This window comes from Gymnodraco acuticeps, unplaced genomic scaffold (genome assembly GCF_902827175.1).
Source record: "Gymnodraco acuticeps unplaced genomic scaffold, fGymAcu1.1, whole genome shotgun sequence".
Taxonomy (NCBI): Eukaryota; Metazoa; Chordata; class Actinopteri; order Perciformes; family Bathydraconidae; genus Gymnodraco; species Gymnodraco acuticeps.
In genome coordinates this window covers 4,574,520-4,698,148 of record NW_022991216.1, presented here as the reverse complement: position 1 = coordinate 4,698,148, position 123,629 = coordinate 4,574,520, and the positions used below count along the sequence as shown (strand labels likewise).

Sequence of the window (123,629 nt, the reverse complement as noted above, 5' to 3'; positions counted from 1 at the left end):
GTGATACCCCACTGCATGTTTATGTGTAATTATCCCGTGTTGGAGACGAGAGGGTGGGGGGCAGCACTGCAATAAACTGTAAACTAACGTTAGCAGCCGCATGTTAAGCCGGGTTTCCCGGGCGCAACATCTTGCAAGAAACAGCATCTCAGGGCTTCTTGACATTTAACAACCTATTAATGATGCATACCAACTTAACGGGAAGAAACTCAGCTAACTAGAAGAAGAAACGTAACCTTAAATAAAAAATAAAACATTCACAAACTAAGGATTATCTAAATACATGTTTAACTCCATTACAGTCGCAGGACTCACCAGATCTCAAGTCTTCTGTTCTTTGTTGACGTCCCGATGCTCATATTTAACGTGTAGATGTAAAACGATCCCGATATTAATCCATAAACTCCTGCAATAGACATACAGACAGCTGTAGCTCGCAGGAGGAGACCCGCTCAAACTGACTTGGATGTTTCAAATGTGAACGACAGGCGCGGACAGTTCTCATTGGCAGGTTTCTTCGATGACGTTTATATTAACCAATCAGGAGTGTTGTGGACTCATTCCAAACATGCCTAACTTGTCTGCCGTGTTTTGGCTGAATTCTATTTCAAGTGCCGTAGCTCTGGCTGTCGGCCAGAATCCGAAAACCATACATTATACTGTAAAACTAAGGTTTATTACTGTAAATTGACCAATGGAAAAAAAAACACAGCAAATAACTGTTGAGTAAATAATAGTGTGTGTTTTAAACCTTGGTCCTCCCTGCAGAGATTTCTCCACTTTCTATGATTTTAATTTGTTTTAATGATATTGTCAACTGTATATGTTTACAATATAGTAAGTTAGGAATTTCATGAAAACATATTTATTTACTTTTGTTTCAACATTGGATATTTTGTATTTATGGTGGATTCAATCGAATATTGAGAAAATGATTTATGTAAAAATGTTTTACTCTAAAAAAGAAAATCTTAAAGTCTTATAATAGTAATACACTTTTATATTACGAGTTACATATTTAATTACAGATTACAAAAAAATTATTTTACGTACATTTGCATGTATTTTCTGAAAGTGCAACAATACTGTAAATATTATATAGTAAATTTACTGTAAAAAAAAAAGGAAATAAACGTTATTTGTTGTTATTGTCAAAATACTTAAAATAATATTTTGGGTTGTTAATTTATAGTTAATATCTGTCATTTTACAGGATTTTGCAAGTTATTTAAAAAAACATGATAATTACTATAAAAATGTACAGTTATTTCCTGTAAAATTACGATCTTTTTTTACAGTGCATGTTCAAATGGAAAGCCTGACAGGCATCATCACCATGCTTCATTTCTCCAGTGACAGTGAGGATGGCTGCATGATAATGAGAGGAGGAGCAGCTGAATGGCACCGTAATAGGATTAGCTTCATGTAAGATTTCTAGGCTCCGCACTGACTTACTGGCTCCTGTGCATTTATTCAATTATACATATGCATACAAACTCACAGAAAGGACAGAAACACTTGTACTTGAAATTAAACACTAGCCTTTTTCTAAGGGCAATAACTGACAGATAAATGTAGATAATTGACTGACAAGTGCCTTCCCTCGAGCTGGAATATACTGACCTGCCTCCTGCCCCCACTTTGTTTACCACCCTACCATTGATCATTATTTGTAGCCTGTTCTTTAAACCTCACCCCGGGTTATTTTGCATCACCTCTTATCCCTCTTTGACAATACATCTAAGATGAATCCCTGCAGGGAGTGGTCAATACTTAATTGTACTACTGTTACCCCGACCCATTTGTCCCCCTGTGCGCTGGGCCGGTTCTAGCCAATTTGATGCCCTAGGCGAGATTTTAGCTGGCACCCCTGTCACGAAGATAACTTCGTCACTGTGGACTGGTTGTGTCTTCCTGGTCGAATGTACTTATTGTAAGTCGCTTTGGATAAAAGCGTCAGCTAAATGCAATGTAATGTAATCAGTGCTTGAATTGGAATGAAAAAGGTGCCAGTACTCTAAAATCAGCAACTTTTTCAAGTCAATTTTATATATACAGCCCACAAACAAGAATTTGGCTACTATAATGCTGGTGGGTTTGTCTCTTTACTACTGTATATTTTAGAAAGGTTCACTGTACTTAACATTTTTTATGATAGGCAGCGGATATGGCTAAAGCTCAGTAAGGTCAATATTAACTGAAAATATAGCAATCAAAGTCTAGATCTTCTGCTGAAGACACATGAAGCAGAGACCTTTCAGGTGAGAGCCCCTCTGGTGGTGTTCAACATTAATGACAAGGAAACAAAGCTCTGGTCAGAAGCATTTTTTATAAAAAGCTTTAACAAAATTAAGTATTTCTGTACATTTTGAATGCAATCTAACTTTCCAACTCAGAAAACGAAAAAGTGCCAAAAGTCTTCTCACATGGCTGAGCTGCTTTGCAATATACTTCACCACTGAAGAATACAAATATGTATAAAGTAAACTATGATGCAATCTAACTTTCCAACTCAGAAAAATGATAAAGAGCATGAACAAAGAACATGTCAAAACAAATGCAAAATTTGCACAATCTAAAATGAGAAACTGTAACTGCAAGTAACAAAGTCTGAGCCATGGTAAAGAGTTACATTGAACACCAAGCTGATCAGATAACTCCCTGGTTGGTCTGAAGTCCTTCTATCTCCAGGATCTGTACAAATCGGCACATTATGCCAAAAGTCTTCTCACTGGGTGAGCTGCTTTGCAATATACTTCACATTGTTAGAAAAGGCTCCAGAAGGCCTTGGGGACATCAGTATCAGGGGCTGGAGCTGGACAGGCTCTTTCATCAGCACTTCGCCTTCCCTTTGCCAGCCAGGACCTCACATACTGTTCCGGATTGAACTGTCCTAGTGATGGTCCATTACATTTAATGAAAACCAGGCTGGACAGTCGGCTGACAGAGAGAGCATTCCTTTTTGCAGTAAGGATATCGTTCATGCAGCTGAATGCCCGCTCACACTCACTAGTGGAGACAGCGATGGTTCGGACTGCTTTCAGTAGAGGCTCCATGGCAGCAGGTGTACGGGATGCCCTGGTTTCCTTGTATTCGCGAAAGCCCTGAACAGTCTCTCTTCTGTCCACTTTCAGCACTTCGCACAAACGTAGCACCTCTACGTCCCCATACTGTACGTCTAACTCCTCTTCAGGCCAACTTCCAGGATGGATAACTTTCATGTCCTGGATTAGCTGATTGTCCCGGGCCTCCCGGCCATGTAATGGGATTTATCTTGTGCTGACATGAGAGGAGGTTGTGGAAGTCATTCTGTGTCTCAGATTCTCTACCATACTGCGGAAAAACTGACCTGCATGAATCTGTACAAGCCTGCCATTCTCACGCAGGGCAACACCCTTGAAGGACTTCTCAGCTAGAGCTGTATGAACTGTAGTCATGTGTGGGCCAGGCATGGTGACCATGGATTCAAAAACTCGTATTTCTCGAGTTAAGAGCCTATCTGCTGTAGGCAGTGTCATCTCTCTTTTTTGGAGTTGCCGAGAGAGGTCGCTGAGCTCTGTGAGCGCATCGTACATCAGTCCCAGATTGCTGACAAACGTTACAGATGTGAGCACATCATCCAGGCCCTTGTACTTTGCTCTGTCTCTGGAATCCCTGCTCGTGTCGTTTGCAGCATTTGTGAAGTGATCATGAAGCACTCGGTAGTTTTCCCAGACTGCTCTGACGCTCCTTTCACTTGAAGCCACCCAGCGGATGGACAAAACACGCCCTATCACCAGGAGATGCTGTCCGACTGCTTGCGCACACTGCGCTAACTGCCTCTGATTTTTGGGGGAGGCATGGAACAAGGAATAGAGTTTGTCAAAAAAGATCTGGAAATGATTGAGCCCTGAGACCTCCTTGACCACATCCCCAACTGCCAGCTCTAGACGATGATTGGAGCAGTGCCACACAAACAGGCTTGGGAATTTACTACACAACTGGGTAGCAACGCCTGTTCTCTTCCCTAGCATGACTGAAGCCCCATCACATGCAAAAGAAACGAAACACTGACCTAAAAAGTCCTCGTTAAAATCTCTTCCAAGACACTCCATTAACGCCTTTGTGATGTCATCAGCCGTTGTTCCATCCAACTCGATCAGCTCCCAAAAAAACGTTTCGGGCTCAGCATCAGCTAATGCTGAGCGTAGACACACAACAAGCACCGTTTTACCACTAATAGTGGTAGATTCATCGACCAAAACACAGAGTTTTCTTTGGTTTTCTGTAATGTCTTTTGCCATTTTTTTCTTCAGCTCATGAGCTATGTGGTCGATTATTTCGCCACAGGTTTTATTGGAGTGCAAAACCCTGCCCACGTTCAGCCCATTCAGTTTCTGTACATTCAAATCAATTGGCATGTCTGTGAATGGCCGGCTATGTTTGCCAATTTTATATGCCGTTCGAAAAACTCTGATAGTGGTGTCTAATTCAGATTTATGCATAGACTGCACTTGATGTTGAATAGTTTCACGTGAAGCAGATGTAAGGATGTCAGCAGCTTTTACATGGGCTTGTGATTCTTTATGTTCTTTGATTTTTTTTCTCAGGCTAGCTTGTTGTTTGCCCTTGTCAACACCGAAATGAGACACTGCACACTCACCCCATTCAGTTGACAGTTTCAGTCCTTGTCCAGTGTGTATTCCCAAAGATTTGACATCTCTGCATATCCGACATCCTAGCTTCTTATCTTTAAGAAGGAGCCATGCATTGGTCTTGCAAAAATATTGCACCTGGTCCGTTGTCCAGCAGTCAGGTGCATCGCTTTGCCCGGTGTTGGTGGTGGCAGTTGCGCCAGCAGCAGCTAACGTTAGAGGCTCTGGAGGAGTCGGCGGAGCTAGTGCTAATGCTAATGCACTAGAACTTGGAGCAGGAGGATCAACCAAAGAAAGCTCCCCATCAGACACAATTTCCAACACAGGCACAGCATTCTCTGTATTTGAAGTTTCTTCCGGCGACAAACCGCTGTCTTTTTGCACTTTTTTATTAATCCACGCTAACATTTTAGAAATGCTAATTTGTGACGTGACTTGCTTTCCTTCTCTCGGGGGCGTGCCTGCTCTGTTCTATCACTCTACATAGCCACCCACTGGGTGGGAGTTGCACTGCATAAACACAACACACGTGCATCTAGGTATGTAAATTGTAAAGCATTAAAACATGGTTTTACTAACAGTTTTCAGTATGTTGTTACTTCGGCATTATTATTATTATTATTATTATTTTGAAACGTGTATTACTATTAAATCACGGTCAAATAGGTTAATTTTGACATAGTCGTTTCCACCACAGTATTTACATGGAGAAGATAAGCCCCGCCCCCCTCTCCAGCACGTTCTGTTTGAATGACAGGAGTAAACAGCTGACAGCCGCTGTGAAACTCCAGCGGTTAGAGCGATGAGAATGTCCGTTCGGCACCTCATGACGCATCTACTGAGTACCGGGCGCCTGTATATATATATATATATGGATGTATAATAAGAACGGCGGGAGAGTGTTGAGTACTGGCACGGTGCATGAGTACCGGCACGGTGCATGAGTACCGGAGTACCGCCAGCATGCCGGTACTGAGCAAGAAGTGCCGGTACTGCGTACCGGTGAGTACCGGCCCAATTCCAGCACTGAATGTAATGTAATGGACTGACGGCTTCAGGCCTTGTATATTGCACATGTGTTTTATTTTGAAAAGTGTTCCCCCTCCCGTTTTTTCTGTTGCTCCTGATTATGTTCACCTGAGAGGTTTCTCAATTCTTAAATGTCCCCTCCTCGACTCCTATCCTCATGTCTTAGTCCCGCCCACAGGAGATGCGAGCGGAGGACTGAGGAGGGGAACCGAGGAGAGAGGAGGGGAAGCAGCAGGCAGTTCGAGAAATGAGAACTCCTCTCCTCTGAGCGGTCATTTTAAAGAGATGTCCATTAATGATGACAAGAGGCACAGCAGCCCTCTGTCTGATGGACAGATGTGTTCATGATGACTTATATATTTACTTTGATTCATTGACAGTGTGGTATAATGAGACAATAACAGGCTACAGATGCGGACACACACTCATACTTGCCAACCTTGAGACCTCAGAAATCGGGAGCTTTTCGAAAACCACCGTGGGGGGGGGGGATTGCCGGAGCAGGGATCGCCGGAGCTGTATTAGATTAACATTAACATGCCTATTGTAGTTGTAAGTGCACTGTCTTGCGGCCTGTAGCACCATCCTTGATGGAGCATATGTGTGGGCAGGAAAGGAGTGAGCAGAGGAGAGTTGTCGATTCTTGTTCTGTTTTCTGTGACTATCTTCCTCACCCTCTCAGACTTTCAGTTGCGCGCGCTACTAATGAGACGCGCTACGAAACCGGGAGAGGGTAATGAAATCGGGAGTATCCTGTGAAAATCGGGACGGTTGGCAAGTATCACACACACACACACACACACACACACACACACACACACACACACACACACACACACACACACTGTAGAGTTATATTTGTATTTATTCATGTTAGCAAACTATGGATAAGCTTAAAATGGGAATAATTTGGGTAAAACTGTGAGCTGCATTTGGGGCCTGTTGACATGTGTTTTTGAGGACAAAGGAAGATGGGGGAAGGTGAGAGCATGTCCTGATTTGCATTCAACTTAGAACGAGCTACAGTGGTTGTGATATTAAGAGAGGTCTCTTGGGTTTCTCTGGTGGTTATCAACAGTAGCAGTTAAGTGAATACTGTTCAAACAATACCTGTGTTTGTGTTTTATATTGATTTCTCTGTTTTATCCTTTCATAAATGTAAGGACTACAAATGGCTATAAACATTCTGGGCTGGTTGGAGTAAACAGGGTTTTATTGCTCTGTGGGGGAGGTGTAGGTATGCAGGCCTTGAGACCTTTTGTTGGAAAGTGAGCCTGTTTGGTTTCCTGCTGCGTTTCCTGCTGCGTTGCGTCTCCCAATGAGATGACCTGAAAAGATGACCAGCTGACCTAACACCAAACCCCTCCTTCTTACTCTGGTATATATCCGGTGGATCCCTGGCGTTCGGCCTCTTCTTTACATGCTGCCCTCGGGTGAAAGTAGCTCTGCAGTATGCGGACTAGGGCAGGAGTAAGCCGGCATTACTCCTTAAGCATTACAATATAACTGTAATATATCATGTTGTATTGTAATGATTGTATTGCATTGTCATATTGCCATTAAAGTAGATTATTGTTAACGGTTACTTTGTAGATATGGATTCCTTCCTGTATTATAACCAGCTTCATAGGAACGCGCGGAGATTTGAAAAGCGGACCAGTTATCCCTCCAAATCTCTAACAAAATGGTGACCCGACGTCTATAACGAAGCTGAGGAAGAATTCAGACGCTTTCAAACATCTCAGACAATCAGCAGGACTCTGCAACTTTGCAAATAAGGTAAGCAGACGATGAAAGTCGCCTGTCTGTAATTGGATACGCTAAAACTTTAGGATTGTCTGTAGGCGTTTCACAGTGTTTTTATAGTTTAAATGGAATATACAATGCATATTTTACTATGTTAGGAAAGTTATATACAAAACGTAAACGTTGATCGACAGGTAGACGAAAGTCCTGCGTGACGTAAAATAGAGCAGTTTGGCGCGGATCTGCAGGTAGTTTATTCCTGAGTGGCGTAGAGATGGTGCAGTTTGTGTGAATGCGAGGTTTGAATCCTGCACGGCAAAACCTGGAAACTCGATAAATCAGATCGAGTCGCCGTTTAAAACTGGGGTTTAAATAACAGACCAATGCTAAAAGCTTAAAGCCAGAGGTCTGTTATATATTAAACCAAGGTAGAGCGTTTCCCTTTGTCTGGAAACTTCTGCTGCTGCCATCTAGTGGCTGAAAGGGGGTATCACACCCTTGAAACTTCTGCTGCTGCCATCTAGTGGCTGAAAGGGGGTATCACACCCTTGAAACTTATGCGAGCTTAGAGTTTAATCATTACATTGCTGGCCGGTATTGAAGACGGGAAGCACGTTCCCAGTATATTAATTATAACTGATTTTGGTAAACTGGTACAAAACAATAAGGGATTGAACATTTTTTACAACGACAGCACCAGGAGATGAGTAAACTCAAGAATCTGTAGAGTGTAAATACATTGTGCAAAACACATTTTACACTCGAACTGTTTGCAAATGTAGACAATATAAATAAATGTTCAGAAAGAAGACATAGGCCTACACTTGATTCAAATTTCATTACTGTGATCCGATTGGTGTGCTCTGCAGGTTTACTATTGTTCGAAGTAACAGTGGGATTTAAAATGAGAGAAGATATGGAGATGTTCTTTCATAGTGTGTGGAATATGTGATGCTGGAAACATGTAAGTATTTCAGAGTTGTGTTGGGTAAATATGTAACAATGGATGAAACAATTTTTGGAGTGAGTTTTTGTAATATCATAAGTAGACATTAATTATGTTGTTTAGATGGCATTTAACAACTAAGACAGATAGTATGATTAGAAAGAGACAGAGTGGAAAGGGTTGGATTTATTTAACATCAGTGTGCTAGACTTCTTATAGGTAATGTGTACCGGGACCTGGACTCCCCCTCTGAGTTAGAAAGGCTTTGATCCCGACCCTCCAAGCAGACAACGAGACCTAACCCAACAGGAGACTCCTCCTTCTCCATCGTACAGACAGAGAACCAGAGCTGAACCAACAACGACCTGAGGCATCCAGAACCAAACCAGTATGCTGACAAAGAGGCAAACTCTCATCGGTCCCTCAAACAGGACATGAAGTTCCAAACTGCGCCGCGAGATTTGGCACAATAGACATGAGAGCAGAATCCGCCCTCCATAAAAACAGCAGAGAGACTGTAAAGGAGGAGTGCAACAACAGTGGCATGATGGGGCTGCAGATGTGACTGGGGCCAATGGCTGCCTACAAAAGTTACAGCGGATGGATTCAACAGCTGATGGACTGAAGAGAAGACAGAATCAGAGGAGTTGGCATGGTCGATTAGAAGTGAGGAGGCCGGGGTCACGGCTTGAGAAAACCAGGGGAGGAGGAAAGGAGAACGGGAATGAGTGAGTTACACATAAACACACTTATTCACGAAACGCACATTTAAATAACTTGAATTAACTTCATAAATACGTAAAGACAGAAAGATTTATTAATCATTTGGTAAATTAAAAATAGCAGTAAAGAGGAAACTATTAAAGTAAAATGATAATCATCCTAAAACACACTGACAGAGTAGAACCATATTCTTCAATATTTTCATCATGTTAACAATTCATTCTTTAAGACATTTTTATTCACGTGTGAATAAAGTAGTGATCTCATTGGTTACAATATTGATCACCATTAAAAGGATAGTTTTAGGAACCACTCTATAGGACAAATCTTTGTTTGTATTAATGGCTAGTGCCAAGCCACATATTAAATTCCAATCTAAAGTGTTGATTTCACCATTGTGGCATAGTTATTACCAGACTTCGGTTTTAAATCCTTGATAAAGGAGGGAGTAATTGTTGCATGTTCGGACACCCAAGGTTCCACACACTGCTAAAGAGTTTAACATCGTTTTTTAAGTAGACCAGAATTATAATGAGCTATGAAATGCAGAGCGACACAGATCCTAGTAATGTTTTGACTCAAGATAATAGTTATGTACAAAAGTTTCTGAAATAGATCATTAGACATTTTAATACTAATTAGGTGTAATTGGATTGCAGTAGTAGTAGTACTCGAAGGAAGTGAGTTTTGTACCAAGCTTCAGGAAAAGTGGGAGGCGGAAGTCCCAATGACAAGTGAGAATCATCTTGAAAATTATAGTTGAAATTGTGACATATTTTTGTAGACAAAGGATACTGGCCTATGCTGAAATGTCAAAGTCTCTGCAGAGCACGACACATGGCCAAAAAAGACGGAGACCAACTGACCTTTGACCCTGACCGACAGTGTAACTTGACAAGGCACTGTGGATGACTGACTCTGGGGTGAACCTGACCAAACTTGACATGACAACCAGACAGTGTGAGTGTGAATGAATGCCGGCATGTGATCAGTGTAACTGCATGATTCTAAAACAATAACTAACCAAGCATGTTTTTGGACTAACATATTATTTTGGAGCTCCAAGGGAAACGAGAGGTTTCCTAAAAATTCCACAAAAAGGGGAAACCGCACATGTGATATTTTCCTCTCACATGAGTTGGCGGTTTGCAAATGTAAAACTACAATCTGAAGATTCTGTTTCTTTTAGGCCTGAAGGACGGAGAGGAACACTTCTTTTCACTGAAGTGTTCACTGTGGAAATAATGATAATAATGTTCGTTATGTCCCTAACCAATTACCTGACAGTTTTTGTTCCCCTCCCATTACAGGGTTTTGTTACACATGATTTCATGTGTAAAAGGGGGGAGTGAGTATAATGTATAAATGTTAACATGGCTGTAAAATTCACAATTTAAATTTTTCTTTTAAGGATTGACAGAAACCTTCCGCCCCAACCCAGATGTTCAAACTGAGCATTGAATGTAATTAACCTGCTCCATATCTGGGGATAAGATACTGTTTGATGAATGTTGAGATGTTTCTAAATATTGATTTGAATTATAACAGGTAACAAAGAAGCAGTGGCCAAGGGGCTACTGTGAAACCGAAGAAGTTGACCTGTGATAATGAAACAATTTTGTAATATTTTAACAGACATTAGTAACTGAGGTTTGAAATGTAGAAAGAACATATTACAGTTAAAGCTAAAACATAGTAGTGTATTGAGACAGAATTTAATTTAGACAACATCATGTAACTAGCCTGGTAAAGAAGTAAAAGCCATATACTTTAATCCATAACATTAGTGTGTTCCTCCACCAGAAACATTAGCAGTTCATATTAGATTTGGATTTTAAATAGGATTTCATTTAAAAATAAACACGGATGCTTGTCAGAAATTCAGAGCTATTGAAATATGTTATTTAGTTTACCTAAAGATGTTGGGGTTCTTATTTAGTTGGCACAATCCAAGTACTAAGATTCTGAAGCTGTACTGGCAGATAGGAGGTCTACAATTAATTTGGAAAACCTGTTCACAGACGGCTGTTGTTTCAGGACACCCCACCAACAGGCTCCAAGTGGGGCAAAACAGCTGAGCGTAGGCTTGAGGGAGTTGTATCAGATTTCTCCACACAGGTCACTGGCGCCAAAAGGGGGACCCGAGAAGCACGAGGACAAAGTGGCTCAACCCCAGGCTCTCCGACCCCGACCGAGTGACCCAGCGGACCTCTTATGCCGTCTGCCTGGGAGAAAAGGGGGACAGCTCGTACCACGGGAGCCAGTGTGCGGCGGGGAAACCACCTACTAGGACCAGGGGACGACATCAGGACGGACGTGGCCCTGGCAGACGTGGACTACTCGGAAGCAGCAGACTGGAGGAGCAGGACCCTGGAGACATCCTTACAGCAGACGACCCGGGAGGCATCATCAGCGGGCCGGAGAAGGAGGACCCTGGAGACATCTCTACAGCATCGACCCGGAAGCCGCCATCAGCGGGCCGGAGGACGAGGAGGAGGAAGACATCTCTCTAGCAGGCAGCCCAGAAGCTGCTGTCAGCGGATTTGGGGAGACAAAGACACGGCAAGCCAGGACGGCACAGGGAACTTGTCGAGGCAGCAGAGGAGTCTACTTCGCTCTGATCAGTTCTACCCGTGAAGGGAAAGCTGCATCTCCCCCTCCCTATTAGCTGTCCTTGTGGGCTATTCCTCCGAGGGGGGGGGGGGCTGATGATTCTAGCACTCAGCTACCCCCTCATGGTTCCTTCACTGCCATGGAAAGTGGTGTTCTGTCTCCATGAAGGTTTCAAGTACTCTAAATACCAGCTTCGGATGGATTTATGGACACAGTAGAAAAGAATGACAGTGGGTATATTTCAAAATGCCTTGTCTAAGTTTATCTCTGGAGAAGGAGATAAAAAGGGGGATTTGTAGAGTTATATTTGTATTTATTCATGTTAGCAAACTATGGATAAGCTTAAAATGGGAATAATTTGGGTAAAACTGTGAGCTGCATTTGGGGCCTGTTGACATGTGTTTTTGAGGACAAAGGAAGATGGGGGAAGGTGAGAGCATGTCCTGATTTGCATTCAACTTAGAACGAGCTACAGTGGTTGTGATATTAAGAGAGGTCCCTTGGGTTTCTCTGGTGCTTATCAATAGTAGCAGTTAAGTGAATACTGTTCAAATAATACCTGTGTTTGTGTTTTATATTGATTTCTCTGTTTTATCCTTTCATAAATGTAAGGACTACAAATGGCTATAAACATTCTGGGCTGGTTGGAGTAAACAGGGTTTTATTGCTCTGTGGGGGAGGTGTAGGTATGCAGGCCTTGAGACCTTTTGTTGGAAAGTGAGCCTGTTTGGTTTCCTGCTGCGTTTCCTGCTGCGTTGCGTCTCCCAATGAGATGACCTGAAGAGATGACCAGCTGACCTAACACCAAACCCCTCCTTCTTACTCTGGTATATCTCCGGTGGATCCCTGGCGTTCGGCCTCTTCTTCACATGCTGCCCTCGGGTGAAAGTAGCTCTGCAGTATGCGGACTAGGGCAGGAGTAAGCCGGCATTACTCCTTAAGCATTACAATATAACTGTAATATATCATGTTGTATTGTAATGATTGTATTGCATTGTCATATTGCCATTAAAGTAGATTATTGTTAACGGTTACTTTGTAGATATGGATTCCTTCCTGTATTATAACCAGCTTCATAGGAACGCGCGGAGATTTGAAAAGCGGACCAGTTATCCCTTTAAATCTCCAACAACACACACACACACACACACACACACACACATATATTGATATAAATATATACGATTTCAGAATCAAACAAGTATGAGGGCACTCTCATAATAACGTAACACAATCAGAGACTGGATATATCCCCCTCTCTCTGGTCGTTGAAATGGGGAATTGAAATGATGGGCCAAAAGTTGTATCTACAAGTATTAAAAGTAAGCAGAGGACACCAAACCAACTGAGACACGTCTGTCCGCCGCATCTAGCTCTGCTTTCTGCACAGACCTGCAGAAAGCTGTTCTCTCTAGAAACATCGCGACGCAATGAAAGCGGTTTCTAAAATAATATCCAGGGGATGCATGCAGAGCTGTCATTGGCTGAGATAAGTCCGGCCGTGCGTCACGCCTCCACCGTTCCCGGAAATGCATCCGTGGAGGACCCATCAGTGTATCCTCGGTTATAGCTCCTCCAGAGAGCCTCTTCGACGCTCGATCCTCTGTCCTCGATGTGCATTTAGAGAAATGAGATGTCCTTCAAAATGGCACACTGAAATTCATTTCCGGGTCACTACCGGAGGACCGAGGAGTCCAGGAGGGGAAATTTGAGTATTGAGAAACCTCTCTGGTGCCCAAAAGACACACTACAAAAACATAAACTTAATGACATACATCAAAAAGGCTTCAAATGTTTGATTTGGGGGGTGGACATCACATCCTCTAGGGGGGTCCGGGGGTATGCCCCCCTGGGAAGATTGTTTTGAACATTTTAAAGTAAAATGCTTCAATCTGGTGCACTTTGAGCACACAATTACTAGAGACCTGGGGCCTCATTTATAACGCCGTGCGTAGGATTCACGTGGGAAGGTTGCTTACGTAGTAGAAATCCAAAAAATAGGTACAGAAATGTTCCGACATTTTCCGATTCACAAAACATTGCGTACCGGCGAGGAAAGTGCGTACGGCACTTCCCACGCCGGTGTAGGTACCAGATGTGTTCGGGTGTATTTCCGTCGCATCCGTCATCCGTCATATCCGTCATATTTTACGGCAACTCAAGAGGGCCATCACGGTCAAATTCCGAACATTTAAACATAGCCGACACTTCATTCTTTACTTTGTCCGTTATTATATGTAGAAGATTATACTTTTTCTCCGTCATGTTGTTTCCATAGCAACAACTTCAAACAGGCATAGCCTACACTTCATTCTTTACTTTGTCCGTTATTATATGTAGAAGATATAAACATTTTCTCCATCATGTTGTTTCCATAGCAACAACTTCAAACAATAACAACTAACCGCTAGCCGCAAAGCTAGCATCACAGCCACTGCTCCGTTTTCGGAGACGTTTTTCACAAACATTTTCACACGCTAGGAGTCCATTCCATTCGCTTCGTCTTGATCTGTAGATGTGATTTGATGTGTCGTATGTCCCCCAACTCCTCTCCAAAGTTCAGATATTTAATAAAATACTCAGGGGAGTTTCCTGCATTTTCATGCCCAAAGCCAAGCACTAGGCCCTGAGTAAATTAAGAGGCTGATCTCGGGCACTTTTGTCCACTTTCCCTGGTGGTAGAAACTCAAGCCAGACATCCCTGGAATCGTCTCAGAGAGTAGATGATCAGTGGGGCCTTGTTTTTACTGAATGATGTGTTATTTTATGGGGAATTCAAATATGAGCTTATTTTTAGGATTTTCTGAGACTTTGCACACGTTTTCACAAACATTTTCACGCTAGGAGTATGGGAGTACTTCCATTCGCTTCGTCTTGATCTGTAGATGTGATTTGATGTGTCGTGTGTCTCCCAACTCCTCTCCAAAGTTCAGATACTATATAAAAATACTAAAAGGTAAATACAATTTAAACATCAGTGGCGAGCCGTCAGGGCCCTCTAGGCCAGGGGTGGGGAACCTTTTTCCTCTCAAGGGCCATTTCAATTTTTTCAACATCCTCCGAGGGCCGTACAAATGATTGACCTCTGCTTAAAAAAACTAAAATCACAGCCCATTCATTTGGCCTTTCTTTCATGCTGTGCAAAGAAAAAGCAACCTCTGAATCCAGATATCTTACCATGATGATGCATGCACGTGCACAGTTGTGGCATGAACACCAAAACAGAAGGATATGGACACAAGATGTGTGTAAATGTATTTAGTTTCCTATCCATGTGCACAAGATTTAAGTGGGGGGGGACCTAACCTCCTCTAGGGGGGTCCGGGGGGCATGCTCCCCCGGGAAGATTTTTTTTTAAATGTTGAAGTTAAATGCATCAATCTGGTGCACTTTGAGAGCAACATTAGGAGCTCTATGGATACATCTCTCAACACCCATATGAAACAGAACTGTAAACAGATTTACTTTTTCTTTATGGACATTTTACAAATCACTCCCCTTTCAAACTGTATTCTTGTTTATTAATAACAACTTTTTTTTACTGTCATATAGTATTTTATACCTGTTTACTTTATTATCTTATTTTTTTATAATAATGATCATATAAAGATGTGCCTTTACCTCACTGGTTGGAGAAAAAGCTTCTTATATTCGTTAGCATAGCTAGCTAACCAGATGCTAATAACAACACAGTTATTGACTGTATGATCAGGATGACAGTCATGAACAGATCGCCACTGGGCTTTCAACTAAAGACACAGACACGCAAAAAACTGCGGCATGTGTACGGCTCCTTATGGGTACTGCAATGTTTGGAAGTGCCGGAGCGGCGTTCTGGTGCTCCCCGTCAGCACTACACCCAGGGACGGCGGGTGCTGTAGGCTAGGGAAGGCTAAGCCTTCCCAAATATTTGTGTAACTGCATCCTGTTAAAAATAAAAATAAAAATATAATGTATAATGTGTGTGTCTTTGACATTAGCGCTGCTATGCAGCCACCAGTAAACTGTACGAAGCCAGTTCAACAGACCCTGGATATGTTTGAGTTATCTTAACTAACCCTAACAAACGAGATTTCGCTAAGTGGTCCACGAAGCTGGTTATCAACTCGGTAAATCAAGCCAGGGTTTCTCTCTCCAGCTGAGAACGCGTTCACGTGAAAGGGGCGGGGTTAGCTACATTTGACCAATCACAAACAGGGACAAGTGTACTGACAGCGCAGCGTCATACTTCATTAATGAAAAGTAAACTAATATTAGACAAATATTAACTTTAAACATCCATGACTTAAACATATAATCCAGGATACGAGCCACATAGTTGCACCTGCAAAGAGAATACAGAACAACTCGTTAAAAAATAAACTACCGAGTGTTTGAAAACAGTTTTATGATACTGCCCCATCTAAAACACGAGGGGATCTGACTTTAATTACATTTGAGTTGAGTGTTTCGTCAACTTAATGTGATGCTTAAAATAATACGTCTGCATACAGTATATGTGACAATGTAAGTGTTGCACAGCCAGATACGGCTCGAGAAGCTGACTCAGATAAGGAAATATTGTGATATTATATGATCGATGATCTGATTGATGATGTGATATCAGTGTGACATGAATGATAAGTGCGACACGTCGGCGTCTTCTCTGCGTATACGGCAGTTTAAACTGTATTTCCTTTTTCCTGTAATATGACTTGATAGATTTAAACTCCGCACACTGAGCTCTGATCGGTCAGCAGGCGGTGCTTTCACTGAGTTGATCTCTTTTCTATAGACGCCGGAGGCGGGCAGCGTCAGATAAAAAAAAAGGTTATTTAGCCTTCCCAAACCTGAGACTCACGCGCCGCCGATGACTACACCCCTGTCAGAGGAGACATATACCACGTGATGACGTGTTGTGTTCAAGGACCCTGACCTTGGCCAGGAAAAACAGGCACTCGCTTGTTTAATTTTTTTGCGGTCTAGATTTCTTTCATTTTTTTCTTTTTTGCGTGTGTTTATAAATTACCTCGAGGGCCGTACCAAATGGTCTCGCGGGCCGTATACGGCCCGGGGGCCGGAGGTTCCCCACCCCTGCTCTAGGCCCTCTGTGAGGCCCTAAGATATTCTAAAAAATTATATTTGAAAACATTAAAAAAAAAAACATTTTTTTTTAAATATTATTTTTCACATCTTTTTTGTTGTTACATTTTTCATTAGTTTCACCAAAATAACTTGATTTAATTGTATTTAAAATAACATTTCCAAAGAAATAAATCCTTCGAATCTGCCTGTTCAGTTTCTGTTGGAATGTGAAGGGTTAAATGCCGTCTCTGCGAGTTATGTGAAGACGGGAGAGCTTGTTGGTCCCTCTCTACATTCACAGAGGGCCAGCTATAGTAACTCAATGAGAGAGTAATGTCAAATGACAGTACAATTGACCAGAGCCATATAATAGAAGAGTTATGACATCTCCGTTCACTCCAATGGACCACTTTTTTTACAGCAATGGCGGATCGTGGAGCCTCTCAATCGTTCCCCGGAAGTTAGCGCCAAGGCTAGCAGAGCGGTAGAGTTGCAGCATAATAACCGTTCGTGACGGACTTTTAAAGGTAAGAAGAAGTTTAAAGATTTATATTGCGGATATTATCAGTACATCTGATTCAATTGAACATGTGTATTAAAGGATGTCAGTGGATTATCCCTAAATTAGTAGATTTAGGGAACGTTTACAGATAACAGATCAAGCTAGGATACCGAAGCAAGTTAGCAACACACGTTGAACAGCCTTTTAATTGTAAATTCCGTTCTCTTAATGTCATTTGGTCCAACGTTGTTGAATTAGAGAAGAGGGGCTTCTAAACGGGATTGTATGCGGGGGTGGAGGGAGTTAAATATTAGATAAATATAACTTTGGTGCGTGTAAGAGTGAGTGTTTTTAGCAGAGCCATATTGTGTCCTTGTGATTATGTTGATTATTACCTGCCTGTATAATGTTGCAGCTCAGCTGATTTTGGATTGATGGCAAAGGGAGAGGGACTTAAGTGAGTGTGAAAACACAAGGTAAGTTTAATACTACTGTTTTATATAAGTAAGCATACTAAACATGTATTCTATCACTGTATTATATAAGTAATCTTGTTAGTAACCTACTGTATGGCAGGTGGAGGGGCAGTGATGTTACAGGTGGAGGAGCAAAACTGCAAGACTGCAAACTCACAAGACAGAGAAATCGAAGTTTGTTCTCCAGAGATGAGGTTGATTTCACTTCAATTTTTTCATATTTTCGAAAGATGTGGAAATGGCACAAAAAAAACTTGAGAGCTGTAACCAAGACAACTGTAACAACATGAGTAGACAGCCACCAAGGTTTTTCAAGTCCCTCTCTTACTCCATTTTGCCAACCCAAACTTCCAGGTACATGACGGGACACCTTGCTTGTTTTTGTTGTTTGCGCTCCTCTGGCAGGTGGAGGGCAGTGATCCCTTCCCTTCTTCCCTCAATCTTTGAGACTAATGTAAGTAGAAGACATGGCACTGTAAATGTTCGAACATTTAAAATATTATACCACTTAAAAATAAGAAATATTACTTTTGTTACTAAGAGTTCATACTTATTATACCTGTGTCACCTTTCACACTATCGCTGTGATCATGAGCTATGGGCTTTGTAGATACAGGTCCCGGGGTGAATCGTGGTGCAGGGGCCCTTCTCTTTTTGACCACAGGGCGATGCACGAAGATGGTGGGTATAGCCTGGGGCCCCACCCTCGGGCCACCTTCCGGTATAAATAGGGAGGTTGCCCGGTGATCTGCTCCCTCTTTTCTTCAGCAACCAGCAGTTTACTGAAGCACGAGAAAGCAACATCATGAGCAATAAAGAGTGTGTCCGTATGTGCCCTTCGTGCAATACGGGCTACATTATGAGCTATGATTTCCATCCGATATGCGCAGCCTGTCTGGGGCCAGAGCACGCGGACGCGGCTCTCAGCCAGCAGGTCGCATGCCCTCACTGTGTGCGTCTTCCTTCATCCGACAGGAAGCGAAGGGCGGACGCTCTAGCTGCTGCGGGGGAGGAAGACGTCTGGGGTGGGCAGGAGCCCATCCAGGACAGCCTGTTTATGGAGGCGAGTGGGGGGCAGGAGTCGGACGACTCCTTCCCCGCCTCCCTCCAGGGCTCACCATGCGGCTCTCCCCTTCCCCCTCTTCCCCGGATGGGGGAGACGGGGTCGGAGCAAGAGTCAGAGGTGGCGGTGGAGCACGTGGTCCCCTTCTCCGTGGCCACGGCGCTACCAGCATTGGGAGGCATCATGCTGGAGCTGCCGGAAATAATCGGCAAGGCAGCAGCATGTAGAGGTCTCCCCGTTCCACGAGTACGGGAGAGGGTGGCTCTGGACGACATGGCGGGCGTGTTTTCCCGGGTGCAGACGGGCAGGAGTGATCCGATCTGGCCACGCTTCCCCGCCATTAGGCGTTATCAGGAAGGTGCAGCAGCGAACCCGAGGAGCTTGAGGGCTCCGGTGGCCACCTTTGTCCCCTTCACCAAGGTGGAGGGGTTCACAGATGAGGTTTTCCCAACCACCCCCGCTCTGGAACCGAGCTTAACGGCATTTTTCGGGGTGAGACAGGCCAACTTGGTCGCCGGACGGCGCCCTATGTTGACCGACCCCAAGGGCCAGTATGTCGCCCGCCAGGCTGACCGGGCGCACCAGTGTGCATTCCAGGCGTCGGCAGCGGCAAACAATATCGCTTTGCTGACCAACTCGGTGGTGACGTTGGTCGAGCGATCCACCACCGTGGCTCCAGAGGAGGCGGAGGAGATCGCTAAGGCGGCCAGCACGGCGCTCACGCTGTGCGCAGCCGTGGCGGTGTCCCAGGCGAGGATTACGGCCTGGATGACACAGATCCAGCGTCACCTCTGGTTACAGCAGGCAGCGGTCACAGAGCCAGCCAGGAAGGTCTTACTGGACGCTCCGATCAGCTCGGATGGGCTGTTCGGGCCCCAGTTCCTGGCCATGGTTGATTCCATGAAGGCGGCTTCGGAGCAGGCGGAGGACATCCGCCAGCACGTCGGCTGGCTCCAGCCAGCGGTGAAGCAGCAGCGACACCAGCGGAAGCAGCAGCAGCCAAACCGGCCACAGCGGCAGACGGACAGACACCAGCAGCAACAGCAGCCGAGGCGTCCGTCAGCGGCGGCCAGGGCACCGACCCGCACCTCCAGGGCACCGTCCCGCACCTACGGGCCCCCACCAGAGGGGGGTAAGAAGGGAGTGAGGTACTCCCGTTCGGCGTCTACTCCACGAGAGCCGCCGAAAAAACAAAGCCGGCCTTGACGGTTTGGGGGGGAGTGTGATCGAAATAAAAGTCGTTTATTTCCTAACATGTGGTCTGAGTCATCAGTTACACATGTGTGTCACATATCCCCCACCCTGGGAGCTGCCTATGACCTGTCGGTTAATAGCCAGCCGGGTTCGGTACAAAAGCCTGCGCTATTTAATCTATCGATTAATAAGCTGCGGAGCACAATAAGTACAACAACTGCCTCCAATCTGATGATTAGTAGGTGGCATGGTTCGCGACAGGCTTCTGATGGTTATGACTCTTCGGTTATTAAACCACAGACCTCGCGGCATTCTTCTGTCCGAGATAAGCCACCTATACACGGTCATAATAAGCGCATGAGCGCAGTGTTAACGCCTCATGTGGATATTACTGCACACACCTCCATCCATCCTCTGAGCGTGTACACGTCTCATGATGCGAGGCGGAGTGATACGCAGCGTGTGGAGGCCTCCGCACAGCCCTTTCGCTCTAGGCCCACCTTGGGTTGCCTCACGGGCAGCGGCGGCGAGGGCTTTGGAGTGGCTCGTCGTCATGACAACCACAACACATCTCGAACAGGCGCGCCCGCTGTCAGAGTGTTTCTCGGCGTGGCAGCGCCTGGGTTTGATGGACGGATGGATGCACAGGCTGATCAGCAGAGGGTACACCCTGCAGTTCGCCTCCCCCCCCCCACAGTTCAACGGGATACAGGTGACATGCCTAACATCCCGAGAACAGTGTCTTGCGCTCCAAGCAGAGCTATGAGAACTCCTGTTGAAAGAGGCTATTTCCAGGGTTCCCCAGAAGGAAGAAAATCAGGGGTATTACTCCCGCTATTTTCTTATCCCGAAAAAGACAGGGGGAATGAGACCCATCCTCGACCTGTCAGTTTTCAACGAGGCAATAATGAAAAGACCTTTTCACATGCTGACGGTCAAAAAGGTGCTAGAGTGTGTTCACCAGGGAGATTGGTTCACCTCTATAGACCTGAAGGATGCTTACTTCCATGTGCCCATCATTCCGAAACACAGGAAATTCCTGCGGTTTTAATTCCAGGGAATAGCGTACCAGTACAACCGTCTGCCGTTCGGCTATTCCCTGGCTCCTCGTACTTTTTCAAAGGTTGTAGAGACGGCGCTGCAGCCGCTACACAGAGGAGGAATGAGAGTACTATTTTACCTGGACGACCTGCTGCTGCTGGCTCGTTCCAAGGAGGAGGCGGCTTTACAGACGGTACAACTCATATCGCATCTGTCAAAGCTGGGTTTCATGATCAACTGGGAAAAGAGCTGTCCTGTTCCAGCCCAGAGTATTGTTTACCTGGGGGTGGAATTGAACTCAGCCCGCATGAGAGCACGACTCTCACGGCAGAGAGTGGAAACGCTGACAGCTCTCCTTCAACGTATCATACCACGCAGCGTGGTGACGTCACTCTCCGTGATGCGGCTGCTCGGCATGATGGCAGCAAGTCACGTGGTGATGTCCCTGGGTCTCCTACACATGAGGAGACTGCAGAGGTGGTTCATCAGCCTCCGCATCGACCCCATTCGACAGAAGATGCGCATGGTGGTCATCCCTCTGTCCGTGGGTTCAGACTTAACATACTGGAAAAGTCCCCACGTCCTGTCAGAGGGGGTTCCCCTGGGCAGAGTTACGTCACACATCTCGGTGTTCACAGACGCATCTCTCTCAGGGTGGGGAGGAACGTGCATGTCGCAGGCAGTGGGAGGACAGTGGCCGGCTCACATGTCTTTCCACATAAATGTGCTGGAATTGATCTCCGTACGGAGAGTAATTCAGCATTTTGCCCCGTTGCTGCAGAATCAGCATGTGTTGATTCGCACAGACAACAAAGCCGCGGCGGCCTACATCAATCGCCAGGGGGGTGTACGCTCAGTGCAGCTCCTGAACACAGCCAGACGGCTGTTGATCTGGGCGCGCGCACATGTGCTCTCCATCAGAGCACTGTATGTGCCCGGAGAGCTGAACAAAGGGGCAGACCTCATGTCTAGAGGAGGTCCTCGCCAGGGGGACTGGAGCCTCCATCCCGAACTGATTGCCCAGGTTTGGAGCCAGTTCGGGAAAGCGGAGGTGGATCTGTTCGCCGCACGCGGGAACGCGCAATGCGAGCTCTGGTTCTCCCTGTCAGCACGGGACCACCCACCCCTGGGGGTGGACGCGTTCGCACATCGGCCATGGCCCAAGGGACTGCTGTATGCCTTCCCACCAGTCCCGCTGATTCCGCGGTTCCTGGACCGAGTGCAGGAAGAGCGGCTGTCAGTGATCCTGATAGCCCCGGAACGCACGGGAGCTTCCTGGTTTCCATGCCTACAGCGTACGCTGTCAGGCAGGCCGTGGGAGATTCCGTGGCGGGGGGACGCTCTCTCACAGGTGGAGGGAGCGATCTACAGTCACCCAGTGATAGGCCAGCCCTTATGGGCATGGCCCCTGAGCGGGAACACTTAGAGAGCTGGGGTCTCTCGCAAGATGTTGTACGCACCATTCAGGGAGCCAGGGCCGCGTCTACCAGAGCGTCCTACACAGCCAAGTGGGCAGCGTTCCAGCGTTGGTGTGTAGGGAGAAGCCTGGACCCGATTACGTGCCCCCTGCCTCACGTGCTGTCATTCCTCCAGCTGTTGTTGGACAGGAATTTGGCGCACAGCACAATCAAGGTGTATGCGGCTGCCATATCATCTTGTTATGTGGGTTTCGGAACAGGGACGTTGTTCAGTCACCCCCTGACGAAACGGTTTCTGCAAGGGGTACGAAGACTCAGACCGGTGTCACGCGCACTGGCGCCTCAGTGGGATTTGGCTTTGGTGTTACGAGCACTATGCAAAGCCCCATTTGAACCTTTAGAGAAGGTTCCCCTCAACATGTTATCAGCCAAAGTAGTACTGCTTTTGGCTCTAACATCGGCGAAAAGGGTGAGTGATTTATCCGCTCTCTCTGTGGCACCGTCATGCCTCCGGATCCAGGGGGATGGCAGTTCGGCTGTGTTACGTCCTAACCCAGCCTTTATGCCAAAGGTCATCACTAGCTCTTTTAGATCAAGAGTGATCACCTTGGAGGGGTTTTTTCCGCCTCCTCATAAATCGGAGGAAGAAGCCACATCTCATCTCCTCTGCCCGGTGCGTGCGCTGGCCTGCTATGTGGCGCGCACAGTGGCAGTGCGCCGTTCTCAGCGCCTGTTTGTGCATTACAGAGAGCGCTCGATCGGGCAACCTCTGTCTACACAACGGCTGTCACACTGGCTGTGTGAGGCGGTGTCACAGGCGTATGTCTCATCGGGGGTGGAGCCCCCAGAGAATATCAAAGCGCACTCAACCAGAGGAATTTCCTCCTCCACGGCGTTGAGCGGAGGAATGTCAGTGGAAGATATTTGCACGGCTGCATCTTGGTCTTCCCCCTGTTCATTTATTCAATTTTATTTGAGGGATGTTTCCCTTTCCTCTATGACGCACCCTGTACTGGGTGTCCTGTCAGAGTGAGTGACGTCAGGGAGCCAGTTGAGCGCCTCTCTCCTGCCTCTCGGCACACAGAGAGCGGCCTTTTTCCCCTCGTAGGAGAGGGATGTTCCCCTTCCTTTAATACACTTTGTACGAAGTGTGTGATTAGAGGGAGTAACGTCAGGGATCCAGCTGAGCGCTCTCCTACCTGGCTGGCACGGAGAGAGCGGCTGTTTCCCCTCTAAAATATCGCAGGATAAGGTGGGACCTTCGTCTCTACTTCTCACAGCGGTCGGTATGTATTGTTCCCAGCCTTCACCCCGTCAGGAAAACAGGTATGTTTGCTATGTTCCAGGGACGGGGAGGTGCCATTACGCATGGCACAACAGGCAGGGGGGTGTTATTGAGCAGGTGTGTCTGTGCTTCTAGTGCTGGACGGACCCAGTGGGGCGCAGACTACATCATGCTTCGCCCTTAACCCAATAGCGATAGCCTTAGAGGGCGAAGCCATATACGAAATAGAACTGAGGTTACCTAACTGTAACCCAGCTTCTATGAGTATTGGCGCAGCCCTCTAAGCGCCGGGCCCCACTGGCTCTACGAATAGCTGAAGAAAAGTTATATTGTATGGGAGCAGATCACCGGGCAACCTCCCTATTTATACCGGAAGGTGGCCCGAGGGTGGGGCCCACCTAGCGGGTGGGCGTGGACTACAAGTGTTTCAGTACTGCGCGGGGGCGCAGAAGGGTAAACCCAATAGCGATAGCCTTAGAGGGCTGCGCCAATACTCATAGAAGCTGGGTTACAGTTAGGTAACCTCAGTTTTAAAGAATTCAAAGCTATAAATAAACAGCAACAGGCTCTTTAACCAAGGCACTGTTAGCCTAACATGTAAACTAGTTGTTCACACTAATCCTAATATTATCACTTAATATTAGCAAATTCTATTTTATTTTTTAAAACATATTGATGTAAATACATACACATATCGATTTGTTGTATAAATATTGCAAATCAAAACCTTTATTCACTAATAATTACCAAAAATCGTAGTTCTATCTCCTGTTATCAATGTATTCACATTGCCCGCCATGAACTTCCGGGGAACGATCCTCGTCTACATGAACCACGTGACGATAACCGTTTTTGGACTTCCGTTGTCATAACTCTTCTATTATATGGCTCTGCAATTGACCAATCATATCTTCCCTCTAAATGGGCGGGCACTATTTTCGCGGACTTTATGACAAGTTCCGCCCGCTGTGAAGTCTATGCCAGAGCCCTTATCTCTCTAGGGCTCTGGTCTATGCAAGTGGTGCAGTGACGCGTCCTAAAACCCGGAAGTAAGCTGCGCTCGGATTCCCTCGACAGAAAGCATTGGGATTTTTCCATAGGATTTTGGAAAATAGCTTGAAATAAGGTCTGTGGAAAACGAACCTGTTAGATAAATGCACGTTGTGTTCAGCCGGATAATATCCACATGTCTATCCTACTTTTATTATTTTCGAATCATAAATCCAAACGATAGATTTATGATCGATAGATTTATGATTAGCATAAATTCGTTCATGATGGCTCACTTCAATGATAGTGATGAAATTATTAAACGAGTCATTTTCAAGATTGAGTTACAATGATAAACTGGAGTGGCAAAGGATCAGCTGAAGCAAGTGCTTCATCCAAAAGGACAGGAGGATGGACTTTGTGTTTGAGTGATTTATCATCAAAGGTAGGCCTAAGTCATTTTCAATGCGGGCCGCCGTGCCGACTTCATTCATTTGTAATTGTTACTTGACTGTGGGTGCCCTCATGATAGGTGTTTATATAAATGGTATTGTTTTGTGTGGTAGAGGGTCGCTGCCATTGATGCGTTTTGCACCCCGGGCCGCTGTTTTGATATTCCGCTGAAGTATACGCTGTGACGTAATATCTCTTCTTTTTTTTCGAGGGGGGGGGGGGTCAGAGGGCCTAGGTATAAAAGTCACGGCTCGCCACTGTTAAACATAATGACAAAATAACAACCTGAAAGATATGTATTCTATCTACACATTTCGTAATTATCTAATCTAGTGGCCTTATAAAAGTGTTGGCTAAAGTAACGCAGAATATATATATTTTTTAATTGTAAATAATTAGAAACATTATTTATGTGCACAATTACATGGGACCCCACCATAGCACCCCACACATAACAAGCTGTCCCGAGTTCCTCCGGCTGCAGTTCCGCAGACGGCCGGTGTGTGGCAGCAGAGCGCTGGGAGCAGAGGGAGGTGAGTATATGACGGATATGACGGATGACGGATGCGACGGAAATACACCCGAACACATCTGGTACCCCGAACACATCTGGTACCTACACCGGGTTCCCTTTATAAATCACAATCGACTCGAAATGCGGTGCAGCTTTTGCGGGATTCACGTAACGCCCATATTTGCCTATAAATAGTCAAAGAAACGCCCATTCATTCATTAATTTTGACTGACTTTATGAAGAAGATCGCAGGAAATGACGACAGAACAGCTAAAAAATACATCTCACACCGTGTCAGATTTTGGTTATTTTGATCATCATATTGTTTGGTGGATGCAGTTTGAACCAGAGTAGCAGCATGGAGGTCGGATAGTCACCAAAATAAATAAATAAGTGGTCCGAAAAAGTTTAATGACAAAATAAATACACATAGCCTTCGTCAGGCAAGATACCCCCTTGATGAGAAACTGTAAGAAATGATCGGGGAATCCCTCCTGAGTGGAGTCATGACGACTGGATCTGAATTATTTTTTTGTATTTGGTGGTTTGTGTCCCAGCTGTCGATCAGCTGTGCGCAGCGTCTCCACTGCAGCCTGTGCATCTCGTCTCTCCCGTTTTTGTGCTTACTGCGTACGCATGGGTTAGAGTTTGCGTGGAGGACCGCACATTTTCCCATCAAGTTAGTATTTTATAAATCGCAAACATTGCGTAGAAACTGGCATACGCCATTTTTTTGTTGCGTATATCCCTTTATAAATGAGGCCCCTGATCTAGGGGGTACAACTCTAAGCACCCATATGAAAAAGATCGGTTTACATTTCAATAATCAAATAAGTATGTGAACATAACCAATAACCTACCATAGCCAATAACAAATAAATGTAACATATTTTATATTTGTTGTTCATTTATATTTTATTTTATCAGTTAACATTTATTTATTCTTGCATATTTTTTATCTCTCCAGTTTTAAGCGATATTTTTTGTTTACTGTCCTATAGCATACATTGAAATGATTTCAAACCTGTTTATCCCAATAATTATAAAGGAGTGCCTTGGAAATATTTGTTTACATAAATTGGGATCAAAACGTTTGAGACCCACTGAGATAACTTAGACCCGGGTTGCGTTCCGATAATCCAAAAATCAGCTCCTAAATTCTAACCCTATCTCCTATTCCTTGACCTCTGAGTGAAACGTCACGGGGTTAAGGGATAGTGGATAGGAGAATTCAAAAGGACTTAGGAGAAGAGACCGCTGTACTTTAGAGAATCCGAATGCACTTTCACTATCCGACGTGTTAATTCTAGCGCACTCGAGCTGGTTTCTCCATTCTTTCTCCTACCTTTAACTCTTTTTAGGGTGCAGCTATATGTTTTATTTATTTCAAAGTGGGCCCATTTTAATAATATTTTTTCCTTCAAATGTGCAGAGGACTCCCCAAGTGCTGTGTTTAATTTATTTTAAAGTAGGCCTGTGTATTATTTTTAATTCTCCTTATAAGAGTTCTTTGTTTCTTATTAGAGGTTAACAGTTTTATATCATGTAATAAATAGCCTAATAAATGCAAAAAAACTGTAGTTTTTGTCTGATATAACAATAAAAAACTATGAAATATGTTTTGCGGCTCCAGACAAAAATATGTTTTGGAAAAAGGAGCAAAATGGCTCTTTTGGTCAAAAAGGTTGCAGACCCCTGGGTTAGGTGAAAAGACAGCAGCAGTTGAGAGAAAGAAAGAAAGAAAGAAAGACAGTACTTTCATATTACACAGTTTCCACAAGGACTGAAATTGCACAACGCACCTTTCTTCTTCTTTACTTCCTCTTAGTTGTTTTCCCTAGCCCATTCAGTTTTGTATGGTCAACCAAATCCATCTACATCAGTGTTTATGCCTTTGTTTTGTATTGCTTTGTGTCATTACTGACCCTTTGCATGATCCTCTGCATTTCCAAAGGAGAAATCGTGACGTCACATTCTTGCTTGTCTTTGGTCATCTAGCTTCAGTTAATTCACATAATCTGTCATGCAGCATATTTTAATTAAGCCTTGAAGTGTCATCCTTGCTTCCAATAGAAAAATATGCAAAACAACTGCAGTATTATTTCAATTATATACACGTATTTTACACATTTCCTTTCACAAATTACAAAGAACATTTTAAATAATCTGACTTCATAACTGTTTCCTCTCCCCTCATTAATTATATCTTAATCTGTAGACTGTTTATACTCACTTCACAAACACAGGAGCTTCAGGGTTAACAGATTATTGAATATAAATGATGAGCCTATTCAGCAATTGAAAATAATCCATTTCATGCTCAGATGTTATTCAGGAAAGCTTGGTCAAGAAGGCCGCACACCCAGGGCCGGTTTTTGGCATAGGTGGGCGCCAGATCTGGGAGGGAAAAAACATTTTTGACCGTTGGTGCTCATCCTAATTTTCGGCCTAGATGTAACAACATTCATAATTAAGTAAATGTAACACCCTTTTCACCCCGGTTACACGTTTCATTTGCCCTGTACGATGGGCGCTGTAAAGTGGGGGATGTTGGCTTATCAGGCGCCCGCAGCTCACAGCCAAAGTGCGAGTGAGCGTGGGAGCGAGCGAGGGAGAGAGAGAGAGAGAGAGGGTGTACCGGTCCGGCGCTGTTGTTATTAGCATCTGGTGCTAGCTGCTCTAACGGATATAAGAAGAAGATGTTTCTACAACAAGGGTCAGACTGAGAGGCTCAGTGAGGTAAAGGACACTGTTTATAGTTAACTTTAGTCTAAGTCAGGGGTCTGCAACCTTTTTGACCAAAAGAGCCATTTTGCTCCTTTTTCCAAAACATATTTTTGTCTGGAGCCGCAAAACATATTTCATAGTTTTTTATTGTTATATCAGACAAAAACTACAGTTTTTTTGCATTTATTAGGCTATTTATTACATGATATAAAACTGTTAACCTCTAATAAGAAACAAATAACTCTTATAAGGAGAATTAAAAATAATAGACAGGCCTACTTTAAAATAAATTAAACACAGCACTTGGGGAGTCCTCTGCACATTTGAAGGAAAAAATATTATTAAAATGGGCCCACTTTGAAATAAATAAAACATATAGCTGCACCCTAAAAAGAATTAAAGGTAGGGTAGGTAAGAATGGAGAAACCAGCTCGAGTGCGCTAGAATTTGAAAGTACACAACCAGAAAAAATATGCCTCTTCCTTCAGACTTTCTTACAGAGCCCCTCCTCCAACACACACGAACGCGCACATGACCAATGAGGGCACGAGATAAATTTGTGCACAGATGGAAGGCTGACAGGCAGGTAGGCCATCCAGTTATTTTATCCGGGCCGGCTCAGATGATTGGTCGTGCTTTTACAGCGCTCCGGCTTCCAGAGATTAATTTTTGTATGTAGGCTATTTATTGTCAAAGCATTTAATATATTCATTGCTATCGGGACGTTAAGAGCATTCCATGGAATATAACAAAAAGTGTTTTCTGAAATAAATTACATACCCCATTGAATTATGACTGAAGATCGTCAGCTGTCTTCCTCTCCCTTGTTGTTCCTCGATACGTAAAGGCTGCACCACCGTTGACAACTTCTCTCTACATATCAAACATACCAGTAAACCAGCATCGTTTGCTGTGAAAGCATATAACTCTGTCCACACAGAATTAAATCCTGTGTTCCTCCGGTACTTTTCTTTGATTTATCCATAGTTCGCTCATCGAGCCGGGGGTCAGGTTATTCGCCTCCAAGAAAAGGCGCTGGCGCGGGATCGTAGCAGGATGTGACGCATATTTTAGTTGACCTAATTAAAACCGTTTTGTTTTTTATTTATGTGTCACAGTATCACCTCAAAATACAAGATACGAAACATATTTAAAATATAAATAGTCCTACAAATACTTTTATTTTATTTCCTTCTTATTTTTGTCTAAGCTCAAGGGAGCCAGAGCAGAGGGCTTAAAGGGCCGCATGCGACCCGTGGGCCGCGGGTTGCCGATCCCTGACCTAACCTCTGGCTGACAAGGAGGAGGAAAGCAATTAATATCACTGTCACTCTCCATCTATTATCCTCCATCCTAATTGAAGATGACAAATGATGGAGTGCGCTATGAGATGGTGTTGCCAACCTCTTCCACTCTCACGCAGTTTGTGTGTAGGTGGATGACAGAGGGAGAATGTGTTAAAGTTTCCTTCATTCACTGTGAAAGTGATTACTGTATTTAACTCAGAAACTAGTCCTGCACCATTTTGTATTTCAGAAATTGGGAAAAGAACCATCACGGATAAGGAGCTTCACGTCAGCAGCCATGTGACATTAAATGTCATCAGGAGACTAAAGTGACTTACAAATACCTTGGACACGAGCTTGACATGGAATAAATGTCAGAAATGACAGCTGGAGTGATGCTTCTGTGAGGTCTTTGTGAGAGCTTCACTACATACTTTGCTGCTGACGTTATGTTTTCAACTATTTGAGCCATCAGCACTGGTACTGAATATATTTAAAGAGGACATATTATGCTTATTATCAGGTTCATACTGCCTGTGCCTCAGCACCTCTTTTCACCCTCTGTCTGAAACCAGAGTCCAGCCTGCTGTGATTGGTTAGCTGGCCGGTTCTGTTGTGATTGGTCAACCGCTTAGAGATGTCTCGACCCTGAGCCGAACACAATAGAAGCGTTAGTGGTGTTAGATATATAACAGAAGTAAACAAAGGAGAACGGTGTGAAGTTTACTTTGTTCATTACTTTTGTTTAGCATGTTCGTTGTTTTTAGTTTAACATGTTGGCATGTAAACAGCTTGGACAACACCAGATAATTGTGTGAAATCAAAATCACAAAAGTTTTCACATCTTATCTGCATATAATACAAATGTTTGCACAAAATGTCATGGAATGCCAATCTATTTGCATGGAGACAAGAGGTAAAATACAAATATATATATATATATATGTATATTTATTTTTGCAATTTGGACCAAAACCTTTCAAGACTGTAAGTCCAGACTCTCTAGAAAGAAACTTTCAGGTGTCATTTCATTTGGGATTTTATGTTCAGCTCTCCAAACCTCCCCCATGAGAAAATTGGTCACTTCAAGTCATTCAGTCACAATGTTCTCCCCCACACCAGGAGCACATTACACACAGACAGGCTACTAGTTTATGCAAGTATACCTCCCTGTAAAAGCACAACATTAGAGCCAGGCTAGCTGTTCCCCGCCTGCTTTCAGTCTTTACACTGTGCTAAGCTAATCGACCCCTGGCTCTAGCTTTATTGCAAAAACATGCAAACAAGCATTTTTGTGCTTCAAGTAGCAGTTTCTGGTCACCACCATCGGGTTAGTTATTCCTCACACTGATATACGACTGGATGGCTCTACACCTGAGGGATAAACTGAGTCAGAGTTCATTTATCTTCTAATAGAAAGGTCTATTTTACCTTAGGCACACTGTGGTCCTTGGTGCCGACAACAAATGTTGTTTCTCATCTTTAGGACCATCAACCTTCAGGCCTCCACCCCCTCATCCCTCCCAATTCCCGCCTGACTGCTCTACTTCTCCATCTCTTTCCTACTATTTACCATTCTGCATGACTTTTAATATCAGAAGAGGATGCAAACACAGTCCTTCCCCCCACATTTATGAATTATATGTATGTCAATTTAGCTCTGTTTGTATTCACACACACTCTTCTAGTCCATAGGTCAACTCTCTAACCTGAGAGTGATTACATGTTGCTCTGACTGATGTGCCCTGGCTACACTGCCGCCCACACTTGCCTTAATGCATTAAGTTTGACATGACAATACTCACACATGCACTTGACAGCATCTATACCAGTAGCTTGCATGCTAACCATTTCAGAGTGGATCACTAAAAATAAATAAAAGAATATTTACATACATTTGATAACACAATGTCCATTTGAACACCTGTTTACATTTGAATCCAATCAAATTCATTGACATATTGCAACCTTTTAAATATACCTTAGTTGCGCAGCTATTAGGTTATTTAAGTAACACTTTTAAATAGCCATCCAAAAAGAAGACAAAAATATATTTATTTTTCTTTAAAGGGTTAAGGTTTAATGCCTGGCTGATATAGTCCTATATTTATGTTTTACAGACGTTAAAGATCACACATATGTAATTTGCAGTGCATGTAATTTGCTCACCAGGACTTTGTTAAGAGAGCTTCAAGGATGTGCTTCCCTCTTTGCTAATCCACTTTCTCCCTGTGATGGAAAAAGAAAGTGAAAGGTTACAGCCCTGAAGCATTTTCCAGCATCATCGGGTTCATGTCATATGTTTGGTCCTTTAAATGCTGAGAAAGTAGACTGTTTCTTTATGATATTAGGAACTGGGCAGAGAGTAAACGCTGCATTGTGAGAGGAATGATAATAGATAGATATTATAGTGAGATGATGGTGAGCAGCACGGTAATAGGAATTTCTGTTAGATTATTATTTAATCTTTACAAAAGAGCAAGCATCATGATACAAAGATATGGTGATGAAGCTCAAATCATTTCCTCCAAAGTAATAACTAGATCCAAAGAGTGAAAGTGTTAGTTTCAAATCAAATGTAATATAGAAACCAAAAGAACACAATCTCTTGCATCTAAGTCTTTGGGTCCCAACCAAATGGGAAATAGAAAAAACAGTACAGTATTAAATAAAAAATGCACAAATGAATAATAAAAATCGGATTGGAAAAGTGGAACATGTAAAAAGTAATGTAGAATTAGCCAGATAACAGTGGTGAATAGTAAAAGTATATACTTTTTTGAAGATACAATGTTACAGCACACATAAGAAGTTGCAGCCAGTCATGATAATTGTAAGATATTGCACATACATGGGATTGCACAACAGCAATGTCATAACCAAGAATCAAAAATGAAGGGAAAACTGTCTGGAGTTACCTTCATTTAGGTTTTATTGTAGGATAAAACAGGGGTCAACCAGAATGTGACATTTTTGGCGAGAAGCTAGCTTTCAACTGCACAAAGACAAGTTAATTAAAACTGGTATCAGGTACAAATAGCAAAGAGACTGTTGGTAAAGGTTAGAAATTATTTGAGAGGAAAAAGCATTTGCCACAAAGTAAAGGAATCCGTGGACATCAGAAAAAACATTTGAAAGAGCATGCATTGATTTACAAAGGGTGATGACGTCAGAAAATATGAAAATAAATCAGGAAAGGGGGGCCTCAGTTTATCATAGATACAAGTAGGGGGGGCTTCAAGGATAAAGGGTTGGGAACCACTGCCTCCATCTCAACGTCAGCAAAACCAAGGAGCTGATTGTGGATTACAGGAAGCAGCAGAGAGAGGGACACGCCCCATCGCCATCAATGGGACTACGGTGGAGAGAGTCAGCAGCTTCAGGTTCCTCAGTGTCCACATCACTGAGGACCTGACATGGACTCTTCACACCACCACCATCACCAAGAAAGCTCGACAGCGGCTCTTCTTCCTCCGCAGGCTGAGGAGGTTTAACATGGACTCCAGGATACTCTGCAACTTCTACAGATGCACCATAGAGAGGATCCTGACTGGCTGCATCACGGCCTGGTACGGCAGCTGCACCGCCCTCAATCGTAAGGCTTTACAGAGGGTGGTGAAAACTGCAGACAACATCACCAGGACGGAGCTGCCATCCATGGAGGACCTTTACTCCCAGCGGCTCAGGAAGAAATCCCTCAGGATTATAAAAGACCCCCATCACCCCAGCCACAAACTGTTCAGTCTGCTGCCGTCTGGCAGGCGCTACCGCAGCATCCGTACTAAAACCACCAGATTCAGAGACAGTTTCATACCACAGGCAATAAGACTGCTAAACAACTGAACTGCTGAAACAACATCTGTTAAACACCTGAACTGTTGAAACAACATCCATAACATTCATCGGCTACTTAGTAATTATTTATCTATTTATCTAATATATCATTCCATTAACTTGCATATAGACTCTTAATGCACTATTTCACTATTTTTCTTTTGTATTTACTATATTACTATAATTGCACTGTATTCTTCTGTTTATCTGTGTTATTGTGTTGCACTGTTGGAGAAGCCTGTGACCGAAGAATTTCATCGGCATAACTACACTGTAGCTATGTTCGTATGACAAAAATAAAGAACCTTGAACCTTGATCTAAATAACCATTTGCGTCATTTTTCTCCAAGGAGCCAAATTACTTGACACTTTGGCATTTGCAGGTTTGCAGACAAAAGTCTTTTTTTCCCTCCGTGGGGTTTGGGGGACGTAAAAGATCAGAGGGCCGAGGCACATCAGACTGTTGTCAAGGGAACTTTCCAGAAAATGAATAGACGTCAAAAATAGCTTTTCCACTGGCTCATTCAGAGTAATTATATTAGATCCCACCCACATAACGGTCGGAGCAACCTAGGTGCTACACTATTCAAAACATCCATCAGGGTGCTTTGTTTGCAGGCGCTGAAATAAACAGTGTCATATTAAGGTGTAAAGAGCCATACACAGGCTGCTATTATAGAAACAGAAATATCAAATCTCATTTCAAGAGACTGCTTTTATTAGCAACATACTGCAAATCCTGGTGGTATCCAACTACATCAAAAATATAGAATTTAGAATGGTCTTCCTCTTCTCAGTCATTAAATAGCAGCTCTCTGAACTGATCCCCCCCCCCTCTCATCCTCCTGCAGTCTCCTCCTCTTCTGCAACCCTTCACTCCGCTGTGTTAAGAAATGTAATTAACCTTTATAGCCGGGCTCTTCCAGAGGGCCATTTGTCTTCTTACTTAACACCACTCAACAGTATCTCAACCTTCACAAGCTCTTTAGCTTCACGAGAGGATGAGCAGAAGCCAGGGATGAGTCAGGCTGAATAAGCACATTTATTCCTCTTCTTTATGAAGAAGTGAAGGGTTAAATTGACTGATGTTGACTTTAGTGATGTTAATTCCAACTGAGAATATAGTTTGTCCTTTTAGTTTGAATGAATCATTCTTGTTCGAAAGTACTTACTCAGTTGTTTGTTAGTTTTAGGGAAAACAAGTAATTACCTAGCTCTCTAAATACATTTTTAAAAGGTGTGTGTGTGTGCAGGAAGATGAGTGAAGTGTGTAATTACAGGGAAAACAAAGCAGTGCATTCTAAAGCAGCCCTTGCTAACAACCCCTTTTGTTTTTTATGCATGAAATTATGCGCCCACCAGGGCGTATAATTAGAAATCAATTAAACTCCAAATCACACATCCAACTAAATAGCTCATAACAATTTTGCAGTGTATTATCCAAGTGTTCTCCCCAAAGGCTGTAACACAGAGGTTTGGAGAAGATTGCAAGTTCATTCATAAGTAATGAACAGTTGTGTGCATGTTATACCTCATTCACACCAACGGTGTTTCAGGGCCGGTTCGGAGCTGGAGCTTGAAAAGCACCGGGTTTTCCTCTTCACACCGCAGCGGAGCAGCCTCTTAGCTCCGGAATCCGGTTCGTTTCAAGCACCAAAAAATTGTCCGGCCAGAGCAAAAGCACGTCACGCTTACGTCGAGGCGGGGGCAGGGGCGGGATCAACTCCTGAACAACAACAAAAAGCCGGCGTTGTATCCAGTTTGTACACAACGATGGAGAAACTTAACAAGCAGCAGTGGTCCACTGAAGAGACCTACTACTTACTGGGAATCTGGTCTTCCGAAGAGGTACAGAGGAAGCTGGAGCACAATCGGCCATTGTTGTTGTTGTCGGTGTCAGCTGTGAGGGGTTTCCGCGCGGTTTGGCTTTATGAAGCAGACACGTAACCAGTTACGTCATGACGCAAACGATGACGCAATGACGCAGCACCAGTCGGACTCTGGGCAGTGTGAAAAGAGCCGGAGCTAAACCGAAGAACCGGTTCTGAACCTGAAAAGCTCTAGCACGGAGCTTGAACCGGAGTTGCGTTGGTGTGAATGAGGTATCAGAGTGTGTATTCAGTTATATTCCAGTTAGATCGATATTTCTGGAGCCCACTTTACCAAAAGTCCAACAGGCAATCAGCGATGTGCAACATAATTTCTTCTTTTGATGTGCCATATTTCAGGAATGAATAAAAGAAAATCATATCCATGTAAGCATGTGAGAGCCCTGTAGTTCTCTTACATATATCTGTAGTAAAGCCATGCATCAGCTACGAGGCTGGTAGAATTTGCAAGATGTGTGTAAGCATTAGCACAAATTGCTTTTGTCGAATGGGCCCCTGCTCTCATGATTTACATCCAATAGGAATGCAGGAAATATAGGATTCATTATTTTGCACAGTATTGCAGACTGATGATTGTGAAGCACGTCGGATTTTCATTCATGTGCCTCTTTGTTAACCACAATCACAACCTTTCTCTAACCTTACTTTGCTGTAAAAGCCTTGTGCAGATATAGAAGAAAGTCAAGTCATTCATTTTCATTGAAAAACATTGCTATTAAAACATACCTCAGGTTGTATATTGACCTTCTTTTACGGTGATTGGAATGTCTAGACACCACGATGTTAAATCTCTACACTATTCAATCACAGCAGCATAGTTTTAGTTGATTAAAGACTTTAAATGAATAAAAAGGATATCAAAGACGAACAGAGAAGATTAACTGCATGCCAAGATCATCATTTCTGACATCAGGAACAGAGCTCATGTTATGTTAATGCAGGAGTTAATTTGTGCCAGTTGAGTACTTGTGTATTTTTGCAGACATTTGTGTGTGTGTGTGTGTGTGTCCTGATAGATGTGTGCATGCTTGGTTTTATTAATTTCAAACCCCAAATTAAACAACAGCTGCTGGATAGAAATGCAAATGTATCTGCATTTTTATTTGAGTGAGTAAGAGGGACGTCCTCCCAGGCTTCCTTCCTCGCTGCTTGAGATTTCTTCTGTAATGGTTATTTCTGAGAGCAGAGGAGAGGAGCGCTCATTCACTGGAGTTCATAATGGCCCTTCTCTAGCCATGCAGAATAAGATGGGTTTTTGGGGATTGCTTACTCTCTCTGCCCAGATGCCCTCATTGAACTCTTTTAGCCTCAAATTTTGGTGCTGACTGGCATCCCTCAGGAGGTGAACATGCTAAAATGCTGGGTGCAGACGTGCAGAGATTACACACACAGACAGGGGTGCCGCCAGGGATTTTGGGCCCCATGAAAATATATCACATTGGGCCCCACTACCAGGCCCAGGCCACGCCAACCAAGCACAATGCTGTAACCACACCTCCAGAACCCAACCGACTGTTACGGTGAGTGAAGCAAGCAGGACCCAAATGCAGATAACGCTGAAAAAAGCCTTTATTTCAAGGATAAAATAAAAATAACTTGTACAAAACAGAACTCTCACCGGTAAACTCATTCACAAACAAAAGACGAACCAACACTGAACACAGGACGAGACAAGACTAAATACAGGGAGGGGTAATCACAAGACGAGAAACAGCCGGGCACGGGAGGAGAAACACAAGGGCCACAGGTGAACACAATCAGACAACTAGACTCACCAAGGAAACTAACGACGGGAGGAAAAACACAGGAAGAAGGACCAGACAATAAACCCGGAGGAAAACAAGACAGGGAGAACAGCAAAACACCCAAAACAAGACATACAAAACGTGACATAACACACTAATCCTGACAGAACCCCCCCTCAAGGGACGGATTCCAGAAGTCCCTAAAAAAACCCCCACAAAAGTCCAAAACCTCAAGCAGGGTGGGTGGAAGGGGTCCGGAGGAGGGACGCTAAACTAGGGCCACCAGGGTGGGTGGAGGGGGTCTGGAGGACGGGTTTTGGGCTGACAGCCCAGGAGCACAGTGGAGGACCTGGAAGGGATCTCGGGCGGACGGCCGGGGGGAAAGGCAGAAGCCGAGAAGGGGGACTCGGGCGGACGACCCGGGGGCAAGGCAGAGTCCATGGTGGGGGTCTCGGGCGGACGGCCCGGGGGCAAGGCAGAGTCCATGGTGGGGAGAAGACCGCGGCACTCAGGGGGCCGGGCCCGAGGGCGAAGACCGCGGCTCTCGGGGCCATGCTCGAGGGCGAAGACCGCGGCTCCGGAGGCCGGGCAGGACCCGGCATCGGGCGAACAGGAACCGGAGCCGGTGGGATAGGCTTCGGCAGGATCCCCCACGGAAGAGGACCAGGAGTTGGCAGGACCCCCAGTGAGACAGGTGATGGCGGGGCCTCCAACGGAACAGGACAAGGGGTTGGCAGGACCCCCGGCAGAAGAGTTGTCGGCGGGACCCCCAGAGGAACAGGACATAGGATTGGCAGGACCCCGGCAGGAGAGTAGTCGGCGGGATCTCCAACGGGACATGGAGCTGGCAGAACCCCCAGCGGAACCTCCAACGGCACAGGACATAGAGTTGGCAGGACCCCCGGCAGAAGAGTAGTCGGCGGGACCCCCAAAGGGACAGGACATAGGGTTGGCAGGACCTCCGGCAGGAGAGTAGTCGGCGGGACCTCCAACGGCACAGGATATAGGGTTGGCAGGACCCCCGGCAGGAGAGTAGTCGGCGGGACCCCCAATGACACAGGACATAGGATTGGCAGGACCCCCGGCAGGAGAGTAGTCGGCGGGATCTCCAACGGGACTGGACATGGAGCTGGCAGAACCCCCAGCGGAACCTCCAACGGCACAGGACATAGGGTTGGCAGGACCCCCGGCAGAAGAGTAGTCGGCGGGACCCCCAACGGGACAGGACATAGGGTTGGCAGGACCTCCGGCAGGAGAGTAGTCGGCGGGACCTCCAACGGCACAGGATATAGGGTTGGCAGGACCCCCGGCAGGAGAGTAGTCGGCGAGACCCCCAATGGGACAGGACATAGGGTTGGCAGGACCCCCGGCAGGAGAGTAGTCGGCGGGACCTCCAACGGGACTGGACATGGAGCTGGCAGGACCCCCAGCGGAACCTCCAACGGCACAGGACATAGGGTTGGCAGGACCCCCGGCAGAAGAGTAGTCGACGGGACCCCCAACGGGACAGGACATAGGGTTGGCAGGACCCCCAGCGGAACCTCCAACGGCACAGGACATAGGGTTGGTAGGACCCTCGGCAGAAGAGTAGTCGGCAGGACCTCCAACGGCACAGGACATAGGATTGGCAGGACCTCCAGCGGAATCTCCAACGGCACGGACATAGGATTGGCAGGACCCCCAGCAGGAGAGTAGTCGGTGGGACCTCCAACGGCACAGGACATAGAGTTGGCAGGACCCCCAGCGGCACCTCCAACGGACCAGGACATTGGGTAGGGACTTGAGACGTGACTCGAGAGGGGACTTGAGAGGAGACTCGAGAGGAGACTTGAGAGGGGAACCAAGGGGGAACTAGAGAGGGGACTCGAGAGGAGAGAGGGGACCTGAGATGAGACTTGAGAGGAGAACTAGAGAGGGGACTCGAGAGGTGACTTGAGAGTGGACTCGAGAGGGAGCTGGAGATGTGGCTTGAGAGGGAACTTGAGACGATCGGTTCGCCAAGAGAACACGGGGGGCTGGAGTCGACCGGAATGCCGACAGGGCACGTGGAGCTGGAGTCGGCCGGTACGCCGACAGGACACAGGAAGCTGGCGTCGGCCGGAGACGAGGGGCTGAAGTAGAAACCATGGCTGCTGGGGCCAGGACTGAGGCTGGAACCATGGCTACTGGGGCCAGAACTGGGGCTGGAACCATGGCTGCTGGGGCCTGTACTGGAGTGGAGTGCACCAGCTGGGCGTAAAAAAGTAGGGCTTAACTCTAACGTCGGGCTTAGCTACGTCCGACTTAGTGATTCGAATTTACACCGAGTGCACCAAGCCTGACTAGTCTCGGGCGTAGCTGCGCCTGGTCTTAAGATGCGAGTCCACGTGAATACACGCAAAACAGTAATTGTTGCGAAGCAATGCCATTTTACCATTTTACAGACTCAGAGGACCGCAGAGAACAGGGAATTCCCACACCCACCCCGCGATGACTGAAGGGGAATCCCAAATGGCCACACCCCGAAAGAGAAAGAGGGATTTGTCAGAGCTACAGCGGGAACTGACGGAGAAATAAATCGTTCGTGTGGAGGTGGAGACCGTCAAATTGAGAGCGGAACACGAAAAAATGTAGCTGGAGAAGGAGTAATTGAGACTCTTCTTAATGCCCTTTCATTGTTAAACATGTAAACAAGACGCCCTGCCATCGTTAATATCCTTCTTGCCTGTTTTACGTTACTATGGATACTAGTCTGTTTTTCCGATTTACGCCTGCTCCATACTAGGCCTAAAAGTTACACTTAAAGTTACGCTTAAGTCTAAGTGGTGCACTAGTCATAACTTTAGTTTGGTCTTAACCTTCGGTTCTACGTCGGACGTAGAGTTACGCCCAGATTACGCCCAGCCGGTGCACTCCACTCCTGGAGCCCAAAGCATGGCTTCTGTGGCTAGGGCTGCTAGCCTGGACCTGCGACTCCTTCTCTTAGGAGCCTTATGGAGGCTCCGTGGACCTCCAAAAGCCAGACGAGTTCCAGAGAATGGCTCTTGGACAGGAGCAGGAACTGGGGCAGAAGCAAGGGTTGACTCCAGAGGGAACACACCGATGCGTGTGGTGTCATAATGGGAATTGGGAGGCAGGGAGCCAGCATGGCTGGGGCTAGCAGGCAGGGGATAACACACTGAGAGGAAATCCAAAATCCAGCCAGGTAAGAATTTCACCAAGCCTGGCTTCTCCGTAGCCATCTGGCGCGCCTCTGCCAGAGCTGCCTCTCGCTGCTAAACCCCGGACGCTCCCCTCCATCGATCAGAGCAGTTAGCCAAAAAAAAGGAAAAATCCAATAATTCCTGCTCAAAAGGATCTGCTGGGCCCATATTTGGTTGGTTCGTACTGTTACGGTGAGTGAAGCAAGCAGGACCCAAATGCAGATAACGCTGAAAAAAGCCTTTATTTCAAGGATAAAATAAAAATAACTTGGACAAAACAGAACTCTCACCGGTGAACTCATTCACAAACAAAAGACGCACCAACACTGAACACAGGACGAGACAAGACTAAATACAAGGAGGGGTAATCACAAGACGAGAAACAGCCGGGCAGGGGAGGAGAAACACAAGGGCCACAGGTGAACACAATCAGACACACCAGGGAAACTAACGACAGGAGGAAAAACAGGGAAAAGGACCAGACAATATACCCAGAGGAAAACAAGACAGGGAGAACAGCAAAACACCCAAAACAAGACATACAAAACGTGACATAACACACTAATCCTGACACCGACTCATTTATGCTTTAAATAACTACCTGTACAGGCTTGCATCTATCTTGTAGTCCAATCCTAACTACACAATATTTACTGACACTGAGCGGTGAACATATAACACTGTGCAGACGTGCAACATTCTACTGCAGTAGAATTCACTATTTGATATAACACTCCTGACAATAGACCTCAATAGTCATCTTTTATGGTGTACATGCCTTTTTAATAACATTTTTGAATGGAACATTGAAAAATCTAAATAAATATAACTTAAATATACATGACCTCTTAAATTAAAATAAAGTGAACATTAACACCAATATTATCATTTATAAAATGCTATAACAAAAATAATAACATAAGCAGCAGATTTTTTTATTAAATATACATACCAACTACAAAATAAGCGGGTATTAAAGTGTAAACGGACAACAAAACGGAAATGGAAATGAAAAGGCCTGATGGGGGTGCTAAATCAGAGCCTATTACCTGTTCTCAGTTTTTTTCTCATAATGCATCTTCTGTGTAGTGATCCAATATCGTTACCATAGCCTTGCCCTTTAACAGTTATTACGAGCCCTGGCTCAGCCTTACTCACCAAGAACGTAGCGCCCAGCCTTCTTACAGGCAAAGTCACTGATCAAGTCCTTGAAGTCCAGCTTTCTAGCCAACTGGCTTTCAATGGACAGCATGGCAAGACTGCAAAGTCTTATGGGGGGACAGGGCTGCGGAGCCTAAAGATGGATCTGTTGGTCCTGGCACCAGGGGAGGGACAACTGATTTAGTATGAATAGCTGCTAAAAATGTACCTGCATTTATTAAATGTCAGCTAAAAGAGTGAAATTAAAAACCTCTGAATTTTCTCTGAAGATATTAACAGTAGCCTACTTAAAGGTGGGGTAGGTAATTTTGGAGAAACCAGCTCGAGTGCGCTAGAATTTGAAAATACACTACCGGAAAAAATCTGCCACTTCCTTACAGAGCCCCTCTGCTGAAGCACCCCCCAGGATTGCCAAAGCACCCCCTAAGCACCCCCAAGAAATATGTTTTTTTTCCTTCGAAAATTATTATTATTATTAAATTTAAAATTATTGATTACATCAACGAGTACTTGTAGCTTACTTCTGGGTCTCTGTGTTTCATTCAAGCTCTGCGTGTGTGTGGCACGAGCCATCTTGTGTGCGTGCGCGAGCGAGAGAGAGAGCTACCGGAGATTGTTGTGGTTAGCATCTGGTGCTAGCTAGCCAAGCTAACGGATATAAGGAGCTTTTTCAACAACAAGGTGGAGGGAGAACTCTCTCCTGTCAGACTGAGAGTCTCAGATAACCTCAGCTCAGGTGAAGTAAAGGACTCTCAGTGTTTAGATAGTTTACTTTAGTCTAGTTATCTCAGTGGGTCTTAAACGGTTTGTTTTAAAAGGGGAGTGATTTGTAAAATATCTATAAAGAAATAGAAAATCTGTTTACAGTTCTGTTTCATATGGGTGTTGAGAGATGAATCCATAGATCTCTTCATTTTGCTCTCAAAGTGCACCAGATTGATGCTTTTAACTTCAATATTTAAAAAACAAATCTTCCCTGGGGAGCGCGCCCCCGGACCCCACTAGAGGAGGTGAGGACCCTCCTAGAGGAGGTGAGGTCCGTCCGCTACCCACTAAAAATATCACTTTACCCCTGCTTACACCTATATGCCGTGAGCTGATTATCGAGCCTTCATTGTAACAGTCGCGGGTGCACTGTGTGTGTGTGTGGGGAGTGTTGCAGTAGAAAATTGAACTGTAGCGCTGGTGCATTAATGGAAAATCCAGCTGGAAAATCCTTAATGTTTGAGCACCCTCTATGAAACGTCAAGCTACCCCACAGCACCCCCTAGAGAAAATCTCTGGCGCCGCCACTGCCCACCTTTAAATGCAGTTTTGTTAGAGATACTTTAAAAAGCTAATTATTAAATAACCTAACACTTACATGCACTGCCCTACCTCCCACTCACATGGTGCGCCATTGGAAGACTACTTTTTTAATCGTTTTGGGGGTTCCACCGAATAAGATTGATAGAAGGGGTGCTGAATATATGTTAGATTTGTTTATAAAACTTTGTTGTAGTTTTTTCATCTATAAATATAATGGAAATAAACTAATATATTGTGGTGCCACGTGATAGGACATAATTCACCTCAGGTTATTGTGTTTCAACACGGACCCGTTAGAGAGGGCACCGGAAGCTAGGTTCATTCATGCTAGCTTCACAACCGTTCTTATTATACATCCATGTTCACGACGAGTAACAAGCTAATGTCTTACCTGTCTGAATGTTCTTTGATAATAAAGTGTGGAGTTCCATACTGAACACACCGCCTCCGACACCCATTCATCGGCTCTACACTGGTGACCCTGACGTTTTCGAGAAAGTTTCCGAAGACTCAATGAACATGGCTAGTAGCGATGTTTTTGTAAAGCTGCCGGAGTATTGGGAGCATGCCGCTGCGGCGTGGTTTGCACACGTGGAGACGCACTTCGCCTGCCGACAAGTCCGTGATGGGGATTTGAAATACTACCATGTAGTAGCAGCGCTGGGAAGCTCTACGTCATCCAGGTTGGTGGGATTTATCGCGGACCCCCACACCATGGCAAATATGAGGTGATTAAGGCCCTTCTCCTTAAGACATTTAGCTTATCTGCTAAGGAGAGGGCCCGCCATATTCTTGAAATTCAAGGCCTAGGGCAGGGGTCTGCAACCTTTTTGACCAAAAGAGCCATTTTGCTCCTTTTTCCAAAACATTTTTTTGTCTGGAGCCGCAAAATATATTTCATAATTTTTTATTGTTATATCAGACAAAAACTACCGTTTTTTTGCATTTATTAGGCTATTTATTACATGATATAAAACTGTTAACCTCTAATTCTTTCACACACAGTGACGTCACGAGCTACCCACAATGCAACGCGCGCCATATATATATATATATATATAAATACGCCATTTTCCTGGAGGTGCTAATATCTTGGAGGTGCTAATATAAACAGCTAGGTAAAGTATCCAGGCAGAGCGCACTAGGTTTTTTTTCTGAATTAACGACCTAAGAAATAGCTGCATGTCTTCGGATTACATCTCTGGACTTGAGGGGTGTGCTCTAGGTCGTTACCAGCGTAAACTAGAGCTGTGTGGGTTGTCCGATTGCCCTTACAGACTGCCTGCAGATGTATGGAAAAACGACTCTCGAAAGTGGCCTTCGGTCGATTTTGGCAGCATCTACGTCTATCTTCTGGAAACACCAGGTGAATACCCCACTTGTCACAATAATATTATCATGCCAATGCATATATGTGGTATTTTAGAGTTGACTAGATATTGATTAAGGCAATAGACTATGATATTCTGCTTGCACCTCGTGTGAAATGGTGGATACCGGAAGTACGGTGTCGCCCTCGGCCCAAAACCCGTATGTGTCTGTGAAAGAATAAGAAACAAATAACTCTTATAAGGAGAATTACAAATAATACACAGGCCTACTTTAAAATAAATTAAACACAGCACTTGGGGAGTCCTCAGCACATTTGAAGGGAAAACAAATATTATTAAAATGGGCCCACTTTGAAATAAATAAAACATATAGCTGCACCCTAAAAAGAGTTAAAGGTAGGGTAGGTAAGAATGGAGAAACCAGCTCGAGTGTGCTAGAATTTGAAAGTGCACAACCGGAAAAAATATGCCTCTTCCTTCAGACTTTCTTACAGAGTCCCTCCTCCAACACACACGAACGCGCACATGACCAATGAGGGCACGAGATAAGTTTGTGCACAGATGGAAGGCTGACAGGCAGGTAGGCCATCCAGTTATTTTAGCCGGGCCGGGTCAGATGATTGGTCGTGCTTTTTACAGCGCTCCGGCTTCCAGAGATGAATTTTTGTATGTATTTATTGTCAAAGCATTTAATATATTCATTGCTATCGGGACGTTAAGAGCATTCCATGGAATATAACAAAAAGTGTTTTCTGAAATAAATTACATACCCCATTGAATTATGACTGAAGATCGTCAGCTGTCTTCCTCTCCCTTGTTGTTCCTCGATACGTAAAGGCTGCACCACCGTTGACAAGTTCTCTCTACATATCAAACATACCAGCATCGTTTGCTGTGAAAGCATATAACTCTGTCCACACAGAATTAAATCCTGTGTTCCTCCGGTACTTTTCTTTGATTTATTTATTTATTCAGGTTATTCGCCTCCAAGAAAAGGCGCTTGCACGGGACCGTAGCAGGATGTGACGCATATTTTAGTTGACCTAATTAAAACCGTTTTGTTTTTTATTTATGTGTCACAGTATCACCTCAAAATACAAGATACGAAACATTTTCAACCATGCAACAAAATATAAATAGTCCTATAAATACTTTTATTTTATTTCCTTCTTATTTTTGTCTAAGCTCAAGGGAGCCAGAGCAGAGGGCTTAAAGGGCCGCATGCGGCCCGTGGGCCGCGGGTTGCCGACCCCTGGCCTAGGGGATAGCAAGCCATCTCAGCTCATGGAGAGGATGCTAAATCTGCTAGGAGGGGAAGATCCCCGGATTTTATTCATGGAGACATTCCTACGCCACTTGCCTTCCCGTGTCCAGACGGCGCTACACACGTCCATTACAGAGCCCCGTGCATTGGCTGAAGAAGCCGACCTTTTTATCTTGGCTACCCAGCAGCCCGGTGTAGTGGCGCTAGCTGTGACACTCAGCGCCCCCGCGACAGTCAAGAAGGCTTGGGGGAGACTGGAGCAGGAGGAGCAGCGTTTGCAGGCCAAGGAGGCGGACCCGGACCCACGAAGAGTCGACAGAACCTGGGTCGTGCTAGAGGCAGACCAACGCCTTACAACAGGCCAAAACAGCTTCCGGATAAGTGGCAGCACGACATGTTTGACAACAGCTTCACTGGCTTCAGCAGCCCCGCTGGAGGTGGCGGCGTTGAAAGCGGGTGGCTGACTGGTTGTCCCGAAGCCGAGACTTTTAAGACACTGTGCTTCCTGGGGAGAGGGGTAAGGAAATGTGACGAAGGTAACTTTGTCACTGTGAACTGACGGCTTTGGGCCTTGTAACTCAGCACTTTAGTGAACAGTTTTGCACTTTATTAGCGTGATTGCACAGTACCGTTTGGCATGGCATATTTGCACATTTTATATAATTTATACTAATTATTGAGATAGTATTTATTAAAGGATTAAACCGTATTAATTGAAATGTCGTCTGGCAGGTGCTGGTCGGGTCCTCGGCTCCGCTTGACCAGATAGGGGAGTTAGCGCGAGCTCCGAAAGTGCTTATGCTGGTGTAGAATGACAGCGGTTAAGAATAATCCGGGTGCAAATAATATGTGGGGGTGTAGACATCATAGCGTTAAGTGGCATTAATTGTACAAGTGCTGACTGCGTTTAGTTGGGTTTGTATGGGTGTACTTCTGTTCAGTTATATGTTTGTGTTTGAAAAGTGTTCCCCCTCCTGTTATGTCTGTTGCTGGATTGTGTGCACCTGGTGCCCTGTGTTGTCTCCTCCCCCCTCACCTGTGTCTAGTTGCTGATTAGTGTGTGTGGGTATTTAGGCTCTGTTTCCCTGTCTGTTAGGGGCAGGGAGTGTGTGTGTGAGATCCTGGTGGCTGCAGGCTGGGCTCACGTGAACAGCAGCAGCAGGATTGAGGCTGTGTGTAATGTGTTGATGTTTTAATAAATGCCCACACCGGGTTGTATTTTTGGACGTTCTCCCTCTGCCTCCTTGCTTGGTCGGGCCGCTCAATTGTCAGCTTCACAATTGGCGTGGAGACACAGGAGAGTGTTTTTACCACGCACGGTTTGGGACCAGCACGAAGAAGTGTGTCGCTCCCTGCAGCTACAAGCCTCCGGGAAACGGAGGAGACAGCGCTCGGTAGTGGCCCTGAGCGTTGGCGGAACGAGCAGGCTGCTCTTCGTCAGCGACAGAGTCTCGGGAAGCTTGTTTTTGTGTGACACGGGAGCTCAACGGAGTGTAGTTCCTGCTTCGAGGGAAGACGTCGCTCGTGGGGGACATGGACCGCGGTTGACGACGGCTAATGGCGGCCCCATTCGCACATACGGCGTGAGGCCTATGTGTTTGTGTATTGGAGGACAACGTTTCAACTGGGATTTTGTGACGGCAGACATTTATTTTCCCCTCCTCGGGGTGGATTTTTTATGTGCTCACGGACTCCTTGTGGACGTTAAAAATAAACGCTTGATTGATGCCTTGACGTTTTCTTCCCTCGTTTGTACACTTGGCAAGGCGCCTTGGGGAGCGGACATTTTTCTCAGGCTGTTGGCTGACTTTCCGGACCTGACGCTGCCCACCTTCTCCGCGCTCACCACCAAGCATGGGGTGGAGCACCACGTCACCACCGAAGGTCCCCCAGTCTACGCCAGGGCCCGGCGGTTGAACCCTTCTAAGCTTGCAGTAGCAAGGGCGGAGTTTTCAACCATGGAACGCCTGGGTATCGTCCGCCGTTCTGACAGTCCTTGGGCCTCTCCTCTACACGTCGTTCCCAAGACGAACAGTGGTTGGCGCCCGTGTGGGGATTACCGCCGCCTCAACGATGCCACGACACGGTGCTGCGGGACCTGCCATTCGTGTTCGTCTACCTGGACGACATACTCGTCGCGAGCGCTTCGGTGGAAGAGCACCTGTCACACCTCCGAGCCCTTTTCACGAGGCTCAGCCAACACGGGTTGATCATCAATCCTGCAAAGTGACAATTCGGGGTTTTTTATATTGACTTCCTCGGGCACCGCGTCACCAAAGTCGGTGCAGCACCCCTGCCGGCGAAGGTGGAGGCTGTTGCGGCTTTTCCTCGACCGCTCACAGCCCGGTCGCTCCGTGAGTTTCTGGGGATGGTGACACCGTTTCATCGCCCGGGCCGCTCACATTATGCGGCCGCTGTATGAGGCTTTGAAAGGTACGACCCCCATCCAGGCGATCGACTGGACGGCAGAAGCTGAGTCTGCTTTCACGGAGGTCAAGACCGCGTTGGCTCAGGCGGCCCTGTTGGCGCACCCATCATCCACGGCTCCCATCTCCATTACCACAGACGCATCGGACTACGCTGTTGGTGCAGTGCACGAGCAGTGGGTGGAGGGCGCTTGGCAGCCACTCGCCTTTTTCAGCCGCCAGCTGACGCCCAGAGAACGCAAGTACAGCGCTTCTGACCGAGAGCTCCTTGGACTTTATTTGGCTGTGCGGCACTTCCGTTTTTTGCTGGAAGGCCGTGAATTTACGGCGTTTGTCGACTACAAGCCGCTCACGTTCGCCATGTCTAAAGTGGCGGAGCCTTGGTCGGCACGTCAGCAGCGGCAGCTTTCCTACATCTCGGAGTTCACCACAGACATTAAGCACGTGGCTGGCAAGTCGAATCTGGTGGCAGATTACCTTTCCAGGGTCGTCATCGGAGCCGTCCAGTTGGGCCTGGACTATACTCGCATGGCGGCGGACCAGGTCATGGACCCCGGCGTCCAGGCTCTGAAGGTGGAGGGCGCGGGGCTGCGCTTGGAGGATGTGGTGTTCGGCGACGCGGGCGTTACCCTCCTGTGTGACGTTTCCACGGGCCTATCGCGGCCAGTCGTTCCCGCCAGCTGGAGGCGTTCTGTGTTCGAGGCAGTGCACGGCCTGTCACACCCCGGCGTTAAGTATTCGGTGCGCTTGGTGGCTGCGAAGTTCGTCTGGCATGGGCTGAAAAAGGACGTGAGGACTTGGGCTGGTGAGTGTGTGGCTTGTCAGCGCGCTAAGGTGCACCGCCACACGAAGGCACCTTTGGAGTGTTTCCTGGTGCCTGAGAGGAGGTTTGACCAAGTCAATATCGACCTGGTTGGTCCATTGCCCTCCTCTCAGGGCTTTTTCTACCTCCTCACCATGGTGGACAGGACAACCCGTTGGCCGGAGGCGGTTCCTCTCGTGTCAACATCAACCGCAGACAGGCTTTCATTGCGACGTGGGTGTGTCGTTTTGGCACCCCGTCAGACATTTCCTCGGATAGAGCCTCACAGTTCACGTTCGAGCTCTGGAACGCAATATATATAAGCAATATCATAATAAAATTCAATAACGTGCTTTAACCACTAGGTTTTCCTTTCGATCCGCTGTGCACCGTTATGGTGTAAATACAGCCTATCTACCAATTGGATCAAATATAAAAGTCAGCCGAATTAGTGTTGATACTGCAAGGAGACGTATTGTGTGAAAAGAAATCTAAGATGTTGTGTAATTGCTGATATATTTATGATCCACGTTTTCAGTTTTGGCGGCAGTTCTCCTGTTTGTCTAGAAGTCTTCTCAGCAGGGTTCTATAAATAGAGAACTACGGCAGATATGTAATATTTAATGCAGCCGAACCGTGTATTACAATGCCGTTATGTGATGACTTTCAAAGAGAAAAGCAAGCACACTCGGAATAAAGTATTTTATTTTGAAAAAATGTTTTCGGATTTCACATCGCATAAACACCATATCCCAACGTGCACTAAACCATCCAATCACCAAGCTGAGGATCTTGCCTACGTCTGTTTCCGGTATTGTTTTTGACGGATGTATTTTGTTATACATACAGTCTTTCACATTTAAATTGTAATTTACATTAAAGTATTTCGTGAGGCATTCTAAAATGTTTTTTAATATAACTACGGTTCTAGTTGAAGAGTTTGTAAATGAACATGAAGCCAAGTTGTTGCCTGGCAACGCAATCGCACAACGTCACGTCCGTTAATTCCACATCCACAAGCATGGATTAACATCGATTTAATACATTAATGTAGCCTTTGTTTCTGCTAAAAGAGGTGTCGACCAGCTGGGGCAACAAGAAAATCGGCAAAATCGAGTGTGACTATTAAAAAATAAATCATTATTATATTAATAATGACAATAACAACCGACCGTCGTGGTACAGCATTTGCTTGGCATTTCCGGGTATTTGGTCCATGTTAACAATACCGTGTAACTGTCACGTTTGAAGGGACGAAATCGTGACATCTTCACGTCTCCCAGCATGGTAAATCATCACATGTTCACGTCTTGCCATGATACCGGGTTGGATTAAGATCACTTTATAAATCTTGCAGGGGAAATTCAGTTTTGGTGTTATCTTCAATTACACAAAGGCCTGAAATAAACACATGACAAACCTATAGACATGCACTTGTCAGATGTAGGCCTACAGTATGATGTTGAAGAGGTAATTTGAAATCATAATCTTAATTTTACTTGAAAATCTCTGCTTTTAAATTGAAAGCAGATTTTTTGCATCATTAGATTTGAATTCTGGCAGTGTAGCACTCCAGTGGTTTTAAGTTGACGTTGCAGACTCAGCAACAGTCCGTCATCGCTCAGTAAACTTCTTCCCAGGAGCCATATTTCAGCTCCATCCTTCCTCTTTGTTCTCATCCTCTCTTCAAACTCAGCAGCCTGTGATGCTGCCAGCCACCCTGCATCAATGAGCATTCACCACATGTTGTTGTACTATAATATACGGAAAGAATGCCCACTATTGTTTGTCCATGTAGGATGCTTGCCTATTGATTCAGTCTGCCTATTCCCTCCCTGCCTCCTCCCCCTCCCTTCCCCTCCCCCGTACACACTCACGCTTCCCACCTCCCAGCCTCTCTCGTCTCCCTCGGACTGCAGCAGAGAAACCGCTGCATCGGAGAAGACAAGAAACAAGAAATCTCGGCCCGATGCTCTCCATCTCTGCTGCCTCATAGAGGGAAACCAGGGAGAGGCGACTGGTCGAGCTCGGTACCATGCATCTGGTCCTCTGCAGGCTGTGAGTATTTTCTTTGCTTTTCAAATCTGAGAAACTAGACTTTAACTTCACCTCCCTCGGCACTGTAGTGAAAGATCGTATCTTAATCAGCCTTTTTGGATAATTTAATATGCAAGATGGAAGAATGGGATATCGCATGCACCTATGAAAGTGCTTTTTATTCTGTCATTGAAATAGAATTATGAACACAGCCACAACGTGCACATGATTGATGGAAAAGTTGGGGAACTTTCTAAGAGTTTCCAGCATAAGCATTATACACACGTGATTTGTTCTTATAACAAAGTTTTAGTTTTTAATGAAATGCTGCAAAACTAAATTGCGCACAATTATAGAATCAGAAATTCTGTATTCGTCCCACAGAGGGGACATTAACATTGTTACAGCACAAGTATGAGCCAACAAATTGCAATTATTAAGAGACATGCATAAAATATGAAAGATAAAACTCGAAATTGCACACATTTCAATCTGCAAAAATACTAAATATTATAACAGACGATCTAGGGACTTCCCAGATGTCACATGTGTGTGTCGTGGTCGTGGTGAATGATGTTGCAATCGTGTCGTGCTCAATGCTCGTGGAAATATGAGTTGGCTCACGCGCACGGAGCAGGCAACCCCCGTGCTTTCCCATCTGCAGGCAGAGCGAACCTGCAGTGACTGAGATGCGCAGAGAGAGAGGACAGACCCATCCATAACTCGGGAGTCGGTGCAGTGTGTGTGTGCGCGCGCGCATGCGTCCGGACAGTCTCCTCACTGTACAACGCTGTGGGGAGAATTGATTTCCACAGGCAGCAGGACAGCCCAAAATCTAATTATGGGACGCGACTACGTCAAAAGACTGCCCGGGGATTGATGCTCTTTCCTCTCCGTGCTGTGGGCTGTGCTCAGTCGGGAGAGCCGCTGCAGTGTAGTAAACCCTGCGAGTGGAACAAAGAGGAGGAAAGTGACAGATGAGTTTTACCATAAAGCTGTCCCAGTGAGCTGAATGGGAAGTGAGATTGGATCAAAAGGTTGGAAAAATAAACAGGTGTTTGCTGCATCAATAGATATTTTTCAAACATCCAAGCCAGTAAATTAATGTTTGCCTGTCTACATCAGTGTTTGCTTTAGCCCAGCAGCTGACAATGCTGGGCTGAACCTGACCATTTATTATTATCTCGGCTCCATCTAAACACAAAAGAAGGTTTGGCTTGTTACATGGGTCTGCACCACATCATTGTGAGGATTGTCAGGATGAGATCAGTTAGCCAATCAGTTGCCTGGAATTGAATACAGGAACATCATTAAGTCCTTAAATAAAGTTCCCCAATAAGACAAAAGAGTTGAGTGGATTCTTAATGGAATCACAGTTGAGATTATCTCAAAAGGTCTCCTTGGCGTAGTTTATTTTTGATGGATTTATACCACAAGTTGCACTTTATGACTCTTCAGCTGTTTATAGTTCAGCTTTCAGTTTTTACATGCCAAAAAAGGTGAGAATTAAGACAAAATTGAGAAAAAAAGGGGGATCAGATTGTGTAGAAGTCTATGAGAAAATGAACCCTCAGTTTGATGTGTTACCTCACTAAACATTTTCGGTACCACTTTACAATAAGACTACACTTATAAAGGGTTTACGAATAGTTTGTAATTCATTTATTAATTAGGTTGTGAACACTTTATAAATCATTAATAAGCTTTTATAAGACATGAGATAAACAGGGCAACTGTGACCTGTTGCTTGCCAAATAGTGAGCCCACATTTATCTGTACTGCTAAGCCTTATATTGGCTACATAGCTTACTTCGTCTTCTTCATCAGCCAGCATCCTTGGTGTGTTTTCAGTTAATGAAAGTTAATTACACTCATACACTGTATAATAATCAGTGTATGAACAAAATACTGAAAAAACAGACACACTTTCCATCAAACACAGTTTGGGCATCCACACAGGGACTCCCACAGCAGCTGGCTATATTCCAGCAGTCCGTAAACCCTCACAGCCATCATTACATACAAGCAATCAGGCAGCTGTGTGTGTGTGTGTGTCATCAGGAGGAGAATCCAATGTAGTTTGAGTTGTTTAAATGAATGGAGTACATGAGTTAAGTGGATCTCTGAGCTCTAAGGCATGATGCTCTGTAGTGTGTGTTCATTACTTTAATCTAAATCCCTGCTCCACTACTCTCCTGCGGTCATGCTATTTCAACAGTCTCCTGAGGCTACATCTTTAAAGGTGTCCTTCATGAGCCTGTTGTTTGAGATCATATGTCTCCCAATTCCTGAAACCTGAATTTTAAGATACAGTATTTGGGTATATTTTCAACCTTTTAATCAAATTATCCAAAGCTTGCAATTGGATATAAAGTGACGTCACTCTCTGGGATTTTGCCATTTTCTTCCAGCTTTCTTCTTTTGGGTAAAAAGCTATTTTAAATACATAATTTTCAACAGTTAAATCAAGTGTAAGGCTTATGCCAACATCACTAAAGCTGAAGTATAAGACAGGAATCATATTGCACATTAAGCTGTATTAATATCAGAAGGTCTAACACTATTTCTGTCAAAACCTAAACCTCTCTTGTGTAGCATCTGCTTCTCTTGGCGTGTAGTTGTATTCAAATGATTCACAACTGCCCACTGCAGCCATCTGTGGGCACTGCAGAACGCCTGTAGCGCTCTGCACACACCACTTGCATTTACATATTGATGATTATGCAGAAATCTTATCTGTGTAACCTGTACGATTATTGCATTTCCCCACTTAAAACTACTTGTTCAGAGAAAGTGTTTTGATGCAGTAATTTGCTGCAGAACATACTCTCCATTTCACCCAGCTCTTTCCAGAGTATGCACCTGCAGAGCGTATGCGTGTGTGTGTGTGTGTTTCTGTGTGTGTGTTGGCGTGAGTGATTAATGAACGTAGCTGGATGGCGTCAGCGGGCCATGACAGCACGACTGCGAGCAAATCATTTCTCCCCTCTCTGTGGACTGCTGATTCAGAGCTCGTATGCATTTTTGCTGATGGCTGAAATCACATCATAAGGGTTTTGTTACAATAACCCCAATCACAGCATCACAGCAGAAAGCGATGTGAGCCACCAATGAAAAGGAAATAAAAGCGATAAACGATATTAGCTTCTCTGTTTATGGGGGGCAAGGCTAAGGTAGCACATTTAAATGTGGTAGCTTCTCGTATAAGTGTGTATATTTTTCTGTGTTGTCAAAACGCCATTGGTTATATAGGTTGCTTCAAAGAAAGACTGGACATTTGGACTTTAAATAATTATTTCTGTAGCTCAAAGTGCATGAAAAGACTTCTAAATGTCAGCATTAATGACCAATTGCATATGGAGGAGCTTATCATGAATAATGAAATGTCAACAGAAGAGGGATAGCTTTCATATTCAATATTGCCAACAAGGCATTGACTTTGAAATTCTTGGCGCACTCAGATGAGAGGATGGAGAGAGTGAGCAGCAAGAAAGAAAATAAGTGAAGAGAGATGGAGAGAAATGGTGGGAACACCAGCGATCAGCATGGAGGATGTGAACTGAAACCAGGGACTATACACAGACCTGCTGTTATGCACTGTTAGTAATTTCCCCTTTTTGTAGAAAAGTTCTCTCAGTGTTGCAGTGCAGTGAGCTGATTGGCTATTTTCTTCTCTGCCATTTGGTGCAGGAACTCTCAGAGCATATCATGAGGTTTATCACAGTTTGACCTTTTAGTCACAGACGTCAAGCACTCAGCTGGAGGAGCTGCTGCGCTGGAAATGAGTTCAGGGAAGTTTGCAAAGAGAGCTGTGCTCGGGTAGAAAAACATGTCAATCCATGTAATATGAAGTGAGACTTTTCGTAAAAGTCAACATCTAAAAGTTGAAATAGGTAACAAGAAAGCTTTACGCACAATGACAACAAATGTACATTTTCAGTCAGATCCAAATGTAATCTTTGTGAAAACAATGCTACCTTTATGGTTTGGTTCCTGTTAAGCCCCGAGCCTGTTTTTCAAGTCTCAGGCTCGAAAATGACATGCCCAGAACAAATGACTATAACTTCCCTTCTAAAAGGGGTAAATTAATCATCTTTTTTCTCAAAGTAATGATAAACCTGTGAGTTGGATGTAGAAAAGTCAGAATAAATATAGATGTTTTTATTTTAAAGTAAAATCAGATTGAAAAAAACCCCATTACTTATAGTGAAAACCACGCTTGAATGATGGGATAGTAGGCCAAAAGCTTTAGGAATCCAAACTATAACATATAATAAGTACCCTGTATCAAGATTGATGCAAAACAAGTGACATTTGACCTTTTTAGAGGTTTAGAAAAAAAAAAACACCTCTGGGGTCATTTGGGTGGATTTGCCATATCTCTAGAACCCATCGGTCGATTTTGGTGATTGACACCTCTTTTGAACCATTAGAGCCAATAGAATCGAGGGGGGGTTCCTAAATCCATTTTAACATTACCATTGGTGAATGAGAGTGATGTGCAGCCAGCATGCCCAAAACCGGAAGCTGGGTTACGCTCTATAGAAAACTACGTTTATTGACATAAATGTTATGATGGATTATCAGTAATCATTTCAAAGTGACACAGATACATTGGATTAACCTTCATAAGCGTTTATATGCGTTTTAATGCCCTTGAACACAACTTTTGATCAGAAAACAGCAAAGGTAAGACGTATTTGCTGTTTTGGCCACATAAAGTGAAGTTGTGTGTTGTCTTTGCTGGCCTTCGCTGCCGTGAGTTCTGGTCGCACAGTGATGATACTTATACCATTGGAATCTCAGCTTTCATATGATATCTAGTTTATGCAGATGCATGAAGTATAAAATATCGCTACCGTGAGTTATGTGCTAAGTGGGTTAGCACCCTTTTGCTTAGTGCTGATTCAGAGGTGTGGCGTTAGACTTGTGTTTTGTTTAGGTAAAAATGGTTCATATAGCCAGTTAGCTGAGTTTCTTCCCGTTAAGTGGGTATGACACATTAATAGGTTGTTAAATGTTTAGAAACCCTGACCCTCCCACAGTTTCGTGAAAATTGTTTTGTTTGGTTAAAAGCGGCTATAACTGATTTCTTTCTCAGGGGTACGATACAATACGATACAATATACTTTATTGTCCCCGTAAGGAAATTTGTTATGGACTCCGTCCTGCAGTTCCGCATACATGTACATATACAAACATAGTGGACATTAAGAAACATACACATATCATCAGTCATACACCGTTTGAACAAACACAATACACAGATGCACATACTGACAATGGCGACCTATTGCACTACCCTCATGGCCAACATTTAATTTCATGTGAATGTTAAGAAGCTTAATAGGTAGGAATGAGTGCTTATAGCGGTTCAGCCTGCTCTTGGGGACACTGAATCTTCTACCAGAAGGTAGGAGCTGGAATTCTGGGTGGAGTATGTGGGTGGGATCAAACACAATTTTATTTGCCTGTCTGATAATGGACTGCTCGTATATGTTTTGAAGAGATGGGTGTTTTTGAACCCCCATCATTTTCATAGCAGTCTGTACCAGGCGAGCGATCTGTGACTTTGACTGCACTGTCAAGTTACCATACCAGGCAGTAATACCATACAGGGTTCGTACGGTCATTGAAAACCTGGAAAAGTCATGGAAATTCAAAACTCAAATTCCAGGCCCTGGAAAAGTTATGGAAAACAATATTTTTCTAAAAGTTTTGGAAAAGTCATGGAAATGTAACTAAAGTTGCGTCAAATATAATTTACATTTTATCTAATCGCCGAAATAATCTGCGGTCGCGAGCTGTTATGTGCCATCATGATGCGCATGAAGCGCGAGCTGTGTGCGCGAGCTGTGTGCTCGAGACTTCCTGCCTGTCGGGCCGGCTGAACTCTGCTGCTCCGGGATGAGGGTCAGCTACATTATCTACGGTGCGTTCGTTAACTGTGCGGAGTCACTGTGGCACAGACTACACCGCTGGTGAACAGCTGTTAGAACGGGCCGTTCAGGTGTTCAGAGCAGAGCGTGATGTAGCTAGCATACATTGTCACTATCTGCTAACGTTAGCTTTAGCCTTCGTTTTCTAATAGTTTTTTTCATAGGCTATAAACAGAGGTGGTATAAGTATAGAGATTGTACTAGAGTAAAAGTAGAAGTACTCAGATCTTGTACTTAATACAAGTAGAAGTACTCAGATCTTGTACTTGAGTAAAAGTAGAAGTACTCAGATCTTGTACTTGAGTAAAAGTAGAAGTACTCAGATCTTGTACTTGAGTAAAAGTAGAAAAGTATTATAAAAATACTAAGCCTTGCACAGAGGCATGAAAATACATTTTCAAAATGCTCAACAGTGCTGCCAAAATTATAAACTGACTGCTACACAATTAAAATAAATGCTTTTATATATTTCTATTAGATGTAACTCTTTGGCGTTTCTGTTATTATTGACACTGCTGCTTTAGCTGTTCTGACTGCTAAAATCCTCTGTTATTCCTCATTTTAAAGCCGATATCCCGTGGGGTCGAGGGGCTCGGATCCTTGTCACCTTTTTCATACCTGATGACTTTGCATCCCTGACTACAGTTGCTTTAGCGTGTAGAAGCTAGTAAGCCTACTATTTGATTTGTTTTAGATAGGCACTACATGTTTCATATGCAGACCTTATTTTCATGTTCCATGTTAAAATAAACCATTTTCAGTGGTCATTTTTTTTTGGTCATGGAAAATTAGGTAAAGGTCATTGAGAAGTCATGGAAAAGTCATTGAAAATCATTGGTGAAAAAGTGTATGAACCCTGACCATACCTAATGATGCTCTCCAACACTGCATGATAGAACAGTAACATGAACTTCTGGTCGACTCCGAAAGCCCGGAGTCGACGCAGAAAGTACAATCGCTGTTGAAGTCTAGAGCACAGACCTTGAACATGCGCCTTCCAGCTGAGTGTATTATCTAGATGGACACCAAGATACTCATAGGAGCTGACCTGAGTTATGGGTTCATTGTGGATAACCACCGGCCTAAGGTCATCCACTGCCTTTGGGTCCCACACCATCTCCTCAGTCTTCTTCACATTCAGCACTAGATGGTTAACATCACACCACTACACAAATCTTTCTATTTCAGAGTGGTAAGCTGATTAACTGCTGCCTTTGTGCATTAAGCCAAGGATGGCTGTATCATCTGAGAATTTGATGATGTAATTCTCCGGGTGGATTCTCGTACAGTCGTTTGTGTACAGTGTGAAGAGGACCGGGGAGCTCACACAACCCTGGGGGGCTCCTGTACTGATGGTCCGGGGCTCTGAGAGGGCATTGTTGACCCTGACATGCTGAGTGTGATTGGTTAAAAACTAAAAATACCATTTCAAGATAAAAGGATTTATACTGATTTGTATTAGTTTTTGAAGCAAGATGTGAGGCTGCAGTGTGTTAAAAGCCGAGCTGAAATCCACAAACAGTAGGCGTACATATGCCTTAGGGTCTTCCAGGTGTTTAGTGACCAGGTGTGTGATGCTATTTAGAGCATCGTCTGTGCCACGCCCTTGCTTGTAGGCAAACTGAAAAGGGTCTAGATGTACATCAACCTCTTTCTTTAGCAGCGGCACCATGATCCTCTCAAAACATTTCATGACAATGGATGTCAATGCAACAGGCCTAAAATCATTCATCAACCTTTGGACAAGGTTTTTTGGACACAGGTTTTATTATTGATTTTTTCCAGAGGGTGGGATGGTGTGAAGATCAACAGATTTTTGAAATATGGGACACCATGCTGATGTCAGTTCTTCTGAAAATGTCTTGAGAAGGAATGCAGAGATGCCATCTGGCCCTGTGGCCTTCTTAGTACAGTTGTGTTTGAAAAGTGATCGGACCTTTAAAGGGTCAATAACCACCCTTTCATCCTGGTCAGTAGCAGAGATTGTCTCTAAGATGTCTGTACATTCAGAGGAGATGTCCTGGGTTTCAAATCTCATGTAAAAGTCATTCAGTTCATTTGCTTTTTGCAGGTCATCAGAGGTACAGAGAGTTTTTTTAGCTGGAGTCATATTTGTGATTGCCTTCATAGTGTCCCAAAGTTCCTTGGAGTTCATTGTAGAGGGTAGAGGAAACAAATGCTAGAACCAGCACATACATTAGCTTAGTCTTGCATGAAAACTGTAATGCATCTTGAAATAGAATAGGCTGCATGGCTCACTCCAAAGTTTAAGTATATGTCTACTACAAGAAATGAAATGAAATAACTTCACCTAAAGCCTTTGGATAGAGCCAGAAAAACTGATTTCCCCTGCTTCCAGTCTTCATGCTAAGCTTATCATACCCCAACTCTCACTAAATACCACCAAGACATGTCAATCTTTTTATCTAATGCTCAGTTAGCAAGCGTAATGTGGTTATTTTAGTAAGGATGGTGCCATATATTGAGCATTTAAACACACTGGAATAAAAAAGAAACAAAAAAGCTTAAAGGTGATAAAACCAAGTTATATATAAATTCATTTTACTAGTATACTGACTTGAACAACTTAAAAACATTGTTACCTACGTTGATTTCATGTTTCATCTCCACTGATGTGGGAAGTGACGCAGTGTAAATCCTAACAGCGGCAGGTCTTCTTATTTAATGTCCTGAATCCATAGGATGGTGGTATTTGTGGCCAGGGGGGAGTCATTGTCTCATCATCTAACTGTGAACAAAGTTAGTTAAAACCCCTTTCCCCATTAATTTTATTGCTGCATTGCACCAAAATGTCCCGGGCTGCTGTACGTCGCTGTGGAGCCCCGGCGCCTATGTGCAAATGACAGATCCCGAATGATGTTTTATCTATTCCTGCAGAGCAAAGGTGAGCAGAAACACCATAAATCACCCTGCCAAGCTATATTTGGGCACTTAACCCAGTCTCTATACCTCAGTGTATGCTTTCCACTCCAGGGACTGCAGATACAAATACAGTACCCTCTTGTAAGAAGTTTTAATTGTATTTCTCTTTATTTAGAGACACAATCATATCACAAGTTGGTACCTATGTGGTTGCATCTGTACAGTATATGAATCATTTCACACATGGTATCATTCCTGTTTAAGGTTGTCTGGTATTTACTTTAATGTTTCTAAATAGCAGATGCCACTAAATCCTACTATTCCTGAGATCAATAGATAAGTTAACAAGAAGGATTAGGCAGCAAACATGTAATGCATTATTTCTTGACTTTATTATTACCGGGGATGTCCGGATCAATTTGTCTGATTTGGATCCAAGTCCTTTAATAATTGATATTTTCTTGAGGGAATAGAACTGTTGAAACGGATGGGAAGCGACCCACTAAAGAGAACACTTGTCACTCTGTTGCAGTTGTAAGGGCTGGAAAAACTCTTCTATATTTTAAAACAATATAATCTTTTTAATGTATCTTTTCATTTGCATCATCATGGAGGATGTAATGTTAGGTTTAAGCATATTAATGCCAGACATTAGCAAGAGAAGATGCCTGGGGCATTTGAGTGTTTTCCAGTCAGATATGAAACGCTCCTGTACACGTCTTTTGCATCTTCTGGGGTTTTCCTTTTGTTCTGTCTGTAGTGTGTATTGCTTCTGTCAGTAACCGTACTGCTGAGGGTCTCTGAGTGTGATGTGTGGGCCGCAGCCTGCTGGTGTTTCTCCTGCGGCCGTCTGTGGGCCTGACGCTCGCTGTGTGGCAGACAGACAGCTCGGGCCCCATGTGTTGACAGGTCTTCTGAGGGGCCATGCCAGGGCCGCATTAGAGAGCCTTAAGGGGGTTCAGTCATACAGGATGACATTCCCAGCCCTGGAACACAATTCTGATATGAACTGACAGAAAACATGTTCACAAAAGCCACATTTAAAAAATCTAATATTTCTGAATGTGTAATCCAAATGAATAAATGATGCAGGGTATGAGGGATATTTATGAAATCCAACCTAGTCCAGTTCTGTTTGACTTGACACAAATGTGCACTGAATTAAAAAATATGAGTATTTGTGTCAGAATACAAGCCGATGGAATCTGCACATTTGGGTAATATCTGTGCGTTTGTTACCTCATATGAACGACGCTAATACACTGCTTTTCAGTATTGCAGCTTTATCGCACAGACACTGGAGTGGCAGCAATTTATTTCCGTTACAATAACTATTGACCTGTAAAAAAATGTAATCAGTAACCTAATCTGAGTACCAAAACATAAAAGTAATGCAACCTTAGTGCTTTCTGTTACTTCTGAATAACGTCAATATCAAATGCAATGTTAATAAATATATGATAAAGACATTTCAATAAGATGTTTTCTATGTAAGTGTGTTATAGGAATACCTATTGAATTAAAAAAAAAAGTACAAATGAACCAAGAAAGTGAAATCCTGCTAGTAATCCCGATTTGGAATGTATCAGTAATATGATTAAATCTTAAAAAACCCAAAAAATCCTGATAGATGTAATCCATTATTCCCCAAGCCTGTTGCTGCACTAAAAGCCAAAAACTGCATTTCCCACAATATTCCTAAAAGTATTTTGACATTTCAGAATAAAAGTTGGTAAAACCATTGATATGATAACACTGTACATTTTGCTGTGACTTTTGCACAACAGACAGTGTGTGGGAGTTTTGTTGAGTGTGTTCAGATCAGATCATAGTTTAGTTCCTGAATTCAGAAGCTGGATGTATTCGGTCTGATACTGAGGGTCTGATACTGAGGGTCTGAAACTGAGGGTCTGAAACTGAGGGTCTGAAACTGAGGGTCTGATACTGAGGGTCTGATACTGAGGGTCTGAAACTGAGGGTCTGAAACTGAGGGTCTGATACTGAGGGTCTGAAACTGAGGGTCTGATACTGAGGGTCTGATACTGAGGGTCTGATACTGAGGGTCTGATACTGAGGGTCTGATACTGAGGGTCTGAAACTGAGGGTCTGAAACTGAGGGTCTGATACTGAGGGTCTGAAACTGAGGGTCTGATACTGAGGGTCTGCTACTGAGGGTCTGATACTGAGGGTCTGAAACTGAGGGTCTGAAACTGAGGGTCTGATACTGAGGGTCTGCTACTGAGGGTCTGATGCTTAGGGTCTGAGGGTCTGATGCTGAGGTTCTGATACTGAGGGTCTGATGCTTAGGGTCTGAGGGTCTGATGCTTAGGGTCTGATGCTGAGGGTCTGATACTGAGGGTCTGATACTGAGGGTCTGATACTGAGGGTCTGATACTGAGGGTCTGAGGGTCTGATGCTTAGGGTCTGATACTGAGGGTCTGATGCTGAGGTTCTGATTTTGAGGTTCTGATGCTGAGGTTCTGATACTGAGGGTCTGATGCTGAGGGTCTGATACTGAGGGTCTGATACTGAGGGTCTGATACTGAGGGTCTGATACTGAGGGTCTGATACTGAGGTTCTGATACTGAGGGTCTGATGCTTAGGGTCTGATGCTGAGGGTCTGATACTGAGGGTCTGAGGGTCTGATGCTTAGGGTCTGATACTGAGGGTCTGATACTGAGGGTCTGAGGGTCTGATACTGAGGTTCTGATGCTGAGGTTCTGATGCTGAGGTTCTGATGCTGAGGGTCTGATGCTGAGGGTCTGATACTGAGGGTCTGATACTGAGGGTCTGATACTGAGGGTCTGATACTGAGGGTCTGATGCTGAGGTTCTGATGCTGAGGTTCTGATACTGAGGGTCTGATACTGAGGGTCTGATACTGAGGGTCTGATACTGAGGGTCTGATGCTGAGGGTCTGATGCTGAGGGTCTGATACTGAGGGTCTGATACTGAGGGTCTGATACTGAGGGTCTGATACTGAGGGTCTGATACTGAGGTTCTGATACTGAGGGTCTGATGCTTAGGGTCTGATGCTGAGGGTCTGATACTGAGGGTCTGAGGGTCTGATGCTTAGGGTCTGATACTGAGGGTCTGATACTGAGGGTCTGAGGGTCTGATACTGAGGTTCTGATGCTGAGGTTCTGATGCTGAGGTTCTGATGCTGAGGGTCTGATGCTGAGGGTCTGATACTGAGGGTCTGATACTGAGGGTCTGATACTGAGGGTCTGATACTGAGGGTCTGATGCTGAGGTTCTGATGCTGAGGTTCTGATACTGAGGGTCTGATACTGAGGGTCTGATACTGAGGGTCTGATACTGAGGGTCTGATACTGAGGGTCTGATGCTGAGGTTCTGATGCTGAGGGTCTGATACTGAGGGTCTGATACTGAGGGTCTGATACTGAGGGTCTGATACTGAGGGTCTGATACTGAGGTTCTGATGCTGAGGTTCTGATGCTGAGCTTCTGATGCTGAGGTTCTGATACTGAGGGTCTGATACTGAGGGTCTGATACTGAGGGTCTGATACTGAGGGTCTGATGCTGAGGTTCTGATACTGAGGGTCTGATACTGAGGGTCTGATACTGAGGGTCTGATACTGAGGTTCTGATGCTGAGGTTCTGATGCTGAGCTTCTGATGCTGAGGTTCTGATACTGAGGGTCTGATACTGAGGGTCTGATACTGAGGGTCTGATACTGAGGGTCTGATACTGAGGGTCTGATGCTGAGGTTCTGATACTGAGGGTCTGATACTGAGGTTCTGATACTGAGGGTCTGATACTGAGGGTCTGATACTGAGGGTCTGATACTGAGGGTCTGATACTGAGGTTCTGATGCTGAGGTTCTGATGCTGAGCTTCTGATGCTGAGGTTCTGATACTGAGGGTCTGATACTGAGGGTCTGATACTGAGGGTCTGATGCTGAGGGTCTGATACTGAGGGTCTGATGCTGAGGTTCTGATACTGAGGGTCTGATACTGAGGGTCTGATACTGAGGGTCTGATACTGAGGGTCTGATACTGAGGGTCTGATACTGAGGTTCTGATGCTGAGGTTCTGATGCTGAGGGTCTGATGCTGAGGGTCTGATACTGAGGGTCTGATACTGAGGGTCTGATACTGAGGGTCTGATACTGAGGTTCTGATACTGAGGGTCTGATGCTGAGGTTCTGATGATGTTTTACAGTTAATGTTCTGTCTGGGTGAAAGTGAAGCCACAAAGCAGTGCTGTTGATTTGAGGGGGTCACCGTGACTTTTCAGACGGCTGCTGTGTTTTTGTACACATCGGGAGAGGTAGCAGGCCCAGAGAGGTCACAGTGACTTGACTGTGGTCCTGTTAATGAGTACAGTGATGACCACAAGCTGTTAGACTTCAGGGGGTTTCTTCTTTAATAGTAAGACCTACCGCTGTCATGTCCTCAGTAAACTAGGAGAAATCACTAAAGGACTACAGTTCTCAGTGGGTGTGTTATACTGTGAGAGACACAGTCCTGTGAGACTCCAGAAATACTTCAAGGACACGAGTTGTAATTAAATGGGGTTCATTAGTTTGCAATCTTTGCTGACAGACCTATTACTGGAACAACATGTTTTTGCTTTTTTTTTGCAATCTATCACATTAGTTTGGATTGATTTTCAATTAAATCATTGATCATTGATGGCCCTCTTAGAAGTAGATGTTTTCCTCTGTAGAATACAAAAAAAGACATACTGTAGTTCAGCAACACTTTGAGTAAAGTTGTTGTTTTGTCCACAAATTGCACTGTATCCAATTTCTACCAAAGGTTTAGAAGATTTGCCTCTACACGTCCACAAAACCCGCTGTTTATTAGGTACACCTAGCTGTTCATATCTATATATAAGATCTCTGCAAAAGGTCTAACCTTTGAGAAGCTATTTTCGTCGGCAATTGTAAAAAATGTGCTCATTGAAATCTTGTTATGGTTCTTGTGAATTGCATTGCATTATATTTATAGGGGTCTGTAATACTGTGTGTTGTAGAGAAAAAATAGGGCAACATTTATTTTGTCGGATGATGCAAGCATTTATGGTTCTCATAAGATGAAGAGTTGTGTTTTATGTTTTGATTGAGTGTCTTAAGTGTGTAAATGTATCTTTTGCTAAGTCCCTGTTTCTGTTTGTGTTTCAGTGTGCCAAGAAATACTGCAGTTGTGTATCTGCAGTTATGCGGCTTATCAGGCTAACTTTTCTTTTCTTTTTCTGTCCCTACAGGCTGGTGATCTCTTTTGCTGACCTCTGACAGGCAGGAGGATCTTTCCAATTTGAGATCTCGGGTCATTACTTAATCATTGGTGTCCTGGCAGCTGACTTGCCTTGTTCTGTCAGGGAATAGAACACAAGAAAGAAAGGAAAAAATAACTTTTGTTGCACCTTGTGGAATAAATCTCAATAGGTTTCATTAAAAAACTTTTAGTGCCACACTTCCTCGTGCCAAGATGGATGAAACGCACAACAACAGGGTTTCCTTGGCGAAAGGTGCCAAGGACATCGCTAAGGAAGCAAAGAGGCAAGCTGCCAAAAATGTAGGCAAAGCAGTTGATCGAGCCTCAGATGAATACTCGACTCATCGCAGCTACAACCGTTTCCAGAACGAGGAAGAAGACGAGAACAACTACAATGCTAACGATCAGCACGCCAACGATGAGGAAGGGGCCTCCAGTGATGACACAGAGGGCCACGACGATGAGGATGAGATCTACGAGGGGGAGTACCAAGGCGTCCCGGCCCACAATGAGGGGAAGCTGCGGGACGGTCAGGTGGCTCTGGGTCAGCCGGTCTCTGACAGTCTGAAGAGTAACAAGGAGCTGGAGAGCGAGAGGCAGACGGACGAGGAGGAGCTGGCCCAGCAGTACGAGCTCATCATGCAGGAGTGTGGCCACGGGAGGTTCCAGTGGCAGCTGTTCTTCGTTCTCGGGCTGGCGCTCATGTCTGATGGCGTGGAGGTGTTCGTGGTTGGCTTCGTCCTCCCCAGTGCTGAGACAGACATGTGTGTCAAAAACTCTGGTGCTGGATGGCTGGGTAAGCATGTGTGTGGATTAAAGAGGACATTTAATGATCATTTTCAGGTTCATACGTGTATTTAGTGTCTCTACTGGGACATGTCTCCATGCGTTAATGTTCAAAAAGCTCTTTATTTTTCTCATACTGCCAGTGCTGCAGCACCTCTTTTCACCCTCTGTCTGAAACCATAGCCCAGTCTGCTCTGATTGGCCCGGCACTGTTGAGATTGGTCAACCACTTAGGCTAAGGGGCGGGACATCTCTATCATGTACAGTGTGTTGGATCGCTAGCCAATAGAGAGGCGAGGGTTACTTAGTGATATCATTATTTTACGGAAGTAAACTAAGGAGTCCAATGGAGGCGTTTGAAGCAGGGGGGAGTGTGTAGGAGAGAAACTCCCTATCGAGTAGTGCTGGGGGGAAACGATTATTTTGAAAACGATTAATCGGGCGATTATTTGATCGATTAGTCGACTAATCGAACGATTATTTTTCTGTTGTTCAATTCATAAAAAACGTAATGTAAAAAAAAGTAATGTAAAACATTTTTTTTCCACAATACTGTGTCTCAGGGGATCTTAATATTTAAGAACCTATTAATGTGTTATACCAGATTAACGGAAATAATCTCAGCTAACTGACGATACAAACCATGTTTACCAACACAAAACAAAACACAAGTCTCATAAGAAGCAAACTAAAATGCTATCTTGACCCCTGAGCGAAAAATGCTAACGGACATTGGCACAGAACTCAAGATAACCCTTATTACTTATCGTAGCTGCACATACAAGATATCCGATTAAAGCTGAGACTCCACAGATTATGTAGGTACATAGTATCATCACTGAGTGATCCGGACTCGCGACAGGGGAAGCAAATACAGTCATCACAACACGTACCTTCACAGAGCTTCTAGGGAGATCGTCTCACCGCCGTAGCTGTCAATCTGATCAAAATACGTGTTCAATGGCATTAAAATGAGAAAAAACGCGGCTGAATCGGTTAATCCATAGGTTTTTAACGTCTATGTATAAAAAAATTATTGAATTTATAATCCATAATTCCATTTTTATGTAAAAATCGGAGAGCAAATGCTAGCTGCTAATGGTTGCCACCACAGCTAGCTGCTGCTTCCGGTCAAGCAGCAGTCTCAGTGAGATATAAATATATAAATATCTTTGCGTTTTGGACTAACTTTAAAATATTCCCATGCTTTTGAAGACCTAGGGCGAGATGTTTTCGTTTGAGGGCTTCGTGCGCAATCCTGTGAGGAGGAGTTGGTAGCCGTTTCAGTCTCCATTGTGTTAGAAGTGCGATTGCGAACTGCTTGTTGCTTTGGGTGACCCACGTGTGTGTGGCGACCATATATACAGTCTATGGTGGCGACGCGTCGACGCGGAAATATGTCGTCGACGATATTTTGAAGTCGACGCGTCGCTACAGCACTACTATCGAGGGAACTTGGGGATTTTAGCCTTTGCAGATCTTTTACATGCACACAAACCTATATAACACACTACAGGAAAGAGACACCCCTAAAAAGCATAACAGGGCCTCTTTAATTGGGTAACAGTGACAACCAAGCTGAACATGGTGGCAGTATTGCCAGTCTTGAGTGATGATAAAGAGGAAACAGGTTGCAGCCAGTATCTATATATTGATTGAAAGCACTTCACTTTATCAGTTTTGCTGTGAATTTGAATGTGAACTGGCTGAGATCCAGATATATTGCCAAGACTAGTACACAGTCAATATCCTGAATATCTTATTGGTGAGTGACAGTGAGAAGTCCAGACTTTTATGTATACTGAACCATCTGAATTTCATCTGGTACTCCTAGCAGACGCCTTGTAAAGTAAACTCTGCAGGCATGGAGTTGGATACTAATAACATGAAGTGACAGATTGGTAGGAATACTTGGGGTACAAACTAGAGGAATCAGTTTCCCTGCTAGCACCCTGCTTATGGTGTGTGTGTTTATGAAATGCATGGAGAATGGTGGGTGACACTTTCAACTTAATCAAATTGTTTTAGGAGCTTACCAGTGGGTTGTCATGGCACCAGGTATTTTGATTCATGAGTGGGAGGTGTGTTTAGCTACTGTAAATGGATCTCTCCCACACTCTGGAAAAGTTATGAATGCCACTAATGTGTTTGTATGTTTGTGCGCGATTTGGCTTCATAATTTGTATAATTTGTAAAAAATAGCTGCATAGCAAAGACCATTCCTATCATTTACATAATTAAGTATTGTTGTCGCCTATCACTCTCATTTAAAGTTAAAATAAAGATAACATATTTTATTTTTGGTTGTAGTTTTATAACCTACAAGAGAATGGCTACTGTTTTTGTCTCTTGGGAGTAGAAAGGCTTATTTTTCACCAAGATTTCACCCATATTCTGACTCATCTCTCAGTGGGAGACAGGAGGGAGAAAGATAGAAGGAATGACTCATTTTAACAACTCACTCACACACTGCATTGATAAATGATGTGTGTATATACTCAGTTTGATATGAGGATTAACCATTGCACAGTACACATTGGTGTTTTTCTGCATTAAGGTAATTGACTCTATAAATGGGGGGGGGGGGGAAGCAAGCATAATATCCACCTTTTATTGGAATTTATTTGGACACATTTGTGGATATTTGATAATGAATCAACAGTGAACAACATTAATACCTTTTTGAAAAGCATATTTAAGAAACATGCAAATAATAGAAGAGAAATTAACCTTAACTATAAGTTAAACAAACACGAACTTCAGATTCCCTGTTCATTCCTTAAAGGAATGCTCCACTCATTAGATAATTAATCAAAACTTCAGTATTTAGTGAAACATTATGTTTAAACCATACCCTGAAGAAATCAGCGATATTCCCCGGTAAATAATGATTTTATAGCTCTTTTTTATCAAAACCTGTATATTCCGTCAGGCCGCTGCCATTTTGCCCATTTTCAGTAGTCACGTGATGGTCGTGACGTCATCCATGCGTTCACTTTGTAAGCACACGAAAACATGGCGAAGTTTTGAGCAATATGAAGAGATTGGAAGGGGGAATTCAGCCATACAGGTTCGAGCCTACTTAGTACTACTTAGTAGATACAATGATTTTGATTACTAGATATGTATGCATGTAGTACCACCCTTGCTAGCGATTCCCTCTCTAGTTTAGCATACTCAGCCTCGTTGTCCCTGGCCCTAGAACCACGATTTTATGGGGCCGGAAAAACTGGGGGGAAATACCCACTAGCCGGTACTACGCTATATGGAAAGGCCACCAAAAACTGGCCTGGCCTGGACGATAAAGGACGTTTAAACGGGGCTACCCGCTGCAATGGAAATGCGCCATAACATACCTTATTCTTACTCCGAGCACTACTTCTAGTCCTCCGTCGCTTCACACTTGCAGAGGGCGATTTCTCAACTGGCCGAACTGGTGTCCTGGTCGGTGATGACACCAGAAAGACCGATGGTACTGCATCTCCATTAAGTAATGGTTGTTCAATAAATCCCATGTTATGTTTTATCATACTCATAGTAGTCGTCCGGAAACTTGAAATGTTCGCTGCATACATGCGCCTGTGGATCTTTCGGTTCGGGCCGGCCACATTTCGCTAGCCACTGCCTCCGAACGTACTTCCTACGCTTACCTTTTGGCAACAGATGGAACCGAGCATTCCGTGGATTGTTCCCATCAGAATTGTGGCAATGTTTCGCGATACAATGAGGCATATTTGAAGAGAGTAACTACAGCAGGGTTTCCCACACATAGACTATACTTGGGCGGGCCGCCCAGGTATATTAACGGCCGCCCAAGTATATTTCGCGACCCATTAAGTTTTTGTTAATATATTTTTTTTTTATTCGTCCACGCCATCTGCGATCGATTAACTTGTAGACAATGATCCCTCGCTCTGATCTCGCCTCCTCTGGCCTGTTAAGTGGCCTGCCTCACACAGGGTGACTGGCTGTCCACATGATGTGGCCTGCCGACATGGCCACTGTCATACAGATCATAAATCAAAGCCCTTGATTGGTCTCTGTGTGTCATTCAAGCTCGGGATAACCTCAGCTCAGGTGAGGTAAAGCACTCTCTGAGTGTTTAGATAGTTAAGTTAGTCTAAGTTCTCAGTGGGTCTCAAATGGTGTGGTCACCATTTATGTAAACACATATTTCCATTTGAGAGGGTAGTGATTGGTCTAATGCAGTGGTTCTCAAAGTGGGGGGCGCGCCCCCCCAGGGGGGCGCAGAGGCATGACAGGGGGGGGCGCGAGAGACCAGGAGAAAAAATGGTTATTAAAAAAAAAAAAATTAAAAAGATTTTTTTTTAAAATCATATTTTGAAAAAGTATTGATTCGAAAATAATATGATACAGTACTATTACGTCTGGGTGTCTGTGTTTCATTAAAGCTCGGCTCTGTGTGTGTGTGGAACGAGCCATTTTGTGTGTGTGCGCGAGCGAGAGAGAGAGCGTACCGGAGATCGTTGATGTTAGCTTCTGGTGCTAGCGAGCTACGCTAACGGATATAAGGAGTTTTTTCAACAACAAAGTGGAGGAGAGTCCACTCCTGTCAGACTGAGAGACTCAGTGAGCTAAAGGACTCTCAGTGTTATCTCAGTGGGTCTCAAACGTTTTGGTCACCATTAATATAAATAAATTAAAAACAATTATGAAATACTATATGACATTACAAAATGTATAACGTTTAAAACGGGAGTGATTTGTAAAATATCCATAAAGAAATAGTAAATCTGTTTACAGTTCTGTGTTGAGAGATGTATCCATACTGTAGATCTCTTCATTTTGCTCTCAAAGTGCACCAGATTGATGCTTTTAACTTCAATATTTAAAAATAAATCTTCCCGGGGGAGCTTGCCCCCGGACCCCCCTATGTGCGGTCCACACACCACCTATAAAAATAGCACTTTACCCCTGCTTACACCTATATGCCATGAGCTGATATCGAGCCTTCATTGTAACAGTCGCAGGTACACTGTGTATTTGCGTGGGGAGTGTTGCAGTAGAACATTCCACTGTAGTGCCCGGTACATTAATGGGAAACCCTAAATGTTTGAGCACCCTGTAAGAAACGTCAAGCTACCCCACAGTACCCCCAAAATAAATCTTTGGCGCCGCCACTGAGCCTGACTATTTGTGTTGGGGGGGCCCGACTTTTTTTTTTCTCCAAAGGGGGGGCCTGACAGAAAAAGTTTGAGAACCACTGGTCTAATGGATAGTGAGGTGGGCTGAAGATCGGAAGGCTGTGAGTTCAAATCCCGCCAGGAACACCACCACTAGTGTGCCCTTGAGTAAGGCACTTAGCCCTTAGTTACTCCAGGGAGAATGTCCCTGTAATCGGTCATTATAAGTCGCTTTGGATAAAAGCGTCAGCTAAATGAAATGTAATGTGATTAGTAAAATATGCATGAATAAATAAATAAAAAGTTAACTAGGTGAAAAAAGGTAAGATACACTTTTAAAACTTGTTGAGAGAAAACTAGTCTTTGCTGCTGCCTCAAAGAGGAGCAGGGGGGAGAGGAGGGAGACAGGAGAGGCTGATTCAACTATAAATGAACCAAAACTAAATTAATAAACAAGTTTCAGTGTTTTTTTCATATTGGAAAAGGTATGTTATTGGTTATGGCCTTGATTTTATGATTATTGAAATGTATACAGTTCTGTTTAATATAGGTGTTTCCATAGATCTAGTCTCTTTATTTTCCCCTCAAAATGCACCAGATTGATGCATTTAACTCCAAAATAAAATCTTACCGGCGGGGCATGCCCCTGGACCCCCCTAGAAGATTTGAGGTCCACCCCCACTAAAAATCACATGGATAGGTTCCTAAATACATTTATTTTTTAAAATAGTAACCCATTTCCATATGTTCATGTGTGGGTAGTAGATTTAAACTATAGGGCTATCATTATGGGCCCTGCCTGTACCTGTTCGCTCGGCCATCGCGTGAAGGGTCTGCTAACAAGCGACCAACAGAAAGGTTGGCCCCCCCCCCCCGCTACCACCACCCCCCAAAGTATATTTCAGATCAGTGGGAAACACTGGCAGTTAATGGACCAGCACCAGAGGCGTTCCCATACACACATGAAATCCCAGAAGGATGAAGTGCTCTGACAAACAGCGCCATCTTTGCGCAAAATGATTATAGCGGAATGAAAAGTCAATAAATAAACATGTTGTTAAAACCTTCTTCTTCTTTTTTTTCGCGCATAAAAAGCTGCAATAAAGTCCCTTTACATGAACATTTTAATAAAACATTATTTTTCTGAATTCTCTCTTAAAGGCATTCCTTCATTAGCATGCATCACAAGCATCGTGTCTCCGATAAATAAATACTGTGTCTTTTTCAAAAGACAGATATCTCTTTGGCATTATATAAAAAGGTGAGATGCTGTTCAGATATGAGACGCTCCAGGGTTTCTTTTCTCTGCGTGCTCTCGTCTGTCCTCTCTGCCACCCTGCTGTAATCCCTCTCTTACATTCTCTGCGTGTCTCGTAGCAGGCGATCTGAAGATATGGGCTGGAGTTTAATCTCTGCAGCATTGTGCTCCACTGCAGTTTAGCTATGGTAGACTGGCTCACGTACCTCCCCCGAGAAAGAGACGGGGAGCGCAGCTTTACATCAACGCTTTCCCCTCTTTTTCCCTTTAACATATGGCTTTCATTTATCTGCTGGTGTTTTCCTGCACTAGCATTTTGAGGATGTTTGCTTAAAATTCCCTCCTGCTTGCATGAAGCCAAGCTGTAGTGTAGCACAGAGTGAAGAGCTCAAGGAGTATATCTGCATAAGAGGAAGGAGATTTCTGTAATAAATGGCAATCTTTTTTCATTGTGTGTTGCACTTGATTCACATGTGCAATCACAAATACTATCAGAAGCTAATGCTGTAATAAAAAGGCTCTGCTGCCGCCTGAGGGTAGCTAATTAAAAGATCCAGGGACAACATGCACTGCCATCTCTTCAGTCCCTGCACTCTGTGTTTCCTCTCAACACCACCACAGGCTCTATTCTCCCATTCACTGTCCAGGCAAAGACACTACACTTTTTTGAAGTATATATTAGAGGGTGCAACAAGAATTCATCATTTGAAGTGTAGAAAAATAAGGTGTGGGTGAAAACCTTTAAGGCAGGGGTCTCAAACTCAAGGCCCGGGGGCCAAATCCGGCCCGCGACTTTATTTTATGTGGCCCCGCAAGTGCTTGCAAAGAATATAATACGTTCATCATAAGGTTACATGCCACTTTACAGAAGCAGGTTGCCCATAAACTACATGTCCCACAATGCATCTCATTTTGTGACATGCGCACTGAAGAGACTTGCAATGATTTGCCCTGGACTTCTGCTTTCAGACGTAATTAATTACTAAGTTATTATCCTATCCGATAATAATCCAATTCAGAGGCAATAATGTAATACAATACATTATTTTATATATATATTATATATTTATATAGTTACAACCGACCCTTTGAGTGCAACCTTTATGCGAATGTGGCCCGCGATGAAATTGAGTTTGACACCCCTGCTTTAAGGAATATATGAAATCTTTATGAAAATGATTGACTGATGAACTCACCTGATAAGAAAAATCCTTGGGTTATTTGTTAACTGTTTTCTATCTGGTGCACTCACAGCTAAAGTGAAACGTCACTTTGGGGCCATTTAAACTTTGTTTACTCCTGTAAGATAGTGACATCACTATGTAACGTCCACACGGTTCCGTCACGTGCTTCAACAGAGACTCTTCCCATTCACTTTGAATGGGGTGACGTCAAGCTTTGCCGAACTGCATTGTGGTTCCGTTGCGTCGCTTTGCCTCCGTCGCTCGCGCTGAAAGTTGAGAAAAGTTCAACTTTTCAAGCGTCGGCAGAAGCGCAGCCAATCAAATCATATGCCAGTACAAGCGCTAGCCAATCAAACTGTGTGCTTGTGTGACCGGGGCGGGAGATTCATGTGAATATGAGCATCATAGCACCTTCAAAACAATTAGTTTTTAGGTTTAGGCAACAAATAATAAGTAATTGTTTCTAGTCTTCTTTCTGACCACAAAATGTATTAATAATTATAATTAATAATATTTCCTCTATGATAGTGGATTGCATTGTATGTGAGTGTGTGTAGAATCTAGATCATGTTTGGATGTTATTATTTGTTCTTGTACTGTAAACAAATATAGTAAATTAACTTGAATAGGACAGAAGTATGAATATCTTTGAGTGAACTGCAGCATTACGAAAAGAAATCAGCAGGTTCCGAAGTAATTAATACCCAAGGAATATGTTGCGCTCCCTTGTGCCCCCCCCCCCACCCCTCTTGCTTCCCCCTCCTGTGCTCTCATTCCCTGCTGTAACCCACCTGTCAATCACAACAATCCTCTGGGAATCTCTCTCACACAATGTGCTGGATGTTCCCTCTGAGGAAACTAGCGCTTGATGCTACTGAATGCTGTCTGTCGCCTCTCATCCATGGACACTGCATGGTGGTGTGGAGAGAAAACAGAGCAGAATGGTGTCAAGAGATAAGTACACTTCACTTATACATAAGAGCTAATTACCATAGGCAAAAAAGCAGCATGCGTGGATCTGGAATAATCCCTCTGGTTGCAGAGATAAACTGTAGTGAATGTTCCGTTAGAACAGGGGCACATCAGCATTATGGCTGCACTCAAAGGGCCGGTTGTAACTTTAAGACTATATATAAATATATATATAAAATAATGTATTATATTACATTATTGCCTCTGCATTGGATTATTATCAGATAGGCCCTATCGCCTGTCGCGACCCCCCACTTTTGGGAACCCCTGAGATAGGGTAATAACTTCGTAATTAACTACGTCTGAAAGCAGAAGTCTGGAGCAAATAATTGCAAGTCTCTTCAGTGAGAATGTCAAAAAATTATTTTAAAAGAAAAGCCAAATTCTGGATAAAAAAAAGAAAGAAAAGAAAAAACATTTTTTAAAAAGTGACATTTTGAAAAAAAGAAGTGACATTTAAAAAAAAGAGTCAAATTCTGAGAAAAGGGCACATTCTAAGAAAAAAGACATATTTACAAGAAATAAAGTCAAATTCTGAGAAAAAAAAGTCAATTTGAGATGCATTGTGGGACATGTAGTTTATGGGCAATGTGCTTCTGTAAATCGGCATGTAACCGTATAATAAACATATAATATTATTTGCAAGCTTTTGTGGGGCCACAGAAAATGAAGTCACAGGCCGGATTTGGCCCCCGGGCCTTGAGTTTGACACCCCTGCGTTAGAAAGATCGGAGACTCTGTCTTTTGGGACCTCTTGCTTAAGGAAAATATAGCACTGCTGTTCAGGTGCGCTCAGTAAAACTTTAGTGAGAGTTATTATGTTAGTGCAAACCACAGTGTTCCTGCTGGGCAATTTCACACATGTGTTTAAAGGGAAAACTCTGTTTATATTCAAACTCTTGTGGTAGAGATAATTTTATATTCCAGGATGTGTTTTTATTACATGTGCCAAGTGCTAGGACTGTTTTAGGTACTAAAGCTTTTATGTGTGATGCTCCTCTAGCTTGGAATATTATGCAAAGAAAATTGAAACTGATCATTTTGGTTCCCTTGCATAATTTTAAAGCTTGGATGGATAAAATGTTATTAGATATCTGTCATTGTGAATAGGTTGCTAATGTATACCCCTGTAATTATGTTGTATGATGTCCTTTTTGTTTTCTGTTGTTTTTATGTGTAACCAATGTGCTGCAGGTCTCCCTTGAAAAAGAGATCGTTGATCTCAATGGGATTTTCACCTGGTTAAAGATCAAATGCAAAGCTTCCAAATATGCTACAATTTTATAGAAATGTTGTTTTTAAGACTGTATGTATTTTTTTATTTTATTTAAATCGAGATAATACACCCAAAAAAAAGCTTTTTATTGATCCAAAACTCGACCCAAAGCCGTCTGAATTTCTGACATGTAATTCCCAGCAGCCTCCGCGCTGCGCGTGACGTAATAGTGGCCAAACAGTCTCTGGACCAAATATCCCGACTCGGCAGTCTCGGTCACATGTTTTTCGAAAATAAAACTGAATTAACATGGGTTATTGTTGTGCTTTTTGTTGTACGAACGGTGCGGGATCTGGGAGAGTTTTACATGCATTTCCCAAAGACCAAATCATCCGCAAAAAATTGATTTTTTTAGTGAATCGTGTTGGATGGAAACCGACAAAATGGAGCAAGTTGTGTTCTGACCACTTCGCGTGTGATGCATACGACGTTGATCCTGCTATCATGAAGTCTGTTGGTGGAGAAGCATTAATAGCACGTCGGAGGCTGAAACCCGGAGCCGTCCCCTCCATATTTCAGCACAAGAAACCACTGAAAGAACGAAAGAGCCGGGCGATGCAGAAACGCCAAATAATTGAGGTAAACAACTTTTTATTAGATTTCAAAGCGCACGGAGCACAGCAGATAACGGAATTGCAGTTTTATTGCTTATAGAGGTGGGCACCGTTAGATTCTGTGTCTTTACGATCATAAACAATGTGTTGGATGTGGAGCTAGGATAAGTAATAAGGGCGCTAGGAGTGATTTCGGTGCAGTAATAGGTTAGCATTTTTCGCGCGGGGCTAATTCACTGTTAGCATTGTAGTTTATCTGCAGCTCATTCATCGCTCCTCCACTCATAACGGAAAAGTGTGAACAATATGCATTATGATAGGGATTAAATCCACTATTATTCCTCCTGGCCCAATTAAAAATGCCCCCCGCGCAATTAAAAGTGACTGTGAGCACTTAGAAAACCCAACATTCTTCTAACCACTTCATTAGGCCTATGCATCAAAAAAGCCCTCCGCCATGCTTTCATTTCTTTCAGCCGAGTGGGTGCTTATAGAGGTGGGCACCGTTAGATTCTGTGTCTTTACGATCACAAACAATGTGTTGGATGTGCAGCTAGGATAAGTAATAAGGGAGCTAGGAGTGATTTCGGTGCAGTAATAGGTTAGCATTTTTCGCTCGGGGCTAATTCAGAGTCTCACTGTTAGCATTGTGTTTGGTTGTGATGGTTCCCAAATTACCCAGTGGTGAGTCCGCCTGGACTTTATTTTTCTAAACCTCTCTTAAAAGGTCAAATTTCACTTGTTTTGCATCAATCTTGATACAGGGTACTTATTATATGTTATAGTTTGGATTCCTAAAGCTTTTAGTCTATAGTCTACTCAGAATCAGACATGATAACGAAACTAAGTTGTACTATCGGCGGAAGCAGCTGTGAGCGATAAGCCAAGGTTTGTTTGTTTGGCCACTGTGACGTCACGCGACGCCATCTTGCGGAGGAGCGGCTGAGAAAATAAATCGTCGGACTTGGTGTTGGGGGTTGAACAAAATAAATATTGCGCATTGCCAGACGCATATTATCTCCTATTTTAATACTGCAATATCTTAGATAGTGTTGTAGCTATATGATTTCGATTTTACTGGCAATTATAAAAAAAACCTTTGCATTTGATCTTTAAATAAAGGCTATACATATTCTGCAAGTCTATACCTGCAGGGCTTCGTAGGAAAATATGTTTTAGGAGTGCAATCTTGGTGTGTTGGTCCTCCACTTCAGATGGAAATATCTCAAGGACCTAAAGGCATACTTTGTGGTCCCCAAAATATGCATATACTTTGCAGCACTTTTCATAATGGCCCCAGCAGGTCAAAGGCGCCCCAGTGGCTCATCAGGGAAGAACATTTAAAGGCGTGTGCTGCAGCTGCCTGGGTTTGAATCTGGCCCTTTTCTGCTTGCTTTCAATCATCCCGTCTCTTTCTCCCCTGCCATTCCTGTTTCTCTTGTTTCAGATAAGGCAGGAATAACAAAAAACTATATTACAAAAATTTTTCACATATCCCTTGTAATGTCAATAGAAATACCAGCTGGACTAGCAAAACATAGATCTATGTTTCACAGAGAATGTATCCTGATGACTTTTTGGGTCCTATCTTTACTCTTTTTTGAATCACTTCCCAACTGTGCTCGCACCACATGAATAACTGAGACCCAGAGCATCTTTCCTTTGTCTTACACACACATTTTTATTTTGTCTTAAACACAATAGTAATTTGTTGGACTCTTGAGTGCTTGTCAATATGTGTTACCAAGTACGGTCCCTTCATCGTAAAGACGGGTTAGACGTTTTTTTTTTTTTTTTTAGGACTTACCAGTTTGAGGTCGATAGTGTAAAACTGATCTGATTCTCTTGTTTTAATTGTGCTGGTGAACATCAGATAGTTGCTAAACACACCTATTGTCCCTGTTATCCACTGCTTTACATAACAGCCCTGCATATCTTGAGGCTAGCAGAGATTTTAAGGTCTGACCTGAGTCTGAACCCTGTATAAATCACAAATCCAATCTCAGAAAGATTTACAATGCGTCTCAGATGCCCCATCACCCCCACTACTCTCCCCTTTTATTACGGATACAACCCCAGTGTATGGAGAGCCATAAAACAAATGAGTGGGATTTACCAGATAGCATCTTTTTGAGTACATGCGTTCAGATTCATTGTTTGTGTGTAGCTACACCATCAAAAGATGTCTCCAGTTTTTTGCAGCTGTTTTGATATTCACTTTGATATTTATAAGCTTGCTCTTTATATCGTGCTGCCAGTAGAGCCTCCCTGCAGCAAGGTGCACAGATATATCCAGTGGCTGTCACCTGTAATGAATCACCAGCTCTCAACATCATGTCTGCGCTGCTCGATAAGCCCCTCTACTTTCACCGTATCTGTCCCATCACCCCAAACACAGAGGGGAATAAAAAGCAAGAAAAAACAGAAAAGGCGTCCTCTCCTGTCTGCGCTCTTTCTGCCTCCATAAACAATGGCATCTCCTCCTCAAAACACATTAGCATTTTGATTAGCACATAGTGAGCAAAGTGTATTATTTATAGGCCTGACAACCCCCACCTATTCTTCACCAGCCTTCTCTATGCTGCCGGGGACAGAAAGAGAAACGACCAGAACTTCCTGCGTAAAAAAGCAGCAGTGAGAGACGAATGCCCAACTAGAGAGGTCAACTACAGCCCCGTTTACCCCACAGTTACTATAGGAAGTATTAGTTAACACTTACAAAGCAATTGTATCAGGGCTACTCCACACGTAGTGTTTTAAAAACATAGCTTTCTCTATTCATTTGGCCTTCCTTTCAAACCAAATTTGCATTTCAGGTAACTGAAAAACTAGCTTTTTTGTATTCCTGCCAGGGTGAACTCTGGTTTCTGTGTTGATGTGTAGACGGGGAGTTTTTTTTGGCTTGATAAAAAAAGTGTGCACTGTTATGAGCATGTGTTATGAGGAAAAGAGTTGAAAAATGGGCTATAGAGTAAAAACATAATGCAAAAAAAAATACCTGTTTACTTGTGGATGAGGTCATACAGAATTTAAATGGAGTCAAAACTTTATTGTTTGGTTTACAGACAGTGATACCAGTCAAAAGATCAAATGAAATGCAAACACACCTCCAATGCAAACTAAAGCCTCAGGAACACATTAATGCCCATTGAGCAGCTGCTGTAACTTCATCCTTTTATACGTTTATCATTGTGTTGCCACAATGCTTGCTACCAGATACTGACCCGGCTAAAGCCAGACACACTGAACATCATAATTAAGAGTTAGGAAGTAGAAAAACTATGCCTTCAGTACAGTCAAAACCCAGAGCAGTATAAAGTAGATTGACAATGTGGTTGTGCTCCAAGCCAAGCTCAACTAATCGATCCCATCCCTGCTATTTATAAAACCTCTCAGTGTTCTGTCGATAGAGGAGGAAATAACCCGAAACAACTTCCATCTAAGCTCTGGTACTCCCCGGATGCACTTGGAAAACAACACTAAATGCTACAGCTGGTGTGTAGCAGTTGTGTTTGTTTTAAGTGCAATCCTTGTATCTGTGTGTGTCCAAAACTAATGCAATGCTTGTCAGACCAATCTAACAGTACAACAACATTTATTTCTTGTGTAATGGACAAGTGCTTTTGAAACTGGCTCAGAGTATATGTCCTGCAGCTATGCTTCACTATATTGGTTGTTGTGAAGCTGACCGTTGAGCGGCCCGACCAAGCAAGGAGGCAGAGGCAGAACGTCCAAAATACAACCCGGTGTGGGCATTTATTACTCACAAACATATGACACAGCCTCAATCTGCTGTTCACGTGAGCACAGTCACCAGCCACCAGGATCTCACAGTCACCAGCCACCAGGATCTCACAGTCACCAGCCACCAGGATCTCACAGTCACCAGCCACCAGGATCTCACAGTCACCAGCCACCAGGATCTCACAGCCACCAGGATCTCACAGCCACCAGGATCGAAGTTACCTTCGTCTCAGTTATAGAAATGTAGATTTTTCTGAGAAAATGGCACTTTGAGAACGATCCTCAGCACTAAAACAATATAAAACACTAAACAAAGGGGCTCAATTATGCTCTGAACCTGCCGGTTTCCTCTCCTCTTTGTGCCAGTTTAGCGTCCTTCAACGGTTAGTTTTATGCTTTCAACTTCTCTGTTTTAATATTTCTCTTACCGTGGAACTTTGTGTTCAGACAGGCAGTTCTTTTCACCGCTGAAAAATGACTGTACATGAAAACTGTACATGACTTGCTAAGAGTCAAATAGCAGACAGGCAAGGTTAGATATTAGTTTCAATGAAAACTGTCTCCCTTTTTTCCAAAGTGCGGTGTGTTATTCGCTCTGCTGTTTCACTGACAAACATTTGACTCTTGGTGGTTGTGATAATTCACGTCTTTCTCTGCACCCCTCTCTCTCCGTGTCTCCAGGCAGCGTTGTGTATCTGGGGATGATGTTTGGAGCTTTCTTTTGGGGCGGCCTGTCAGACAAGCTGGGCCGTAAACAGTGCCTGCTGATCTCCATGTCCGTCAACGGCTTCTTCGCCTTCCTCTCCTCTTTTGTCCAAGGATACAGCATGTTCCTCGTCTGCCGCATGGTGTCTGGCTTCGGGTAAGTACTAGAATATTTTTCTAATTTACACCCTGTACTCCTCTATGACTAAATCCCCTCTGAGAGCTTTAACAACACTTCCTCTGCTGTCTTCTTTCCTCTAAAGTCTAAGCACATGTCAAGAGGATATTTTAACTGCCTTTTTATCAGCCCTTTATCCCTTGAGAGTGAAGGGAGCGACAGAACGAAGCAAAGCAAAAAAGAGCACAGCACAGTAAATGAACATCTGTATTAAAGCGTTGGTGTGGTCTGCTTGGCTGATCGTAGTGAACGGATAAATGACAAACCCTCCCATCTTGAGATCTGACATCACAGATCATAGTAACTCAAAAAGGTCCATATCTCACTTCTAGCTACTGAGCAAGCCAATAAACAGTAAATCATATGAAACAGTTCTAATTATAGGAGAGTTTTTACCAATATGTTTTCAATTCTGACCAATTATTATGACTGATGGAAGTCTATAATCATAACCATAATCACATATACTTTAATTATCCCAGGGGAAATTGTTTTTTTTCATTTTAAAATGAATAAAGAAGAAGTAAACATGAAAAGTAAGAAAGAAAGATAAACTAGGATCTATAAACTATATGAAATAAATGTAAGTAAAATATCAAATAACATATGAAATAATATTATATAACAAAGAGGTCAAGTGCCATATGACATAGTGCCTCCAAAGGGTTGACTGTATATTGTTGATTAAAACAAAAACAGAACAATTAGAAATGATTATTTTCAGACTGCTTTAGAGTCCGTTTATTTATCAGAATCTGTCTTTGTTTTTTCTAATGGTGCTAAAATAAACAGTACAGAAAAATGATGTGTCAACAAACCTCCATTTCATCCATTACAACCGATAAGTCCAGCTTGTCGCCAGCACACACGTTTAATCACCCTGTGCTGACAGTGGTACCTGATTTGCAGCTTTTATTTCATCACTTAATTCTCATCTGTCTGCAAGTAAAAGAGATGTATATATTTACTTTTAGGATGTTACATTTTTTCCTGGTTTATCTGCCTGAACAGATTTCTAGGTGAACAGTATTTTTTCTTATTATTTTATTTATAACCTCAATTGGGAGAAACACAATCCAGTATCGATTGTTGTTGTTGTTTCTTTATATTCTGCTTGTTTCAGTAGGATTTTCCTTACCTCAATAACATAAGCTTACTTGATAAGGAGGACAAGTTCATTCAGACTTTTTGAATTTGCCAAACACAGAATGTCTTTAGCGTGGCGTCCATACAGAGATGACTTAAGATATAAGTACACAGGAAAGCATTTCTGTAAATGCACCTGAGTTAACCAGGAGGCTATTTTTCCTATCTGTTGTCCCTGGCTAGGGGGCTACAACTACAACAAGATGAACATATTTGACCGTGATTTAATTGTAATACACGTTTCAAAATGATGCCGAAGTAACAACATACTGATACCGGTTAATAAAAACCATTAATTAATGCTTTGACAAGTCTGCAGATAGACGGCAGGCGAAAAACTTAAAATGCGTGTTTTCTGAATGGTGATCGGCTAAGCTAACGCAGTATATGCTCCGACCGTCCACACTCACAACAACGGCCTATACAGACATAAATTAGACCCTCCAGAAAAACGCGATTGCAGAATTTACCGCATAATCAGCAAAATGGCGCAGATTTTTAAAAGGCCGCATATTTATCAAAAGGCCGCATAATCCCCGCATTTTTCCACACAAAGTTGAGAAAAAAAAGTTAACTCGTCTTGACGTGAAGTGATGATGATGATGACGCGACGTCATCAGCTCGCGCGCATCACAGAAGGGTAACAACACCTTACGTGTGGAGCTCACACGAGAGAGAAAACACCAAGATGAAAAAATCTAATCCATCTCATTTACCGACGAACATTTCTGCTAAAGACCGGGCAAAGCAGTACCCCGATGTCTTGCACGAAAGTGGGGGGAAACTATTCTGCACCCCGTGCAACTGTGTTGGAGCATAAGAGAACATCGACGGTGACGACCCACTTTGATTCATTCAAACATTCGAAAATGCTTTCTGCTGCTGCGGACAAGAAAGCCAAACAACTCACGTTCACCGAGGCATCGACCTCCAAAACCCTTTCGAGGGCTACAAGAAACGAGGTGAGTAGCCTACAAGATTGAAGCTGGTCAGATAACGAACGAGTAAATGAAAACAGAATGAGGCGGAGAAGTGTGTGTGTGTGGAGAAGTGTGTGTGTGTGTGTGTGTGTGTGTGTGTGTGTGTGTGTGTGTGTGTGTGTGTGTGTGTGTGTGTGTGTGTGTGTGTGTGTGTGTGTGTGTGTGTGTGTGTGTGTGTGTGTGTGTGTGTGTGTGTGTGTGTGTGTGTGTGTGTGTGTGTGTGTGTGTGTGTGTGTGTGTGTGTGTGTGTGTGTGTGTGTGTGTGTGTGTGTGTGTGTGTGTGTGTGTGTGTGTGTGTGTGTGTGTGTGTGTGTGTGTGTGTTAGGGGTGTAACGGTTCACAAACATTTCGGTTCGGTACGTACCTCGGTTTTTTGGTCACGGTTCGGTTCGGTACGTTTTCGGTACAGCAGAATTTTTTTTCACAAAACAAAACATATATATATATTTTTTTTATTATTATTAAACTGTGAATAATGTATTCACTCAAATAAATACAAAATATAATAAAATAAACATTAAGGTGCAGCATTTCGATGAACTGAAATAATCTGTATTTGAACTTTACTGTAGGCTACTAGTACTCACAAAACATAAACTATTAGTTTTGGGTTTTTAAATTATTATTAAACTGTGAATATTCACTCAAATAAATACAAAATATAATAAAATAAACATTAAGGTGCAGCTTTTCGATGAACTGAAATAATCTGTATTTGAACTGTACTGTACTGTACTAGTACCTAAGCAGCCAGCTTGACATTATGACTTGCTTGTCATTGCATTTTCATGTTTTTTTAAAGAAAAATGAACTTGTCCACATTGCTTGCCGAAAGGGCAGATCTGCTGGCACTAACAATGTCTCCTGCTGTGGAGAACACCCTCTCTAGGGACAGAGGTAGCAGATACAGCCAGGTAGCGCTTTGCTAACATGGCAACATAAGGATATTTGGCGTTTGTAATAGATTTGGCTCGGTCTGAACTCTCTGCGAGTGGTGGAGGCTTAAATGCTAGTGGGAGTTGGGTTTGCACTTCAGTCTTTTTTCTTTTGGTAACGGTGATATTCACGTTCGGGTGATGCCTTTTCAAGAGTGTGCAAGTTTGATGTATTGCCAGCCGAGTAACCAATTTTAGTTGAACAATGCCGACAAACAGCTTTGGTTCGGTCCACCTGTCTTTGTCCGTCATCCTTGTACGTAACTGCGAAACCAAAATGTTCCCAAACCGGAGACTTCAATGATGCTGGAGGATTTTCGAGCTCAACTTTATCTGCGTTCGCCATTAATTTTCGACAGTTCCTCAAATTACTGACTACATTTGAACGCATCCCTCTGACCAGCTCTCATAGTATGCCTCTCATCCAATGAAATGACTTGCTCGCTCTATGACGCGTTGAACCCAATGTGACCAAATTACTCTGAATGCTGCGACACAGCACCTGAGATTACTTCCAAAAAGTTATTCACGTTCTCAATTTTTTTACGTTAAACGTTATATTCGTTCGGTACACTTCGGTACACATCTGTACCGAACCGAAGGGCCCGTACCGAATAATTTCTGTGTGTGTGTGTGTGTGTGTGTGTGTGTGTGTGTGTGTGTGTGTGTGTGTGTGTGTGTGTGTGTGTGGTGTGTGTGTGTGTGTGTGTGTGTGTGTGGTGTGTGTGTGTGTGTGTGTGTGTGTGTGTGTATGTGTGTGTGTGTGTGTGTGTGTGTGTGTGTGTGTGTGTGTGTGTGTGTGTGTGTGTGTGTGTGTGTGTGTGTGTGTGTGTGTGTGTGTGTGTGTGTGTGTGTGTGTGTAAAATAGCCCAATTGCTTTTACAATAAATAAACATTGAATGTGTTTAATTGAATAGTAAAGGGGTTTAACGTTAGTGGCAGGTTGTGTGTGTGAGAGAGAATAAATAAGACAGCCCAATATTTCCCAAAAAATATTTAGCATATTTTGCAACTTTCCGCATATTTCGCAACTTTCCGCAATTTCACCGCATAAAATCACATAAAAACCCTGCATGTTTAATCGCATAATCAAGGATTTTTGCCCGCGTTTTTTTGGAGGGTCTATTAAATAAACCAGCGACTGAATTCGCCATGACACAGACAGTCTGTGGTTTGTACTTGTTTAACTTTCGTCCAGTTTCTGAACAGATATGAGGAGCTGTGAGCTTGAGTGCTAACAGCTAACGGCTGATGTTGTTTTTCTGTGGTTCGCATTGAAGATGACGTCACGGCTCCGCCTACACTGCGTTACTATCGTTACTGCCCCAGCTACTAAACTGTAATGGAAACACAGCATAAAGTGAGCCAGTCCTAACAAGGCCTAACTATACCGTACTAAGCCGAGCGAGGCCCTGCAATGGAAATGCGCCATAAATCACCTGTAAAACAAATTGTATGTAAAATACAAAGAAAAAACATTTATACTGATAATATGTAAACATTTTAATTATTCAAAAACATACATTTCCAAATCTATATCTTTTCATCGTAAAATCAAAGAAAAAGCAAAACATTGGGATACAGTTGAACAATAGCTGAGCGTTAGTCTAAAGATGTATAGTAAAACACACTAAACATGTATTGTTTTCTATTGCTAACTGGGCATGAGAGTCCAACTATAAACAACAATGAAATCATAAATAGAGCATACCTTTCACCTTATGTGGCAATAAAACTTTCTCTCGACATTTATAACTTATTGTTGTCTAACTGCATCACTTTCTTCTCTTCTAATTTATTCTAAAAACTCTGAAGCTGTGAATCAAACTGTAGACACAGATGGGCTCCTGCTGACGCTGCTCCACAGTTCAGTCACATTAACACATGAGTCGCTTGACACCATCTAACTGTATTAATACGGGTCGATTGACTGAATAACAACATTTATCCAACATCCTGTGAAATAATGTAACACGGAAGTTTGAGGAAAAGTAAAAGGGATGATGCATCAGGGATTTAATTAAACACTGTAATATCCTGTGTGCTAATATGGGGCTTTCTCATTTTCTTCATCCAAAACAGAAAAAAAATATTTTCATACACACACATATTGAAAGGCACAAGGAGCATTTATTAGGATACAACTTAAACAGAGGTTGTCCATAGTTTGAGCTCAACAGTTTGTTAAAGGTCCCCTATTATATTCTTTTTCAACAATATAGTATAGGTCTCAGATACAAACATGTCTCTGTAGAGTTTGGCTGAAACACCAAACCGATCATTGTAGCATGCCGTAACCCCTCTGTTTCAGCCCTGTTTCAGAAGTGCTGATTCTGTGTCTGTAGCTTTAAATGATAATGAGCTGCTGCTGGCCACACCCCTCTGCAAGATGATTGGTTTTAAAAAAAACACAATGGGGCTCTAGGAGGAGATTCAGGTGATAAGGTGGGGGTGTTACCTTGGTTGGTTATTGGCTAATGGTTACACAACCCATAAAAACATTGTGACATCACAAAGTGGCCAAAATCTGACCAGCTCTTTTTCAGACAGGTTTCTATATAGATGGATCAGGACAAAAAGAGAGGGGGTCTTTGTTCCTGAAACGTTTAGGATCTCTTTACACAGAGGGGACACATTTATGTATAAAAGACATGAACAAGTGGATTTTGCATTATAGGTGACCTTTGAAGTCCAACTCATTGTGCCTTTGAGCTAAAGTATTGCTGCTACATAATTATATGAGAATAAGCCAAAACAAGGTGCTTTATTTGGGAGCTTTCTGGTGACATGATGTCATTTGTCTTGTTTATTAGTTTACACATGAGCAGCTCGAGCCTAGCTTATTTGTAAAGTTATGACAAAATAAAGTGACAAGACACGCTGGCAAAATCACGCTTTTCCTTGATGAAAATCTATATTCTTGAAAATCTAATTGCATAGTCACAAGTCGTTATGTTCAGTTCTTCATCACTTGAGATAATGAGTTGTGTGGATTTGTTTCACATTCACAGATCATGTTCACATTTTTCAAAATGGCAAATGGAGAAATGCAGCTGCAAACTCTAATTGTTTCCAGTAACATAAATCAGTTATAAATGTTTGTCATCACACGCATTCATATCATCACAATGACGGTTGGCGCGTGTAGCCAACATGGTTAATTACAACAAACTGTATTTGCAGGATTGGTGGAGCGGTGCCCATCGTGTTCTCCTACTTTGCGGAGGTGTTGGCTCGGGAGAAGAGAGGAGAGCATCTGAGCTGGCTGTGCATGTTCTGGATGATCGGAGGAATCTACGCCTCAGCCATGGCCTGGGCCATCATCCCACACTATGGTGAGTGACCACGCCGACCTAATGCACCCATCATAAAGATTTCACACTGACGAGAGTGTCAAACAGCACTTGGAGTCATGAGTGACCTATCTCCTTATTTGCATTACAGCGATCATCTCATCATCTCATCAAATGTTCCTAAAGTTTAGAGACAGAATGTTGTCAATCATAAGAACTTCTATTAAAGGAATGCTCCACTCATTAGATAATTAATCAAAACTTCAGTATTTAGTGAAACATTATGTTTAAACCATACCCTGAAGAAATCAGCGATATTCCCCGGTAAATAATGATTTTATAGCTCTTTTTTATCAAAACCTGTATATTCCGTCAGGCCGCTGCCATTTTGCCCATTTTCAGTAGTCACGTGATGGACGTGACGTCATCCATGCGTTCACTTTGTAAACATGGAGTATTTGAGTTCGGACTCTTCAGCCGAGGAAGAAGTTTTGAGCAATATGAAGAGATTGGAAGGGGGAATTCAGCCATACAGGTTCGAGCCTACTTAGTACTACTTAGTAGATACAATGATTTTGATTACTAGATATGTATGCATGTAGTACCACCCTTGCTAGCGATTCCCTCTCTAGTTTAGCATACTCAGCCTCATTGTCCCTGGCCCTAGAACCACGATTGTATGGGGCCGGAAAAACTGGGGGGAAATACCCACTAGCCGGTACTACGCTATATGGAAAGGCCACCAAAAACTGGCCTGGCCTGGACGATAAAGGACGTTTAAACGGGGCTACCCGCCCGCTGCAATGGAAATGCGCTATAACATACCTTATTCTTACTCCGAGCACTACTTCTGGTCCTCCATCGCTTCACACTTGCAGAGGGCGATTTCTCAACTGGCCGAACTGGTGTCCTGGTCGGTGATGACACCAGAAAGACCGATGGTACTGCATCTCCATTAAGTAATGGTTGTTCAATAAATCCCATGTTATGTTTTATCATACTCTCAGAGTAGTCGTCCGGAAACTTGAAATGTTCGCTGCATACATGCGCCTGTGGATCTTTCGGTTCGGGCCGGCCACATTTCACTAGCCACTGCCTCCGAACGTACTTCCTACGCTTACCTTTTGGCAACAGATGGAACCGAGCATTCCGTGGATTGTTCCTATCAGAATTGTGGCAATGTTTCGCGATACAATGAGGCATATTTGAAGAGAGTAACTACAGTAAATAACATGAACATCACCGTGTCCTCGAAACCAAACGCATGGTTAACGTCACGTCCGGTAAAATGGCGCCGCCCACAGTGTTGATGTTATTTTGGTAATTAATCAGTTTAAAATCACTGATAATGTCATCGGATTAAAAAAAAAAAAAAAAGACTGGCAGAGACTGGTCTGTTTTATCGGATGATAATTATTTAAAAATGAGTGTCATGAGCATACCATTCCTTTAAAGAGGCCCAATTATGCTTTTGGGGGGTTTCCCTTTCCTGTAGTGTTGTATATACTGTAGCTTTTAGTGCATGTAAATGGTCTGCAAAGTCTAAACTCCTTTGGTTACTTTTGAAACATAGTGACATCACTATGTAACACTCTTCTATTGGCTAGCGCTCCAACACATTGTATGTGATTTGCTAAGGGGCGGGACATCTCTAAGCGGTTCAATCACAACAGAGCCAGCCAGCTAACCAATCAGGGCAGACTGGGCTCTGGTTTCAGACAGAGGGTGAAAAGAGGTGCTGCAGCACGGACGGTATGAGACAAATAAAGAGCTATTTAAAATGGAAGCATGTAAACATGTCACCGTAGAGGCACAAAAAACAAATATGAACATGAAAATGAGCGTAATATATGCCCTTAAATGCCTTTTTTAAAACGTTCCAATGCCAAAACACTGTATGGGGGAAGCTGTGGCTCAGTTGGATAGTGCGTTGATCTTCGGACCAGGGGAACCAGTGCTGGTTCAATCCCCACTGCAGTCAGCATGTCGTTGTGTCCCTGGGCAAGACACTTCACCCCAAATTGCTCCTGTGGGGATTGTCCACAGTACTGAATGTATGTAAGTCGCTTTGGATAAAAGAGTCCAACAAGTGACATATAACGTACTGTAATGTAGCAATGGGCAATACTCATAAAATAGACCAAATAAAGCATTCACGTTGCAAGGTAGTTTTCCAGGAATGTACTCTTGCATGTTTTTGATTGGCTGCTGCAGCATCTTGCTGGATGACGCAGCAGAAAGTTTGAGACTGTTCTCCGTCAGAGCCTTAGAAACAGGGTACAATTATTGAATGTACATTTTCCTTTTAGCTGCAGCGACGAGGTTACATACTGCAGAGGTTTCCCACTGTCAGGAGTCACTCGCATCACTGCTTTAAACATTACTGCAAACAGAGAGGGCAATAACGTTTCTTCTCTTCATGATGCTCCCTGCTGATGTGGTGCGTATACACCACCACACGATACATAACATGCAGGTTGAAATACTTCCAGAATCACAGGGCTGTATTTAGAAATGCCCTCCAGGGTGCACAGACACAAATCAGGTGGCAGTGTAGGTGGAGCTCTGACAATCGTAGCAGAAGAAAAAGCATTGAAGCATATGTCTGCCTACACATATGCACATTAAGGCGTTTTAAACTCTTCAAAATAGTCAGAACTGCAATTTAGTGTTTCAACCATAACAGGACCATACTGTGAACTTTACATAAAGAAAGTCTACAATGTATAATCGGTGTTCATTTGATGCTAATTGATGTGACAGTATTGGTGGTAAAACTAAATAAAGGAGGAGGAAAAAATAAAAAGGCCAGCCATCTGGATCAATCCTTTTTCTATTTTATACGATCACATTATAATTTTGATTGCTTGGGTTGTCTATGTTGCACTTTCTTTTTTTTTTTAACTGTACATATGCCATCTATAGAACATCTGTCCATCCTTGGAAAGGGACCCATCCTCTGTTGCTCTCCCCTTATATTAACTGTGGGGTTCCTCTGGGAGTTGTACCTTGTCTGCTGCGAGGGCATAAGGACCCATCAGACAAATGTGTCTTTTTTAAATTGGGCTATACTAGTAAAATGTTATTGATTGATAACAAAGAAACCCTAAAAACTGAGAGCTGGGCGATAACAGAATAGAAAGTGTATGTGAGAAGATAAGAACAAAATGAGCTAAATGAAATCCATCTGGGTTGGTGAACATGGACAAAGAAAAGAGGAGCAGAGAAAGAGATTGGGAGGACAAGCTGGATGGAGAGGTGGAGGGTGCGCTTGATTTATGTAGCTTGTGTCAGGGATAATCGAAATGGGAGGAGATACAACAGAGGGCTGAAGGGAAGTGGTGAGGGGAAACAAAGAGAAAGGTAAAGAATGAAAAGGTTTGTAATTAAAGTGAAGAGTTGGCTTTGGGACCCCGGCCATCAGGACCCTGTCTCTACCAGAAACATTTCCCTGAGTGTGACTCTCTAATATAAAGGGTTGATTAAGTACCTCGCACAAGTGTTGTTCTTATCTAGAATAAAGTCACAGAACCAATATAAACTTCACTATTAAACTAGTGCACACTCATTCAATTTGGTCAGAGAAGTCACGACCCACAAACGGAATTTGTAAAACAGTGCTAACTGGATAATAAAACATGCTGCCATAAACTGGAGTAGGGGTTGTATCATTGTTTTTCACATTATCCGTGCCTATTAGGTTCTGTCTTTGCTTTTGTGTAATGTAATTGGGTTTGCATAGAAGTGATTTTAATTGGGCATTATGTTCTTTAATATGTTCTGCAATCGTGCATCTTCATTTCCCCTTCTCAGATAAATCAAATACAAAAAACCTCTTTCTGTAAACGACATTTACGTTTAAATAGCATACATCAAAACAAAAATGTGTTTTTGCCGCGTCATTGTACACAGCAATGTAAATATATATACAGTATATATATCATTTATTTTGATAAGTCCACATCTAAAACATATTCCAGTAATAACTCTCCCTTCCATTTCTTTTATTTACTGGCACCGGCTTACAAGAACTTTCAGACTATTAGTATATATATATATATATAGTATATCATTTGTGGCTCAAATTACCCTAAAATTAAAAGCTTCCATGTAAAGGATCGCTTTGACTTGTCACAAACTTTATTTATGTGAGTGTGTGAGCTCCAGCTGAGGCTCATCATTGAGGCCAATTGATTAGACGCCAGGGTTTTAACACACTTTTCCTCCAAGATGCAGCGGTGTGTGGGTAATAGGTTCCGCCGCAGTGCTCCCTGCATTGATTGGTGGACAAAGGCCACAAAACGGTGTGTGTGTGTGTGTTTTTGTGTGTGTGTGTGTCTGTGTGTGTAATTTTGTGTCTTTTTAAGACTGTTAGGAATGAGTGTGATACAGTAGTAAATAGTGGGGAAAAGAAGCCAGGGTTTTGTGTGTGTGTGTGTATTATGTGGGTGTGTGTGTCGCATTGTGAGATGTAACGCAGTCTGGTCTGTTAGCCTTTGTGTGTGTTCATTGACACCTATGTATTCAAATGTGTGTCACAGCATCAAACAATGGCCAAGGACAGTGTGTGTGTGTGGCCTAGCATTACTATACTTGTGGGGACCTACATCTGTTTACACAGTCACGTGTGGGAACCCGCCTACCTTATGGGGACAAAATGGAGGTCCCCATGAGGGGAATCATTAATTTTAGGGTGAAGACTTGGTTAGGGTAAGGTTAAGGGTTAGTGTTAGGCATGTGTTGGTTAGGGTTAGGATAAGTATCCAGGAAATGCATGAAAGTCAATGTAATGTCCCCTGAAGTGATGTATACGTGTGTGTGTGTGTGTGTGTGTGTGTGTGTGTGTGTGTGTGTGTGTGTGTGTGTGTGTGTGTGTGTGTGTGTGTGTGTGTGTGTGTGTGTGTGTGTGTGTGTGTGTGTGTGTGTGTGTGTGTGTGTGTGTGTGTGTGTGTGTGTGTGTGTGTGTGTGTGTGTGTGTGTGTGTGTGTGTGTGTGTGTGTGTTCACTTTCTGTAGAATAGGAACATAAATCTTGCTGAGTATCTGAATCAGTCAGCCATCCCCTCCTGTCCATTAAAGCTATAATCCCTCTAATGAGGTTTGTACTGGTACAGGCTGGAGCAGCAACACACACACACACACACACACACACACACACACACACACACACACACACACACACACACACACACACACACACACACACACACACACACATACACACACCACACACACACTTTTTGCTAGCAATCATATCCATCATAAATATCTACTGTATAAATCTGCAAAGTTCTTTTAGAAGAGCTTAATAGATTTGTATATAATGTATATACTTTGCAATTGCACAACAGTTTAAGTAAAGACATTATAGTAAAAGTTTTACCTTAGAAATGTAAAATGGGACTCAATGGAAAATACCAGATGCTGTTGCTGATATAACCCACAGAACAATTTTTCCAATTTCATTAGTAACACCTACAATTTTATAACGACATGTCAAGATATCAGCACTGAGTCTGACCTGCTAGTTTCCTATTCTCACTGATATCTAAAGTCCTTTGCTGGACACATCCTTTTAAAACTTACATTAGAAACGTTGTACTTTTAGTAAAGCAGGCCTTTGAATAACTAAACCTGAGCGGAGCACTCTGCCTCTCTCCGTGGTGCTAAAAAGGTCAAACCCAACATATTGCTTCTCTCTTTACGGTGGTGAAACACTCAAACTCCTACTTCTATCTGAACACGAAGAACACATCTAACAACAACCTACAGAAGCTTTACTTTAACAACTAAATAGACTTTATTTAAGTTTCTAAAAGACACAGTCATTTTCAAATGCAATTTAATAAAAGGATTCAGGTGAGAAAAGGACAGCAGGAGAGACTAAGGACTTTGTATATACAGACGTTACACTGGGGACGCAGATAGTTGACATGCAGGTCAATTCATTTATAGCTTGTGGCAGAGAAACAGTACTATGTTAATCCATGACTGAAAACCGTGTAAGCTTGAAGAAAAAAAGCTTTAAAGGTCCCATGACATGACATCATAATTCCATTGTTGAGGTCTACTAGAATAGATTTACATTGTTCAATGTTTCAAACTCACGTTTCTCATACAGTATCTCTGTATAGTATGTGTATTCACTCTCTGTCCTAAACGGCTTGTTGGAGCTCCTGCCCCCCCCCCTCCCCTCCCTATGAGCCCACTGTGCTCTGATTGGTCAGCTCGCCCACACTGTCCTGATGAGTCCACCACCGTTACAGCGGAACATCAGTGTTTATGTGTTACAATGGCGTTTGTTAGCAACCAGAAAATGACACCAGTAATGACAAACAGATGAGAATGCTGCGTGGGGTCTGGATGCCGTGTTGGCGGGACGTTGCAGGGCTCGCTGCTGCGCCCTATGAGGCTCGAGGAGCGGACAGCGTGAGCTGGATTACTGGTGTCATTTCCTGGTTGCTGCGTGGGGTCTGCGAGATAGCGAGACACCGCGAAACTCAGCCTGAGCACACACACACACACACACACACACACACACACACACACACACACACACACACACACACACACACACACACACACACACACACACACACACACACACACACACACACACACACACTCACAGCCAGGCTGTTCACCACACACTCACAGCCTGAGAAAAGATAAGGCTGAGTGAGTGTGTGTGCCGACGAAACTCTGCGGAGTAGCGCGGCTGAGAAAATATAAGGCTGAGTGAGTGTGTGTGTGTGAGGAGCTCCACGGATTGGTCCATTTGGTAGTTGTTACGTCACTGTGACCAGGAAGAAAAAAATGGAAAAAGAGAAATCTCCAAAGAGGCGTTCTGGGGCAGCATAGACAGGTATTTTCTGTGTTAGAGTTTTACTCGCTACAGGGTGTACTTTGAGGGTTTGTGACTTTGCAGACCGTTTACATGCAGAAAAACCTTCATAACACACAAGGGGATGGGTAATAACCAGGAAAGCATGACATGGGCCCTTTAAATTAGATGATTTTGTTAGTATGTCTTTTCATGGCATTACAATTGAACCATGTGTGTGTTTCTCCTTCTTTGTTCAGGCTGGAGTTTCAGCATGGGTTCAGCCTATCAGTTCCACAGCTGGAGAGTGTTTGTGGTGGTGTGTGCGCTGCCGTGTGTCTCTGCAGTGGTCGCTCTCACTTTTATGCCTGAAAGCCCCCGCTTCTTACTGGAGGTAAGAGAAACAGACTTAGTATACTATGATGCTGGCAGCACCATTATAACCTTAATGACAATGGTTCTTATGGAAAGCAGAGAATATCAAAAATGTTTGTAAAGTAGCATTTTGATTCCAATAGCGCTTCATTCTTTATGTGAAATAAATGCAGTGAAATGGTTTAATTTCACTGCATCTTTGCATAAATGCAGAGGTTTTCAAATTGCGAGTCCATCTTTTTCAGGGGTGAGTGGAAAGTTGAAGGGGAGCTGTGAAAGGGAGAGATTTAAGACATAAATATTCTGAGGTTAGAAGGAGAGTTTCAAATGGACAGTCTCATGCAGACATTTAAAAAACAATAGGAAGTTAGTTATTATAGTCTGGCTGCTGATTTGGCAATCTCACAAAAACGGTCAGCAGTTGGAGTTACATCAGATGCTGTGACACACACAACTCATAGAGGCAATACCTTGGTCAGAATTGAACACATCAACATGATACACATAATTTTAGATGACTACTGTCCATAAATAGGTCTAGAAACGACCAAGTGTCCTTCATATTAAAGTTACCCCATAATATTTGTGTATGCATCCATGGGTACATTACAACGTAGACCTCTAATAGCTCATTTGGCATAATTTCAATTGCCCAAATTTGCAAGAAATAAGCAAAAAAACAGGGCTTAAGTTGTCGCCAATAGCCTATAATTCTTTATGTATGGGCTCTGTTGTCGGACTTGGAGAATCCTTGCAATTGTGTCACTTACAACTCATTAGCAGATATGAAAAATATAAAAATGTATTAGTAAAATGTTCCAAAATGAAAAGCCAACCTGAGTAATAATATGAGAGACTCATAAAAGCCAGTATGGTTGACTGGAGTCAGCCTATTGAAGATGAATGGGAGGTCCTGATGTGTATTCATAACACGCGTCTGTCTCGTAGAATGGTAAACATGACGAGGCCTGGATGGTGCTCAAACACATCCACGACACCAACATGCGCGCCCGTGGAGAGCCTGAGAGAGTGTTCACTGTGAGTACACACCATAGACTGTATATATAAAGGTACACACTGTCATCCCTCCTGCTGCTGCAGTGCCTCAGCATCTGACAGATCAGTGTCTCCCCCTGCAGGTCAACAGGATAAAAGTCCCCAAGCAGCTGGACGAGCTGGTGGAGATGCAGAATGAGTCAGCCAACCCCGTCCTCAAAGTCCTCTACAAGATCAAGGCTGAGCTCAGAGGAGTACGTTATATTTTGGTTTTATACTGAATCGTAATGGTTGTTAAGATTCTCATTGACTAAATGGCTTTGTCTTTTATTACAGATCTGGTTGACTTTCATGAAATGCTTCGACTACCCAGTGAAAGACAACACTATAAAGCTGGCTATAGTCTGGTTTACTCTATCATTTGGGTAAGAGAACACTTTATATTTCTACATTGTGTTTGTTCTTCTGTCATCATGTTAAATGATGCTATACATTGCCCTTACCCCCAAAACACACCAGGAGCGTCTGCGTCGTGTTACGGCCGCGCCGCGGCGGTCGTAAGGATCGCGGCCACTCTAGTCAATGGGTGCTATTACACCACACGCGCCGTGTTACGGTTCAGACGCGTCCCACAAGCAGCTCGGCGCAGCGCTTCTCTAAAATTAGGATGAATCCTATTTTTGCCGCGGCGCAGCCGTAAGGTAAAGTCGGGCAGGCAGCCCCCCCCTCGCAGGAAGTGGAAAGGTGAGCATCCGGGCCAGACCCATCCCCCACATATACTAATTTAGCAGACCCCACAACACCTCCACTACGAAACGCACCATGGACGACGAGGTGTTCATAATGGAAGTGGAGAAACACACAATTTTATATGATGTAACCAATGCTTTTTACAAGGACAACATCAGAAAGGACAAGGCCTGGTTTTTAGTCGCTGCAGTTTGTGGAGTGGAAGGTAACAACTACATATTAATGTTTTAAAGTTAATTAATACTTGTAGGTACAGTACAGAGCCATTCAATAAACACAATTTAAACAGACACAAAAATAAAACATTTAACTACGTATAGCCTACTTACTTGTCGAAGTACAAATGTCCAGGAAATATTCCAAAATCAACAACAACTGCGAGGCTGCACACACGACGCTCCGCTTCCGCAACGTTTTGAAACGCGTCTGGTGTGTGTTGTCGCAGGAGGAGGTCGCAGCGTGGCGCAGCCGCAACGTAACGCGGCGCAGACGCTCCTGGTGTGTTTTGGGGGTTAGTGATACTTAGCCAAGTGACCACTACTTTCCAGCTAAATAACCGTGAGTTTAGTGAAGTATCACTGAGGCAGATAGTATCTTACTTACACCCTCATGATGAATGTTACCAGGTTAGATTGGATAGAGAGAGGCTATTTGAGGGAAAGTGGCTATTGTACCCTGAACAAGTGGTGATCTTATCTTGAATATCATCACAAGTTGGTGCAGTGCACGCTAATTCAGTCTGGCCTTTTTATTAGTTGGCTTCTGTAATGACCTACCTGCCAAAAGTGAAAGCCTTAAGGACAGTGTTTTACATTTAAAAAGAGATAAGATGAGGTTATTTCCTTTGTTTTGTCTGTTGGTCGATATCAGAGCTTTTTTCTGAGTCGGTTCCAAGATTATTTTCTTTCTTTTTAAATTTGACCTCCCAGCTTAGAAATACAAAAAAACTATCTGTAAACTACCTTTATATGTACTCCTCTAAATAAATATAACACAGTCAATAACACTCAACAAAAAACCTGTTTATTTATGTCGACATATTTACACACGTGTTCTGACGCGTTATTACCAAAGTGAATTTAGGTTCCAAATGCTGTCACTAATCCTTTCAATCTTTTCAAATATAAATATGTTTGCCTAAAACCAACGTTGGTATGTTACAGTAGTAACTCCAATATGTGCACTGCATGAAAAGAGATGGGGGAAATAAGAAGAGCACAGTCAGACTTTGGGGCTTTCGCAGATGATTTGTTTACACTATACACTATTTGTTGTACTGACCTAAATGCAGACGTTTATCAAGAAGCCCTGGTCATGCCAAATTGATGCATTATAAAACAAATATGCACATCTTATAAATATTTGGTTTGCAATTGAGATAATTCATCACTAATTTATCAAATAGCAACAACAAATATAACTCTCCAAACAATTCTTAATGATTCAAAGTGAGTGGCTCTGTCAGAGACCACACTTGACTACTACTAGTGTGTTGCTGCGTCCAGGTACTACGGGCTCGCCGTCTGGTTCCCGGACGTCATCAAGCACCTCCAAGCCGACGACTACGCCTCTAGAGTGAAGATCCACAACAACGAGCGCATCGAAGACTTCACCTTCAACTTCACCCTGGAGAACCAGATCCACAGGAACGGCATGTTTCTGAACGACAGGTAACATGTTCTGATTGGATTTTCATATTGCTCTCTTAGACAAAGGGATTCATAATAGAAGTTATAAAAACCAGCTAACAAGTTGTGAATGGAGCCTGTGAGCCTCCCTCAGCACAGTGTTGTGGTTAAAAGCCTCTCGTCCCGTTGTAGGATAGCAGTACTATTAGTCATTCCCACAAACAACACACCACTGCCGGTAATATTAATCCGGCATCCTTTATCTCACACAGCACCAGGAAATTGAAAGCCTTATCTCTTTCTCTCTCCTCTCTCTAACACACACACACACACACACACACACACACACACACACACACACACACACACACACACACACACACACACACACACACTGGTTACACAGAGCCTAGAGAGAAGAAGCATCAATGTCGTTTTTGTTGTTTTTAACCCTCAATGAAGTTTATTAAGAGATTCAATCAAGACCAATAGCATCATAATGTGTACAGCAGCATGCAGCAGATAATATAGACATGTAACACACTGCTAAACCCTGTCATAGTCATGCTAAAGGATGGCCTCTACTGTGACATGTTTACACACTTTTTCAAAAAGGTCTTCATTTTCTCATACTGCCTGTGTTGCAGCACCTCTTATCACCCTCTGTCTGAAACCAGAGCCCAGCTCTGATTGGTTAGCTGGCCGGCTCTGTTGTCCCACTTAGAGATGTCCTGCCTATCACGTAAAACGTATTTGAGGGCTAGCCAGTAGAAGCGCAACTGTTACATAGTGATGTCATAATGGCACAGAAGTAAAAAAAGATCCTGTGGGAGTGCAATGGATGTCATTCAGGTTGGGGGGGGGGGAGTGGAGTGTGTGGGAGAGAAACTCCCACACACTCCACCCCCACACAGGGATTCTAGCCTTTTCAGACCATTTACAAACAAACCTATGTGCTGTAACACACTACAGGGAAGGGATCACCCCAAAAAGCATTAATCACAAGAAATTATTTAGTGTCAATTTCCAATCCCTGTTAATCCTGATTTAATAGTTGAGTCTCTTTAAACATATGTTAATGTGTTCTGTGTTAACTCCTCTCCTCCCAGGTTCATCAGTATGAAGATCAGGTCAGTCACATTCATCGACTCGTCCTTCCTCAACTGCTACTTTGAAGACGTCTCCTCCGTAGGGTCCTACTTCCAAAACTGCACCTTTGTCGACTCCTTCTTTTACAACACAGGTGAGTCTACACACTCACATTCCGAGCATTCCTCTCGAGCACTTCCACCCCAGAAAATCCTATTATACCGTCGGTGGCTCACAAATAAGTCTCACTCAGTCTCTCTGTCTCTTTCTGACAGTTCATTTTGGGTCTAACGTCCACGCTTCCAGGCAAGAAAGAATTGGTTTGAGCGTTTATGGCTTTGCTTTATGTCACTAGATGACTGCTTAACCTCCCTGCCCCTGCACAGATTGCCTGTCTGAGCCCAGGCGACTGTACTTATTAAGAAGGAAACTGAGCAGGGCACGGCTGCAGAGCACTGAAATGGCATTTTCTAACCACACAAACACTCCTGGAGTGATGCTTGTTATTGTCACTGGTGTTTTAGATGCTTTGAAAAAAACTTAAGCAGTGAAGTAAATAAACATGATTCTCTGAGCAGCTGAATTTAACTTCCAAATGTGAGATGTTCCTATTCACTTCATTATATAATGCTTTGTTTTGATGCATCAGAACCAGCCTTCTGCAGAAACATCTAAATGCATAACATTGCACCTTTTATTATAAAAGTGCAGTTTAATCATTTTTGAGGCAGGCACAAACCCAGACAGGAACAAAGGGAAAAGCAGTGCAGACACTTGGAATGCTCAGAGGAACTGAGGCTGAATCAGACCTTATGGGAGCGCTGGGTGGAAAGAAAGTTCCCTCCAGTGCTCAGGAAAAAGCGCTGAACATGGAAAGAGTAAGGGCACATCAGGTTGCTGGTAATGCCCCATGGGAAATGCAGTCCCTCTGCCCCAAGCAATGTGTCTCTAGAGAGTGCAGGAAAGAGAGGAACGAGGAGAGACAGAATTAGGGAGGGAGGGAGAAGTGCGTCATGAGACGTGAGAGAGGGGAATGTTTTCTCTGTGCTGCAGCCGCTGATGTTTATTAATACACTTTGCTATTTACGGAGAGAGCCCACAGACATGTCAACTATACAGAATACTTAATACTGTACTCGTATATGCCATGCATACAGTTTTGAAGGGCTATGTTTATGAATCAATTCTAAATGCAAGTGTATGCAGGCAAGGTTTTATTTTACCTCTAATTAAAGAATCCGACTAGTTAAGAATAAAGGAAAACCTCAGCATGTAGTGTTGGAGATTTAAAGGGATAACTGGTCCGCTTTTCAAATCTCCGCGCGTTCCTATGAAGCTGGTTATAATACAGGAAGGAATCCATATCTACAAAGTAACCGTTAACAATAATCTACTTTAATGGCAATATGACAATGCAATACAATCATTACAATACAACATGATATATTACAGTTATATTGTAATGCTTAAGGAGTAATGCCGGCTTACTCCTGCCCTGGTTCGCATACTGCAGAGCTACTTTCACCCGGGGCAGCATGTGAAGAAGAGGCCGAACGCCAGGGATCCACCGGATATATACCAGAGTAAGAAGGAGGGGTTTGGTGTTAGGTCAGCTGGTCATCTTTTCAGGTCATCTCATTGGGAGACGCAACGCTGGCCAGCAGGAAACCAAACAGGCTCACTTTCCAACAAAAGGTCTCAAGGCCTGCATACCTACACCTCCCCCACAGAGCAATAAAACCCTGTTTATGCCAACCAGCCCAGAATGTTTATAGCCATTTGTAGTCCTTACATTTATGAAAGGATAAAACAGAGAAATCAATATAAAACACAAACACAGGTATTGTTTGAACAGTATTCACTTAACTGCTACTATTGATAAGCACCAGAGAAACCCAAGGGACCTCTCTTAATATCACAAACACGGTAGCTAGATCTAAGTTGAATGCAAATCAGGACATGCTCTCACCTTCCCCCATCTTCCTTTGTCCTCAAAAACACATGTCAACAGGCCCCAAATCCAGCTCACAGTTTTACCCAAATTATTCCCATTTTAAGCTTATCCATAGTTTGCTAACATGAATAAATACAAATATAACTCTACAGTAGGGAAAGAAGTCTATTGCTGTCTCACAGAAAGTTAAATAGGATAGTGGACACAGCAGGTTTTCTGTGTCAAATCGTTTGTAGTCATTTAAATAAAACACAACTTTTCATGCAACATGCAAAACATAAGATAAATAAAAGAGACAGAGCCCTGCCTGAAAGCCGGTACGGTTGAAATTGTACTTCAGTGATGAATTCTTAGAAATACCAAAACCATTTGACCTTTCCTGAATCAATAGAAATTAATAAAACTAAAATAAACAATACCAGAAAAGCCAACCAATGAGATGAACCCATGCAGATTTAAGTCAACTCTATCAGCGGCAGAACACAGAGCATTTAGTTTGTGCATTAAGGATTTAAACTCTGAGAAAGAGACGAGTTTAAATCGAGATGTAGAAGGTGGCAGGTGGATCAAAACAAATGTATTACCTAAACTCCAAATTAAAATGCTTGTGTCTCACATTTACAGATGTTGACGATGCCAAACTGACAAATTCAAGAGTGATCAACAGCTCCTTCCACCACAACAAGACGGGCTGTCAGATGACGTTTGACGCCGACTATAGCGCCTACTGGGTCTACTTTGTCAACTTCCTGGGAACGCTGGCTGTGCTGCCCGGCAACATCGTCTCTGCCCTGCTCATGGACAAAATAGGACGTCTCAGCATGTTAGGTACAAAGAAACCCAAGAAGCCCTTCTTATTCATTTCTTTTGATTTTGGTCTGTGTTTGTGGTGATCTCTGCCGAGGTAAATGAGGTTATTTTGTCCCGTGTTGTGTCCTGCAGGAGGCTCCATGGTGCTCTCAGGCATCAGCTGCTTCTTCCTGTGGTTTGGCACCAGCGAGTCCATGATGATCTTCATGCTGTGTCTCTACAACGGCCTCAGTATCTCTGCCTGGAACTCGCTGGATGTCGTCACCGCTGAGCTGTACCCGACAGACAGGAGGTGGGCTGCACACTACAGAAACACATACTTAGAAATGTGAAGGTGTAGATGTTATTGCAACATTAGGGGAGGGTGGCGCTTATTGAGGTCTTCTCCCAGGACATTTTGAGCGGTTGAACAGTTGATGTTATATTTCTTGCACTCTAGTGAATTTTTCTGCACCAATTTATGGTGGAAATATCATTATTTCTTTAAGTAAAAACACAAAGTGTAAGCAGTATGTATATAATAATCTAATTTCTAATAATGGAATATATTCCTGTGTTGCATGCATATATTTAAACATTTTGAACATTTAACATTATACATCAGCAATAAGGGGTGTGAAAATATTTACTTTTCAAGTATTTGAATTCATCCAAACATTGATATGGTTTGATTGTTGAACACGATAAGGCTTTCAGAAAAGTGTTTTAGGTACAAACAGAGATTAGGACATTTGGTCCACGCTTGGGCTAGAATCTGACCACAGATTTTTAATCTTCAGCCGTTCCGTAGCACTTGGAATCTCATCAGGTTCACAAAATGCACTGCAGATCATCAGAGTTTGATGCATATAGTTTTATTCTTAAAAGAATGAGAACTGGAGCCGGTCTCCGGACGACTGGACCAAAGATGTGAACGTGCTTTCTCCTTTTTATACTGAGACAGTCCTAACCCCTGCTGTTCCATCTTCAAACTGTCATTCCAATGTTTTTGACATTTGACTACATTTTTTACTGACTTCAGTGTGTTTCTAATAAGGGCTGAAGGCCCTCCAGCTACTTCTACCCCTATTTTGTTTTTTTCTAATATTCGCGAGAACATTCTCTAGCTACTCCTACTCCTTTCATGAAACCTCCTACACATACAGACACACACCTCCCTACTCCTGCATACAGGCCTTGGCAGCTGGGCCCTCAACTTTCTTACACATGAAGTTACACTATTTGAGGAAGACACTGGGCTGACACTGTACACCCCTTAACATTACACTTATTTTACTGAATACAAATTGCACTATTATTTTCTAATACAGAGCTTACACATTCTACTCCAACCACTGCAGCCTATTTTAAATTCTGACTCTCTCCTTTGTGTCCGATTGTTTTCAGGGGCACAGGCTTCGGCTTCTGCAATGCCATGTGTAAGCTGGCGGCGGTGCTGGGCAACCTGATCTTTGGCTCTCTGGTTGGCATCACCAAGGCGATCCCCATCCTGCTGGCCTCGTCTGTGCTGGTTGCCGGCGGGTTGGTGGGGCTCCGACTGCCAGACACACGGGCCAATGTCCTCATGTAAACCTCCACACAGGACAGAGTGTTGTTTGCCAGGTATTTACTCAGTTTACTGAATAACCATTCTTTAATGGACTGATTTATTTGAAGCTGCCATCATTTTTGTATTTATTATTTGCTGAAGAATGTTGACTGTGTTCTCAAACAGGACAAGGGTGTGTTATGTTGTTATTTCTGAGTAAAAACCTGGTAAACAATAAAAGATAATGAGTTGCAGTTTGACTTTCCAATGAGCTGTAGATATAAAGAGTTTGGATAAAACAATCAAAGGTTAGAAATGTACCAAGTGTACGTGGCTGGTTGCCAAAGCGCTGGGCATTCATGCAGGAATTAAAATGCTACGGCTCAGAAACAAGTAAGAATTGTCGGTGGTGATGAAACTCTGAATATCAGCAGCTCAATAGCTGTTTTCACACATGCAGCACACACATATGTGTAAGAACTGCAAAAGGCTTGGACTTCCCACAACCTTCCCCTTCAAAATCTCTATTAAATGTACTCATATTAAAAGGGATAGTTTGAGCTTTTGGGACCAATGCTTATTCAAAGCTCACATTAGCAGCTGCTTAGCTTAACTTAAAGACAGGAAACACAGGAAATAGCTAACCTGTCCGTTGGTAAAAAATCTGCCAATCATGCTTAAACTCACTTATTTACCTTTTTTCATATCATCCTGTACCAAAAAAAAGTAGTTTATGTGGTTAGGGGCCATATTTCTTGGTCAGTAACTTTGCAGTGCTGTTGCTTTCGACTTGTTTTTCTAACGGATTTACCCACACAATGCCTAATTCTATTAGTGAGCTTCAGAAGTGCTGATAAGTATTGTTGCCTTAGTTTGAACAGAGCAAGGCTAGTTGTTCTCCTATGTTTCCAGTGTTTGTGCTAAGCTAACTAGCAGCTAGCGGTAGCATTATTACATTACAAACATTAGGAGTGCTTTCGCTCAATTGCATCCAACTCTGAGCAAGAATGCTAATAAGTGTGTAAAGTTCAGGTAAATGTCAAACTATTCCTTTAAGTAAAACAATATTTTTAACAAACATTTATGTGATCAGACTTGTTTTTATGTATATTTATATATTTAATAATTTATGATTGTTATTGCCAGTGTGCTTTTTCGAGTTGAAAGGCCAGAAATTGAAGGTTCTTTTTTCCCTCTGTTCCTACACCTGTGATTCCATATGATTGGCGACGTTCAAGCCTTTTGCTGCACATTTTAAGAATGACAAGGCCATAAGACAAATATATAAATAAATAAAGTAGTTTAGTCAAAACCGGCAAATTCAGCAGTTACATTTCTAAAGTGAAAAAAAGTTTACATTTTCTGCTTTTTACAGTAAGAGACTTTTGGGATTGGAAACCTGTTTGTCTGAATGCTTTCTCTCTCCCTCTTTCGTGTCTGTGTCGTGTTTCGTCTCGTGGCGCCGAGCTCACCGCGAAGGGCTTTGCTCTCCGTTGCAATCCAATCTGTAAAAAAGGAATTTATACGCTGTTGAAATCTGCACTCCTCTCTGTTTTGGTTTATTGTCTCACTGTCTTGGTTTCCCTCATGGTGTATCTTTCCCAGTCTTGTCCTCTTGCTCTGTTTAGCTCCTCCTGCCTTGCTGCTGCTCCCCCCTAAAACTCAAAGGCCTTTCTCAAATGTCGTGCCTCTTTCTCCATTGAGCCCGTCTCTTCTTCCAAACCTTTGCTGCTCTGTCCTGCTTTTTATCGGCTTTGCATCTCTTGATACTGCAGTGTGTATGAGTGTGTGTGCCAGACAAACCCTGATAAGATCAGTGAGCTTCTTTTTGTTTTATTTTCTACACCAGTTAGTGTTTTTTGGAAGATTTTAACAAAATGATGAAGTGAAATTAAAAGCCATGCTTAAATGATCAGTTCACCCAAATTCCCCAAAAACATGCCATGCAAACACTTAATGTGGGTCTCATCAGGACAGAGAAAGTCTTTTGGATTTATCCTCTAGGGTCAATGAGTGTTTGTACAACATTTCATAATAATTCATCCAATGTTTGTTGAGATATCTCACTCAAAAGCAGAAATGTCAACCTCATAATTGAGCTAGAATAAACGTCAGGGGATTAGAAAAGTCATTAGGATCCACCTTCTGGAGACCATGAATGTTTGTTCAACATTTCATGATAATTCATCTAATATTTGTCGAGATGTTGACCAACATTTCCCTTCCTAGAACAACACCTAGATGTACTTTTCTAAAACAGTATCCCTACTCTAGAAAACCCACATACATATTTCCAGAGGGATTATTTGATCTGTAAAAAGTAGATCCCATGAAAGGAGTGAGGTCCTTAAGATTAGCTCAGATGTTGTTTCTGGAAAGAGACACTGTTGAGATTTTCACCAAACAATATGTAACTCACCTTCATTTAAATGAAGTGCTGGGAGAAACCTCAGAGACAGATATCCGGGCAAATACAACTACAACTACCTGCATGCCTAGATACTATCTCTGCTAAGTAAATACAAAAATATGTTTTTTTGTAATTTGGGTGAACAGACCCTTTAAAACCTCTAATGAATGCAACTTTTGCTGCTACAATGTTTAAAAAAGGAAAAAAGGTCATTTGTAAAATATAAAATGTTATCTTCTGGGTTTGCAAAATGTCAAATAACACAAAACTAAAGTACTGTTTATTGCTTATATCCTATTTCTTACTCTGGAAATGTGTGCGGTACATAGGCTCCTACATGCAGCATGTTCAGTTTTTTTTCTTACTGAAATGCAATTGTTTTGAGATCTGGTTTCCTGATGTTTGATGCTTTATCTCTGTCCAACATCCCCCTCCAACTGTGCAGAAAAAACTCACTAAACATCACTGTTTGCAAAAATAAATCCTGCATGTTTGTTACTGAAGTCCTTCTGTTGTGTGCTTTTTCCATCTTGGTGTCTTCGCTGTTCCTCTGCGGGGGGAAACAGACATGTGATTCCCGGGTCAAAGGTGAATGTATCATTCTCGTGTGTCGTCAGGTTGGTTGTGGACAGGTGTTCATTATACTGAGTTGACTTGTGACATTGTGCTGACTGTATGTACTACAAGATGTTACCCAGCAGGGGTGGTCAAATCTGCTTTTTGTTGTGAAGGTTTCCAGGCAGATTCATCATGAAGTCACTGAAGCAGGAATGACATTTCCAGAGTTATGACTTTCAGATTTTAAAACCTCTGCTGTCAAACAATATGTGAAGGTGTGTGTAAAAACAATAACCTGTCCTTGATATGATTTATTTTGTTAAGAAAAGGCTCAAGTGAATGCAGTGTAAAGATGGATTCCTCTGGTGTCTACGTATTGAATAAAGAGTTTCATTTGAATAGCTGTCGGGCATTCATTGTGCAAGAATAAATATGGCCTCATTCACTTACACCAGCAGATGGCAACATGTATACAACATTAACCACGTGCTCTTATGAGGTGCTTTCTATATGTCTTTAAAATACTCTAATTCAAAGATTTCTTGGACAAAGTTGCAGATTGATTTTTTAATTTGTTGAACTTTTCGATTAAGCCCTCAATTTCAATAAAAAAAACATGAAAATAGCTTGTGCTAAGCTGAAATGTCCCATGTCCCAACATGTGCTGCATTCATTTTCTTCAGAAAGACAAAAAAAGAAAGTCCTGATTAACCAAAACACATAAGTTCAAATCAAACAAGTTAAATCCCTTTAATATTTAGTCTTCTTTTTAAAGAAGTGTTTACCTCAGTCTTAAAATTGAATTAAGTTTTTCTCCTCGGCAATCCTGATACCTTCGAGCTGAAATATGAGTCATCATTTCAAGTCTTAATGAAACAGACTGACTCATTCAAGACTGAAATCTTACAGAGACATCTTTTATGAAACTGTCTGAGGTTTGTATAAGCAAATGAAAGCACAGCCCAGGAGAGTTTTTAACTCGCAACCTCCAGAAAATGTGGTACTTCCAGTTTAGCTTTCAAGGCTAATTTACCTTAATAATTCTATTAAACTTTAAATTCAGGGTGGGCAAACTTTTGTCAGATCATTTGATGCATAGATAAACCTAAAATATTATATTCAAGGGTTTCAATTATGTATCTCTTATTTTAGTTTAATAACATCACTATGTTTTTTTGCTTTGATGGTTAAAATGAAACATGGAACCATCAACCATTACAGTGGAACAGCTTCTCTACCACCTGAGCTACTGCATACTCCAGTGCGTTTTAGTGTTTCTATTTCTGAGTGTACACATGTTGCAGTCTCTAAACTTAGTTTATCTGCAGAGTTGATGAGGATTAACTCTCTGCAGCTTCAGTGTTTGTGTGTGGAGTTTATTTGTATATAATATTAGAAAGACTGATTCTTATTATTACATTATAAGCTTATTGTGCTCATTTATGTGGCTGTGACTTTGGAATAAATAGACCCAATCACCTCCCCCAAGTTTTGATGGGGAGGACAGGAACGAAGGGAAAAGTTACATGAGAAAGTGTTTAGCTTGCAATATTGAAAGTATCAAGGTTGAGTGCAGAGATAACACAAAGAGGTATACAGAACAGCACATTGCACCGGCCTTGACTTTGTATGGGAGCCGCGCTCCCATGCAAAGCTAGGAAGCAACATTATGGTTTTCCGCTATATCTGAAGAAACGTTAGAGAAAACAAATTATGTATGATGGTGCCAGAGTAGGGAGGGACTTCCACAGGCCGGCCGGATGCTGATTGGTATGCCATTTAAGCCAAAATTAAATACATAAATAATTAAATATATATAAATATGCCTATGAAATAAATTCTGAAATAAATAAATGAGGCAATTAATATGTATACATGTACATTTAAATACACATTTATTTCATGGGACTTTTATTTCATAATGAGTCATTATGTACGGAGCCCCCCTGGTGACATTGGTGAGAATGTGTGGCCATGAGTTAATAATACGTGGCCACGAGTTAATAATGCGTGGCCACGAATTAGTTATTATGTTCCCACGCATTAGTAATTCGTGGGAACACAATAATTATTACGCAATAACTAAATCCAGATAGTTTATAGAAACTGATGACTGAGTGACAACAAGTCAAGTAAAGTTGGAACGATATTGGCAGATTCAGATTTCACGGATCAAAACGTTGTTCAGACACAAATGACGTCTCGTAAGTACCGTGGTAAGGTTGACAACGAACTACAATCACATTTTGATCAAAAAAAGCCAATACGCGCGGTCCTCCAAACTGGAGACATTACATTGGTCTCTATCTGCAGCCGGAGAAGAAATTAGTGTTCAGGGACCGTCTGCAAAGTGCAACTCCGGAAAAAGAGAATACAATAATATTCAATCACTTCACTATTATACAGTATATTTATACCAAACTCACTACACACATCAATAGTCTCATGTTGCTCATATTACAGCGGAGAGTTTGGAAGAATGTGCTTTTGAATAATTTTGGTGAATATTTATAGTGTAAAATCTTCAATAAATATGCCATCATCTTCAATAACGTTACTATTATACAGTATAAATTATATTCACCAAAATTATTGCAAACCATATTCTTCCAAACTCTCTGATGTAGTATGAGCAACAGAAAACTATTGATGTGTGTAATGAGTTTGGTAGTATATACCATGGGCGTCGCAACCATTATATGAGGGTGGGACAAGTCCCCCCCACTTTTTGAAATGATTAGTTTAGACCCCCCCACTTTTACTATGTGGAAAGTCCGTGAATCGGTCTATCCACTCGCCGCACTTTGAAGAGCGCTGTGTCAGTGCTTCACTATCAAATCCATTCCACTTGCTTATTGAGAGAATGCCCAAATCAATGAAACTCCGTACCATGTTTTCACTGCTACTTTGTACCAAGGCAGATTCTCACATAGCGCGCGCATGTTCAAGGAGTGTTGTTATAGTTGGACAGCTCAGATCTGTTGTATGAAGCGATGCCGGTAGCGGAGGTGCAACACAGTCTCACGGCATTTCGTGTTCACCAACACGATTTGCCCCTTTTTTTTTCGTGTTGCACAGCACGATTTTAAAAGCAATGTATTTCTACTGCCTGCAGCACGTCTTTTTCTCCGGTCGGGTCGAGGAAGACCGGAAGCTGTGTGGTTCATAAAAACATGTTCTTACTCAATATCAAGCCACAGTTATTGCTTTTATTTGAAATCGTATAATTTCGGACTTTTGTTGCCGTCTGTGAGGAAAATAAATGGGAAGGATACTGAAATCTGTATTTTTTAAATCTTTTTTTCCTTCTAATTTGTTATTCTTTTCAAAATAACACACTGTTATTTACTCACCAATAACACACAATTATCCTTGCTTTTATTTATTGGTTTAATTCCATAATCTCTGGCTTTTTTGGCGTCCGTCAGGAACTGAATTTCAAAATAAAAATAACCGGAAACAGACGTAGGCATTTCGAGCGATTACCCAAGATCCTCAGCTATGGTTTTAAGCTCGTTTATTGGATGTTTTAGCCGCAATGCATGCTGGGATTTGGTGTTTATATGATATGAAATCCGGAAAACATTTTAAAAGAATAAAATAATACTTAATTCCGAGCGCTCTTGCTTTTCTCTTTAAAAGTCATCACATAACGGCATTGTAATACACGGTTCGGCTGCATTAAATATTACAGATCTGCCGTAGTTCTTTATTTATAGAGCCCTGATGAGAAGACCTTTGGAAAAACTGAGAAAATGCCACCGAAACTGAATACTTGACGTGGATCATAAATATATTCAACAATTAAACAACATCTTCAATTTCTCTTCACACAATACGTCTCCTTGCAGTATCAACACTAATTCGGCTGACTTTTACATTTGATCTAATTCACAGATAGGTTATATTTAAACCAAAACGGTGCACAGCTGATATAAAAGGACTGTAGTTTTTAAAGATATTATTGATTTTCTTTGAATGTAAGAATGTAAATACTGAGTCTGAAGATACTATAAGTGATCTCTACAATAAGATACTATAAGTGATCTCTACAATAAAACAGTTTAGTGCAGAATGTACAAAGATATTAATAGGAGGAGGTGCAAAACAGAAAAACGAATTAACCTTTATTTAAACATTAAATAACAGATTATGGTCTTCTTTTAAATAAGAAAAAAACTTTGGGGGTATCTATCTACAGATAAATATTAAGCCTGACAAAGTACTTAACGTCTAATATATTGCTTTCCTGCAATGTTAACTATGTTGAAGCACTTATTTTAACTGATATTATACATATGAAGTATACTCTTATGTATGTAGATATAATAAGAAATGTGCAGAATATGACAGTTTAATGGTGGAGGTACACACATATTGATAGATGTCTTGTAATGCACTGTTGAGGAACCTGTGACCCAAGTGTTTCATTCATTGCATAACTACACCGTAGTTGTGTATATGATATGTCAATAAACCTTTGAAAATCTTGAAAGGGATGTGCAAAATAGCCATAATATACAGTCTTTAATTAACTATTAGTAGAAAATAACGAGTAATGAATATACTTTATTACTCGTTTCCATTCATGTCAATTGCAGATACATGTTTAGTCTTCTCAAGCACCAACTATCAAATATCTCTCCTGATTGTTGGCACTTGACAATCACCTTACCTGCATTTTACTCAGGTGTAACTAAAGTCTGATTTAAGGGTTGTTTATATTTCACATAATTAATCAGAATCTGCAAAGTAACTCAAATAAATGCAGTGGAGTAAAAATACCAGGTTAACCTCTGAATTGTAGTGGAGTAGAATTACAAAGTAACAATGAGCTGTCATGTGGGTATTAATGCTGCGCATTATGGACACAAGCGATTTTCACCCATTTATTAATTATATGTTTTACATTTGATAACACCAATGTGTTTAATACTTGCAACTTCTAATTGTGGGAAAAACGAAAACGTTCAGTAGAGACGTCCCATAGAACATTTTGCGAAACACAATAGCCAGCATGTGTAGTTCTGGGGGGGCGTTCGATTCCAGTTTTGGATAGTCTGGCGTGGTTTCGTTCCATTTCACACAGCTGTTTGACGCTCTGTGTAACCGTACGGGGACTGTAGTCCTAAACGATAGCTGGGGATTATGGGTAGTGTAGTGTCTTCGGCCATCCTAAACTCAGAAATGTTGACAATCGCAATGATGCTCGAAATGTCCCTTATAGGCCTACGTCTGTTTCCGGTTATATTTATTTTGAAATTCAGTTCCTGACGGACGCCAAAAAAGCCCGATATTATGGAATTAAACCAATAAATAAAAGCAAGGATAATTGTGTGTTATTGGTGAGTAAATAACAGTGTGTTATTTTGAAAAGAATAACGAATTAGAAGGAAAAAAATATTTTAAAATACAGATTTCCGTATTCTGAGGCTCTGAGCCCCATTTATTTTCCTCACAGACGGCAACAAAAGTCCAAAATTATACGATTTAAAATAAAAGCAATAATTGTGGCTTGATATTAAGTAAGAACATGTTTTTATGAACCACACAGCTTCCGGTCTCCCACGACCCGACCGGAGAAAAAGACGTGCTGCAGGCAGTAGAAATACATTGCTTTTAAAATCGTGCTGTGCAACACGAAAAAAAGGGGCAAATCGTGTTGGTGAACACGAATCAATAGATTAAAAATCGTGTTGGTGAACACGAAATGCCGTGAGACTGGGTTGGGAGGTAAGGCACACACACCAAGTGTTCAGGTCATCAAAACTGACGATCTCTTGGTTTGATATGTTTTCTCCCCCAGACAACATGGACATAAGACATTTTTTTTCAAAGAAGAGGAATGTAAGTCTTCAGCTGGTAGCAGTTAATCAGTTAACAGTGATGGCGACGGCAGCAAAAGCGTCTCACTTCTGGAGAGGAGTTTTATTGCACTGTATATATATATATATGTATGTATATATATATATGTATGTATATATATATATATATATATATATACGTATGTATATATATGTGTATATACATATATACACATTTTTGTTATTTTTTTATTTCCAAAATGTTGGGGCTGACTAGACCAACCATGATGCTATGCTACCATGCTATGATTCTGCTGTAGATGAAGGTAAACAGTAGTTTGGTCCAGTCCGGGCTAGGGGCGGACATCAGATTAATCATAAACATAGTAGTTGTTCTGAAATACAACTTCAACTTACCAGAAATGAAGTGTGCCGAGCAGATGTACACATATTGCACGGTGTCCTTAAGTTACCACGGCTTGTGAGTTATGGCATCGACGCGAGCGCAAGCTCTCGCCCACTGGGCCCTCCGTCCTGGCTGTTTTTCGTGCCTGGGGAACTTGAAGAAAGAAAACTTGGATTTTCCATCACTATCTGTCATCGAATGATGATTTCTACAAGTCCCAGCACTACACCACTTCACCATCTTCAAAGTATTGTATCTAACAAGTAAGTAACACGGCTAAACCCTCGGCCTGCTTGCACCTCGCGTAAAATGGCGGATACCGGAAGTACGGTGTCGCCCTCGGCCCAATACCCGTATGTGTGTGTGTGAAAGAATCTAACTAGCTAGCTAGCTTAGCAAGATAGCTAGCTAGAGGGGTATTTCAATGCGTTTGTTCACTTTAAAATGTTTGTAGTTTAGTCTGCAGGCTGTTCGACTTGCTATTGAATCTAACATTACATCTTATAAAAGCCTTTTAATGTGTTATCTGCATTCTTTAAGTAAAAATTCTACGGTTAAATTGATAACAATCCCTTTAAAAAAAAAAGGAGCCCACAACTTCCACCTTAGTACAATTGGAATAAAGTGTATAACATTTACAAAACAACATTACAGATACAGGCACACTTAATCTATGCCTTAAATACTGAAAATCTCTTTCGACTCCACTTCGAGCGATAGAACTATTAACAAAGCACTTATATACTAATAAAGGACTGGCTTATCTAAAGCCAGTTGAGTAGCACTTGAAATGTTTGGCTCTATGAAACCTGATGTACTTATATGATTCTGTTTTCTTCAAGGTTGTGTCTTCCTGGTCGAATGTACTTATTGTAAGTCGCTTTGGATAAAAGCGTCAGCTAAATGCAATGTAATGTAATGTAAAAAAATAACCAGAATGGTTTTGAATAAAGATATACATTTGGGGTGTATTAATGGCCGATCATGTTGGAAATGTATATTATGTATATAAAAAAGATAAAGTGCTCTATATGGTGCACTTTCAGTGGTTAAGTCCCTGCAGTGCCTTGCAAAATGTCCTACATGTTGGTTAACATAACACTGATTGCACTACCCAAAGCGTAGTTAATATTTAAATTCAAGCCACAGACTTATATTTATTTTTATTAAGAGGAAGTCACAAGATTTCCTCTTTTTTTATTGTATTTTTGTAACTGTATGTTAATTAGTCTAGTGTATGTGCTGGTGGCGTGTGTGTATCCTACATCCTGTTACAGGCTGGGCAGGAAATGCATACTCCCTTCAGTGGAGGGAGGTTCATTATTAAAAGATAAGAGAAACAAAGCGTATTTGAATACATATTTGGGAACATATCTGAATATACTATACAGAGATGTTCTAAGTTGTAGAAAAATTACATTTAGTTTGTCTGTATGAGGAGGGATTCAAGCTAAATTGGCTTAAGACATTTCTAGGCGCTACAAGACATCCAAGTAAACATTAAACACAGCATAGCTTATGCTAGTCATCACAGCTCCATATATGACGGGAACACAGAAAAGCCTTGGAGGCTAAAGACAGTTCATGTTACAGCTTGTCAGATAGGTATTAATGCCCCTAACAGCAAGTGTTCAACACATACTGAAACATTCCACAAGGAAGACTGTTGTAAAGCCATGAATCAAACTGTTAACTATATCATGTTAATTATTTAAAAAAAGCATACTTTCTTTTCATATTTACAAACACATCCATTAACAAGTGAAGCATCTCCATTCAATGTCTTTCACGTATTCTCACACATGAGAAGTATTGCTATATAAAAAATATTATTCCAGACAACACATTTAAAGCAACAAAAAGGTTGTTCCATTGCTTGCATCATAAATACAGTCCTTTTATTTCTCTTTGGATTCCAGCCCCAAAGAAAAAACTCCCTCTTTATCTGCAACAAGCAGTTTTTGGTAACACATAATACGCTTTTAGACGGACAAGCTCAGAGTTTTGCCTTTAAAGGCCCTGAAGTAAAGCCTTGTCCCTACGGACTTTGACATCAGGAGGAAGAGGAAAGGGTCCAGACATGCATGGAGGCAGCACAAACACACCGCCACTTTAAAATGGACGTACAAACTCTCCATCCCGTACACAAACAGTTGCGCATAATGGAGGAGGTGCAGGACTCCAGCGGGAGTGAAACACAGCAGGAAGATCACAAACACCAGAGAGCTGGCTTGGATGTACATGGCCCAGTCGTGGTGAGATCGGTTGAGCTCACACACGATGCGACCGTAGCACACAACCGTAACCACCAGCGGCACCAGGAGGCCGAAGACGGTCAGAAACAGGTTGTAGTAGAGCAAGATGACGTGGGATTCGGAGAACACGGGCAGGACGTCATGGCAGGTGATGCGTCGCACCTCAGGGAGCCAATAGCTCTGCTGCACCAGGAGCTGGGGGACCACGGCGGCCCCGAATGCCCCCCACACTGCCAAGGTGACCCACGCAGTGACCGCCCTTTTGGGGAGGCTTTTGTACATGAACGGGTGTACCACGGCCAGGTAGCGCTTGATGCTGATGCAGGCCAGTGTCTGGGCCGAGCAGTAGAGGTTGCCATAGAAACAGGCTGTGACCACCCGACACGCAGCCTCCCCGAGCACCCAGTTGTTTCCATGGAAATGGTAGTGAGCATTGAAGAGGAGGGAGAGGAGGAGGAAGAGGTCGGAGACGGCCAGGCTGCAGTACAGGATGGCGGAGGACACCTTCCGGATTTTTGTGACCAGCGTGCACAAGATGGCGACGTTGGCCGGGATCCCGACAGCGACGACCAACATGTAAATTATGGGGATGACCCGGGTGCTCAGGACCCCGTCCAGGAACCCCACTGTGCTGTTGCTAAGGGACTGCAGTGTTGGAGGGGATTCAGATGGAAGGGGAGCCTGTGTCTCATTTAGGACAAACAAGGACTTGGTCTTAATGACTGGGTCCCCAAAAAATGTTCTTGGCCCTGCAATGGCAGAGCTGTTGCTGTTGTTCTTTTCCTGTTTCCCTGCAGCAACAACAACAAGAAAATAAGTTACAATCCAATTGTTTATTGCCTCACAATAGCTGAAATATACTCATTAGATTGCAACTAGTTGTATTCTTAATATACGTTTTTTGATTTGCATCTTGTGTATAAAATGTCATAACATAGCAAAACATTAGCAGAAACAACGTCTTCAGTCCACCGCCCAAAGAGGTTGCGTCACCGTCATTTCAGCTGTATTGATAATAAATCTTTCCATGTGTTGCAATAACTTATAACCATAAAATGAGTGCCTGTTCCACGGTACACGTAGCTTGTTATTTCTTCATCTGATTCTGGTGGAAGAAGTATCAAAACCTTCACTTGCAGTTAGAAAAAGTATGAAAGTATTCTCAGCTAAATGTAAGTTTACTTACAACATTAAAAGTAGCCCTAGAGTAATGACTGACAATTAATTTAAATCTGATCTAGGAGGGTTTTATTTTTTATTCAATTTTAAAAGTATGAGAATTGGCTCAACAACTCATCCTCCTGTTTATTTAGTACCACTAACTAGGTTAAACTAGGTTTAACTAGGTTCAAACCCCACTGCAGTCAGCATGTCGTTGTGTCCCTGGGCAAGACACTTCACCCCAAATTGCTCCTGTGGGGATTGCTCACAATACTGAGTATGTAAGTCCATCCATCCATCCATCCATCTTCTTCCGCTTATCCGTGGTCGGGTCGCGGGGGTAGCAGTTCCAGCAGAGAGCCCCAAACTTTCTTTTCCCTGGCGACATCAACCAGCTCTGACTGGGGGATCCCAAGGCGCTCCCAGGCCAGCGAAGAGATATAATCCCTCCACCTGGTCCTAGGTCTACCCCTTGGTCTCTTCCCAGCTGGACGTGCCTGGAACACCTCCCTAGGGAGGCGCCCAGGTGGCATCCTAACTAGGTGCCCGAACCACCTCAACTGGCTCCTTTCGACGCGAAGGAGGAGCGGCTCAACTCCGAGTCCCTCCCTGATGACCGAACTTCTCACCTTATCCCTAAGGGAGACACCAGCCACCCTGCGGAGAAAACCCATCTCGGCCGCTTGTATCCGCGATCTCGTTCTTTCGGTCATGACCCATCCTTCATGACCATAGGTGAGGGTAGGAACGAAAATGGCCCGGTAGACAGAGAGCTTTGCCTTCTGGCTCAGCTCCCTTTTCGTCACAACGGTGCGGTAAAGCGACTGCAGTACCGCTCCCGCTGCTCCGATTCTCCGGCCCATCTCACGCTCCATTGTTCCCTCACTCGAGAACAAGACCCCGAGATACTTGAACTCCTTCACTTGGGGTAAGGACTCATTCCCTACTTGAAGTGGACAGTCCATCGGTTTCCTGCTGAGAACCATGGCCTCAGATTTGGAGGTGCTGATCCTCATCCCATCCGCTTCACACTCGGTTGCGAACCGATCCAGTGAGTGCTGAAGGTCGCAGACCGATGAAGCCATTAGAACCACATCATCTGCAAAAAGCAGTGGTGCAATCCTTAGTCCACCGAACTGCAGACCCCCTCCCCCATGACTACGCCTCGAAATCCGATCCATGTATATTACAAACAGGATTGGTGACAAAGCGCAGCCCTGGCGGAGGCCAACCCTCACCGGAAATGGGTCCGACTTACTGCCGAGGACCCGGACACAGCTCTCGCTTTGGGAGTACAGAGATTGGATGGCCCTGAGTAGAGACCCCCTCACCCCATACTCCCGCAGCACCTCCCACAGTAACTCCCTGGGAACTCGGTCATACGCCTTCTCCAAGTCTACAAAACACATGTAGACCGGATAAGCGTATTCCCAGGCCCCCTCCAGGATCCTTGCGAGAGTAAAAAGCTGATCCGTCGTTCCACGACCAGGACGGAATCCGCATTGTTCCTCCTCAATCTGAGGTTCGACAATCGGCCTGACCCTCCTTTCGAGTACCTTAGAGTAAACTTTCCCGGGGAGGCTGAGTAGTGTGATGCCTCTGTAATTGGCACACACCCTCTGATCCCCCTTTTTAAAAAGGGGGACCACCACCCCGGTCTGCCACTCCTTCGGTACTGTTTCCGACTTCCACGCAACGTTGATGAGACGTGTCAACCATGACAGTCCCTCAACACCCAGAGCCTTCAGCATTTCCGGGCGGATCTCATCCACCCCCGGGGCTTTGCCACTGTGGAGTTGTTTGACGACCTCAGTGACCTCCCCCCGGGAGATTGGTGTTGATCCCCCGTCATACTCCAGCTCTGCCTCTAACATAGAGGGCGGAGTTGTCGGGTTCAGGAGTTCCTCAAAGTGTTCCTTCCAACGCCCTAACACTCCATCAGTTGAGGTCAACAACGTCCCATCCTTACTGTACACAGCTTGGATGGTTCCCTGCTTCCCCCTCCTGAGGTGTCGGACAGTTTTCCAGAACAACTTTGGTGCCGCCCGAAAGTCCTTCTCCATGTCTTCTCCGAACTTCTCCCACACCCGCTGCTTTGCCTCGGCCACGGATGAGGCTGCTGCCCTTCGGGCCTGTCGGTACCTTGCAACTGCCTCGGGAGTCCCCCGGGATAACAAATCCCTGAAGGCCTCCTTCTTCAGTCGGACGGCTTCCCTGACCACCGGTGTCCACCAGGAGGTTCGAGGGTTACCGCCCCTTGAGGCACCTAGGACCTTGAGACCACAGCTCCCCGCCGCGGCTTCGGCAATAGAGGCTTTGAACACCGACCACTCTGGTTCAATGTCCCCAACCTCCACAGGAATGCCCGAAAAGCTCCGCCGGAGGTGTGAGTTGAAGGCCTCCTGAACTTGGGCCTCCTCCAGACGTTCCCAGTTCACCCGAACTACACGTTTGGGCTTACCAGGTCTATCCAGAGGCTTCCCCCGCCACTCGACCCAACTCACCACCAGATGGTGATCAGTTGACAACTCCGCCCCTCTCTTTACCCGAGTGTCCAAAACATACGGCCTCAGGTCCGATGATACGATAACGAAATCGATCATGGACCTTCTGCCTAGGGTGCTCTGGTACCACGTACACTTATGAGCATCCTTATGTTCGAACATGGTGTTTGTTATGGCCAATCCATGACTAGCACAGAAGTCCAGTAACAAACCACCACTCCGGTTCAGATCAGGGGGGCCGTTCCTCCCAATCACGCCCCTCCAAGTGTCTCCATCATTGCCCACATGTGCGTTGAAGTCTCCCAGCAAGATTAAAGAGTCCCCTTCAGGAGCCCCATACAGGACTCTTTCCAGGGTCTCCAAGAAGGCCGTATACTCTGAACTGCTGTTGGGTGCATAAGCACACACAACAGTCAGAGTTTTCCCCCCCATAACCCGCAGGCGTAGGGAGGCGACCCTCTCGTCCACTGGGGTAAACTCCAACAACGAAGCACCTAACCGGGGACTTGTGAGTATCCCCACACCCGCCCGGCGCCTCACACCTTGAGCAACTCCGGAGAAGAATAGAGTCCAACCCCTATCCAGAAGTAAGGTTCCAGAGCCGACGCTGTGCGTAGAGGTGAGCCCAACCAGATCCAACTGGTAACGCTCCACCTCCCGCACAAGCTCCGGCTCCTTCCCCCCCAGAGAGGTGACGTTCCACGTCCCCAAAGCCAGCTTCTGTCGCCCGGGTCTGGTCCGTCGAGACCCTCCGCTTTCACTGCCACCCTTCTGGCAGCGCACCCGACCCCATCGATGTTTCCCGTAGGTGGTGGGCCCGCGGGACGGAGAAGCGGAGGTGTTGCCCACGTTGCCTTTTCGGGCTGGGCCCGGCCGGGCTCCGTGGCAAGCCCGGCCACCAGACGCTCGCCGACGAGTCCTCCTTCTGGGCCTGGCTCCAGAAGGGGACCCCGGGCTTCCTCCGGGCCGGGTATCCTCACTTCTTAGTTTTTCTTTCATGAGGTCTTTTGAACCAATCTTAGTCTGGCCCCTTGCCTGAGACCAATTTGCCATGGGAGACCCTACCAGGAACACAAGGTTCCAGACAACACAGCCCCCAGGTTCATCAGGGCACACAAACCTCTCTACCACGGTAAGGTGCTGGTTCTTCAGAGAGGCGTATGTAAGTCGCTTTGGATAAAAGCGTCTAACAAGTGACATGTAATGCAATGTAATGTAACTAAAGCTTTCAGAATAATGTAGAGAAAACATTTAAATCATTATTTCCCCCGTGAAATGCATTGGAGTAGAAAACGTTTCCATACAATGAAAAAAAAACAAAACAAGGAAAGTATTTAACTTGGAATTTAAGAACATTACTTGAGTAAATGTACTGACTGTAATTAAAACTATCCACAAGTAAACAAAAGAGTATTTAAGGCAGATGAATGTTTCAGAATAAGTTAATTGTAAAGTATGATTAAAGAAATACACAGAACTCTTACCTTTTTTCTGAAGAGTGCCACTCAAACAGAGAACAAAAATCAGGAAAAAGAGAAAAAGTTTCCCCATTCTTTCTTATCGTTCAACAACAATCAGCTTGACAGAAATAAATCCCACTTCTCTCTCTCACTGTACTCTCTGCTTTCTCATCTCATCGCTGTCGTCCCCTCGCTCTGCTGCTGCTGCTGTGTGGGTGTACTGAAGTCACAAACACCTCCCCAAGCCTACCAACCAAAAAAAAAACCACACTTGACATCTTCTCCGCTTGAAAAGGAATGTGGGTTGCCTTTAGTTTCTGTTTTAACATGCGCAGGGTGAACTGCTGACATAACACCCCTACACAGGATCTTAGTCACTCTGTGGCACTTACCTCTGTTATAAGAGATCCAAAGGTTACATTAGGGAACACCTTTGTATGTTTGTATATCTTTTGATATATACTGTATTATTGCATTACTCAAATGTACTTTGTATTTTTTCCCCACTCTTCTTGCCCCTGAAGTTGCTGGTTGATAAATGGTAGTCTATATTTATTTTCCTCCCTGCACTGAGTTACCATATGGAACATTTAAGGAAACTTTGGTATCTTTTTCTGAGGCCCAGAGTGATGTGTAGTGACGGAATATGCGGCGGAAAGGTCACTGGGTTAGCAAAAGGAAATGTCTGTCTGAAGATGATAAGCTTGTCTGAACATGAACAGTTTTGTTTAGTCTTCCCTGTTTTGTGGTCATTTTAACAACGATATGTCTTTATTTGGCATATTACCCCTAGTTTTTTTACATTTTAGACTTTGCAGACCATTTACATGCACAACAACATATATAATGGCCTGTATAAAAAATAATACTTCAAAAAGTATAATTGCGCCTCTTTAATAGCGTCGTCACCTTGAGTACATACACTGTTTCAAGTATTATTTAAGCATTTTTATTTGCACTCTAGTAACCATTTTATTATTGACTTTGATCTGAGCAGTAACATCCAGCTGATCACAGATGTGACCTTTGTCTTGTTTTCGTCTCATCTGTTTATCAGAATTACGGGAAGAGATGTTTTCACGACCAGCATCTGTTCGACCCCGACCAACAGATCAGCCACAGACGGTTATGCGATGTACACCTCTGACGTTACTGCTATTATGGAACTAAAAACCTCACAGAGATGACTCAGACTGAGAGACAATAAATAAATCTGCTCCGTGCTGCAGTTAAGCTCAACATAACAAAAACATAAACATTTGACGAACGCCAGCAAAAGGTCATAGGGGTGATGTTTACTGTAAGATACAAAAACAGTCAAATCATCCTTGGTCACACAAATCATATGATACCAATAATAAAAGTAATTTTGACAATAAGTTGATTCATTTTGAAAGTAATGAATCAAACATTGATTTAAAAATATGAACGCAACAAATATTCAAACAAAGCCATTTTCATTCAAAGCACGGACATAACATACATTTGGGTTCAGGTTATTTAATTGTTATCCATAGGTAGGTTTGGGTTTGCAGTTAAAAGAACAGGGATCCATTGAGACACACATTTTAAAAACAACACAGAAAACAGGCAAAAGGCAGATCTTTAACAAGTGTACCCCATGCTCTATCACATTAAACAAACACTGTTAAAGTCATGGAACAATAAAGTAAACTAGAGAATGCAATTCCTGAAGAAATTGCTAGTGGGAATCCTTTATGCTGAAAATCTGACGCTAAACTGCTATGCTGAAATGTAATGTGTAAGAAGAAAGTGAAGAATTTAGATTGAAATGATAAATGAACACTGGGGGCTTGAATGTGTGATGAGAGAAGAAAATAAAGTAAAAAAGCAGCAGAATATTTGAACTGCAAACTTTTGAACTAACTTGATGGTGAATGATCTGTCGCCATGCCAACGGCATTTGATGACATCCCATAATACGCTTAGATGCGTTGATGGCTGCATCGTTACCAAACCTGTGAAGTTTTGGGGTGTTTGGAGCATTTGAACTGAAGTTGTGAGAAAACCGTGTTTCATGGTGAGCATTGTGTTGCCATGAAGAAATCTCAAAACTGTCCCGTAAATGTCTTCACGGCTGGACTGTTAGCACACATGTGAAGTTTGAGCACTTTTTGAACATTTTCATAGGAGTTATAGCGACATCATGTTTTATGGCGAGGGATGCGTTTCCATGGAAACGGCATATGGTGAGATCTCAGATTTGGCGTAGAGCTGTTGAAGCATGGACCGGTGATATACAAGTGAAGATTGGGGGACGATTGGACCGTGTCGATTGGACTTTCAGCCACATCATGTTTCATGGCGAGTGGTCTGTCGCCATGGCAACGGCATTTGATGACACCCCATAATACGTAAGATGTTTTCCTACGTTTGTCATGATAAATTATGTCTCAGGAATGTAGGGTTTGGGAATAATGCCAGTTTTAAAAAAATATATGAAGACACATTTCAAGATTTCCTACCCTCTAGCTGTGACATCACGCACTCTAGTTAATGTTAAAATCTGAAGAAAGCCTCTGTACCAAGGTCTGAACAATGTTTAATATCTCTAAAAGTAAGAATCAGATTTAAAAGTTGTTTTACACGAATAATGTCAGAAAGATGTGTAACATTTTAAAGTTAGAATGAGGTTTCTGAGTGAAAGTATGAAGGAACAGTTAGCAGTTGAAGTCCCATGAAGATTTGTTGAAGTCTGAAGAATTTCTCCATTGACTTCAATGGTTAAAAATTTGATGAATTATGGGATGTATCTCTGGAGAAAGTTATGAATGAGAAAAGTAATAGCCATCGATTCCCGACCGAGCTGAACGTTTTGATGTTTGAACGGAGTTTCTGCGATGTTCAATGCGGGAAGAGAAGACCGGCAAAATAACGGGCGGAATAATAAGAATAAAGAATTCCGTGCGTAGAAGAGCAGATAGTGGGAATGCTGTGTTTGCTGTGTTTGCTGTGTTCCCACTAAATAAATAGGCTCTGCTTCCAAAGTAGCAGTTTGACGATGCTACTTGTTCATTGTGCGATGGATGTTTTTATATCGCTTTGTTCCACACCTTGGGTCTACTAACCTCCGGCCCGAAGGAACATGCTTATTTTCAGTGTGCAGAGGATGAGAGTCTTCCTTCAATATAGAGCTGGACAATCACAATAACCGATGAGGTACAGGGTCTATTTTCAACTTTTGAGACCAGAAGCAAGATGCATTTCCTTCCTTTGTTATTGAAATGCACACGTGTCAAAATACTGCTTTCTGTTTTTACTTTCCAAATAAGCAAAGAGTCAAATTTATTATTTCCACAAATTAGGATATGAATTTCAGAGAGAAGGAACTAATAATCAAGCATGTAAAGAAACTACAAACACTGAACCCACTGATAATTAATATAGAAGCTTATTTTTGACATACTGTATCCTAACTGCCTGATTTGATCCCCCACATATGGAATGCTATTGAGACTCACACACAAACTGTGAGGATGTGCCCCTTTAGATATGACTCTTAAATTATTAATTTCATATCCAAAAAGTCTTTCATTTAAACATGCTTTTTGTTTGATCTTAATGTCACTGCCTCTTTTCCACCACAACACGGCGGCATTTCCCTTTAAGGCATTTTTACATTCCAATGCGTTTGATCATATTATGACTAAAAGCCATTCAATACCCTCGAATGTTTTCACACTCGCTCAGGCATACACAGTTAGTTGCCCAATTTTGTTTTTCTTATATTGCCATGTAAAAAGTGTTATTGAAGTATCCCTGTCCCTAAATACACAGCTGTCATTACCGGTAATGGCTCGATAAGTGGACCATTTGGATGGTTTCCTGATCATTCTGCTCTATATAAACATCATTAAACTCTGTTGTGATTGAGGCCACATTTACTGTAAAAACGTCCAGCTTTTTTATATATCAGCAAATATAAATAAAACACTTACACACTTATTTAAAGGTTCAAAAGAGATATATTATATATATATATATATTATTTACAATGGATCACATTTCTATTTGTAAGGTCTGTCGGGGTGATAAACCCGGAGTTATCAGCCAACCTTGCATTTCAGCTTCAGGTTTTAGCGTTTACTCTTACTGTTCTCATCAACTTTGTTTCCAGCTGCAAAAGGAAGCTGTACACTACAGAGAAAAAGTTCAGATATCATTTCAAAACAATTATATTCTTTGGCATTTTCCATTTT

The 123,629-nt window shown here is 43.0% G+C and overlaps 2 protein-coding genes and 1 long non-coding RNA gene across 3 annotated transcripts; 1 reads left to right on the top strand and 2 right to left on the bottom strand.

Annotated features, from left to right (window-relative positions):
• The first annotated feature begins 45,807 nt into the window (after window positions 1–45,807).
• LOC117561420 (synaptic vesicle glycoprotein 2C-like) lies at window positions 45,808–106,218 on the top strand. Its single transcript, XM_034238822.1, has 14 exons — window positions 45,808–45,935; window positions 50,540–50,704; window positions 64,734–65,540; window positions 80,344–80,524; window positions 86,790–86,941; window positions 93,982–94,115; window positions 95,045–95,134; window positions 95,236–95,346; window positions 95,429–95,517; window positions 97,348–97,512; window positions 98,580–98,713; window positions 101,138–101,341; window positions 101,456–101,615; window positions 102,710–106,218. Exons 3-14 carry the CDS (start codon window positions 64,958–64,960, stop codon window positions 102,891–102,893), a joined length of 2,187 nt encoding a protein of 728 aa, XP_034094713.1. The 5' UTR covers window positions 45,808–45,935; window positions 50,540–50,704; window positions 64,734–64,957; the 3' UTR covers window positions 102,894–106,218.
• LOC117561422 lies at window positions 102,162–112,178 on the bottom strand. Its single transcript, XR_004571373.1, has 2 exons — window positions 112,041–112,178; window positions 102,162–104,356 (listed from the first exon to the last, which is right to left on the bottom strand). It is a non-coding gene; the product is annotated as an uncharacterized LOC117561422 (long non-coding RNA).
• Window positions 112,179–112,633: 455 nt separating this feature from the next.
• On the bottom strand, window positions 112,634–119,697 carry LOC117561421 (proteinase-activated receptor 3). The gene is made up of 2 exons (XM_034238824.1): window positions 119,434–119,697; window positions 112,634–115,075 (listed from the first exon to the last, which is right to left on the bottom strand). The coding sequence occupies exons 1-2, from the start codon at window positions 119,498–119,500 to the stop codon at window positions 114,012–114,014; spliced, it is 1,131 nt and encodes a 376-aa protein (XP_034094715.1). The 5' UTR covers window positions 119,501–119,697; the 3' UTR covers window positions 112,634–114,011.
• Between the last annotated feature and the right edge of the window lie 3,932 nt (window positions 119,698–123,629).

What these genes read in the sequence shown, in the direction of transcription:
- LOC117561420 (XM_034238822.1), top strand. Translation starts at nt 64,958, where the DNA reads ATGGATGAAACGCACAACAACAGGGTTTCCTTGGCGAAAGGTGCCAAG. An exon ending in TCAAGGCTGAGCTCAGAGGA is followed by an intron (nt 95,347 to 95,428) that starts GTACGTTATATT and finishes CTTTTATTACAG; the next exon opens with ATCTGGTTGACTTTCATGAA. An exon ending in GGCATGTTTCTGAACGACAG is followed by an intron (nt 97,513 to 98,579) that starts GTAACATGTTCT and finishes CTCTCCTCCCAG; the next exon opens with GTTCATCAGTATGAAGATCA.
- LOC117561421 (XM_034238824.1), bottom strand. Translation starts at nt 119,500, where the DNA reads ATGGGGAAACTTTTTCTCTTTTTCCTGATTTTTGTTCTCTGTTTGAGT. An exon ending in TGGCACTCTTCAGAAAAAAG is followed by an intron (nt 115,076 to 119,433) that starts GTAAGAGTTCTG and finishes TTGTTGCTGCAG; the next exon opens with GGAAACAGGAAAAGAACAAC.